This window comes from Numenius arquata, chromosome Z (genome assembly GCF_964106895.1).
Source record: "Numenius arquata chromosome Z, bNumArq3.hap1.1, whole genome shotgun sequence".
NCBI lineage: Eukaryota > Metazoa > Chordata > Aves > Charadriiformes > Scolopacidae > Numenius > Numenius arquata.
Window position 1 is genome coordinate 37,416,279 of NC_133616.1, and position 144,179 is coordinate 37,560,457.

The 144,179-nt window shown below is 39.2% G+C and overlaps 1 protein-coding gene across 2 annotated transcripts; it reads right to left on the reverse strand.

Moving 5' to 3' along the window:
• Window positions 1–11,153: 11,153 nt before the first annotated feature.
• On the reverse strand, window positions 11,154–113,969 carry SLC24A2 (solute carrier family 24 member 2). 2 transcript variants are annotated; one of them, XM_074166188.1, is made up of 10 exons: window positions 113,034–113,969; window positions 58,359–58,397; window positions 57,185–57,293; window positions 40,436–40,486; window positions 34,227–34,322; window positions 32,463–32,551; window positions 20,669–20,797; window positions 14,080–14,169; window positions 13,475–13,641; window positions 11,154–11,403 (listed from the first exon to the last, which is right to left on the reverse strand). In XM_074166188.1, exons 1-10 carry the CDS (start codon window positions 113,967–113,969, stop codon window positions 11,154–11,156), a joined length of 1,956 nt encoding a protein of 651 aa, XP_074022289.1. The 2 variants fall into 2 exon arrangements, with proteins under 2 accessions (XP_074022289.1, XP_074022290.1); XM_074166189.1 differs by lacking the exon at window positions 40,436–40,486.
• Between the last annotated feature and the right edge of the window lie 30,210 nt (window positions 113,970–144,179).

Below are 144,179 nucleotides of genomic sequence, written 5' to 3' on the forward strand. Positions count from 1 at the left end.
TATATAATCCTTTAGACATAAAGCATTGACCAAGTCTGGGATTAGGTCTGGATCCAGCTGCACCTAGACTCCTCTCTGAGAAGGAGTTTAGAAAGCAAGGGGGTCCTTTCTGAGCCTCATGACTCAATGGGAGGGTCTCCCTGGCAGTTCTGTCTGACCCTGTCTTCTGTGCAGTAAATAACCACATGTGCCTTGCCATCGAATCCTGTTAAATCACCATCGCATTTACTATTGAACTTTGTTAAATCCCTGTTTTATATCAATAAATATATTGCTGCTTCTCCCTGGGAGCAAAATGCATCACTCCCTCAGCAACACTGGTGGCTGGGAGATTTTAATTTTTTTTGGCCCTTCCCAGAAGTGTCTGCTCATAAAGCCTGTGTGTTGGGGGGTGTGTGACTTTAGCTGCTCTACACAAGATGGAGCAAGTGCGAAAGCACCATTATGCCAATAAGTTGTTTCTATTTCCCTTCTGTAAGGCAGGAGCAGTAGGGCTCACCAGAGCAGGCGAAGCAGTGGGTGCATGGTGTCACCTTCCTGTTGGTACCCAGACTTTGGCACAAACCCACTGTGAAACGACTGAGGGTACCTCCGCTTACGCCAGCTGCTCACTGCTCCTTCCACAATGCCTGCAGTGCCTGCAGAGCTGACCTTCGCTGCTGTCCTTCCAGGTGCCGAGTGATACCAAAGACAGTTAAAAGTAGTGTCAGTAGTGCTGCCAGCTGCAGCAAACTGGCTTCGTCTGGAGGACGGCAGTGCCTGCAACGTACCTGAAGGAGCATCACATTGGCATCAGTCCCTTACACTGCTCTGAGCAAACCCCACACTTCTCTCAGGGTTGCAATAGATTACAAAACCACAAGTGGCCTACTGAGATAGTAATTAAGATGAAAAAGGGTGAAAAATCCCAGGTATAACTAAAACAAAACTGGAATTGGTGAACCTGAGTTACGTCAAGACAATTTCATGCCCTCTCCAGGGCTATGGATTCACTTCTAGATGGGAGTCCTTCCCACTGCCCGAGCTGTGTGAGTCCTGAGGTCTTCATGCTCTGAGCATCACCTGCTACCGCTTGCTAGGGCACCCCTTGTGACAGCATTTATTTTGGATGCTGAGCAGTGTGGGGAACAGAGAGGACAGCAGTGTGGTGGGGCCCAGGGCAGCAAAAACACAGCTGAGGACAGGGCAGGTTTGGCTCCACCATGCTTGCCCACGCCTTTGCCAGGACAACGCCCTGGTTTTAAACAGGTTTAGCAGGACAGGTGGTGGTGGTGGGGAGAGGTTGTCCAGGAAACTTCTTTTGGGGGGAAAAAGTTTTTTATTAACAATAATGAACCTTAAGGAATTCCTGCTTTTCAGTCAGTGTCTATAAGAGCTTTGATGAAAATCGTTGTTCTGAGTAGGGAGTAAACTGGATTTTAGGAAACATTTTTTTAAAAAAAGGCTGTAAAATATAACAGAAAATGGGTTTACTGACACTTTTGACAGAGGTCAAAATGCTGAACAATACAGCACATTAGCCTGGAAGGAGCTAACGTTTCCAATAACCAAACTAATTTTTCTTGAATAGTCTTGCATGTTGTGAGATACATAAGTCAAGCTCTTTAGAGCTAGTTTTGGCTAGAGATATCTCATAGCTACAATGGATCAGGCCACAGCCTCTTAGTCAAGAAAATGCAGATACCAAAGTAGCAAGAGTTGCTCATTGCCATGGGAGGCAAATTCTGACCAGCAATATGGCATTGAAGCAAGGCAGGCAGGCAGTACAGGATGAGAATAATAGGTCTAGATCCTCACAGGGACTTTGAAAAATTCTGGGGGTAGTTTCCCTTTTCCTTCATTCTAGTTAGCAACCAAAAATAGGAAATAAGGCAGGGGAAGTGGGGGAGGAGGGGGGAGGAGAGCAGTGTTTTTTTCACTGCCACCAAATCGAAAGAGTGCATAAAACCATTTTACAATACAATTACATTTGGCTGCAGAGAAACAGGAAGGAAAGCAGTCTATTAAGTGTCCTTTTAGACATAAACTCTGATAGTTTTCTTGCATCAGTTTTTCTCACAGTCTTCCCCTCCTGCCCTGCTCTCTGGAATACAGCATCAAACTCAAGGTCCCGTGGAGCAGTGTATTTTCTGAAGCCAGGCAGTACACACAAGCATACACTTACACTCACCTCCTCCTCTGCCTCAGACAGCAAGCCAGACCTCCTCTGTGGCTCTGACCCGGCCTCGCTGCCGGCAATCCTGTTACAGAGGAACCTGGACATGCAGTTTCACACATTTATGGGCAGCAGTTAGGGGAAAGTTGTAGTGGAGGGCTGGTATTTACTCATCTTTACTGCTGGACAGGTGAAAAGTGGCTGCAGGTAACTCCCAGCTTTGTGGGACATGTCATGTTCATTCAAAGAATTTTGAATTTTGTCAATTTTTCGCTTAAGCATCCAATTTGGTGCACTTTAACTTAAGGGATGCTGGTAACTTTTCTGCCTGTGACACTCATATTTGGCATGAGAGAAACGGCTCAGTTTGTGTTTGAGGCCTCAGAAGCAATACTGTAGATTTACAGACTAATCACTGATACCTCATCACCCTGCCCAAAAAAACCCTTGACCACAACAAACATGTTATCCAAACTGTGATGAGGAAGTTTGCATTAGTAGGAGATGACGGGATGATTAAAACACCTCTTTAAGGCTATTATCTGTAGTCTATCTCTCTTTATTCTTTGCAGGTTTCTGGCACAAATATTTATTTGTCTGAGACATTCACAGGAAGGAAATTCCCCATTTTAAAGGGAAGCTCTGAAGTCTTTCCAGGGGAGGGACCAAATACTCGGTTTTAAAAGTGCACATCACTTTTATCCTTTTCAATAAACACCCCAAATATAACTACTTGTAAATGATAGAGTAATAGTGAATTAATAGAGCTTTGTTTTTTCAGGCATTACAGATAAGACAGTGAAGTACTTGCTTGTGGAAGAGGAAACACATGGCAAGGAAACTTGCCATCATTCCCCTTGGCAGGATTGAGGATGATGTCAAATGTATTTTTTCTCCTTCTCCTGCTCACACCATGTCATGTATCATCAAGGCCTGATGTCGTAAAGAAGGATTTTAAATCTCCTACTTTCTTTCAGAAGTGGCTGAAGTTGAGGCAGGGTCCAAATGCTACCAAGCAGTGAGGCAAGACAAAACACACCCACAGAGCACATTTTGTGTGTGTGTGTGTATGCATATTCACTTCTCTAGATAAAACTTAACACAGTCTTCCTTTTAGTCTCCATTACCAACCTAAATTTTAAAGCCTCCCTGACTTGCAGTGAACACCAACTTTGCTTTTTGCAGGATGTGCTTGACCTTGTTGGTTTTTCCCATTTGGCAGGCATGAATGTCTCGGGAACATTACTATTCTCAACTCTTTCTTAGTCTATTTGCAAATTTCTTTTGTTGTTTCCAATCTAAAATTTTTGAGTTCTAGTATGGTTAAAGATAAATGAAAAATCTCTGTCCTGAGCTCACAAAATGCCTCATATGAGATGTCACAGTGGAGGATAATTTATTGGGGCTACTACAGGAGAAACAGTAATAACGTCTATTGCAACCTTTTATGACTTGGGAAGATGGAAAGTTTGGTTGATTATGGGAATTTTTTAACATTACTGATTTTCTTTTGCTATTATTTATTGAAGATCATTCTTTTGTTTAAAAGTATCATTCATCCAATGACAAACTGAAAAAAAGCCAAGCATCCTACCTCGCAAGGACAACAGACTGTGGAGCCTGAAGACTAAACTAGAAGGTGTCTAAATGATGAATGACATCCAAAACAACCTGTGAGCAAACATGTCAGTAAAGAAATGTAAGGGGACTTGACCCAAATGGGACCACAGGGCTCCAGTCATACACATCTCCAGGAAGGTGTCAACTGGTGGCTTCACATTGGGCTGTAGACAAAACCCCCTTGTTTAACTAAATATTAGGCTCACTGGAACACAGATGTTTTCCTTACTCTGCTTATGTACAGAAGGTAGAATAGGGAAAGAGGCAGTTAGTGCTGCTTGAACACTTATGATGAAGAGTAGCATTGCAAATCATCATTCAACCCAGAGCAGGTAGTTAAAATATTATTTTCAGAGACATAGCCAGTCCAAGACAATTAAGACAGAAGATACTGAGCAAATTGTCGCACTGTTAAGTCTTTTTATTAGTATTTATTGTTGTTATTGTAATTCACACTTAGACAACTCAATTACATAAAGTGATTTATATGGAGAGCTCTGTATTGATATCATAAGGTGAGAAAGTATACACACCACAGTGAAACATTCTGTAGATACAGTGAAGTAGGACTTTTGATAGAAGGGATTATTTCCGAGAGCCTATGTACAAATAAAGCTACCTTTCGTACTATATACAAACTTATATTCACAGAGAATAAACTGATTCAGTGATACAAGGGTTTCATGTAGTGAATAATGATCCATACACATAAACACATGAGAAAAACTGGAATTTTCAGGGGGTTGCCTGGACTGGCTTCCACAGCAATGTATTTTTTTTTTTAAGTTTGAAATGTGTAAGATGGGGGACTTCTGCAGATTTTTATTACATTAAGTTGAAAATGAGAGATGAAAGAGTATGAAAACTACAAAGTTAAACAAACAAGCTAAAAAAGCTTTATTACAAAAATAGCATCTGATTGTCAGTTATAACATGCTACTATTATTTTCACATGACAATACAATGACCTGATCTTGCCATCTTAAGTGACAGAAATAATTTCTACTCATGTGAGTCAACTCCCCAGAGTCAGGATTGCAAAACTAAAACTGCGTAACAGAGATCTTGATAATTGAAATTAACAAAAAACCAAGTGAAATCCCTTTGGCATCATTTAATTTTGATGGGGGCTTAAAAGAAATGATTGATTTCTGCTGGATATCCTGACCCTGAAAACTTTAACTCTTTTGTAAAACAGATGTGACAGAAGTAACTCATCTCTTGTAAAACATGAGGAGCTTCCTTTACTGTGATCTCAGTGGAAGCATTAGAGTAACAGAATGATTTAATTGCTTCATTGGGCTTGACTGTGCGAGCATTGTATTCCTTCTTCTGGGGTGAAAAAGGATGGCAGGATTGAGCTCCTGCTGCAAAGACAGCATGCAGCATTTTGTACAGTCCCACAGGGAAGCTCAAGAGTATGAGCAAACTCCCCCCCCGACTTACTCACAGCTTCACTAAGGCAAAACCAGATCCTGCTTTACTGTACATTTATTTGACAGTATTTTACATTATACCTTAAACAGAGACATGAAATCGATTCTTTACTTCAAAATTAACGATCCCCTTATTTAGAAACCCCATACTAGTCTTCTGGGTTTTTTATGGCTTTTTGCGTTAAGACAACTATGTGACATAAAATAAAAAAAAAAATAATAGTAAAGTGCAAGATCTTTAAAAACGCATACAAATTTCATTGTTTGGATTGGTTTTATGTTTGATGAGCGGTGAATTTAACAATAAACCTACATGAAAGTACAGTTCATTTACCAATCTCGAATTACATTATTTCTTACTTAATCTTGTCCTGGGCCACTTATGGCTCATGTAGGAATGTTGTGGCCAGTTGTGTGTCTGGTCTACCCACGCTCCAAGTGGTTACATGGCTTCTAGGATGGGGCTGACCTGCATCTGGCTGGCTGGGAGGAGGGGCTCAGTGCCACACTAATGCGATTACATGGCTTCTGGAGAAGACATGGCTTACTTCTAGCCAGGCAGGAGCATGGGCAGGGGAACGTCCAAGCTATCTGCACCCATCCAAGCAGACAAGTCCTCAGATGCCATACACTGACAACTAGCAACACACAGCAGATCTACAGGATGACTTGTCTGGACTACGGGGCTGTGATCCATAAAGGATTTCTGTATCGGATGGGTAAACTGAATTGCCTGACTTCAATCTGGAAGTTACTCTCCCCAGTCCCAATGGAAATTACAGACATCTCAGTACTAATACTCCTGTAACTGATGGCAACAGATCCAAGAAGGATCATTTTAACATCAACCGGGAGCAAAATCCACACCTGTTGGAGGGCTGGAGCAGGACTCTTCTCCACACTGTTGAGTTCAAACGATTCCATTTGCTAACCTCAAAATCACTTTCTGCAGATATGTTTCCAGCTGCAAGTTCTTGCGTCAAACTTTCCAGGAATAGCAGGAAAACAAAAATCAGCTGCTCAAAGGAACTAACCATGCCTCCTTCTCAGTTAGCTGTGTCATTGTTATTTACAAGAGGTAAAATGGTTTCCAAGAATACAAGTGAATGCAATTTTTTTTTTCTTTGTACATAGCTCCCAGGACAATTATGTTTGTTACACAAGTGCATTTATGAAATACAGGATCCTAAGATAAAAATCTACATCTTACCCAAGTTAATGGCGGAAATCACCTGTATTTCAGTGGGCCAGTTGTTGGAGAAGGGATTATTTCTTTGTTATAAATTAAATAAATCCATCCATCTGATACAGACTCATATTTGATCTAGTACATAACTTATATGGACTACAAGATGCTATTTTAAGGAATTACTGCTGAAAGAAGAATAATTAAAAAACATTGTATATCCCCTTTTTCATAATACATGTAATGAAGTAAAAGACAACCAGAGAAATAATCCCTTAAAAAACACCCAAACATTAAGAGTATTTCTAAGCATCTATTTTTTACAGTACTTGGATTAATCACATGTTTAACCTACTGCTTTGTGGACCTTCATATCCACACACAACAGTACCATGAATGACAGCGACCATAAACTACTTCAGAGTAGCGTATGTGGAAATTACATGGTAGGTTCATTGCCATTACAAACATCAAATGACATCTAGATAAGCTTCTTTGTCACCCACTGTGCTTTATGCTTCATGAAGATTATACAGACAGCCACATCAATTGAATAAATAAGCAGAGGCATACAGACACAGAGAGCCTGTCTGCACTACAAGAAAGCACTAGCTGTCAGTAAAATTGTTAATTTAAAATACAGTGAGCTCTGTTGAAAGATTTTTCCATGTCTACATGTAGTTCTTGAGGAGATCACCCTTATATCACACTTTTTATCACACTTTAGTAGCATTTACCCTACAGATTTGTCTCTGGTTTCTGCAGAGGAAAGCCAGCTTTTTTAGTTTTGTTTTTGTTTTTAGTGGAAAACAGCAACTACTTGTAGGACTGCAGTGGTATTTTGTACTGATGGGGCCCATTCTCTTCTTTAATTCCAATGAAGTCAGTGCAGAAAATCTTTAAAACAGGTCAAAATCTAACCCATGATCCTACTTAGATGCTACTGGAAATCCCTTCCAAAAATCATGTCCAACATTGGTTCTGTTCAGGTGCGATGGTGCCACAGAGAGTCGCCCATTTAACCTGAAGTTGCATTCTTAACTTACTTACTGCATTGCCAACCTGGTGTTGTCCTGGACACCCTAGGCTAGAACAGGACCTTGATCATAACGCTGATTTCTGTATTAATTATTCATTCATGCTTCATAAGGATTATGCAGACAGCATCATCAATTGAATAAATGAACACAGGCATACAGGCAGGTGGAAGAGGCTTCAACGCTGACCAACTCACTGTAGAATTTGGGCAGTTTGCTGGACCACATCCTTAGTGAAGTAATTCAGAACGTTGAAGAAAACAGAAATTTAATTGTGGCTTCTAGGTGTACAATGTTGAGAAACGTTCATGGATCCCACATGGAAACAGTTATGAACAATGAGAAACACTTTGTGCTGGGGAATCTGCTGTCATTGTAAAATAGGAGTGTCCTACAAGGCATTTTTGCCAATGTTGAACCTGTACAGGTTACGGACATCCAGTCACTGGGTTGCAGCAGCTCTGGGCTGTTCTCTCAGCTCTCCAGTTTAAACTCCTCCCACATGGTGTAAGGGCCCATGCTTCTCCCTCCATCCCTGTCTTTTCTCTACCAGCACAGCTGTTGTCCTATAATCAAAGGGCACATCAGCGTGCAAGGATCCTAAAACAGCTCACCCCAGCAGTTATGTGGAAAGCTGCCTTGGTAAGTATAACCAGCTTTTGCAGCCAGCCTCTGGAGGCAAAAAGCACCACAACTGAAATGCCTCCAATTACCTCTGGAGCTGAGCTGCCCACTGGCCACACAGTTATTCAGTTATTTGAATTATGATCTACCCAGCAGATGCAAGGCAGTGGGACCTGTGAGGTGTCTCATTCCTAAGGGGAAAAAATTACTTTTAATGCCTTCTGAGATAAATACGTTGACAGGGGCAAACAGACACAGGAAAGGAATGAGTCAGATATATTTTAAGACAGTATACAAATGCCACTACAGGATACCAGCCCTTAGCCATACACATAAAATTCTTCCTTCAAGCTGTTGATGCCAGCTTTGGACTGAAACATTCCCAGTGTGTAGGGCTTTGGATCAGTTACTCTTTTCTCCCTGCCTGCCCTTGGTGGGGCAGTAGCCTCTGCTGCTGCTGCCCTCCCTTTGCAGGGTGCAGCAGAGTGCTCTTACAGCTCTCGAGGTCAGGCAGGACTTCTTCCTTTCCAATGTGGGAGTTACACAAAGTTATGAATGAAAAAAAAACAACCCAAACGAAAACCAACCAAACAAAAAAGCAGTAATGTACTGAACAGAGATCAGACTCTTGCCTTTCCTTGGTTTTGTGATTTTAAATGCCAGACCAGTGAATCTTGGCATCTTTGTATATTGCAATGCCCATACATACAGACCTATTTTGTTCCTGCACACGCTCTTGTGGATTGCTCTGTCTTACTCTGCTCACTTGGGAAAGGATCTGTGCCTGTTTTGAGCACTGCTGTCAGAAATAAAAGAGTTTGGTGACTAGTCTGGGACAGATTCTACTGCAGAGTCAGCCCCATATCTTAGGGCAAGTGCTTCATTTGAGCTCAGAATTTGGGTTATAGGTTTGCTTTTACAAGATCTCCGTTCTTGTCATTAGAGGGCACTGTAGGTACGTATATTTATGTCTTTCCGTTGTGTACACCCTCAGAAATGAATATTAAGAGGTGGGCAGCACTATCGCTAAGACAGGTAAGGATTCTGGAGCAGTGAAGGATCTTAAATACACAGAGAAATTTTTTGCTCACAATGAGTGAAGCTCATGCTAAAAAGCACTAAGAAGAAAGATGTTGCGAATGTGTGATTATGATCAAAAACTGAGTCTGAATGTAGCTAGGATTTAGTATCTTACAACAAGATATGGGTGGCAGACATTGTAACTCCTAGTTTCTTGCTTTTGTTCATTATTATTTTACTTTTTTCTTCATGATATCACATAATATTAAAATTTTAGTAACTTATAATATGTATTTTTTACTGTTTTCCCTACCTTTGTTTTCTGTCAAGTCTTTAGTCTCTAACCAGATATTGTTATATACGAACACATATAACAGGAAAACAGTAAAGGACAACAGGATGAGTGAGAAGCAAACAGCATGGAACACAGGAAAACAGACAAGACAAAATGTGCTGAGCCGTCTGTTACACAACTGTGAGCACAGCATTGCCATTGTGAGCACAATACGAATACAAAACAACGCCGAAACAGGTCACAGAAATGTGCTGAAATTTAATGAACTCTAACTGCACAAAAGAGTTGAACAAACAAATTATTATCTTAAATAATTTCTTAATACCCGTTTCAGTCCTCTCATTTATTTTGTTTTAATTATCCAAATTAGAGGAAAGACAAACACTTCATTGCTTTCTCTCTAGTTGGTTTTTTTTTTTGTTCTAGGTTTGGACCTTCTTCTTCTCTCAGGATTTCAGTAAAAGAATACTGCATTTTCACTTCTCCCTGGGCTTCTTTAGACATTCACACTTCCAGCAATACTGAAAAATTTTCATGTAGGTTTCCTGCAGCTCCACTATATTTAAATAGTTAGTTTTCCCTACCTAGTTTCAAGATTTATAAAAGCAAACGTGAACTGCCCCAGCTTTGTACAGCAGCTGGGGATCTCTTCCAACAATGGCTATATGTAGCTGTGAAAGTCCTTACACTCCAAGTAATAATGAAAGACAGCCTGTAAAATATATATCCACTTCAGCAATTAGGCTGCCACTTTACAACTACTTCTATTTTCTGTATGAAATATCACGCGTAAGCAAATTAGCCTTTTTCTTCTGGCATGAAAAGGCAAACTCACAATGGTAACAACATCTGAAAGCCATTGGTACTGTTGTTATTAGTATTGCTGCATTAGAAAAAACGGTGTGTTCACATAGTAGTTGTATGATCTCTCCGCATGCTATGTTGCTATTAGAGAAGAAAGAGTATCCCCATTCTGGTCTTTGCATGTAAATGCAATGAAAATCTGCACCAGTCACACAAAATGGCCAGGCAGCATGGCCCCTTCAGCACCAGAGCCAGAGTTTCTGGAATCTGAAGAGTTTTGCAAGATGTAATAAACCACCATTAACATCCTGCTGATTGCCTTTACAGACCTGTGATGCAGAGGATCAAAACACTGACGAACCCCCTGGCTTTGCTGAAATGGCATCATAAAAATCCACTTATATGAAGAGATCTGCAAGCTCTTCCCTATCTGTGACTCATGTGCTCGGTGTATGCTTTCCACTCGGGACTTTCAGCAGATTATCAGAAAAATCCCATACCAGGGTGTGGGGGTGGTGGTGCCTCCACAAAGTTAATATTAGCATTCCCCTTAGAAGATGAGATCTGCAAGAACTGAGCACGCTGTGTGTCCGTGTATGCTACTACAGTGAGCGAGAAGTCTGCGGGTATGTACCATGGGCAGAGGAGAAGCAGTAGCTTTCGCTGTGTCCATGCGTGCGCATCTCCGGTACTGAGCGGCGACAAAGAAAACCTCAGCGCAGCTGGACTCAGCCCTTCCGGCGTGACTGCACTGCCCAGCAGCGGTCATTCTCCAGCTCCGAGATCCACCCTTTGTAACCTTTTTTTTCTTTCTTTCTCTCTTCTAAAATTGGGGGAGAGGAAATTCACAAATCCAAGCGTTATTCTCATAGAAGCTTTCCATTGCGTTTTTTTGCTGTTTGATTTTGATTATTTTTTTTTTTAAATAAATATATTTGTTTTGTTGGTTTTTTTTTTCAAGAAACAGCACTTTCCACTAGACGGAGACAGGACACTGGATCACTTTGTCCTCCAGGAGGACACTAACAATCAGGAACATAAAATAAAGTCCAAACATGAGAAAGCCCAGGATTTTATTCATCCTCCACTTGCAGAAAGCGATGGAGAGGATGACAAAGAGCAGCATGATGAAGAGGAGGACAATCGCACAGAACAGGCCATTGCTGCTGACCGTCACTGGGGCAAAGCTGTTAATCATAGCATACAGGAGCCACGGCAGAGGAAGGCTGTTAAGAAACAGAAAAATAAATTGGAAATGTTGCAGAGGTGCAGAAAGGAGCACTAGAAAAGGGCACTTCAAAATACAACCAGAGGCTTCCTGCATAAACTGAAGCAGGAAGACTTTCAGCTCTTCTAATATGTACATCAATCTCATTTGTCAGCTTCCTCGTGCTTCTTGGGGAAAACACATCTCCCCTCTCTTCCACTAGTTACACTGGTGAATTATATTTCCTTTGGCTGACAAATCACCTGGCATCCTGCTTGTGAGTCAGAAGACCCCTTTCATTTGTTCCTGGACTTCAGACCACCTGCAGAAGAATCTACTTCCACTGTCTTTCCAAGAGCCTGCATGACAGCAGGGTGGGTCACATAAAGACATGTCCTTGCCATGAAGAACCAGCACTATGCAAGGCACTGCCCCCAAAATTTGGCCCTTAAAAGTCTTGATCCACATTTACTGTATAAACCTGTGTTAAAATGCGAACTTCAACTGAACTCTAGCTTAATTTCTATTTCTGTATTTGCTGTCATTGCATTTCTCATCTCTGATGCCACAAAATGAGGCAGCATCCCTCTGGAAGATGTCAAGCTGAAATAAATATTTAAGCCACTGATTGGAGCTTAGCAGGCTTAGAAAGCATAAAGAGAGCTGTCAGAAGCTCACGACATTCAAACTTTGAATAAGCAGCTCATTACAGAATAATTTATTACAGCCTCAGTACTACCACACCAGCCTACAGCTCAACTGTGCCATTTCTGTTGTAAGTGTACCGGGTCTAGCAGACTGGTACAGAACAACAACATTTCCATTGGCAGGAAGACTAAAAATTTTAAGAAAAGTAAGAAAGCATTGCAAAAGAGAAAAGTTTTGTAATGCACCCTACATGCTCTAAGCTGAAGCACATGGTAGTGAATAATGTTTTTATATATTTTGCAGGTCTGCTGCTTATAGATGTTATTTCAAACACTTCATGCTTCTGGATCAATAGAAAAAAGTGCCCCATTTTTTCTGCCGTGTCCAAAGATACCACCAGTAGCTAAGAGACAGAGTAAAAAAGCCATTTACTATCCACTGTAACTTCAGGATCCGTTTTTTCACCTGTGCAGTTGCTGGTGTATTTTTAGCAGTGAAAACCATGATCTGTTCTATGACTAGGCTGTTTGGTACTACAACTATGACTAGACCTGTTCTTCTCCATGTGTGATAGCAAGAAGCAACCAAAGATATACAAACTGAGAGTACGGACATGATTCTCAGTACCTCTGTCCTGTGTTGAAGATGGGAAAGTGGGGATAAAGGCAGAGTTTGTTTGTATATTTCCTGCACATTTTTGAAACGATGAGACATAGATTACATTATTTCTGGACTTGATCTAGCTTGGTCTCAAAAGGTCAGAAAGGAATTTGAATTCCAACTGCAGGCCACACATCATTATCCTAGAGCTGCCATGAAGCAATAAAGTGTAAACAACACATTTCTGCACAATCTGATGTTGCTTCACATTGTCAGAGCTATACAAAGGGTTCTTTGTGTTAATAAAGAACTGGTTTGTAATTTGGGACTTGCCAGGTATATAAAAAATCACGTCAACAACAGCCTGAATGAGCTACATAAGACAATGACATTCTGTTTTTAATACAGCAAACATGCTTAATACTGCAGAGGCAATGAATTGTTTTTGATCATCATATTTACAGAGAAAGCTCTAGTATAAGCACAATGAGTGGTAACATACGCAAACAACAGCAATCTGACAAAAGCACAAAAAGCTTCAGAAATTCCTTTTTGGAACAATGCTCTTGCATATTTTTTAAGTGCAATTCACTTGCCTAGGCAGCTCTGCAAGATATCAAAGAGAGAATTAGGCAACAAATTTGTAAAAATTATGTCATGTAAATATCTATAACGTTCCAAGCACTTGAAAGAGTAACATCCATTGCCTATTTGTATCACTCTCCTTTTTAAGCACCCACGGCAGAAAATTGTTGTAGGCAACACCTTGGCAAAGCCACAGCAACATGCTAAGAACAAAAGGCTTGTTAGAACAGACACAATTTTCTTGCTCTAGGACGTACCCCACTGTGATGTCAAATATGTTGCTTCCAACAGAACTGGATACAGCCATGTCCCCCAGACCTTTGCGTGCTACGATAACACTGGTAATAAGGTCAGGAATGGATGTGCCAGCAGCTAGAATAGTCAGTCCCATGATTTCTTCACTAATACCAATGGTCTCTCCAACCTGAAAGGGTTTAAGGGAAAAAACAACCTGCAGTGAAGAAATGATCTCTGCTGTAAATCTGTTTAACCAGGAATACTACCCTGGAGCTCGCTGACTAGCTTGGAAAATACAGACAAGATTGGAGAATTACTTGTTCTCACAGATTTCCACAAGTTTCACGAGACAGATAAGGTTGTCAAATAGAACCAGTAGGTATTGACAAGAGGTTGCTGATGGCTCTGATGTTACCAGAATGACCAAGTCCTGTGGTCAGGACAACCGCAGCTCTCTGAACTGCTTTCTATTTGCTGAGTAGTGATTTACTTCCTTCATGGTTGCAGCTCCTAAAATAAAGCACTACTCAGCATGAGATAGATGATGGGCTCCGATGCTAAATGATCTCTCACAGTGCAAAATGCAATACAGGGCTTGTATTTTGTACCAGTATCACCTCCTTACCTGATGTGCCCACCAGACCATTAAGTAAGAAAAAAATGCAATCCAGCTGATAGAGCCAAAAAATGTGATAGGAAAAAATTTTCTTGACCTCTGAAAAAGAAACAAAGAGAAACAGTGAATGCCTATGTTGATGGCTGACATGCTGTACTCTTACCTGCTTTTCAAAATGAGAGTGGCCTCTCCTTTTTTTCAGATCGCCTCTTCTGACCAACTGCTCTGGTCATCAACAGATGCTCAAAATAAATGTCAAGAATGGTAAGAAACTGACTCCCTACCCTGGTATATACTTACCTATGCCTCATTCTTCCAACCGTTGTAAAATAACACCTCCTAACAACTTGTATGATGAATAGCAAGTTTTGGGTTGTCATTTGTATCATATACTGTTATGCTGCAGTTTGTGTAACTGTTCAGCTGAATGGTAGTTTGACTTCTAAATTTATTAATAGCTTCCTGCTTATTCAGAAGGAATGTTTTCAAATTGCTAAAACAGGTGTCCATACCTTTCATTCACACAATAACTTTATGCAACACTTTTCACAGTGTATAACAAAGGCTGCCATATGACAGAGGTAAAAAAATACATATCTAAAATTTATTACGGCATTTAGGACATTACTTTTCTTAGGAAATCAACCTGCTGACTCAATTAGAACAGAAGATACGTTAAGCACATATTTGCCATGCTTTGTTTTGTAGAGAATTTTGTTATAAAAACATGTAAAACATACTCCAGGGCCCTTCAATTAATAACACCAAAATAACTTCATTTTCATTTTCATTGTCTCCCTTACTAATGTCAAATTTTGAGTAGATAGTGTTCTTGCAGCCAATGAATGGGTTATATTAAGGTTAATGATTTATTTTGGTTTCTGTTCTCTGCAGTCTTTTGCATCATCCATATTTCCTATTGGCTAGTTAGATCTGTGTAACAAAACCAGTTCAAGTTAACTACTAAAGGAAAGAAACACGACTGCAGTACTGTACCAGCCAACCATGTCTAAATCAAATTAGCGTTTAAAATGAAATTTGTACTGTCAATGAATGCTACCAGTCTTGAATAAAACCACATTATGGGCATCAACCTTCTGAACACAGATCCTCATCCCAGAGGACTCCTGACTTGCCACTAGCAGAGTCCTACAAATTTTCATGAATAGCCATTAGAACTGGTGGTGGAAGTACGTTGTATTTGAATACCTGTTCCAGCTTTTGCTCAATCCTGCACTACCTTTTCTTGTTAAGTCCTCGCTAACTCCACTTCCACTCTTTCTCTGCAGGGGCCTCCAGAATTTTTGGGTAGCGCACCTTGCCTGTACCCCCTCCGCTGCAGAACGTGCTCCTGCTGCACCGGGAGACTCATTAGCCTGTGGGTCATTCCTAGGTGTTGTGGGAACAGACAGGACTGCAAGGCTTTCCCCAAATGAGACCTTTGGAGAGAAAATACTATTTCGATTTTGCCAATTCAGCTTGTTCAAACCACGATAAAGCCCTCTTTTTTTAGGGAGTTTACAGATCTGCACAGACAGCTTTTCTTGCATAACCGACACAAGAGGCATTTATATGGGACAGCCTCATGTTTAGGAACTGATCAGCATCTGTGGCTGTGGACTAAGAGGTGCTGAGTGAATTGGGCTGGCCATTAGAGCTGGTCATGAGGGAATGATGCTGTCTTTTGTCAGCTGAACCGCAGGCTGGTCTGCAGCTCATTGAAATTGTGCAGAGTCTTTCTGCTGATGTAAATGGAATGAGATCAGGTCATTGCTGATGGGAAAAAGGTAAAGTCAGCAATGGCAATTGTGCGCGTTCATCTACAGGATGGGACAACTAAAAGGTCCACATCTGCTCTAGCAGCAGGTCCAGCTGTAGTTCTGTGCTACAGAACACTTACTCACTCCCTGTGGGTACCCTGCATAATGTTAAATGCCCTCCTGAAAACTGAGCTTGTAGACATTGGCTGCCATGACCTATATAAATTCCACAACTGAATACACATAGGATCACACACTAGAGATGGTACAGATTAAACAATGCTCCCGAACCCCATCATATATAAATAAATAACTGAAATTCTGCTAGAGTCAGAAAATCATTCCAGTAGGTATTTTAAATGAATAGTCTTTAAATATAGGCATAAATAGTCCCAGTGGCACACAGAAACATCCTTTCCATATCAATTCCAATACTGTCACAAGCACTGTTTCTAGAACTGCCCAGGGTACTTTGGTTGATCTGCTTCTTAACTGCTTCTTAACTCTTTACCAAGCAAACAGAGTTACTTTTTCAAAACGGAGTTCTAAATTTTTATCAAATCAGAAAACCTGATAATGATGTTTAAACCTACTCAGATTGGGTTTTAATTTTAAAATCAAAACTTTACATGCACTGGGGGACAGAAGACCTTACTCTGAATAGAAGCACAATTTGAAAGGAACACAAAGATTACTGTTCAAGTAGTGATTTGACACCAGTGGGAGCAGAATTGAGTCCGGAATGGTTAAACAACAATTTCCGTTTTTAAAACTAAATAGCTAGCACTTCCTCTTCACCATTCTTAGTAGCCAGCTCTCTCAACTTTCAACATTTTTTGTCTTCCTTGTAAAAACTGGGATTTTCTGGCAACACATATGGTGAATGAGATGAGGAAGCTATAAGCTTGTTGCAGATGGTCACAAAATCTACACAGAGCACCCCATAGCAATGCAATTTGAATAATCACTATACGGCACTCAAGATATAAGCATAGATTGGCTTACGCAAAACTAAAACAGCAAGAGCTGTAGTGGCCGGTAACAGCTCTCTGTCAGTGCGATTATATATACCAAGTGGTTCTTGCAAAATAACGAGACGTTGCCTATCTGAGTCAGACACCCACAGAATTCGGATGGCTAAGAATTACGAGTCAGTAACTTCTCAGCATGTGTATTCCTAGCCTGTCTTAGCAAATCCTCTCCAAGGAAAATTAATTGATAAGCAGCAGTTCAAGACTAAGAATACTTTAATAGGCTTAACAGTTTAATTACCTATTTTAAAAGGGGGAAAAATTAACCTCAAAAGGGCAAAATTCAAAGCTTGTATGTATTACAGGTGATGAAATCAAGAACGGACTCCATAGATACTGCTATATAATTTGCATATAGATTAAATTTTTAAAAAGCAGTAATGACAGTGCTGATTCTTTTTCGGATGCTGCATTTTATTTCCAGAGTATAACAATAATCATGCTTATTTTGTAACTAATGACAGCATTCTTTTGAGATTTATCTCATTGCAACTCCCTAGCTCTTGGAAATACAGATAGCTGCCAATTCCAAGCATTTTCCTAGAAGAATTAGTCAGAGACAGCAGTACTTCACCTTTTCTGGTAACTGTTGTGATGGTTGCCTTGGAAAGACAGAGAACCCAGTTTATTACCAGTTGGTTCTGTTGTGGTCATGGTAACAGACAAATGAGAAAAGCCATGGCTCATTCAGTTCATATGCTGTTTTCTTTTAACAAAAGAGAAAGAATTTTATAGTTTCATTGTAGATTGGTTGTATTGGTGCTGTTCCTGTCTATCAGCAAGTTTAAGGACATTTTTCTCGGTACATTTCTATATTGATTTCATGTTAGTGTCTGAAAAAAAAAGGACTTTAAGTAGCAAGAATGATCCAAGTATGAAGGTTTTTATTCAAAGAGCCTGATCCTGAAATATATTGAGTGCTTAATAATTTGCAAAGTAACTGTCTTAATTTTAGCCAGTATTGACAGCAACACCTTTACTTTACCTTTAACCTGAATGAATCACATGTTTGTCTTGTACATAAATTTATCTGGATCACAAGCTTTGATTTTCCTTTGACAGTGCTTAAATCTGATTACTCAGAACCTGGTTCTGTAACTAGATCTGTGCAGGAACATCTTGTCCTTGTCCCCTTGGTAACAGTGCATCTCTGTATGGCAACAAGAGTTCATTTAAGTTGTACCTCTATGTTGGTAATGGGAATTTGCAGAGATACAATGAACTGCCCCATGGCTGGACTGGAGCCCCGATAGCCATTTTTCTGGCCTGTAACACAAATGGATGGACAGTGCAGTATGGCTATAATAAAAGAGATGGTGTTCAATATCTGCCACTGACCCACTGGGCCACCTTGGTCATGTCATTTTCCTTTCAATATTCCTCAATGCAGAAGGTGGACAGTTATGTTTGTGGCCTTTACAGAGCCACTGGGGAAATAAGCTATTAGTACAGGAAAAATGCCTGTTATTGTTCAAAACACTTGAACAAAAAGTCATGAACAAAATTCCCCAAGGGCACACCTACCTCTGGTGTACTGCCAGCAACATTGTCGATGTTATAGTAAGGATTTTAATATATATTGGCTTAATGTGAGCAGGTATTATTAAGGAACTAAACACACATTAAAACATGTCAGCTACTGAATCAGCTGAGAGTTAGTTGAGCTAAGGCATAACCTACTCTAAGTATATAAAAGTCTGCATATGTACACTGGTGCATAATTAAGGCAACAAGGATTTTGCTAACTTTATAATCAGAGACTTCGTATATGAAATAATTTTTCTAGAGCTTCTGGGTCTCATGGAGCTAAATATAGCTTGGCATAAAACAAGTAAATGCAGCCAAACTGTCTCAATTATGTGGAGATAAAATATACTTTAGAAAAGAGACTCTAGGAGGAGAGGAGAACTCATTTTTGAGAAGTGGACACCCACAGAGGATGTCAATGGCTCCATATGGTCTCACAAATCAGTATATAGCACACAAGCATTCACTTCATGTATCCACATGCTAATCTGAGCACCCTGATGCAGAATTTGGGTTTCTGACTAAAATTACCACACTTCCAAATCAAGCTCCTCACAATAGGCCTACCTACAAAATCTATTTAACTATTATTTTAGGTTTGTTTTAACTTTTTCCTCAGATTTCAAGAAAAGTTGTTTTCTGATGCACGTTCTGAGCTGTGACATTGTGGTTTTTTTGTTAGGAAGAGAATAGTGGGGACTGCACAGAGGCATAAGCGAGAATATTTTAGAAACAAATACACTAATTAAGCGTCCTTGAACAGTTAGACAGTTTATGCAACCATCTGCTTAATTCTTTGACAGCAATGTCCAAAGTCAGCAGCTTGTCATACTGATACAGACTGTAACCTCCTCTGTTATTACTACATGTATTTACAAACTACATTTCTTTTGCTTCTGCATAAAAAGCCACTCCTTTCAGTGAATGAAATTTTAAAACACCTGTTGACGTACCTGGCATATACAACTGTGCTTATCTTTTGCATTACAGCAGGATATTTCAGCTGTAGGATGTAAGCACATGAGTTCTGTTGTGAACAATGCCAGTGTTAATGATCGCATGCATCACACAGTTGCATGCAACCTCTTGAGATGCTTACTTTCCAAACCCAGTATTGTATCAGATGATCAAAATACAAAATGGTGCACAGACTTACTTCTTAGCAGTACTTGCTCATTTTGGGCCAAATTGTGAAAAAAATTACAGAGATAGTTTTGAGCAATAAAGGGAGGGCACAAATACAGAAATAAATAATCTTGAAATGCATGTAGTATGCTCTCTGTGTCACCAAACAAAAAGTGTTTACCATAGTTGTTTGAAAACTTAAAGAAAAGAAAGCTTAAAGATCGGAAGGGAAAACGTCAGTTTATATCCTTTGAGAAACCTTTATCTAAAAACAAATCAGAGGTCTTATTTTAGCTTGTTTCTTGCACTGAATTGCAGTTTTTCAGTGTGTGGGACGGGAAAGTTTTTCAGTGTGTGTGAGGACGAAAAAAGAATTCAGGGTGTTGATTTATAACCTTCTAAGTTGTGCATCCCTCTCTTGCAGTAGTTTTAAATCTATTTTTGATCCAGAAAGGAAAAGAGATTAAAGCACTACTAAGGGACTTTTGACTTTTTTTCTTTTACTTTCCATGAGCCTCCCTAGCCAGGTCTATTTGTATATGTGAATATAAAAGTGGTAAGACTTGATAACTTCTCACAATAAGCCATTTGTATTAATAATCAGTCTTACATGACTTCAAGCTGTATTTGGGATGAAACTAGCAATATTTCACACATGGAAGGACTTATGAATCTTGTTGGACTATGAAAATTAAAAGGTGACGAGTAGAAGGAAAAGGTCTAGTAGAACATGCATTTAAGAGAAACACTTCTTATTTTTGAACCACAGAGAAAACTTAGTCTGAAATCTTCCCAGTTGTACCCTTTAGGGCACTGCAGATGGACAGATGTCCTCAGTACTTGTGTGATGTTCAGTGGAGATCTAGAAATGTAGATGTGAAGGCCCCAAAGGAGTTTTAAGAGCTTCCACTTTGTGTCATAAAATACTAGTGAATATGAATGGCAATCTTTATAGAGCTATTAGCACCCATAAGTACCCATTTGAAGATTTTACAACTCATGTTGTGACCTCTTCTTCAAAGAAGAAACTATTAAAAAAAAAAAAAAAAAGTTAGCTCTGTTTTTGAAAAAATCCTCTGCAGTCCCTTTTTGGCATTTAGCTAGAGAACCACCCTGTTGTGCAGAACACACCGACTTACAACAACAGTTACTTACAGGTTTTCTGACATCTGGGAGGGAAGCCCACAGTGGAAAAACAATGGGTAATACAAGAAGGTAAGTGAGCTGCTTGCGTGGGGTGTCAGGCCAGGCCAGGCTGAGAGGCTGGTCCTCATCCTCTTCATTCTGTAAAAGAAGCCGCAGTGAGCAGAACACTGAAGTGGATGAACGAGATTAGGGATTCTTTAAAGAGGAGTCCTGAGGACTGTGCTGTGTTTCAGTGAGAACCCACAGGGTCTGAAAACATTGCATTAACACCACACCTACCTAACAACATTAGCTAGGATACAGCAAAGTGATTTTGGCCAGACTATGAGGTATCCCTGCAGCACAGGCTACCTGAGGACATCTGTTTGTAGCTATGCTGACAGTGATGCTGGTCCCTTGGGATGCACGGAGCAATGTTGTGCCTTTTCCCTGGACGAGAGCCTTGTGGCTCTGATATGTCTTCCCACAGGCTCTCCCTTGGGATGTGGGCTAGTCTGGTCAGGGATCAAAACTGGTCTGGGCTGCATCAAGCCTGGCCACATCGAGACAGAGATAGAGACAGAGATATGTGTGTGCACGTGTGGTGTGTGTACACAGACAAAAACATCTATATGCATATAAGGAGAAATATATGTATGTATAATATAGATGTATACATATATCTAACTTTTTAAGTTTTTGTGAGTAACTTTAAAAGTTACTATATATGTGTGTGTGTGTGTTTTCTTGTTCATAGGACTATAGGGTAATTCAGGCTGGCAGGAACCTGGGGAGCTCTGCTGCTCATCTCGGGGGGCCAGACTGGGCTGCTCAGGGCTGTGGCCAGTCAAGCTGTGAAACCACCAAGGATGGAGATGGCCCAACCTCCCTGGGCCCCATCTTCACTGCTGGGCTGTCCTCATAGGGAGAAGGACAGGAGGAAATGTCCTTATCTCCAGCCCGAGCCTCCCATGTTTAGACCAGCCACAACATAGCACTCTTCTGAACAAATTGGTGCTAAAACTAAAGGAAAGATGTTCCTCTCCTATTTATATAGGTGATTTTCACATCAATCTCTAGTCTCCTTTTATGTGTATTCTGTTCACCTGTTATCTCTATTACACAGTAGGTGTATAGAGACCTTCTCCCATGACAGAAAACCTTCTGGCTGCCATACACTTCTCTTTCCATAGGCTGCTTCTGCCAACAAAATGGAGCCCTCTCAGACTGCCACAGAAAGAAAGCAAAGCGAGCATGATTCAGCCTTTTTGGGTGTATATATTAAAATAACTTTTTAACTTCTAACATAGGCAGGCAATGTCTTCAGAATTGCACATGGATCTAACTTATACCACAGAATAAGGCAACAGAAAAAATGGCCTAAACTGCTCTTTCACTTAGATGTGTGTAATGCAAAACCCTGTTAAGCCTGTGAAAAGATTCCTAGAGAGCTCAGTGAAAGCTTCTGGAGGAAGAAGAAGTTGAAGAAGTCCAAAAAAGAGTGCCTGGTGAAAACTGTGCTTGTTTGAGAGCATGAGATGTACTTCTTCATGTAGTGTTCCTGTTTTCTTCTTTTGCAAAAAGATAGTAATTGAGAATTCAGTCCTCTCTGCAGTATGCAAGTTCCTTTTCCCATAGATTTATAATACAGGTTTCTTGTCATTTAGTGTGCTGTCTTAAAATTGCTTACATAAACTTCATGACAACGCTGTAAGAAGCAGTCTTTTCAATGACCACAGCAATTATTTTTTTCTAAGCAAAAGAGTTATTGATGAAATGTCACCATATGTTGGTATTGTTCATGACATTTTCTACTTACTGCTAATTTTGATTGAAGAACCGGTCTTAATTATTCCAGTATCATGAACTCCTCAATTGTTCAACTACTCAGCCACCTGAACTGATCAGTACCTACAGAAGCAAGCCCAACTCTTAGCTCAGGCTCTTCCATCATGACTGTATCACCTGACACTGATGGACTGGAAGCAACTCTCTGTCTACCTCTTGACAACATTAACAGGCTGCAGCTACTTTGAAAGTTATGTGCTGATCTCAGCAGAAGACGATATTTTGTTAACTCCTACACTTTGTAAAACTCCCAAGTTGCACGATTGTAAGATGACAGTAAAGTCAACAGGTCCATAATAGGTACAATCATTAAAAGATTTAAAAAATGTACATAGGCACAATTTGTCACACTCCTGACAGTACTTATGAGGCTCCTGAGCTAGCTTTTGCCTTTCGCTTTCAGCTCTTTACCAAAGTGGGCAGATGATCAGTACTTCACTGCTGCAATCTATTGAAGCCTGACTTCTGGAGGACTGGGCTGGTGCAGGAGTTTGTGGGGCTACTTCCTAAAAACCAAATCCATTCCTTTTCCATTTTGGTAGATGCTGTTGGCATGGGAAAATCAATCTGAAATGGACACTCAGCTTTGAAATTTGACGAATGAGGTAAAATTTGAGCACAAAAGGACCAATTGAAGGGTTGCCTAGGTAACTCTTTCTGAGTGGCCTGTGTATAATTCAAGCAGCGGACTCAGCTGGAATAAAGCTCCGTAAATGAATGCTTCATAAACAGCCCTGAGTGACAAAGTACTTCCTGAATTGCCATCTTTAGAGATTAGCCATGATTAAAAATTGTATTTAATCACAACAAAAGCCTTACATTAGTCTGAGTTTACACATGAGTCTGCAAAATGTACAGAAATTATTACCTAAGTTGTTTCATGCAGTGCTGTACCAGTACACACTGTACTTCAACACTGGACCTCATTCTGGTCTTCTGCCTGTGCTAAACAGCATTGGGCTAGTGTGGGCACACAGGCAACAGGAGTGGTTGTAGCGAAGGACCACAAAGAATTACCGATTGAGATTGCCACATGTCTCCTGAGAAACCTTGATCCATGTATTTGAGATCTTTTCACCTTCAGGTTGTATTGCCTCATCCCTCTCCCCAAGACAACTATCCCCAAAATCTAAGACCAAACTCGAGCTCACAGTGCTGTAGGGCAAACCCCGTTTTCCCGCTAGTTAACTCCAGGATGCATTACAGATGCTGCAGGCTGGATCTCCATTTCCTGTTTCGTAAATCAGAATCAGATTTTCAAATGCTGACCTTCCAAAAATCAGTGGAAGCAACAAAGTTCAATGTATCTGTAAATCTAGCTTCCATGAGTTTCAAAGCAATACTGAACTATCCACTGAGGTTGAAGACATGAAATGGAAATAATTTTGGCAGCTATAAAACCACGCAAATGTGAGAGCCATGTTCTGGACTCAGCAGCAGTGATATAAAATGACTCAGCACATATTTATGGCAGAGGTTGCGTGCACTGTCTGTGGCTCCAGCCTATACGTACTGAATATGCATTCTCACAGTTCGTAGAAACTAATGCCAAAACCATAGGTTTTATTTATTTTAGTATGATGAAAACTCAGCACTTGCAATGTTCAGTATGATTCTCTTCTACAATGCTAAGAAGAAAAACATCATGATAACATGACATACAAACTGGAATTCAGTTGCCTAAACACAGATATAGTGCTGCCATTTTAGATACCTTCTGGTATCGCACTTGACCTCCACATGCTCCATCAGAAGTGGAAAATATTCTGCTTGTTTGTGACATAACTGCTAACACTACGCAAATATCTCCAATTGTCTAGGCCAGCTCAGGTGGCACTACCTACCCATCTATATGCAAATGAGTCCTACCAATACTGAGCCCTGGGGACACCAGTTGTGACCAGACGCCAGCTGGATTTAACTCCATTCACCACAACTGGCCACCCAGACAGTTTTTTACCTAGCAACTTGTAAATCCCAAGCTATGAGCAGCCAGTTTCTCCAGGAGAATGCTGTAGGAAACGGTGCCAAAAGCTTTACTAAAGCTTAGGTAGACAAAATCCACAGCCTCTTCCTCATCCACTAAGTTGATCCTGCCACCTTTTTGTGGGCAGAAGTCCTAATTCCTATGTGACTGCTGTCCGGTGCTTTGGTGGTTTCTAATGCACTGACAGCCCTTATGTCTTTGCTGCTGTGTGGATCTCCATCCCCTCTCTCCACTGACATGGCTCGGGTGCTACATGCATTCGTGCAGGGACATTTCCAATGTGCTCTAGTGTACTCAGGACATCGTGGAGCAGACCGGAGGACCCCCATTAGCACATTGTCTGTCAAACACTGGTGTGCCACCCCCAGGCTTATCTCTAGTGAGCCTGGTTTTATCCCTTTCTAGTTTAAAGCTCTTTCAATGAGTGCTGCTAACCCCTGTACAAAGATCCTTCTCCCCTTTTGAGACAGGTGCACTGCATCTGTTGCCAGCAGGCCTGGTGTCACATAGACCAACTGATGATCAAAAAATCCAAAATTCTGCTAGTCACACCAGACTTGGAGCAAGGTATTGACCTGCTGGATCTTCCTGTTTCTTCCCACATCATTCCCTGCAACTAGAAGGATAGAGGAGAACACTACTTGTGCTCCTGATCCCTTAACCAGTCATTAAAGGTTTAAACATAAGCTGTGTTAGATCTTCATATATAATAGTCATTAATGTGTCTCTATGAAATTCTCATCAATTGTCACAATTCTTTCCACTCTTTAGTTAGCGTAGCCTCATCTTTTCTTGCTTGTGCTTGGGATTTTTTGTTACATATACATTTGCAGTGCTGAATATCATATGTATACTCATACCTAGATGGTATGGATGTGGCATCCTAGTGCATATATTCAGTAATGATAATGGGAAAATGATCCCTTTGCATATTCTACCAGGGTTAATGACGTACATCTTTAAACTACAAAAAATATAGTTATGATTGTCTATTTTCAACAAATGAGGTTAGAAGTGCTGTTTTGCTTTGTGTTCTCTTTTACACATCTGTAAGAAATATTCTTTTCTTTTGAAACAATCTATGTATATTCATAACTCCATTCTTTCTACTTAAATTCTTCTATGTAACTCATTACAAACAATGAAAAAGGTGCCAAAAATCTGGACATTCTGTCTTTCCCAAGTTCTTCTTCCAAGAATATCTATCTGATATTGCCTGTAATCCCACAGAAGAAATCTCTTACTGGTTTTCTCAGGACTGGTTTGACAACTTGTCCCAACCTCCCAGGAAAATTTTTCCAATCAGAGGAAATGATGGTGTGTTTCATATTATATAAACAATACAAACATATGGTGACATTTTATCAATAACTACTTTGTTTATAAACAACAGCTTATAGCAAACTCCATCTGCCAAAGTCACAATGTAGTCACTGCTTCTAGCAAACATCAGAAAATCATTGTCTCTATGGATGCTTATGCTCATATTATCTTAGGGAAAACAGTTGCTTTTCTGGCACATTAAACTGCATTTTTATACTTTTTTCCTGACAGTAGGAAAAAATGGAAAACAAGTACAATGAACCACCTCAAACTTGTCTGAAATACTGAATCTGCTACTATTTACCAACTAGTCTGCATTGTATAACAGCTATAGCATATGATTTATAAATATTACTTTCTGAGGATTATTCTGTTAGACCAACAAAGCTGAAGAGCTGAGCTATACATTCTCATGTTTGTACATTTCTTGAGCATTTTGACTTCTGATATCATTAATCAATACAGCACTAGCATTAGGACTCCAGAAGAAAGGAAACTGCAAACAGCAACTATTTGCAGTTCAATTTGCTTATGCTAAAGTATAGATATTGTACCACCTATAAAAAGGCAATTGCTTTCTTTGCCTGATAGTGCTGCAAAAGACTGCTGAGCCTTTTTTTCCCTTAGAAGTGAAGAGCTTTGTACAACCCAACTTCTCACAATGAGTACATCAGGAAAAAATTATGATGTCTCAAAACGTTACCTGTCTCAGAGGTAAGTACTGATTTTCAGAATTGAGATTGATTTTTTTTCTTTAGAATAGAAAATCTCACATTAATTTATTTCACTAGAAAGGCAGAGAACAAAGGCAATTGAAGCCCTACTGTGAACATCCTCAAGTCTCTGCTTTCTGTTTCTTGTCGGTAACTTGAATTGCTCATTTATCTTCTCCTACCTCCCATTTGGAAAAAAAAATACGTGAAAGGAGGTGAGATAGCAAGCTAGTCCAACAGTATGCAATTTCTATGGGGTAACTAAGACAGAAAACAACATCTTTCCTCATGAATTCTTGAGTAAAATTCAAGGAAGGAGTAGAATTAAATCCCTGAGGTTTCCAAATGCATTCTGCATATATGAATATGCTTCTTAGGGCAGCTAATTTGTATTAATCCTCTCTGCACTGTGAACTCACTGAAAAGAGTTACTTTTTGAGTGGAGCCTATGGGAAGGAGCAAGGCTCAAGTTCTTGCTCCAGATTCTGCTATTGTGCTTGTGACCTCTTGGGCTCTTGCAAATGTTCCTGAAAGCACAGCTCCCAGAGCTTCTATGCAGTTTTTTATGCCTATGTTACTGCCAGCACCCTTCGGGGAATTTGAAAAGAAATACTAAGAATGTAATAGTCAAAACTGCAGTCAGCCCACCAGGACAAGTAACAGCTATGGTGTGATGGAGATTTATCTGAAGAGTAAGCCTTTGTCCTCACACCGTTTTTCACTGTCCTAGTTTTCAAGTAAGTCAAACTGGTATATGGCAGAAAAAAAATGTGAAATAGGCAACTGGCAACCATGAGAAAATGAAGATCAATCCTTTTTGATGGCAGAGCCATTTTCACTATGTTACAAAGAACCATACCAGCAAACAAGATTTTAAACTGAATGTGGCAACTGAAAAAAACATTTGGGCTTTGGAAAATGTATTTTTAATGATCAATCAAGCAAATACCAGGGATGCTGGGATATATCATCACCTTACAACAAAGGCTGCTCTAATCTCCTCTACTCTCTACGAAATCAAAATGTTTAATATCGCCCAGAATCAGAGCCTGAGACAGAGAAAGCAATGGTACTCAGATTCACATCATGCTGGTTTGATGCAAACAGAGTGAGTACTCCAGGGCAGGGGAGATCTGTCCCCACCAGGGGCTCTGTCCTGAAACACAGCGCATCGTGCTGCTGCTTCTTTTGTGGGCAAAACATGCTTTACCACGTTGCTGCTCAAATAAATGGACTAGAGCCAATGAAAACATTAAAGCATTTGTGGCATTTTCCTATGACACACAAGTTGCCTCACATTTTCATGGAAAAGTTATCTCTGACATGGTTGGTATGTAAACATTTTCCAGTGGGGTTTCCATGGAAACAGGTAAAAGTGTGCGCATGTGTGTGTGTGCGTGCGTGCATGTGCGTGTGTGTGCGCATGTGTGTAGGTGGGAGGAAAAGGTGTTATCTTCAGATTGGAAGCTATTTTTAGGAAAGCCACAGGTTAAAACGACTATGACTGAACACACTTAATCAAATGCTTGTTAAGAAGATGGCAGGAGGGGGGGAGGAGGGAGGAGGAGGAAGGGAGACAATTGGACTTCTCAGAAGGATCATTTCTCTGAAGGGCACCCTAGAAAACATTTAATGAGATAGTCAGTGTCCTTTTCTTTCATTTTCTCATACACGCTAGGTGCCACTCTACAAAGTTTTATATAATAGTCTTTCTTCTCCTTTGTGGCAACCTGCTAAAGGTCAAGAGACAGAATGCCGTTAAGTAGAACAAAATCCCCGAGGAAGATGCAATATCCAGCAGGAGGCAAGGCAATTTCTGTCTGCAAATGAAACAGGAATGTCTTACAGACCGTATGGGTAGGAGGAGGTACTGTTCCCTGCTATGCTGGTTAGGGGCTGTGAAGGAGATCACAGCTGTCTGTCCTCAGCTGAGGAGCCCCATTTTATCAAACTGTAGGAGATCTGCTGTTTACAGTGGAGTGGGATTATATGAGTCTTACTGTCTGGGCCACCAAGAGGACAGCTAAGGTTCCCTGGAGGAGAGCAGAGTTAAGGGCCTGGAAAAAAGGGAAAAGCAAGAAAGTAGAGTTTGGAAGAGACAAATGAAGAAACTAAAAGAAAAAAAAAAGATCAGGAAATAAAGGAAAAAAAGTTAAATTCACCTAGTTCATGAAACCTTATGAAAGTCACTAACTGACAGTGTCCTTGACTTTGTCTTGTGTAGTGTTTCAGCTTTGTGCAATTGAAAAAAAAAAGGAAAAAAATAAGAGTACAGAAAAAATATAAAGATGACAAAAAAACCCCTCAACCCTAAAGAAACCAGGAGAGGTTTAAGGAAAACTAAACCATGGCACTGGAAGTACTATGCTTTTTTAAAAAGAAGTTGAATTTACCAATATATGAAATTCTGACACTACAGGACTTTCTGTTGCAACAAAGTAAGGAAAAAGACCTCAAAAATTCAAGCCACCAGATTGAATTTTACTCATGTAACAGAAGCAAACAATGTTCTCACTGTAAAACGGAGAATACTTGTTCACAAAAAGATGAAAATTCAAGAGCATTTATAGGTCAAGACTGAGCTATAATGAGTTTGTTCTTGTTGCTCAGCTTTAATGAGCGAGTTTCTGAAAAAGAAGTAGAACCTATTGATGAGGACTGGCTGGCATACCCTGTGCCTTCACCATCACTTCCCTGAACAGAGCTGCTCTTAGAACTGATACCATTGTCTTTGAAGATACACTATTTCCTAGGGGTACATAGTGTCTGCATAAAGTTTGGAAAAGCAAGAAAGCAAGCTTGGCAGGGCAATGACCAATATCCCTTCCTCAAATTCTGATCTTCTTCAAACAAAAAGGTCACGTGAATGCTGTGTGTTATTCTGTCATTGCCTACACTTCTGTAAGTCAAGAGTAATCCTGTTGGTGTCCATGAAGTTCAATATACAAAGCAGAAGGAAACTGAATAACCCAGTGTTAACTTCAGAGTGATGCCACGACTTGGGAAGGTGTATCAGGATGCTGTGCACAAAAACCTAGGCAATACATAGAGGAAGGATCCCCGTACAGTACAGAGTAGGCAGAGAACCTCAAAGTGAAGTACGGTCATAAGTCTCACAGAGACCTATTTATTTGTTACATGGATGAGTAGACTACTTTTATTACAACTTTTCAAAAATTCCAATATAAACTTTTAAATTACAAAATAGGTTCCAGGTTATCAATAACTGAAGCAGCCTGAGATAGCAGCAACTGTCAGGTTATCACTGGAAGAAGACAAAATTAGAAAGGTCCCTGGGGAGGAAGCCAGCATGGGCCATTTCAAAATGTTATTAGGGGATTGCTGTTTTTTATTGTGACGGCTGACACCCCAAATCCTTCCTTTCAGATTGATGGAGCTAAACCTGCAGAATCACTCCTCCATCAGTTACAAACCTCCCTGCTTGCTCCATCTTGTCATTTGGATAGGGATAAATAATGTATCCCACCTCTGATACAGCACAATAGTTTTTCAGAATGTCCTAGTACTTGCTGAAATTAACATAAAAGTTCCAAACCCTGCCTCACTGAAAGTTTAAAATGTCTAAAGGGAGATGAGAGGAAAACATTGCTGAGTAATGTACTCTTGAAATAATTTTCCCTTCTTACCCTGCAGTTGCTTGAAATTGAAACCATTGTCTTGAATGATGAGGCTGCTTGACCTTGCAGATTTCTGAACAAGCTTAGAAACTGCTTCATTACAATGCAAAATGATAGCATATGGACATTGCTGTAAGATGTGATTGCTTAAGATTGCTTTTCCTTCATTGTTTTCACTGAAAAATCTCAGTGGAAAAAATCTTACAAAGCAAGACCAATTTCCTTCTTAAGCTACTGAACTCTATTAGAGTCTATTAGAGTTTTCATATATCCCACAGACTGATTTATGTACACCCTAACAGGTTACACCAGGCTACATCATCCCTTATTGACCTTTGAGAACACAAGTCTAAAAGCTGCTCTTCTTTTGATTTTGTTATTTTTTTTTTGCTGAAGTTAAAAAATAGTCTAAAGATATTTCACTGCAGCAGTGAGGTCGGACTCTCAGAACAGGATCCAAATGGATCTGAAAATTGATCTCTCCTTACCTTAAAATGTTGCGTGTTGAAGTCCAGTGCTGAGACTTTTTTATTACATTGATTTTACTCATCTCATTTACCTAAGAATAAAGCTTTGTTGGGCTGACAAGGATGTTTAAGTGGCATGTCAGTCTGAACAACTGAGATTAACAGAAAAGGTAATTTCATGTTCCACTACGCTCTCCTTTCCACAAGAGACTCATTATCATTACTGATCATTCAGGATATCAAAAACTGCCCATCTCTTATAGATCCTTGAATCTGATTCTCAATTCCTACCCCCAGAGACCAAAATCATCTGGAAAAAGTGAAGAATTAAAGCTATCTGCCAGTATTTGGTGCACTAGCACACCAGCTTGCCAGCATCACCTTGTCATTTCTCCACCTCCAGCTATTTAAAGCAAACAGAATCTTTTCCCAAAGATTCAGCCTACTACACATTGCAGTGTTTTTTCCCAGCCTTGCAGAAAAAATAGGATACCCTCTCCCTGTTATAAGTATGTTCCCGTATAAATTATGCTCCTTGTGAGTGATAATTGTGTTTAGGAAGCAGCCAACAGATGTAAAAACACTCTGTTACTTGTCCACGGTGTAGAACTTATCCTGTGGATTGCAGAACCTTTCAAGGAAAGAATTTCACCTATAGTGATAATGCCCAGGTCGTGAAAAAGGCAAGATGATCTCTAACTTGGACTAACAATTTTGTTAAATGATAAATAAGTGAAAGCAACTAAAATATCAAACCCTAAAACCGGAACCTTTCAAAGCAAAACATGTCCTTTGCCTTTTTTGGCATGATTTTGCTGTATGCAAATGCAACACAGTTCATTCCACTTTTAATAAGGGGAAGCTCATGTTATGGTATAGACCACTGCTCAGCCATCTCTTGCAGTATCTTTCCTGTGTCACTACAGCCCAAGGAGAAAGCTGAGAATTAAACCATAGAAATAAAACCATTACAAGAACTTTTGTGTCGAGGATTATTTTTAACAAGACTTTTTCTCTCTATGCAGGTTTCACTGTCTCAGTCTAAAATCCCAGTGCCCAAGTTTAGCAAAATCAATTCACTATCATTTTTCCACTTGTTTGTCTACTTGGGATGCAGGTGGTATTAATAAAATTTGAAAAAAAAATTAAAGGACATTAAAAAAAGGCTTGGCAGGGCCAAATTTTGAAGTCAGCTACTCTTGAGAATTACAACTCATTTAAAAAGAAGCTAGCTCAACTGTATAGCTATTTCAGTAGTCATTATGCAAGTTAGACACAGTTATGCAATTACTTATTATCTACAAAAGATATATGTTAAAAAAAATGTTGTGTTTAATTACTTCTTTTAATATTTGAACCATATGCAATCTAGTATACTATTCAGCTTAATTTGTTATTTGTCTCATGATAGCAGAAGGTGGGATGGAGAAGAAGTTTGTGTACAGCTCCTCTTTTATAACTACTTTTAACTATTCCATGAAGCACCACATGACAGGTTACCCTCTGAAGAGAACAGGTTTTGTGCAATGTGATGATAACCAGACAAGCAATTTCCATTAGCTATATTTAGGGCTGGGAACATCTTATCTGATAAGTAAAAATACATTCCTTAAAAGAATACATTCCAGATTACCATCTTACCTTACAATGAAGGGCAGCGGCACAGAGAACTTTTATACATGGCAGACCATGCATTGGGTTCAGTTGTAGATGAGGATTAAATATATTTTAGACAGCTCATTTTAACAACTTTTTGCTATTAAGATGTATACTTTCAGTGAAAAGCACAATCAAGCATGCAATGTATTTACCAATATAAAAATAAAAAATAATAAAAAAGACATTAACCTCTTCTTCAACGTTATGGGCAATTCCATTCTGCACTGGTCCTGAATCACTTGGTGGTGTTACTGCAACTTCGACTTTTGCACTTTTTTCTGTGGCATCCATAAATAAGAGTGGGAAAACAACAGAACAGAATATTATATATTAAGTAACAAATCTATAACTGAAACTGCTGCCATATATTCAGTCTGTATGTCATCAAATACTGAAGGTGAACCAACATCTATCTTTAAAAGAGAGAGACAAAAATTCTATCTTCCATTTGACTAATAAACATTTTGAATAAAATCCTTATGAGTGGTGAGCTTATATTTGAAGAAACCGTTCTATGGGTATTCACATCCCAGAAAAATTTACATTCTTTGCAATATTCAGTGCTCTTTGTTTATGCTAAACTCACTGAGCTTAATAGTTCAGGTAAAAAGTGACATATAGCATTCTCCCCAGACATTAAAGAATGCAACATATTGCATTTATGGGTGAGGGGATATACGCAACAACATATAACATTTAAAACACACTAACCCCTGCAATAAGTAAAGTTACTTTCAAGATATAATCATGCTCTTTCTCATGCAAAAATGTGGGAAAAGAGTAAATGGATGGTCTAATAACATCCAAAAGCAGAGGATGATCTTTAAAACAGAAACCTGTAGTCCTTGTGCTAAACTTTTACAGGAATTAAAGGGATAAAATTGGGTCTTTGGTTTCTGATGCCAAATTTATTCAAATGTATTCTTACTTTGACTATCTTGTAATTCTCTGAACAGTAATTATCTCTTTAAGTATGTACTAGATAAAAATGTCAATGGCCAAAAATCCCTTGGACAATATAAAGTTATGGACAATAGCAATATGAAATGTCTAACTTGAGTTCAACATGCCTTATGGTATGCTCCTGTGCACAGAAGTAAATACAGCTGTCTAGTTACATTACTGCTATCCTGAGATTCTTCTAAATTAAAAATCTGAGATCGCAGCCACAGCGGAGTGCCAGACTATCTGTAATTATTTCAGTGCATGTGTGTTGTCTCTTAACCCCACAGCCAGCATTATCGTTTATTAACAGTGTCCCATCCAACTGCTTGATTCTGGAAGCAAATAGTATCTAAACATAGCACAAGGTCAGTAAAAGTGTCAACTGAGAAAATGATTCAGCTTTTATCAGACACACTTGCGTCTGGTTTTCTAATGTAGAGAGCATGCTGAGGTAAAGTAGAGAAAACAGGACACAGTACAGATTTTCTTGTAGTATAGGAACTACAAATTCTCACCCTTAATGGAAAACCACAGTAAGCTAATTTTGCAGAATTAGCATAGATGGGCTTAAATGATGCTCAGCAAATAGTAGACAGACAAGTCAAATCTTAAATATGAAGGTTGTTCCTTTTTGTGACCAGGGTGATATCACATAAACACTTATTCTCCTAGAACAGCTCAATAAATTAATTTAATTTTCACATATAAAAAGTGAGAAAGTTTTGTCTCTCTGTTTCTGTCACTTCAACACATATCCAAAAACAGCATGGTTTTTTCCTTTTCAACCCTGCCGGGAGGCTTTCTAACTGCCTTAGCTGACTTTCTCTTCTTGCACTTAACTCCTGTCCGATTTGTAAGTTTCATACTCTTTTGTATAGGCAATCAGCATATTTTTACTAAGAAACCATGAAGTAGAAGGAGAAATTGATCCCTAAGGATTTTCAAGCAAAATAAAACAGTGAAAAAGGCCCTTAGTAGCAGGTGATAAATCTGTACTGCTGCACTCACCATGATTAGCAGCTCCATTCTGCCTTTCACTGTCTTCCACCTGGCACTTCTTTTTGGCGATCTTATGCAGAATTGAGGCCCTTTCCTTGAACCTTCCTAAAAGAAAGTATTGTCATTATTAAAATATAACCATTTAGAGAGGCAAAGTTTCTTTGCCATAGCTGTGGCTCCATAAATCACTGCTGATAATCCATTTCCATCCCTCCTCAAACAGCAAACGTGTTACTAAACACTATCTGATGTTCTCATATATACTTTTTTTTTTCTTTTTAGTGGAAATAAAAGTGTGGGGGTTTTTCTATTCTGAGAACCCAGCAACAAATTGAACAAGAAATTAAAAACAAAAGCTACTATTTTTCTTCAGAAGCAGCCAGCAAAGTTCCACATATATAAGTTCTGGTGTAGGATTTCAGCCTAAACAGAAGATGAATACAGATGAATAAAGTTATTACAAACAAACACAAACAGTTTCAGATTTCAGTTCGTAGTAGAGTAACACAGAATTTCAGATGAACCCATAAATTGCATCGTGGTGACTGCAGTCAACTATGTTATCTTGCACTCCGCTATGTGCCTGTGACTTCTACAGATACTTCAGAAGAGGAAGAAGAAATCTCCCGAATACATGATTTCCATACCAGTTTCTTAAAGGTAAATTTTCTTCTCAATCTGCCAGGTGTTTTTTGTCTCCTATGAAGTTAACCATGCAGCTTGTTACCTGGACGGTCTCCAGGACAACTCACTCCTGTCACTATTGATCACTGAGTTCAAATGATACATTCAAACTAGGCAATGTCAAAGATGGCAAATATTAAGTGAAATTAATTTAATCCTTCCTCTGCATTGGTTAATCTTTCTCTTTGGACAGCTTATGACAGTCTATGTTGTATAGAAAGATGATATATCTGCCTTTCTTTATTGTTATCTCATTGTTATCGCTCTTTAAGTATTTTTTTATCTCTTTTAAAAGAAAACTGGTGATTATAGTACAGTACTTCTAATTAAGAACACTATTACTACACAGGGCCCATGACTGTTTTAACTCTTCATCTTCATTAAAAAAAGAAAAAAATCCATTGGAAACTGTCGGTGTCCCTGCAGCAAAACCAGTGCAGGCTTAAGATCAAAAGATATTTCAATGGAATTACAAAAGGTATTTCAATGGAATCACATAATTGATTAACAGAGGCAAGTAACAGCAAGAAGTCATGAATGAATTCAGTTAGTTGGATAGTAGTCACTGTTTCCAACCTAAAATAAAAGAAACACAAGAATAAATCATTAGTCAAGAAAGAAATCCTCTCTTCCTTTCTCATAAATGGAAGCTTCAAACCCCTGTACCAACAGTTTTGTATGTATGTGAAGAAGCATATGCACAGTCCTCAACAACTAGCAGCTACCCTTTGCTGGGAAGTGAAGTTAATTTGTCGACAACAAATCACTTGGAAAGTAATAAAAATTCTGCAAAGATTTAATAAGCAGTACTGTCCTTTCAGCAGCCTCTATCTTTTCACAAACACATCATGCTTCAAAAAAATAATTAGCCATTCACAATATATTGCAAAGGTTATCTTTTTTGGTACATGGAACCTAGAGTAAAATTGCCTGCAGAAGAGTACCTAAGTGTAGAACAGAACCATAAATAGTAAGCCATCTCATCATTTCAGTGCACATCATTAGTGGCAGAGATTTTAGTATAGAAGGCGAAGAAGAAACAAAGAGTTAAAGAAAGAAAGAGAGACAGAAAGGGAATTGCTTGGGATACCAGATAAAAGAAAGAAAAAAACATAGGAAAAAGTGTGAATCATATTTCCAAATATTTTAAGCTGAAATGCTAAGAGTCAAGTCTGTTCCTAAATTCTTTTGAAACACCAGGGGCATTTGGAAAGTGCTTATCTAGAAGTATGTGTAGATACTGAAAGATGCCTGCATAATTTTCATACAATGTCAGTTTGCTAAAGGATATCTTTGGGATTCACACTCCAACTTGGCTTCATATGTTTGAGAATTCGGATTGTGATGCCCCAAATACACAAGTGCATTTTTTTGCCAGTGATACAAATGATGCAACTGAGACATTTTCTGAGAAATATCTGTGGAACCATCCATGTCTCCTCCTACTCCAGGATGGTGTAGGACCTTCTAATTTAGTTCCAATTTAAAAAGTTTATTTAAAGTGATGGAGCATTCTTCAAGGATACTCTAGTCTTTTGTTTGAGATTGTTTAAAATTGTTTAGGGCTTTTAACAGAGGAACTTGAGCTGAATTATTGAATTATTGAACTGAAAAGACAATGTGTTCACAGCGATTCACACTGTCTTAGATTAGCTTAGCTGAAGTTGTCTTCCATTTTTTTCACATTTCCAAAAGCCTCCTCCCATCTTTAGGAAGAATTTCTTATACTGACTTTTATTATTGTAAGTTACATTGCTTCATTCAGGAGATTGTTCCACTGTTATAAGTCACTGTCATGGAAACCAACCTCAGCATTTGAAATGGAAAGTATATTTTGGGTTATTTTTATTTCTCAGTACATGGGTTCAGCTTAACATTGTTTTACATCATTACCTTCCATTTGATTGACTCAGTGTAGACAACAAACAGTGTGAGGAAATGATTAAAAGACATAATATCAACTATCAAAAGCATGAAACTGAGGAAAGCAGTAGTACTAGCCTGCACAAAGACAGTGAGATGTAGAAAGACAGCAGAGCTATGCCTCCTCCCTCTCTTTACCTGCCACTTTCCTCCTTCAAACCAAATCTAAACTTGCTTAGTGAAGGGGAATCACAGACCAACCAGGAAAAAGGACCAGATAAGGATATTTCCAAGTAATTCAAATTTACAGAAAGCCCCAAAGGCTTCATCTTAGACACAGATCTCTCATGCCCTTTTTCTCATCTTTAGGTGGGGCTAATAAAACAATCCACAGGAATTTTATGTTACCATTCTTATTTCTAGGACAAGGTAGGACCTCATGTTTCCTCTTTAACAGCTCTGTGTACTATGGGTTTGACCACCTAAGAGTAATTTTCAGACCATCTGGCACCATGAGAGTTTCCGTGGATGAAAACACTTGATCCCACAGACCCAAAATAGAATAGATTGTTATAGAAAATTCTTAATTAATCTAGACTCATGGAACTCAGATTTTGCAGCTCATTTTAGTTTACAAAGGATGGTGTAGAAGGAACAGGAGATCAAGGACAGGTGATTAGGAAAGAAGGTAGCTTAAATCTGAATTGTTTTTAATTGAATATATGCAAACAAATCAGTATTGTATAATATAGATATGACTCGATCTGCATGAGTATGTCCAGCTGGCATCAGTTGGCAGAGATCTTCCTCCTGATGCAGGATATATTAAAAAGCCCATCCTTTGACTACAGTCTGAATTGCAGACTACAGATTCCCTGGGTCAGAAAAGCCTTTGATATGATAGGAAAATCGTTTATCTTCAGAAATTCACTTGTTTAAAAAATTCAAGACTCTACCATTTGTCTAGTTTTTGGTCTCTGATCAAATGCAAATTATTACATCTACGCAGCTATAGCCAAACTTTCATGAATCTGAAGACGTCAACTCTCTGGCTGTTGAGCAATCTGAACTGTACCTGAACTGTACTGAGTCCTGCTCGTGGCCAGTTGTGGAATGCAACTAGTGGATCACAACTGATCAATTCCAGAAATCCACCTCACGTGCTTTCTCTTTTAACTTTAAAATGCCACAGAAGCATCAAATGAAAATACATGCAGTTTTGTCATGCTGTAGGCTGTTGGTGGAGGTTACTTGACAGCACAAGGTTACTGTGAGGTTCTCTTCCCATCTGGTAGGGTATATTTTCTCTCCCAGTTGGGTCTGATTAATCTGCAATTAATTTAAATTCACTTTCAGACCAAATAGGAGGAAACAAAACAAGGAGATCAGTTTCTAAGACCAGGACCACACTGGCCCTCTAGCCATTAGGCTATATCTGATTGTGTATTGTGACCTAACCATTACTTTTTGAATCTGATTGCTCTCATGCAGCACCAAGAATACATGTGCCCCTGCTTCACTGCAGGATTGAAAGATTTGCTGCCTTTTCCACTCAGGGTTTGAGGGCCTGGAGATAAGGATGTACTATATTAGGAAAAAATCCATGAATTTGTAACTGGGTTCATGTATTCCTGTGACTAAATTTCTGTACAAAATATATAAAAAGCTCAGTCAAAAAAAGAAGAGAAAGAGGAAAGAGGAAAACGGATAATGCAAATAAGCGTGGTGCCAAGTGAAAATCCAAACAGAAAGTTCAAAATATAACACACTTTTATCTAAATACAGCTTCTGGGATACACTATTCATTACTTGCTTAGTGAAAGACGTGAAAACGATGATGACAGCTGTATTTGAGAAGGTAAACTGTATCATAGACTCCTGTCAGTGTTAATACTCCTGGAGACAAGGAGCTTCCTTTCTTATTGTTGCTACTGGATTTTTGCTGTTGCTATAGTATAGTCCTGGATTATTTATTCATGAGGAGTGCTTTCTGAGGTGACATTGAATATTAACAGCTTTACTTCGGCATAGGCACAGTATTAATATATACATATATTGTACGTATCATACTTGCATGGGTATATTCCCACAAATAGCTACATTTAACTGTCAATAGAGTATGATTATCAGAAGGCTACTAATGTAGTGACTGTTTTTGAAGTGGTAGGCTTAAAACTTCAGCATAAAAAAGAAAAACCTTAATATAGCCAACTCTAGGCTACAATGAGAAATGACGTTTGCATCTTGATTGTCATGAAGACTGAGATGAGACATACTGCAAAATTTTTAGCTCTGGGAGCTGTGTCTGCATGGCCTGGGTTAACGACTCATTTCAGGTGCTTTGGAGGTGTATTTAAACAACACAGACAGCACTGTTTGCCTGGTAAAATCTCTTTTCAGACATCTTTTCTTATAGAGGTGCCACCCCTGTGATTCAGGTGGTGAGTCTGGGCAATGGAGGGTGGTGTGGCAAAACTGTCATGTCCCATGAGCTCACGCCAGCTACAGAAGAAACCAGCATCTTCCATCATCAGGTACAAAGGTAGAAGGAACCCTCCCATATAGCCAGCCCCACAATAGTACCGTTATATTTGAGTATCAACAGCAGATACAGGAAACGGGAAATAGTCAGAAGTTATCACTTTTCCCCCTCACCCCCCCATCTCTGCGCCCCAGAGAAATGACCATGAGTAAGTCATACAATGAAGGTTTTCTTAAAACCGTTTTAACCTCAAGATTAATCTAAATTAGAAAATAACTGTGTTTTTGAAAGCACAGAATTAAGCTATTTGTCTTATATTCCCAGCATCAAAAATAAGTAAGAATAGGCTGATAATTGTTCTACAGGCCTCAAGTTTATCCCCATTTTCAAGCATGCCACTAATTACTAAACCAAACATCAATGAAACCATCTGTCTGGCATTATAATCAGAGAACTGGACAAGAGGCCTTGATCCTACAGACAATCAGGTCTCAGTTCAGAGAAACTTTCAAATTATAGAAACGCTGACCGCACTAGGACTGAAAGCACGTTGGAAATTTAGTACACAGTTAACTGCTTTCCTGCAACACTTTTGAATCAGCAGAAAATTTCCCAAGATTTCATTGAGCCCTGATTTGGGCTCTAATTACTTCCTTCTTGTACTGCTAGAATCAGGATTTTAAATTGCATAATTTTCGCATTGCAATTAAGCACACACTTAGCACTCCAGGAATAGTCCTGCCTAGTTTCTAAAGTTTATTCATTAGTTTTGAATAATACAGTAAACTGAAGTTACTAGATAATTGTTCTCAAACTGAGTGATTTGAACACCCATAAGTTAATTCATCTTCTTGAATGCATTGTAAAACATGGCATAAAATAAGGATCTACAGTCTGTTATACTGTGCCATATAATTTGCAAGTGTAGTTTTGCATGTATGTTCTTTAATAAAAGCATTCCATTGTATTTTCTTATTTGAAATAGCAAAACTGAAATGCTGAAAACAAAAACCTCAAAAAAGAGCCATAACTGATCACGCCGTCAATATAGACATGCAAAAAAGGAGTTACTCAAAAATGGAGAAACTGAAAATAGGACTAAGAAAAATGAAGGAAAAAGTAAACACATAAAAGGCGCTTAAAGGGCTTCAAAAAAAGCTGATACAAACAATTCTAAAATATTTCTTACCTTCTTCAGTCATTGTGTCATAATATTTTAGGTTTCCATATGATCCAAGCTCTACAACATCACAGTAAAAGACACAAAGATAAGGAACCAGCAGACATTTGCATGTGCTTCATAACTCAAACAGTGATTACACAAAAAATTCTGCAGGACAGTGAAAAACAGATTATAGAAATGGCAATGCCTTCCCCCTCCTGATATTTCAAAAGTCACTGGCTTTAGATAAGTAACTTGCTAAAGTGAGATGTAGGAGTAAGCACTGAAACCTAAAATTCAGCCTATTCAAGGCGATTGCCAGTTCGGTGCCTCTACATTTGGGAAAACATAATAAACCTTGACAATACCTAATCAGCAGGAGCTTTGGAAACTAAAGTCTTTTAACATTCCCCAGGTCAGACATTCAAATACTTAGACATACAAATTAAAAAAAAAATCTCAAAGCATGTAATCTGAGAAACTTTTCATAATGCTGTCCTGCAAGCATCGTTTTGATACCGGTGCTGATGTTGACTTGCTTTAGAGGGGTTACTTAATTTAACCACTCTCTTGTCACTTGTGTAATCAGAAAAAAAGTATTTACTCACTTCATCAGCTGTATGAAACATAAATTAATTAAATAATTAAATAGATCTGAATATATTGCATTACTATATTCAAGCAGGGCAGATAAAAGAATGGAATACAGAGATCTCCAGATCTTTAGGGCCACTATTATTCTTCTGTGTGATACAATCTTGCATGAAATTACCTTTTTTTCTCCCAGTGCTGCTTTACACTTCATTTCTTGAAGTAATTTTTTCTTAAAGATTGGCATAGATGTAAATAAGTTTGGCATAGATGTAAATATATATAAAAATATAGAATATGTAAAAATACAACATACAAGTTAATTTAAATATAAATACAATTTATATATATAAATACAATGATTAATATAGGACAGAGAAAAATTAAGCATAAAGAGGAATTTGTAAAGGATTTCTCTGAGGAATTTGTGGATGTTTTCACTCATTATTTTTATGTAAAGTTTTACAGCTGAGCATCTGAGCATCCAACCTTTGATCAATTGTAATCATTCAAAGTAGATACTTAGCAGTTTGGTAGTGCTGGGTTTTTTTGGAAAGACTCTCTCTTCATGTTTATGAAACAGCTCAAGCAATTAAATGTACAAATGCTGTCCAATTATTTTGTTTTTAGCTGATGTACCTCATGATCTTTCAACATTTTTCCACACAGGTGAATTTCAATAGAGGTCTGGCTATTAGTTTTTAACTGTAAAATACTGTGATGATATTCAAATCTGATACTTTCAAAGATGTTTTTTTAAATTCTATTTGCAGATACTTGAATCTGCCAAATGAACATTTTTTACGCCATTTGCAGAGGCAGAGAAAGCTTTATGCCTTGTAACTAAAAAATACAGGATATTATCAGTGTGAAATTTTAAAAATAATTATGATTGGATTGTAATTACTTTTTCATAGACATACTTTATCAAAACCAGTTACAAATATTGACATACTCTTGCTCATACAATGCAGTGTCTTACTTGAACATAAGTATGCCCAGCAGAATATGACTTCACTCTAAATCTCTGTTAAAGGAAAGACACCATTTAAAGACAGAATTTAATAAACTGTTTTATAATGATATATGATGCATATACTGTTTTGTAAAAATGTTCTTAGGCTTGCAATGTAATCTTTGTATCTGCTTTTACATAAAAGAAGCTATTGTTCTAACATCTTGATTTTAGTCCTGAAGATCTAATTCCTCTCCTGGGAAGAGCTCCCAATAACTTCAATATGGACTTCCTTGCAATACAGCGTTTGGGACCACATGTGCTGTTTAACTGAGGCTCAGTATCTCCTGACTCTACAGCCAGGACCTTTGCTTAAACTTATTCTCACCAATCTCTGCCTTGATGTGTCTGGGGTCCACTTTGCTAGAATCTGGGGTGAGGCATCTACTGGAGGATGAGGACAGTAGCGGAAAACAGATGACAAAAGGACTCCAAGAGTAATCAGAGAAATGGAAGTACGTGCAGGAGACGACACTGACAGAGAGGGGCTGTATAAACTCATGGACAAAAAAAGAGTACAAATAGGGGTGCAGAAGGACAAAGCTGAGGAGAAGAAGAAGGTTGTTCCATAGCAACAAACTTAAAAATTAACAGAATGATAGCATGAGGCCTCTGATTTAGTGGATGAAGCAGAACAGGTTTCAGAGGAAGCCAACAACAATGGTGAATCATGCCAAATCTCCAGAAGAAATAAAAGTGGCAGCAGAGAGGCAGGGCACTTGACATACTGGCAATCCAGTTTAGATCTATTTGCTTCCCATCTGAAGTGAGAGATACAAGACAAACAGGAAAGAAAAAAGAGACTCTGACCTTACAGACACCAAAGAGAAAAGAAACAGGGACATGCATGAGAGTGCATGATGCTCATGACAATAATGTTCTGGGCACTTCAGCAATTCAACACGCCGAGGATTAAACTAGGTTAATTCTTGCAGTTAGCAAAATTATTTCCAGGAAAGCTCTAATCTTGCTAGTCAGATTATGTTCCTGAAAGCTTTTATAGTCCTATACCCAGAGCGGAACATTTTATACAATCACCAGCCCACTGACTGCAATGCAAAACGATGATGCCAGAAAACGTCAGCTGCACATATCCACATGAGTTATTTTGTGGATTTCAAGATTACTTAGGTCAGTGGTGCTCAGCAACATGAAAGGTCAGCCTCTATACAGTCTGCCTTAAATATATTGCACTGGCTTCTGCTTTACAATTTGAACTAAACCTGCTCTTTGGTAGTTATTTTTGAATTTTCCTGTTACAATAACATTCTGTTCAATATGAGTCCAAGTAAACTCAAACTGAATTGAAGTACTTTTTGAAAAAAATAAGTTATTGGAAAAAGTTCTCAGATTTTAAAATAAACTGATTTTAAATTGAATTGGAAATCTGAAATACTGTGACAAAGGGTACTTGAAAAAATACCCCAAACCCTATCATTATTAAAATTTGATAATTCCAGTTTCATGAACACGCTATGCAGTTCCCACAAGGAGGTCATAGCAGACAAACTGGCTGACAGCCAGTACCTGCATCCCTGCTGGTCGCAAGAAACAAAGAGGATGCAGGGATGCGGCTTAACAGCTGATCCTCAACAGTGACAGAGTCATTGAATTAATTTGTTCCCTTCTGCATATTTTTACACCAGAAGAGAACAGAGGGTTCCTGGTAATCCTGTCTGACATTCTTGAAGTATTACAACAACATTTGCCTTATTACCTACTGTTCTCTACTGTGTATGTAGGTGCCACACCATATCAAAGTAAACAGAAAGAATAATGGTTTTAGTCAACAGTGCTAGATTATTCGTAATTTCAATTACATTTGGGACATCCAGCAAGGGCAAGTCCTGCCTGACCAACCTAGTGTCCTTCTATGATGGAGTGACAACATCAGTGGACAAGGGAAGAGCTATGGATATCATCTATCCAGGCTTTTGTAAGGCCTTTGACACGGCCCCCCACAACATCCTTCTCTCTAAATTGGAGAAATGCAGATTTGATGGATGGACTGTGCAGTGGATGAGGAACTGTTTGGATGGTCACATCCAGAGGGTAGTGGTGAATGGCTCGATGTCCAGACGGATATTGGTGACAAGTGGTGTCCCTCAGGGGTCCGTACTGGGACCAGTACTATTTAACAACTTCATCAATGACAGACAGCAAGTTTGCAGATGACTCCAAGTTGAGTGGTGCAGTCAGCAGGCCTGAGGGATGGGATGCCATCCAGAGGGACCTGGACAAGCTTGAGAAGTGGGACCATGTGAACCTCAAGCTTCAACAAGGCCAAGTCCAAGGTCCTGCACATGGGTCAAGGCATGCCTGGTTTCAATAAAGACTGGGGGACAAAGGGACTGAAAGCAGCTCTGCTGAGAAGTACTTGGAGGTGTTGGTGGATCAAAAGGTGGACATGAGCTGACAATGTGCACTCTCAGCCCAGAAAGCCAACCGTATCTTGGGCTGCATCAGAAGCAGCATGGCCAGCTGGTTGAGGGAGGTGATTCTGCCCTTCTATTCCACTCTTGTGGGAGTGGAGTACAACACAGGAGTACAGTGGAGTACCTGGAGTACTGCGTCCAGCTCTGGGGCCCTCAGCACAGGAAAGACATGGACCTGTTGGAGCAGGTCCAGAGGAGGGCCACAAAAATGATCAGAGAGATGTAACATATCTCCTATGCAGAAAGGCTGAGAGAGTTAGGGTGGTTCAGCTTGGAAAAGAGAAGCCTCTGGAGAGACTTTATGGGGGCCTTTCAATATTTAGAGGGAGCTTCTAAGAAAGATGGGAACAAGCTTTTTAGTAGGATCTCTTACAACAGGACAAGGGTTAATGATTTTAAACTAAAAGAAGGTAAATTTAAACTAGATACAAGGCAGAAAATTTTTATGGTGAGGGTAGCAAAACACTGTAACAGGTTGCCCGAAGAGGTGGTAGACACCCCATCCCTGGAAACACTCCAGGTCTGATTGGATGGGGCTCTCAGCAACCTGCTCTAGTTGAAGATGTCCCTGCTTATTGCAGGGTGGTTGGACTACATGACCTTTAAAGGTGCTTTTCAACCCAACCTATTCTATGATTCTATGAAATGAAATACCTAAGTACTCAGTTTATTATCAGTGTTCACTCACTAAGGATTGTAGACATGATCAGTGGTGAAATAGTCATTTCTGCCTTTTAAGTGTAGTGCCCCACAGAAGGAGTCTGCCATAGAAGGAAAGCATAGACAGTATTTCTCGTTGCTGTCCTGCGATAAAGATCTCAGATACAGGCTACAGTTGTCCCTAGTTAGGTCTGAAATGAGACTGGCTCAAAGTTTCTCTGAACACTCATAAGATATACAGCTATTTTACAGACAGCAACTTGCATTGCTAAAGGTGTGTATGCCTTCATGAAAAATGTGAACTCTCAAAACAAAGCAATGCGTTATGGGTTTCTTTGAAAAGCATAACAGTCTTCGTTTGCATAAAAAATGTATTTGTATGAAAATTCATGTCACACTTCTCTAAGATATTTAAACAGCTTCAAAGTTGACATATCTTTTATTCAAAACAAAACTGCTACAAAGAAATCCCTGAAAGCAATCCCTGAATTTTTAGTGCAATTCCACACCTGCATTTACTTGACCTTCCTTGTGTTTGACTTCCACAGTTATGAAGGTGTCAAGGCATAATACTTTATCAGCATCAGTGGGAGCTTGGCTTAAAAGAAATTGTGAGGCACTCTGGAACAAGCAGATGGAGAGCATATATTTTCCCTGAGTTTTCATACCCATAAATTCAACCTACCAAAAGGCTGAATATGTAAGACATAAGGGAAAAGTGAAAAGAGAGAGTAAGGGCTCAAAATGGATAATGAAATTGAGAATGAGCATGCAGCCAGGAACTGCAACTTAAAAGCAAGCAATTAATTATTAAAAAGATTGTAAACTTGAAGCTTAACCGTGTATTGGACACAGAAGAGAATTTTTGTGCAAGTGGTTGCACACATAATTCTGAAAGTCAGCAAGTTCCTGACAGTCAAAGACATTAATTTGGCAATCTCCTTTTCTTCTTTACATCTTTCTGATAAGACCTGTCATTTGGACTTCCTGTTGCCAGCATGCTTAACAGGATCTCCTTTTTTTTTTCATTTATTTACACATTTTAAAAGAAGGCTGAGGAGTTAGGCCAAAGGACTTGGAGGAATCATATTAAAACATCAAGGAGGACTAGGTTGGCTTTCCCTACTCTTTATGGTCATTTCTTCTTGCTGTCAGGGTCTTGAGAAAATTTAATTAGACAATGAAGACTCATCCATAAACATAAAAAGGAGGCCACTTCAAAAGGCTTGCTAGACAAATTGTAGTAGTTATTAAATCTAAACTGGAATCAAAGATTGATTTGGTTTCATCAGTTAGATTAGGAACAAAGAACTCTCAGTGCTAAAAACTTGTGAAAGAGCTAGTGGAGATTAACATTACAGGTGTAAAATGAGCATCCTAACCCCTAGCAGATCTTTAATAAAAAATAATGGCTTTGTACATAGACTATTTGAGGCAAAATACAAAAAATCCCACCAACTCAAGGATATCAGGTGTTGTGAAATTTAAAAAGGAAGAATTCTTTTGAAATAATTTTCTTTCAGTAATCTCATCTTAATTTTGCTCCCACCAGTTATGACTCCATAAAATTCTTAACTTTCTCATAGAATATTTATATCCCATCAGGGACAGACTGGGCCTGCTGTGGGAGTTTGTATGTATTAGCATTGCAGAATGCAGAGGAGAGAAAACAAATGTTGTTTTAAAAAGCAAAAGACTTTCTCCTACTATATCCAGATAGTCCAAACCATGCAAGTTATAATTAAACGTTGTAGCCTACATTTTGACATTATTTTGTTATTGGGAGTTTATTGCAATTTTAACAAATTGGAGTGTGAATAGAAATATAATTAAAAGTTTATACAATCATATCAGTAGAGTTCTGGGCAGCTTAAGATAGTCAGCACCCAAAAGCAAGATCTTCCTATTACTTTGCACTTACAGCAAGATTTAAAATGAAGACTGAAAACCCACTGTTCTCACAGCCCATACTATCTAGCAAGTCCTCTTGTGGTGACAAAAGGAAATTTGTCAGAGGATCCACAGGGTTTTAATTGATACAGGTTAAAAAGCAAATATTTTAAAGGAGGTGATCAATGGCATGCTATTAACACACATACACAAAAGAGAAGAAAGTAATTTAAATTACTATTATGAGTCAGACCCTACTTTTGATATTTTTAGGTGATTTTTAAATTTTGTTTTAATTTAAGAAAAGTATGAAGTTGCTTGTTGCTAAGGGCTTTGCTTTCTCTTCGATCTTCTTTCACTCATAAGTTATCATTGTGCCATCTGGCCCCAAACTCTTGAAGGCAGGTGCCATACATTCTTTAGAATGTAGCAACACCAAAAGACAGCCGATATGTAACAGAATTGACCCTGCCTGGATCAAACACAATTCCTGCTGACTTGGAAGGGAGTATTTACCTTTGAGGAATTTTCAAATATTCACAAAAATGGGAATTCCAAGATGTAGAGGTGACAACCTCGTCCAACTGATAATATTGGGAGCTTTACCACTGATTCTGACGGGGTTAAGATTTCACAAAGTGAAATTTGTGGGGTACTGGACACATGCAACTCCAACTGCAGTAAATTCCAGCTGATTTGTTTTTCAGCATGTCCAAGGAGTGTAATGCAAGGGCAGCATATGTTTCTTTCACTATCCAGTCCTAAAATCCAACCAACCGGTGGCGGATGAAGTCATCTGTCATGTGCAAACTGTACTAAAGGAAATCTTCCACTTTCAGCTTCAATAGAAAGTCCCTCATAGCTACTACTATTCCCTGATGTGTACATGTTTATACATTATTCATGTTCTTTGTTAATATTTTTAACAAGGAAATTCAGAGTTAGGAAGAGACTTGAAGCTAAAGCCATTAAGCGTGGAAATGCACAGTCAGGACAGCTGTACTCTGCTCTGGGATCACGCTTGTATTTAAATATTCATGTCTTCTTTGCACACTCTGTAGGGAATCCCAAGAAGAATATGCTATCTGAAGAACAGAGCATCACCGGGAAATATGGAGATGAATGAGAGACAAGTATTTTGCCTGCAGTGAGCTGCTTGAGTAGATTCTGGTTAAAAGAATAAAATATGACATGCTGAAATAAATTGTTGCAAAAACTAACATTTACCACAAAACAAACACAAGGATTAAATTTCAAATTTTCAAAAATAAATTTTAAAAAGGCATCAGAAAACTTCCATTATTTAAAATTTGCTACCTACAAAGAGCAATACTGATTTTAAAGGGAGATGTATTCTTCAATTTTTCAGTAGCTAGAAATTCTGTGTGTGAAACTAGCAATGAGTGCTGCCTTCTCTCTGCATTTTGGGACCACGTGAAGTTAAGCAGACCTGACATTTACTGCTGCAGAGTTTGAGAGCCCCACAACAAAGAGCTACATTTTGCCATTGAACTGCCCGTTCTGAGAGAAGTTTGTAAGGGTTTCTTTGCACCACCAGTCATGTGTAACAAAAACACACCCAATTTTTGATACATGTCACTAACTATAGACACATTCTGTGGACAGGATAAAAGTGCCAAGGCCACTCTCCCTACAGTCATGGTAGTGCAGCCACTGTCTTTAGAGAAAGCAAGACCAACATCACCAAAATATTGCAAGAATTAAGTGGTGCCGGAATGTATGCTAAATGAACCCACTTAGTAAAATAATTCAGACTTCAAAACTCTGCTTCCGTGGCTGTAGATATACGTTTGTGATTGACATTTAGATATATGGGCTGAACCAAAACTTCATAATATAATTCTCTTCATTAGCCTAAGATACCATTTGCTCTTTGCCAAAAGGACACATCTTTGTAGACAGCTCAGGTTCCGCAGCTGTTACAGTTTATACGTTACGTGTGCTACATGGAAGCTTCTAAATTCAACTGCGATTCATTTTTGGCTTTGAAATCTTAAATAATACTGGGGGAAATACTGGGGGAGCTATTAAATTTCTCTCTCTCCCAGCTTTCGGACAGATATTAACAGGGCTATCTAAAATGCCTTTTCTACCTAAATAGATCTGCCTTTAGCTGGCCATAATCCATGGTTCCACTCTGTCTATGCTGTTGCTCACTCTAGCAGTGTGGGGAGTTCTACCTACAGTTTCCAAATTCAGTTTGATGTTGGAGAAATCTGTATAACTACTCATCTCATCTACATTAACCGTGTCACATCAGGTACGTAAATTAGGAACGCAATTTCTGTGGTCTCTACCATAGTTGAAAGGTAAAGAAAGGGGAAAGGAGGCCTCATTGGAGAGTGATGTGCCTCATCTCTTCACTAATCTCACGTAGTTGTTTAAAAACTTTCCTGGGAAAAGGGTTTCTTCTTGCTAATGACTGTGAAGAGAACCATGCCACCGAAAGCTGAGCTAGCAACGTGCCCTTGCAGCAAAGGCGGCCAACAGCATCCTTGGCTCCATTAAGCAAAGCATTGCCAGCAGGTTGAGACAGGTGATGCTTTTCCTCCACCCAGTGCTGTGGAGACATATGTGGATGCTGGGTCCAGTCCTGGGCTTGCCAGTACAGGATAGTCATGGACATACCAGCCCAAGTCCAGCACTGGGCCACAAAGTTCATCAAACCGGAGCATGTCTCATCCAAGGAGAGGCTGAGAGAGCTGGGGGAATGGTCAGGGATATCTTATCCACATGTATAAATACCTGGTGGTAGGTAATGAAGAGGAGGGAATGGGACTCTTCTCAGAAGTGTCCATTGACAAAGGGAGAGTGAACGGACACAAAATAAAACCCAGAAAATTCTATCCAGACACAAGAGAACACCTTTTACTGTGATGATTGTCAAACACTTGAATGGGTTTCCCAGAAACATTGTGGAGCCTCCATTTGTGGAGATACTCAGATGACTGGACACCATGCTGGGCAACCTGTTCTAGCTGATCCTGCTTAAACCGGGGCTGGTCTAGCTGAATTCTGTCATTCAAGAGGTCCCTTCCAACCTACATGAAAACAAAAATCTCTGTGAAAGCTAGCTGCATAAAGAGGGTATGAGTATCTCCCTTTGTAATACACACATCCATTTTGAAGGTAAGCCTAATGGCTCTTTACATTGGTTTCCTGTCTTCATATCAGACTGAGATACCATGGGTTGGAGATAAAGGGAAGACATTAGATTATAACTAACAGCTCTTAATTTGTATGTGAGCCTGGCAGCGAGCCCCCATCTTCTTTGGTAGAAGTCCCTTGCAAACATTTCAGCCTTCAGCGGAGGAGAAAGCCAAAATGCTCTGAGCACCCTGCTCGGAGGACCTTTTTTCCCCTGGGGGGGCCGGAAGATGAAGCAAGAACTGTTACAAGCTGGGTAAGAACAAGTGTGCAAGAAGAAGGATTCTTTGCAAGCCCACAAGTATGCCTAAAGGACACTCAACAATGATGAAGGACCTAGAGCAGAGATAGCTAATGATAGATATAATTATTTTTATTAATTTTGTCTCGATTTGCGTATTTCAGCATGTTAGATAAAATGTTGTTCTGCTTTTAAGCCACAGAAGAATTATTTCTTTCATCTCTGGCATGGTGCTAAGAAGTGCACTGAAGTCCTTCAGCATCCATGCACTGCAACTGAGGAAAGTGGGAAGTGCTCAGGTTACTTCAGCAATGCCGGAGCTGAGCACTACCCACAAGTTGGTGTAAGCTGAGCTTCCTCCTCTCACTTCTCCGAGGTAAAGAGAAGTAAGATTTACTTCTTCAGCCCCAAAAGGTTCCCAATGGGAGTGAGTACAGACATGATGGCGCAGCTTACCTAGGCCTCGGTAAGAACAAGAGAACAAAGGTCTTCCAAAATGAGACCAAGGCTGGGAGCCTACTGAGGGACCAGCCAGCTGAAGGTTACCCAAACTTTTCCAGCTGTCTTGGGAGTAAGCTGACATTTTTCATGACATCTCAGAAAAGAACACAAGTAGCAGCAGCAAATTAAGCAAAATAGTTTGAGGTGAACAGAACAGCTGGGAAATTCTTAAGATCAGTATCTAGAAACATGACAGGATCTAGTGAGTAATTATAAATAATTCACTACTATGTCAAAAACTTTGAGGATCACATAATTCTTTATTTTCCTGAGAAGCATGAATGCAGGTTTCTTGTTTTTCTTTGTCAAAGCAGACAGTGACAGTACCATATTTTTCTGCATTCAGTGAAGGAAGTGACAGAATTGTCAGCTCAGCTTTATGTAACAGAAGGTTACTTCTCTCACCAATAACATGCACCATATTTATGTTTTTTAAAAAAAAAGTAAAGCATATAAGATAAACAACAACTTTTCTGCAGAAGTACATCCTGTAGTTTTCCACTTTGGAAATAGGACTAGAGACAGGAACAGGAGAGAATTGCCAAAGATACCTACTTCTCACTGGGGACTGAGCCATGACAGAGATTTATATCACACTCATTTTCATGCAGGGGATGCCATTTGCATATGAGTTATACCGTTGTCGCACAGGAGCAAGGGAGTCAGCATCTAGCTAAATCCTCCCTTGTGGAAGATGTTTTGTTAGCCTGTGGCGCCTTATCAGCAGACAGAAAAGGGGTGGCATGATAAGGAAAAGATCTCATTCTTCCTGTACCCTGCCAAAGCTGTACAAGAAAAGCAAGGTAGCCTCAGGTTGCACTGGTGCTCTGAATCCTCACTTCACTGGAATCTTCCCTTTTCAACAGAGTACCCCCATAGGAGCCTCCAGAGAGGAAAACCTCTCTCTGCAGTCCTGAAGGAATTGATCTTTAAAGTAACCTATGGCTTGTAGGGAGAAGGTAGGCTTACTATTTATGGCAAACATTTTCATACAAAATACTTTCCATGCTTTTCCTTCCTCTCCTCCCACTGCAAAATAACAGCATTCTTCTGTTAAAAGATGTAATAAGATCTTTGTAAATCCTACACTTTCATAACCCAAGTGTGTCTGTTCCAAAACTAGGACAAAGTTATCTGAGGTACAGGACTCTGAAGAAAAAAGCCACAAATGATCAACAATTGCCATGATTTATGTTTGAGTCGCATGGATTTTGGATTGGGGCCTGACCAACACAGCAAGTCTGATGATGCCATCCTTATTCATCTGGGTAATACTGTTATGAACAGTCCAGCTCACTAGTCAGTGAATAAAGGATTGCCAGACCAGCACTTAAGCAGAAGCAAATACAGCACAGGATTTCCTGGGGATTAATGACTGGCTGGGAGTTGATGATAGCCTGATGCACAGGCAGTCATTAATCTTAATCCCCAGGAAATGATCTCTACCAAGGTCATTATTTCTATAACAAGATAAAAGCAAACAAAAAACTAATGTCATACAGATATTTTTATTTTTAATGAACGATGAGGTTTCAACCGCAATGTAAAGTTCACAACCCATTAACGAATGCCCTACATATTGACCTCTTAGAGTGGCTGACCTCTTGTCTTAGAAGCTTTATGCCAAGTCCAAGATTTTGAAGAGGAGAAGCCTTCCTTGGCTTAGACTGTTAAATCCACAGCACAGCTGCACACCTGCCTGAAGGCAAAGTGCCAAAAGTCCAGGAACTCCCACTGATCTCAGATGTTACTCATCTGTCGGAGGTGGGCTGAACACTTTGCAAGCCCACTGATCCCAGGGAGCTTACCAGCTGGCTTTCACAAGCCAGGCACAAGCCATGGTAAAACCACATTTGTGTGGAAACAAAAAAAGGACAGGTACCCAAGTATGTAGTCTTATATCAGGATCACTCTCTTTATCTACATTTTGTGGAAAGTAAAAACTTCTGAAGGTCATTTCTCCCTCATTTCATATTTTCCTCCTTACAATCACGTGCATTTTTAAGAGGCTCTCAATTAAAGTAGAGGTTGGTTCTGACTTCACAAATGAATTATTCAGGACTAAATATGATGAGCTGGTTTTCTATAAATACACTGCATGTTAATGTAAGAATAACACTGTGTAGGTCAAGCTGACCTTTAATCGTCACACAGCCTGTTTATACATTCTATGCTGCTTATGCTATCATGAGGACTTCGATAGGACTTGTTTTCTGTCAGCCTTTCAAAGCCCACATGAGTCAAAATGATAGAGCAGTGTTCTTTTTCATGCCCGCATTTTCCCTGTAATTGTTCAAGAGGAAGTAGCAGTGAACCTTATTACTGACGTAAAGATAAAGAAAAGCTGGATCTCCCAGCAGCAGTGTAACAACTAGAAATTTTACTTTTGACAGCAATATTAGATCTGGAAGCTGTGAAGAGTCAAGCACGGAGTTCCCAGACTTTACGAGTGCTTTTCCAGGGACTGAAAACAGTTCCCTTGCCTGTGCCGGCTGCAGGGCTGCTGGCATCTGCTTGGGAAGTGCTTTGACTGATGGACCCAGCAGGCCAGAAGGAGAGCAAGCGCTGAGGAAGCCATCGTACAGGAAGGGGCCGAAAGAAGGTGGGTGCAGATGAGTGAGATGCAGTATGAGGAAATGCAAAGGAAGTAAACAGTAGCAAAACAGGGAAAGAAGAAATGGGAGGAGAACGGAAGGAGTATGCCCAAGTGCAGGGGGTGCCAGAGTACCTGTGTACAGTACCTGTACAGTACCTGTCAGCTTTAATTCACACCTTTCTCACTTTTTTCCTTTGAAAATGGTGCTTTGTAATGTTCTCATATATGTTCTCTTTTGCTGCATATCCAACAAATACAGCCAAAGATGCAAAGTTTTTGACTTCCTTATCTAAGTCATTATCTGGCAGAAATACTGAGAGGATCTAAGCTGAATAAAATGGGACAGAAAAACACTCAGAACCCCTTTCTGCTATTCCTTTGAGTCTGATCCATACTCGCATTAAATGATTTGAAAGAAATCCTTTGACCTCACAGGTTGTGCACCAGATCCATCATCTTTCATTATGAGTGCAACAGAGCCAATTTCTTTTGCTTACACAAAACTCAAAAACTAACACAAATCACTCGTTTACTTCTTTATTATGTCTGGGTGGTTTTTTTTGTAGTAGGAAAGGGCGTGCGAAGAGGAGAAAGCCATGGGGGCCAGAGAAGGCACCAGGTAATCCTTCACATTTCTACATCCCCCCAAATGATGTGTTTATATAGCAAAGGACTGCACTTCTGAGACACTTCTGATAAATACTGCCCTTTCTTTTAATTCTTAACAATGAAATGCTATCAGGTTAAAAAATTACTTAGCTACCATGGTAAAGGTCTATTAAAATAAGTATCATACACCAGTTGATTGTTCAATGTTCATTACACACAGGAAGATTAAAACACAAAACATGGTGAGAGTTTTGTAGGTAAAATTCATACAGAGCCAAATAGATAATCAATACAGCAGGTACCCATATCTGTTACCACACATATTTTTTAATTGAATGTAAGATTCAAGTACAATGCCATGCAGATTTCTTATCTAGTATTACCTACCTTGGCCAGCCACAGTATTTATATCAAACTAAAATAACTTTTCTTTTATGGAGGTTTGCAGAATTATCCAAATACAGAATAATGAATGTGAACACTTAAAATCTCAAAATCTCAAGAAACAATATGAGCGTTCAGTGGAGATATCCAATACTTCTGTGTAGTATTGGAAGGCCCTGTGTCTGCCTTCCAAACTGCCTGCAGTGTAAAAGATCTTGAAAGTAAGTCTGCCTACAAATGAGGTTGTGCTTCAGAAAAGGTTAATGACCATAACGTGTGACAGAAAAGTGGGTGGACTTTTTTCACATTTCTCCTAGACACCTCGGAGTATTTGTAAAAAAACAAAACCAGAGTTCCACATGCAAAAAATATTTATTGAATTGGACTCCTATATTGGTGCTTTTACGCTCTCATTAATTAAAATTTGAATTTTGTGAAGTCAGCGGAAATTTGAAATACTAGTTCCTTTGATATTAATACCAACTTAGATGTCTGCACATACATAGGCTATTTTCCATTGTCTTCTTGGCCATTTCTTCATTAAAGTCGTGCATTAAAATACAGTATTTACTGCAAATGTAGGTAGATTTTATTTCCTTTTTCAAATTCTAACTGTGTCAGTTTTAATGAAATGTACAGGTGGTTATTGCCTTGCACTTATTTAAAGGCCACGAGACCTTTATAATACATTTTTTGAAGACTATTAATTCCAGGACAAATATAAAGAGTTTGGAGAGTAAACAAACAGTAAAGTATTGTGAGCAAAGAAAGCCTGAAGGAAATTTTACTGGAGTAATATAAATAAGATTTATCCATTGCAACCATCTCTATCAATCCACATTGATCTCAACTGGTTTACTGGCATAATAAAGAACAGCAAGCTCTTTAGTGTTTGGCTTTTGTGTCTCCCAAGATAGATTTCAGATTTCAAAACCCTTTTTTCCTACACTATCATGAATGGGGAAGCCTCTGGATCACACTACACGGTGCAGGCTTGCTACAGGGGAAAAGGTCTGAATGCTGTACAAGCTTTGTCTAGTAAACAAGTGAAATAAGCTTCAGCAATAGAAAAATACCTGAGAGCTGATCTTATTTCTGAATCTTCATTAAGTTCAAATTGAACTTCAGTGCTCCAGTCAACATTTCTAGCTTTCCTGTGGTCTTCAATCTGTCATAAATGTTTTGCCCCTGCTAATGAGCTCTTCCCAATCTGCTTCTGTTCTCTCTTATTTTTAAAACATATTTGATGAAGACTATTTAGTGCTTCAGATGATTGTTATTTTTGTTTATGTTAGCACTATTTGAAACACCACAGATGCATCTGCAGCCCAGGAGTTTTGCTTTAAGGGAAAAGAGGAGTGCAAAGGATTATAATGAAAAATTAGAATTTTTCATTAAAAAGTGAACAATTGAGATTGAAAATTTCTTCTTCTAGCAGAGAAAAAAGCTTACTGGGTGTGGCAGTGAGAGAGTCTGTTCAACTGCTGTAGTAATGCAAATAAAGGAAAGCAAACATATAACTGCAATAAAGTTCCTATGTCCTTTTTTGGCATTGAATGGGAATAGATTGGGCACAGTCTGTTGATGACTCCACTTTAACAGGCAACAGACTTTGGCAGTGAATAGTACAGCATTAACCAAAGACAGAAGCAATGTGAAGCATAATCAGAGTAGAAATAATGGTGTGGACATTACAAGGACTAAAATTGCCCTTGTGTTAACAAAATGAGTGTCAGCTTCAGCTTTTGAAGAGGGAAAGGAAAAAGTAGATTTGCCTTGTCCAAGACAGACCAATTTTAAAAGCTGCATGCAATCTTTCAATGACAAACATAAAGGAACTTAAATGCAAGGAAGTGCTACATTTTTAATCACTGAAGTTTGGAAGTTCTCACTGTCAGTAATATTTTAGGTCTCTTTAGTCCCTCACAATTCCTTCACAAGTGATATTTTTCAAGACATTTATTACTAAAGCAAGAAAAGCCCTACAGAAACACATTCACCAAATAAAAACCTGGCCTTGAATTTTTTCTGAAGTCCACCAGAAGCTGAGATTCAAATCACCCCACAATTGCAAAGTAATTATGGTTTTTGTCCCAACTTCTCAGACCAAAGCAACCATGGTCTTCCTGCTAACTTCTAAAAGAAAAAAAAATTACACCACACTTGGATAAAGCAAGCAAACTGTTAACATGCATGTAACACAGAGGGATGTTGCATTTTTTCTAATGTCAGTGTTAAACCACCTGAAGTCAAACCAGCAGTCTCATTCTTTTCTACATTCCATATGACAAATTACGCACCATTTTGACTTTTTTTTTTTCTGATGTACTAAAATCAAAACCAGGAAAGAAAAACAAAATACTCTACAAAGTAGAAGAGAATAGATTTTTCATAACTTTTAAACTGCTGCTGAAGCCAGAGGTGAAGCAAAGCAGTAGTTATGATGTGCACCAACCAAATGATCAGTTCTAGTTAGCACTGCAATGAACGTATTTCCTAACTTGGAAGTTGCGGTGGGAGTATGCCATGCCACAAGAGTGCAAAACCCTCTCAGAAAGTTCAGACACATTTAGAAAAGACTGGTGAAAGCAAGAGAAATGCAAATAAACAGTTTCATGGGGAGAAGAGAAAAGGAAAGTACTTGTTTGCTTTTGCAACAGAAAACCAAAAAAATTAATAGGAATACCTTCAGCAAGTGGGTCAAGTGTGTGAATCATGAGTTGGAAGATGCTGTTCCTCATTAGACTGTTGTGGAGAGATGCAGAGCTTCCTCCCCGCTGGAGCCGTGGCTTAGTCTGGGTGGAAAAATAAGGGAAAGAATTTAGGGGTGTTTTCTGTTGTTTGTGTCAAAACAAGTATGAAACACTATGAATTACATCTCACTACATAGTGAAACATTTTCAATCATCACCTATAGTAGATTATAATAAATGATACATTTTATTAAACATTGCCACCTGTATAGAAAATTTCTGTGGAGGGGATGGATCATCAGATTAGTCACTGGTCTCCCAGGGCTCAGGAAAAAGAGCAGGAATGAAAGAATCCTTCTCTGTGAAAATTCTTAAAATGTTAAGAAAATAAAAACCTCATACTTGCATCAGGAAGAATTAATAATTTGTTCTTTTGTAGAACTTTGTGGTTCAATCCCTGAAGTAAGTTCTAGTTTTTATTGCCTGGGTATCTTGAAAATATGTATATTATCAAATTTATGGAGAAAAAGGGCAGAGAGTACCTTGTTTAATAGCAAAATCCTAAAGCTCAATCAGAGTGAAACATACTCCTCACTTTGGTTCAATCCATTAAATACTAATTGCAAAACCAGATTGCGAGTGAGGTAAGGCGGTGCAGACACAGCAACAGAACTGAAATACAAGCATCTTTTGCACACTTTTGAAGAAATTTAAAACATACTCTGGGGTTCTTTTCCCCATGCCATTGTCTAGTACAATAATCAATGCATTTAATATATCCCTTAGTGTAAGAATTCTTTGTGGATGGCTGTCTGCTTGTTTCAAAAAAAAAAAGGATAATCAGAGCCAACAGACTGCTGACTAATAAGACCCTGAAATCCAATTACAGGGAAATAACAACCCTGAAGAAAATAGTATTTTGCAATAATACATGGTACATGGATTAATCTTTGGTGTCATGCAAATACTAAATATGATAGAAACTGAACAAGAAAATGAATTCACCACTTTATCTTTGGAAATAAATTATTTTAATTTTATAGCAGCATAGTAGGGGGAAAGAAATCCCAGTAATTTAGAAAAATGTTGATGTCTGTCAAACCAAAATAAGGCTTATCTCACCACCCTCCTGCAAAATAACTCAGACACAGACTAATTGCTGCCTACCGTTAGTGTTTGGTCATCCTTGTCGCCAGCATTAGGTGACTGCATGAATGGGAAAAAGAACAAAGAGAAGTGTCAGATGGAGCATGCATAGAAAAATTTGTGTTCATTAAAACAGTGTATGCAACTTAGAAAGTGTTTGCATAATGTGTATATATATATATTTATATATATATTATACATCCACATGCTCATTCAGATACAAATCCACACGTACTTGCAAAGCCATGATTTATTTTTGCATACTTTGAAGGACCTGTGTTGGAGGGAAAATTTATCTTGCACCAAAATTTGCAAGAATGCAAAAAGGGCAAGCCAGGAAAAGTTCTTGTCTCCAAAGAAAGGATTTAGGACAGTTACAGAAGTAAAGCTTGTGAGATGTGGATGAGAGTTCAGAACTGGAACTTTAAAAAAGTTTAAAAAAATATTATTTGGGACTTTGAACTTTTGAAGATAGGAAATTGTTTCTTCATTTTAATATTGAAAGACATGAGAATATATAATTGATAAATCTGAGTAATGTTTCATGTTCTACCTGGCAAAGGGCTGAAGAACCTCACTTTTCTTATGGCCAAGAGGAGTTGAGAGAATTCAGCATGCCACAAAAATACTGAGCATGCTCTAGGCTTAATATGAGAGCATTCCTTAAAAAAAAATAAATCATGTTGAAAGGAACACTGTCATTTAAGTGGAAGGGAATGGAATGAAGCTGCATGAATGTATAAAAACAACTAGATGGTAATCTTTTACCATATAATTTAATTTGTAGCAGTTAATTATGTTATAAAGAGAAAGAATAAAGAAATACATTTTGCATACACATTAAGGAAATAAAAGAAAAGTGAAAAGCACATCTGAAATAATTTAATTCTTTGTCAGTACAGAATGGGATATAACACCGTGAAACAGATTTTTTAAATTGTTTTTTCCACACATGATTAGTAACACAATTGTTTCTGAGCTTAACTTGCCAGTCAAGTTACATCCTAGAAGAAATGTTCAAGACTGGAATATAAATGGAATTTTTAGGCAGAAATGCCTCCTCAGTTTTAAAAACGGGAATGTAAACAATGTTTTGACATTTTGATGATACTAAATATTTATAATGCCTGGATTAACTCCTGGATTAACGATAATAACACTTTACAAGTGTTTTAAACTATGGCAGTGAAATATTCAGTTGTGGTGGTGCTGTTTATATCATGTATTTGATGGCATTTTGCCTCTATTAAGATGGCAAATTAAACTATTTTCCTATTGTTTAAAGTTTTGCATTTACATGTTCATTGCTATGTAATTTGTATCACACACTGCATGGCAAAGTATTTTAAAGTATCATTATTTTCCTTGTAGAAACATCTAGTATTCAGACATTTTATACAACCTTTTAATTTAAGACAACACTTAAAACCTGGTCCAAGGTTAAAATGGTTGTGTTTCTTTGCACTGGGACTAAATACTATATTTTTGTACATACTCAACAGTGATTTCTTTAAAGAAAAGACACATTTTTTGTAAAGGTAAGCTTGCTCTTAAATCAGGGCAACCATTGCATATTTGTTCCCTCAGGATCAGAAAGAGACAGAAATTCCATGTCAACCATGCATTACATCTATTTCTGAAGGAATAACTAGTAAAAAAATTATCTTTTGCAATTACATGTTATAATTTATTTAAAATCACGATTTTATTATAGTTCTGAAGAATCAAAACATTGCATTCTAGTACACTCTCTTATTCAAAAGTATCTAGAGCACAAAGCCTTTTTATGTTTTTATCAGAATTATAAAAAGATTAATCATAGGACAGTTCACTAATTTTTTTAGAGAATTCACCAAAACATTAGTTGGTTCTCCTTGATGCCACGGCGGTGTGTAGGCATTTGTCTGTAGTCCTGACTGTATCAGTGATCACATAGTCAAGTTTGCTCCACCTGTGCTAAAAGTCTTAAAAGATTTTATTTCAGAAAGAATAATAATAATAAAAAAAGTCTACTCGCTATGAAGAAACAGTCTACGGTATCCTTTCCACACATCTCTTTTTCTTAATGACGTAAATCCATCAGTGATTAAGCCTGACGTTCCTTGCCTTGTTTGGGAATGTGTGTTCTTGAGAAACAGGCTCCTGAAGTAATTCATGCAAGACATGATGCTTCACTAACTACATGGTGAACCTCCTCATGCTTTCCTTTAAAATAAAGGGCATCATGACAGTCAAATGAGGAGCAGAATCTATAAAAAGCTCTAGGTATTTAATACAGAATATCCGTGTTTATAAAAGATGGCTAGTAACTTGAATTAGACTGTGTATTCCAAAACCAGAATCACGGAATCACGGAATTGTCAGAGTTGGAAGGGACCTCTAGAGATCATCTAGTCCAACTCCCCTGCTAAAGCAGCATTGCCTACAGCACGTTACTCAGGACTGCATCCAGGCGGGTCTTAAAGATCTCCAGAGAAGGGGACTCCATGACCGCCCTGGGCAGCCTGTTCCAGGGCTCTGTCACCCTCACCGTAAAGAAGTTCTTCCTCATATTTGAATGGAACTTCCTATGTTCCAGCTTGTGCCCGTTGCCCCTCGTCCTGTCACTGGACACCACTGAAAAGAGTCCGGCTCCATCCTCCTTCAACCCACCCTTTAGGTACTTGTAAGCATTAATAAGGTCTCCCCTCAGCCTTCTCTTCTCCAGGCTAAAGAGTCCCAGCTCTTCTCAGCCTTTCCTCATAAGGGAGATGCTCCAATCCCTTTATCATCCTTGTTGCCCTATGTTGGACTCTCTCCAGTAGTTCCCTGTCTCTCTTGAACTGGGGAGCTCAGAACTGGACGCAGTATTCCAGTTGTGGCCTCACCAGTGCAGAGTAGAGGGGGAGAATGACCTCCCTCGACCTACTGCCCACACTCTTCCCTGTGCAGCCCAGGATTCCATTGGCCCTCTTGGCAACAAGGGCACATTGCTGGCTCATGGATAATTTACTATCCACCATGACTCCCAGATCCTTCTCCTCAGAAGTGCTTTCCAGAAGATCCACCCCTAACCTATATTTGTGTCTGGCATTCTTCCTCCCCAGGTGCAGGACCCTACACTTGCCCTTGTTGAACCTCATTAGGTTCCTCTCTGCCCAGCTCTCCAGCCTGTCCAGGTCACACTGGATGGCAGCACAGTCCTCTGGAGTGTCAGCCAGTCCTCCCAGTTTGGTATCATCAGCAAACTTGCTGAGGATTCACTCTGTCCCCTCGTCCAGGTCATTGATTAATATGTTGAACAAAACTGGACCAAGTATTGACCCTTGGGGGACACCACTGGTTACAGGCCTCCAACGTGACCCTGCTCCATTATTTATAATGCTCTGAGTTCTGTCACACAGCCGGTTCTCAATCCACCTCACTGCCCCTTCATCTAGCCCACACTTCCCTAATTTCCTGATGTGGATGTTATGGGAGACAGTGTCAAAAGCCTTGCTGAAGTCAAAGTAGATGACATCTGCTGCTCTCCCCTCATCCAGCCATCCAGTTATAACATCATAGAAGGCTATCAGGTTGTTCAGAGAGCCGATTGCCTGCAGCTCTAGGAGTTGCTGTTCTGTTAGAAGTTTCCATCTTATGGGTTCAATAGCCTGAAATAATGAGCAAACTGGACTGCCCAACCCCTTCTCCTAACATGAGAAAAGTAGGCTGTCAAACAACAGCAAGTAAAAACATAACTGGATTTCAATACCCTTTCTACAGTGTAGGCTCACATCTTTTTCCTGCTTGCTAAATCTTTTCCAAATACAATAACTAAAAAGCCTTTTTTTTTTTTTTTTAAATCAGCTTTTATGGGAATAATAAAAGTTCATGATGTTTTGTGGCTGGCAGTGTGGTGCTGAATGCAATATGGTGTCTCTAGTTATTGCAGACTATAAGCCTAGATAGAATTTTGCTAAATTGTCTCAAGATTTTACAGTGAAGGACTTCTGCTACCCTCTTTTATGCCTGTTTTCAAAAGCCGCATCTGGACTGGGCAATTTTATATCTATCAGTGAGTCACTGCTTGTCAGTCCTGAAGTAAATTACAGGTGATAGTTTTCTAGGTGCACAGGGCTCTCTAATCTTTACAAGACACTTATGCTTAAGGTCTGTGGATTTTTTTGTTAGGCTGAACTGCAGGAAAACTGCATTTCAAAGAAGCCCCTGAAGTCAATCTAGTTAACGGAAGAGTGTCTAGATAATTTCTAAAAAGTATCCTAAGGAGTGCTAGTAACGTATTTGGAATAAAACTATTCTGCATTTAGTTGAAATTATATGACAAATTATAATGCATAACTAAAATCCAAAGCAACGAACTCAGACAAATTCCAGATATAAGCCTAATGAGTGCAGTGAAGGAACAACAAAAAAAAAGAACTAAGGTATTATTTTATATAGTTTTCTGAATACGTACATCTTTGGATTTTACCAAATTAGACTCCCTTAGACCTCCTTTCTGTGAATACCCAAAAACAATCCCATATTGTATCCCCTGCCTACTCCATGGGTAGGCTTTATATGGTCAGCAGGAAGCTGAAGAGTGCACGTCTTAGTGATCTCAAGATACTTAAACTGAAATTCCTCTAGATATCCATGGAACTAAAAGTTGACCATCACCACCAGAGTATACAGAAGTTCTGACAGGTGCTGCAATGGGGCCAGTACAGCTTACTAACTGCAGGGGACACAGCTCACTACCCCACTCTCTGGATTCGTTATGTAGAAAATGGCTGTATTGTAGTATGTATGTAGAAATGTATATTGTAGTAATGTATGTAGAAAAATATTTCCATATTTAAGCTATAGTAAACTGATGGTCAGGATTTTAACTTACATACTACTGCTTAATAGATCACTACCTGAATCCAGACTGTGAACTGAGTACAGAACCTTGGATCTTACTTAAAACAGAGGAGCGAAAAGCTTTAGTAAGCACACCGTAGAAAAATAAACTAAAATTCCCTTTCACTTTGCCTGCCTTTTTCCTTCCTTTCAGTTTTCATTTTCCTAGAAGTAAAGTAAAACAGGAAATTCTACCTAAGGAAGCAGACTTCTGTATTGTTGAATAAAATAAATATGATTCACAAGAACTGTATCCAAAATTAAGCTTGTCTTACTCATCAAAACAAACAATTTATTAAACTAAGATTGAACTTTCAAAGACATTGAGCTGGACCATCAAATGGGGATACTTGGCTCCATTTACAACTGCTCGTTTACATGCACCTAGTGTAACAGTTGTAGCCCTGGGCAAAACAAAATGGCTTTGTTCATTCGGATCAGTTGCCTCTTTTATGCTGGTCTGTTCATGCAATTACCCAATGTGCATACACACAGTGAATCCTCATAAATGTTCAGAAGAGATGCATCTTAGCTGATTCGTGCAGTGAAAAAGGGATGGTTTAAGGTATCTGTTGCTAAATCACATGCTAATGTTAGGTCAACTGATTTAAGTCCAGATTTTTATGCATACCATTATATGAAATAGGTCTCTTCCAGTCAGCCTGTAGGACCAATCATATGATATTTAGTTACTCAACGTGTGTAAGAAAGTCAGAGTCTGCCCCATGTCTCTCACCTTCTCTGAACTTGCTTAAAGTCAGGTATCTTTGGCTTAGGATGGCAATGTAATAGCTCAAGCTTAAGGACTTGATGAGTTTTTAATCACCTTAGTGTCAGAAGTAATTATGCAGCTTTACGTTGTCCTCTTATCCTCATTTCAAGACTTGTCAATGAAGTCACCTTTTGCTATTTTTTAAATTATACAAATTAGGACCACAGCTCTGTACATTTATGGAACTTTCAGTGGGATAAAAGAATCTTTTAAAAAAACAAAACAAAACCTGAAGCTAGGTACATACAGCCATCATTAGATACTCATCCACACAAAACATTTGTTCACAAGTGACAGTTTAAGTACTTTGGTATGGATTTATGTGGCTAGCTTTAAAATACCTGGATTTAAAGTGTTTAATATACTGCTACTTCATCAACAATATTACATAGGAAAGCATTAGTGAGTGTTACAAGATTAAGTTCTCAAAATCTAAAACATGTCTGAATTAAAATCACCCATGAAACAAGCTGCAAATTCTGGGCAGGGGGCTGGGAACATTTTCAGCTGAACTCCAATTACGCCATAGACAATACAGCCAGGAGATGCCTGCTCTTCATTTCTTGCAACTCAATCAAACATGAAAGGCTTAGCAAGAAGCCAGAAAAAAAGCATTTCCTAGGACTTCTTCTTACCTAGACCCACAAAGGATCTGCTACAGATTATGGAGGTTTTAGAGTTTGCCTTAAAAGTAGTCACAATAACTCCCAGAGAGGAAAGTGTTCAACAAATCTTTGTGCTTGCTGATGCTATGCCAATTTGCAATTACCGAATAAATCTCATTGCAGTAAGTTGGCTGTGCCCTGCAGAGGATTCATCACAAGGGCAAAAAGGTTGCAATTTCACTGCCTTTCCACCTCCAACGCCCTGGAGATCCTGAAGGACATGGGCATCACCAGCTGTAAAGAAGAACCAAGTGTGCACCTCCTGTAGGGAGGAAATGCTGAATCAATGCATCCTCAGCTGCCCTGCTCACACCCCCTTTACACCAAGCTCTGCTCACTCCTCTGTCTTATTTCACAATTGCCTTTACCCTTCAGGTGACCTTTTGTCACCAGGATCTCTGCTGACTGTATTGTCAGCTGGCAGAAACTCACACCAGATCCAGCTCTCAGGATAGTGACTGCAAAGAAGAATGTAATCAAATGTGAGAGGGGCTTACAAAATAATGAATGTTATTGAGAAAGCTAGCTGAGCTTTGCTAATAGTTCATGTTTCCCACAGTGTTAGAAAGGGACTGAGAATAAGAAGGTAGAAAGCTGGCCCTTAAATGAGACAAAGGCAAAGCCTTGGCACGGTATATCTATCCTGTGGTACTACCTTTTCCATGAAACAACAATAACATTTAAAGTGGTCTACCTCACACATTTTAAAAAATTGGGAGCAAGGAGAAAGGAAAGCATCACCAAAACAGTTAGGATGATGTTTAAGGTAAAAATATTTCAAATAACTGTGCTTCAAAACATAAAATCCTCATTTACCGGGAGCACACCACCAGCTCTAGGCTGCAGGACTATGGGTGTCAGTTTTACACCAGCCTAACTGGAAAAATCCAGCAGTTGGCTTCCATTCCTCCATTTCCCTATCTGTAAACTAGGAATAGAGATGTTGTTTGTGATGAACTTTGTTGTGGTGAAGAGGGCTGATTGCTTCTCAGGCAGGTTACTGGATACGACTGCCTTCTCTTCAGCAATTTACTGTGCTCTTTGGGTTCTGCATCTTCTACTGAGCACAACATACATGTTCATTGCAATAAGCTACAAGGCAGAACTTATTTAGAGCAGCTTCTCCAATAGCTATCGGTAAAGGATCAAAATGTACGTCTTGCAATGTTTTGTTAGCTAACAAACTTCAAAGATTTTTTTTTTTATTTTTGGACTCTAACAGGTCTGAGACTATGGTTTTAAAAGATTATATGACAAGAAATGCAATCAAAGCATAAAAAACACTTGTATTTTTTACATCCAATAGGATGTTAGACCAAATCTTCAACATTGCAAAAGGAAAACCCATGAAAATATGTTGGGTTTATTTATTTATTCACCCACTAACTGCATTATATTAAGCTTTTTCTGATTTAAAATGGAAAACTAGACATTAAGTCTGAGCCAAAACCAAGCATTGCTAAAAGAAAATACCTTAATTTTGCATATTTGACTGAACACTATTTGAGGTTCACTGTCTTTGTAACTCACATTGAATAGCATCTGCCTTCATATTCATACTTCAGATAACCATTTTCAGCTATTTTCACCACTGCCTCCTAGGTCTTTCTGATCACCTGAAACACACAAATGCCATCTAAGGCTTTGTCTTATACCTGGCAAGGGTGTAAGAAATGGTAGGTAGGAAAGCTGTTAAGAAGAAACAGAAAGTAAATTTTACAGAACAATCTGTAGATAAGACACCAGCACTGTACTTCCAATGAACCTGACACAGCTGTGGACAAAAAAAGGAAGTCCGAATTTCCAAATTTCATCTACAACCATAAAGCAGAACAAACTGCTTTCTTCACATTAGGTGAAGAAAAAATGGACAATATCATCTCCTTTGATTCCTCCTGCCTTTTAACTATTTTTCTACAATGTTCTACTTTGCATTAAGACGAAACAGATCTGTGGTCCTGGAATCAAGAGCTTCCCTATAGGCTGGGATTCTGGAGACCACCAGGCATGTGTTCTGGAGAATTTGCAGCATGTACATGCCGGGTTACTTTTAACTCCTTTGGAGCCAGGAGATGAAACTGAGGCAAGAAACACCTGAACGGTGCTGTTTCTAAATGCAGAATTACACATCAAGAACTTAAACCAGACCTCATTTGGAGAATTATCTCCTGCATGACATAGCAAAGGATAGACAAAAAATCTTTGTGCTCATCTTCCTTCATCACTCTGCTATTTCACACTGCCTTCCAGACTGTGGATTTGTCTCTGCAGCTATGAACCAGATGCCTGCAGGTATCTCATTGCCACACATAATGGAGAAGCAATGGCTCTGTTGCTCTCCTCTGCAAAGCCTGGTCCTCCCCGAACAGCTTCCTAATATTTACAGTAAACCTGCAGTGCCAAGGGGAACTCCCACTGTGATCAAAGAGAAAAAGGCATTAGGGGAAACAGATGGTCTGGAGTTAGGGAGGACTGAATCATGGAAGGGTACAAGAAAGCGTGAGACAGTTCATGGTGAAGTACTGAGGGTGGCAGCTTAAGTAGCTAGTGGCCCTAGCTCAGGCTGATATCTGCTTTCCACCTCTCTTTCCCATTTACAGCCTCGAACAACAGCATTTCTTTACCTCCAAGCTGCCAGGTGAGCTTTGCTGCAAATAATGAGATTTCTCAGAGACTTTTGCTGAGATACGTTATTTTGGACACCAGGCAAAATCACAACCTGCAAGGTCTTCCAATTAGAAACAGAAACTCACAGAAACTCCATCAATCTTTTATGTAATCCCATTCCACTACAAAAAAACTTTAAGTCTGGTTTCTGTAAGCACTGCAGGAGTCACAAGCAGGAGACCATGCCATTACCCCCAGCTATAAGCCTCCTTTTAGCCAACAGTTTCTCCCCAGATGCTCAGTCTGCCTCTGTCTTTTCCTCTCATGACTTTTCTCCCAGAACCTGTGCTTCTTTCATCATGCTGCTGCCTTTCTTTCTCCTTTGCTCCTGCCTTTGTCAGGCACATCACACAATGCCCATGGAAACCCAGTCCACCGTGAACACCTCTGTTCCAGGGACTGGCACACCCCTTTATCTGAGATGGATGCTTGCATTAAGTGAAAGTCACCATGACAGAGGAGATACTTCGACTTGCATAGCAACTTTGGGCCTTCAAAATGAAACATACTGGGTGTGAATTTCATTAAAACAAACAAGAATACTTTCTGAGCCTCAGTATAAACACTTGCTGATTATTTAATAGCCAAACTCCAGTTGCTGTGTCTGCGTTCTAGGTTGGCATGTTTTTGGCTCTAAGGACATCCCAACGTAAATACCTGTTTTCAGGTAATGCGCATACTGCTGGATCTACAAAAATCTGATTGTTCCAAGGGGGAACAACCTAGTTCCCTGGGATAAACATTTAATAAAACTAGATTAGTCATATAAAGAAAACTGTAAGGTAAGGTAAGCCAGAAATCATTATGCACTTTGCAATCGTAAGCTGCCTGGAAGTACTCCATAAACCAGATTTTAATTCTATAGAAAATTTGCATTGCTATGGATCCACACATTTCTTATTCGACATGACTCTGCAGTCATTCTACAAGCACGTAAAAACTTCTATAAATAACACACACATAATTCTCTTCACAATATTCACTTGAACTTCAAAAAATTGCAGTGTCTGTCAAGCTAAATTGTCAGTAAACATGGCTCTCTCATGGGAGTTTGTGAGGCTCCAATCAGAACTTTATGAATTTAAGCCATTTTTTATTATATTGTGTTCTATATATGGTCTTTTATGTTAACAAGCTTTTGTGCTTACAATGCTGTCCAAGGGAGTCAGAGAAAAGAAATATATTTAATTCTTGAAATATCATCCTTCCATTTGTAAAACACTGTGTGCCCAGAATGAGAAGAAACACAGATTAAAACTCTATTACTCTGTCTGCCTCATGTTTGTTTTACTGTCAATTTTACTGTAGATAACGCTGTGCATATACACTTTTTATATGCTTCATAAATAGTATTCCTGCTGTGGATGTCTATGGGAATATCCGAAGAGTGGTTTTTACATTAAAGTATTTTTTTTCTTTTTACTCAAAAGTATGCTTATTGAATGTGAAAGAATCATTAGTATTGTTACTGTTCAACTCCTGTTAACTGCATTCCATTTCCAAACTGTAGCAATTACACAACAAAAATTAAGAAGTTTGGGTAAAAACACGATAAAGAAAGAACTAACACGTACAGGAGACACCGGCATGGAAAACCTCCAACAGATCAAAAGAACAGAAAATAAACTGGCTCAAAGTCTGATTTCACACCACTGTGAATTAATTCCATGGGATTAGCATAAGGCTAAATGAATTGAGAGCAGGATCTGGTCAAGCATGCAGGAAGAGATGTGATGTTTATTTCACAGCACATTGAAGCAAGGTGTCAGTCATAATTTGTTACATATAAAGAAAAATGCAGTGAAAATAAAAGATGCATTTTGCAACACGAATATTTTCCATGTTTATGGCTAACAGATCCTACAGCGTTTGCAGCTATAAGAATCACTAAAGCACTAGTGATCATACGCCACTAAATAAAAAGTCTCTCTCTCTGGATGTTACTGCCTGTGGTTTTATCCAAGTTCATCTGTAGGAGGTGCTCCTGTTTCACACCTTCTCCCAGACGTTGCATGACAAGGGCTTTTTTTCAGCCACGGTCAGGCTCTTCCTCCACCCTGAGGGTTGTCAGAACTTTGCCAGCTCAGCCTGGAGACTCACCCAGCACATAGCCAGATGCAGAAATTTTGAGACCTTGGTGAAGTCATATATCCCTGCCACGCAACACTGCCATGACCAGAGCTGAGAAGTCTGGGACCTCTAGATCCAGTTGCTTACCCTGACATGTAGGATCAGACAAGGCTGGGGATCTGGAGAGTTCAACCGCTCCTGCAATATCAGTTGCTGAATATTTTGCAATATTTTGAATATTTTTGGAAAAAGCATTTCAGAAACTTGGTGTCCCACCTATGTTAGTCAGCTCCCGTAGCAACAGCCATTTGAAAAAAAAAAAAAAAAAAAAAAGAATACATGTTTAAAATTGCTTTCTTAATGCTATGACAAATTATGGTGAGTTGTGCCACTGGTTCTCCCACCTACAGGCCTGCCTGGCCACGCTCATGAGCAACACCCGGAGCAGCTTTACACAACACCAGAGCAGTCGTGCTGCAGCTCAGCCACCCTCCGCACCCCTCACTGCTTTCACTCCTGGCCTCCACCACATTCAGAGTCACAGGCAAGTAAGGACAACATTATAAACTACTCACTGAGCTCATTAAAGGATGGCAAAGCAGGAACTATAACAGGATGCAAACGCTTTCATGTCTCATTTCTAGCTGAAAGCTCGTTCAGGTTGGGAATAAACAAGAGCTGCTCCTGTCTGCTGGATTAGTAGTGCCATCTGTGAAACAAAGACTGCAGAACTGACCCGGGTGATGGCAGATTTTGGTGTACTAACAGAATCTACTGCAACATTGCCAATGCCTAGCAATCTCCTGCGCACAGATGGAGAAAAGCAAAGTACAGATTTGCATAGGGTGCAGACCGTTGTTTCACCAAAGACCTTGGACCTAAAAGTCAGGACAGAGTCAAAGTTTTTGCACAGCCTTTGGAAAAACTGCTCTGCAGACTCCTATCTGTCCTGTGGAAGAGGTAAACATATTCATTTCTGACAGAAATAAGTTCATTAACACAACTCTGCAAGCATTATTTACAATTGTGTTAATACAGAAAAGGCCCATCCTTTGGTTTAGACCATAGAGAACGACAAGGTATCTTGGAAGAAAACAAGTGAAGAGATACTAAACTAGTAAAGACAAAAATGCTGCCAAAACACAGAAAGTACAGATTTTATTGTGACCATGGAGGAAGTGTTCTACCCACAGAAGCAGGGGTGCTTTTTTCTTATCTGTTCTCTTATTAAATAAGCACACATACTGACAACCTGGAAATTCTTAGAAAGCCCTGCTTTTCTGCCCAAGAAGCAGCCATGGACCCAGCGGCAGATTGCATTCTAACCATTGATTTTGTTTGGGGAATGTGCTGAATTTATCTTATTTAGCTCTTGGAAACATGGGACAGAAATCTTCCAGAGAAATGGAGACTTGTTGGCTAAATCTTTCCAACTATGACTTAGAATCATAGAATCATAGAATTGCCTAGGTTTGAAGGGACCTTTCAGATCATCTAGTCCAATCACTTGACATGGAAAATTAATCCTGAGATCTAAGACTACATCTTTTTGTATGAAAATCACAGTGATTGTGAAACATTTGTGGAGAAAGTTAACTATGCCTTCCTGGACCATGAAAGAAAACCCAACAAAGGGACTTTTATATGTCTCTGATGAAAGTACTGTGGAAAAACTAATAATAGAAAGACACTGCATCTCTTATACTTGTTGTGGTTCTGTTTTACCTCAAACCAGGAAAATACGTAGCAATGTCCCAAATAAAAAACACCAAATCACTTGCATCACAAGTTCTGCAAAAAGATTACACACAGAGTTGTGAAAGTCTGATGTGGCAATTTTGATTCCACTTACATAAAATTTATTTAGAAAGACAAATTTCTTCAGTGTTATCACTACACTATGAATTTCCTATAATAATACCCTGCTTGCAATTGAATTGAAACAGAGTGATTTATAAAGCCTTTGCAGAAAATCTTTCATTATCAATTTTCATGTAATTTCTCCTACTGGGAATGAAGCACTATTTTGTTTAATTATTTCAGGCATTTTATCTCTTGCAATGTGAACTCCTAAACAGAAAGAAGAATTAGAATAATCTCTGCACTTTGTTTTCTCTCATTTAGGACCTCAGAGTTCATTGTAATGTGTGTGCCTGACATTTTTAGAAAAAATACATTAAATTTTTCTTAATTAATTTACTCCCTTCTTTTAATTAGTTGAAGAGAAATCTGTGTCTGTGATCTAAATTCTACCAGTTGGCTTTTGCTGATGCTAAAAAGCATTTCATCTGCTAGGTCATTTAGCTCCTCCAAATTTGTCTAAATTACCACTTACGCAAACTAATGCCTAGTGTATAATAACTACAAATTCTTCTGATTTCAGGAGGAAAATAAATCATGAAGATGAATCTCAGTTTCATTTATAAAGTGATATTTTTGCTGCTTTACTGTTGTGAAGACAACCTTGTAAACATAGATTGACATAAGCCACTTACTGCGATCAAACAAGTTAAAGCAAGCAAGTTTCATTTCTGCATTAAAAGGCTGAGAGTGATGGCACGGTCACATGCAAGAAGTAGTCTAGCATACAGTGAGAAGCAAATCTTCTTCTTATAAATTATATCCTATATTTTTGTATTTATCTCCCCCAAGGTATCAGCAAAAATTTTCAGCAATGACTGCACCAAGATCAACAGTTCCTTTAAAAAGTCATTGGTAGAAGGTATCGGCTTCTTGATAGCTGCTGTTTCTTACACTCTTCTGAGTGAAACTTCAGCTTTAAGTAGCAGGAGATGAACAATGCAAATGAACAAAATAAACAACAAAAAAAAAATGAACAAAAATGAACAAAAAATAACTCTTCCTATGCCTTTTTAAAGTCCTTTAAAGATAATTACAATTTTAGGATGTTAAACAGAAATAATCCCATCCACTTAATGAACAAGATTTCAGAATATCATGCAGAAAAGTTCTGATTCAGGATTCTTAGTCTGGTTCCAGTCTGGTCTTCATACTGATATTCTCAGAAGAAGGACCATTGGATTGTGAGGTTGGTTTATTCTAAACACTTTCCGATTCAGTCTTGCCTTCTCTCTCTCTTTTCTTCTTTTTCCTTTTCATAAGGTCTATACCACTAACATAAGCACTGTTTCCTCTTGCATTTTTATTTAAAACTGACAATTTTTCTGTAACGTCTGGCAGTGACCTCAGGGCTAAAAGTTACATATGACCTTTGCTGTGGTCAGACACACCTGACAGAACTTTTAATACCAGAGTGGAAAATGCTATGCAGTGCTAATCTCACTTCTTTGCAAGAGATCTACAGAACTATTCAAAAAACCGCTGATAGCATGCATTCATCTGCTGCAGATTAAATAGGCTTAGTTTTGAATAAGTGTCACGGAGAGATGCAATTATGACTCCTATCTGTTCGCCCCCAGTGTACACGTTTATGCTACTTGAGCCAGAAAAACTCACAGCAATAGTTGGTCATTATCTCCTCCCTGAACTACATCACTGAATGCAAGAAACATCCAGAGGAAAAGCCTATAGAAATATCCAAATGACAGTTAGTTGTCGGTGTTTAAAAAAAAACAATGCAGCCCACCAACTAGAGAGACCTGGACACTAAGGAATCATCAGGCTGTGCATAGTTAGGTAACTCTTCATTACACCTTTTCAAGTAACTCCACAGAAATTTTCAGGGCTATAGCTGTAGTAGCTCCTGCCAGAAATGTAGTCATATGGCAAAACTCCCATCAGCATCAGTTTTGTACCATGGATTCCACTATATAAGCAGACTTAATGTCAGCTTAATGGTGAAGGAGACTTGGTCTAATATGAGAAGATCAACATCACAAGGCAAAACAAAAAGCAAGGCTAGAAAAACTTGTGATACCCAAAGGGATGGGCACCTGGCAGTTCAGGAGGCAGAGGCAGTGTAACTTAATCCCTGGGAAACCCATGGCAAACTAGGGGAGATTTATCTTTGAGTAGATTCATGCCTGCTTGTGAGGGGCTGTTTTTCTGAATTCAAATGCAGCTGAGCAGACTTTGTAGCCTGGCACTCCTACAGGCGAAGTAACTCCTGTGCCGTGCCTGCTCTAGGTGGGAACTCCTCTTTATTGTCAATGTTACCCAAACCCACAGTTTTTAAGTAAATATGGTTTCAACTAACATTTACCATGTAACAATCCATTTCCTTTTTGGTGAGCTACAGCATGAACGTAAATGGGGCAAAAATCCTTTGGAAAGGACTGAGTGGAGCACAACATGATTGCTTTATAGAGTAATCATTTCCCCTTGGGAATTTCTTGCATTTCCCTGTCTTCTGCAGTCTTTTTGCAAGCACAGGATGGAGATCATGCAGACCCTTAAGGATCACTGGCACTACATCAAGCAACTCACCAGGGTGCCCATGCAAGTAAGAGTTTTTGGGACTGAGCTCATAATTTCTAAAAGCAAATACATTAGGATTTTATAAGCTCAAAAAGGCTTGTGAGAGTAATAATCCATAAAGCCTATTAAGCTATTAAGGTAACCAAATAAAGCGTCTGCATTTTGATCTGTCTCCAATCTAAATGCTCAGCATGAAGCTTTCTTAGTGATATAAAGAAGGCTGAAGAAATCATTCTTCAAAGACAATTTTCTATGTTTCAGCTTCTGTTAGAAAAGAATCCAGAAACTTATTCCACTTTTACAACATCTTATATCAGTGTAATGCTTTCAATATTTGAAAATGTCTTCTCTTTTAAAAATGATTTTTCATTCCTTAAGACAAAGGATAAAATACTCTGGTTCCTCTAGCCTATTTATACTTTTACATGTTTGTACTGGTTTACCTGCTGTAAAATCCATCAGCCACACTACTCCCATGGCCATCTCTGCTCCACGTACTACTTGTTACTACTGCTCCACACTATTGGCTGGATGTTCCCCACAGCATTTTTTTCTTTTTCAATCTTTTCACTTGCCTTCAGAGTCAGCTTAAAGACAAATTTCTGTGCTGATCATAACAGGCAAGTTCATGGCCTAACAAAATTAAATTAAATGGAACTTTTTAGCTAATGTTCTTTGGAGGTTGCCATTTTGCACCCTAACTATTTCGGTTTTAACTTAGTCAAGTGGTAAGGTCCTTAGACTCTATATTCCTCTGGTACATCAAGTAGGGCCAAATACATGGCTATAGCTAGCTTACAATACATTTCTTAAAATTTTTTATTGAGTGTCATGTGCTAACGTCACAAGCAAGTCTTAGCTTTTCGGCACAAGCCAATAGGTGCACATTTACTGCCTTCAGCAGCAGTTTATTTAATTTATGTTGTAAAACAAGCTTTCATCCTTCAGAATGAAAACAGTTCACAGTCTTGGTTTTATAATTTTGAAATTGTATTCTCAAACTTGAGATTTCATACACATATCTTAAAATAATCATAATCAAATGACAGGAAAAATGGCAATGCATTCATCACATTCTGCAACAGCATTCACCAATTCATCCAATATTAGTTGTAGAAATATGTTTGGTATTTGTCATCTCCAAAACTTTACTATTTCAGGGTCACAGAAAAGCCATTCTTATGTTTGTCTAGCAAATGTGGTTAAATTGAAACCATTCAATAAGATAATGTACCGTTTCTCACTTAATTGCAAAGTCCTCATTTTGGCAAACTAATTCTTTACATTTTCTTTATTTTTAACTATTCTTCCTTTTCCAGCCCTGGAAAAGTTTTACTTCCAAGACTATGTACAATTATAATTCAAAAATAAAGACTAGAAATGCTTTACAGATAAGCCAACCAAATAACACTGATTATGATAGGAAATAAAACGATGAATCAGTTTCCATGGTAAAATATAACTACTATATTAGACATGGGCACTGCAGCAATTAACAGAACCTGCAGCAAAGACATCTTCTGCCTGAGTTCTACAACAGGCCAGAGTTGATCTTCTTAAGTAACGCTGATTGTATTATTTTTACCGTTTACTTTTTTCATACCAGGTGATATTTACTTACCACACACCATGACAAATGAAGATATGTGTGATAACGTCTTGGATCAAAAAAAAATGGTGGTTCAGAAAGTTTATCTGGAGGATGAATTGAGAGGACACAGAAATATTCACTTCATCATGTTTATCATTTTAATTCTCACCAAATAACGTTCACTATCTGAACGACTGAGAACTAATCAGAAAAAGCGGGCATGGTAAGCCTGCATTTCTAGACAATATATTATAAGCACTTGTGAAGGGTACAATTAGATGATTCCTACATTTTTCCTCCACTTATTCAGGTACAGGTACTCCAGGTTTAGTCTCAATGACACAAAATTAATACAAATATTTTTACAGTGTAAGTTAAAATAAAGTACCCTTATCCCAACACCAAGCCTTTGCCTTGTTCAGTCAGATGGCTTGCAGGAGGAAAGATTATAACATTCAGTCATTTCATTTATTCAAAGCCTCATGTAAATAACTGTAGTGATTGTGTATTTATTTTGCAAAGTATTTTTCAAAAAGTGGGTTGAAATCACTAGGCCTGCTTCTGAAGCATCAAAAACAAAATTCTACTGATTTTAATGCCTGAAGTTCTCTCTGTCCATCAAAGAAAATCACTTTATTTACCACTGAAATATCTGTGGCTGAAAGGCAGCTACAGCTCACTGTAAAATTACACAAAAATTTGAGACATGGAGAGGCCAAGAAACTACTTGGGAAAAGTAGGTGATAGGGGCTATTTGGTCTATATTAAATATTTATTGAACAGCATAATATTTTTCTTGACTGTTGTAGTACATTGCCATATGACTACTGTGTTGCACCTGAATTTGGCATATATGTGAAATGTCTCGTGAAGTACTCTACATGTATTTTACAGTGTTCCTCATCCAGAATCTTTTTCTGGGTAACATGTCACAGCAGCTGCTCCTTCCAGTGTTTTATTATTAAAAGACTTTTAATATAAATCCCAGAAAGGCTAAGCCAAATCTCAACAGAGGCCCAACACTTTGGTGCTGTGATTAGAGAGGCTTCTCTCCTTGCTGTGTACTGGTTCTCATAGGATCCCTGGTACAGCTACACACAACCAAAGGCAGGAGGCCCATCATTCCTGGGGACTTCTCATTGTTGTCTCCTGTCCTACAACTTAATAGGATGAATGCTTGTACAAATAAGCAGATTAGACTAACAGATCAGAAATTTTGCTTGGGCACTTGCACTGCAGTTGACTATAAACCACTGAAGTAAGAACAAGAGCAGTCCCCCGTGGATCACTCAGAATTTGAAGCAAACACCGACCTGCTCCTTCTCCCACAGAGATGATAAGCACCGAAGGGGAATAACAGGGTTAGTGGGGAAGACTGCAAGCTCTCCCTACAGTTCCTTGAAGGATCCACAGAAACACTGATGAAATTTCATTTCCATCTGTATCTGGAATTTGCCATGTCTGACAAGTTAGATAAATAAATTCTAAGTAATTTTGCATAAATATCTTTGCTTCAAATGGAATAAAATTAGTAGCAGACATAAGTTGCATTTAAATATAAGATCATTAGGCTATCCAAATCACTCTTACCAGAGGTGCTTTGCAATCAGCTTACATTAGCTGTGGTGTCCCCTATGCAAATGACAAGGATAAGCAGGATCTGGCATTTGATCAGACAAATTTGTGACATCTCATTCCTCCCTGTGAGCTGTTGGGAAACAGCTGGGACATAACTTTCCCTGACAGGAGAGAGGGAACAAGACCTTGCTTGCATTTCTTTTATAAGAACAAGCACTTCATTCGTCCCTGGACACTTCCTGCCTGCACTAATGTAGTTTTCTGGGTACTCCAGCATTTTTCTCTTAAAAGCCTCAGAACTCTTTCACACACTTTTTTAAGAGGAAAAGCTATTCCCACACTAAGTATGAGAATATCCATTTCTTAGAGCCTTATGGATCTAGATTTCCGCTCTGCTGAAAGATAAGGGAGCCTAATCCTAGCTCCATAATAAGAAAGGTCTCTTCCTCTCAATATGTTCACATTTTTATTTAAACAACATTAATACCCAAGTTTACTTGGATGTCAGAAAATTGGGCACCAGAGGAACTCCATCCCCTCAGTAAAGCAACTCCAGATCTCCCATGTGATTGTTACAGAATTTGGCTCAGTACTCTATATCTTATTAAGATTTTCTTTAAAGAGGGGTTATTTACCTGCCAATCTATATATTTTGTTCAGAGCATTTTCTGAGCAAAGGCTAAGTCCTGGATTTATCACCTAGGGGAGCACTCCCACAAAGCCCTAAGGAGGCTGCAAGGAATACAGCACATAGTACTTCATACCAGTGCTTTATAGTATACAAATAACTCTAGAGTTATTCACAATCTTTGAAAGTTTTAGCATTTGCTCTGCTTTGGAGGGGTAAGTTATGCACTATACGGAAGAGCTGGAAAGAAATGTGAGTCGAACAAAGAAGGTGCCAACTTCTTGAGCTAGATTTAGGTCCAGTTTTCCTGTTTCCAGGCAGAAAATGGAATTACATTCTTTATACTGCTGCTGAATTCTTGGTTTAAATGCTGGTACAGACCCACACGGCACCAACTAGTGCTGCTGAATCCTATACATCCTATCACTTCTTAACTTCAATGACGAAAGGCAGAGGCAGAGCTTCTCCTACAAGGCTGAGGGCAGGAAATGGTCCTATAAGCTACTGAAAGCTCTGATGTTTCAGTTTGGAAATAGCTAAACAGACACCTAGGTAGAATTTGTATATAAGTTTATTTAATTATTTAAAATACAAAAGGAAAAATATTATTGATCCAATGATAAGCATTAGTATGTGTAGCAATATTTATATTCCTGTAAGGCAGGAGCTGATCTAAACTCATCTTTATTTGCCAATAAATGGCAGGTTTAAAAACGTTTTCAAGCCATTGGTTCTAGTTCTGCAAGGATAATGGTGACCTAAAGTAGGAGGATCTCAGCTTTATTGAGAGATTTATTGTTTATTAAGACAGGTAAGACCTGGATGACCTTGGCAGTCCTTGCAGAGGTGGAGAAGGAAAGAGCACAGAGATGCTTACAAGTGCTTCTCGTGGTATATCCAGCAAAAGACGGTAAAATATTAGGATCGAGGTAATACTGGTTATGTGAGCTGAAGCTATGAACAAATCTACTTTCTGCCTGTAACTGGCATACTCTTTTTCCCCTGTGCAGGCTCTGCAGCCATGCAGAATGCTTGCACTTCTCCAGATGCTGAAAACTGCTGGGTCTATTCTGAAATTGAAAATCTGATTAAGTGTATCTTTGATCCAGCTAGAATGTGTGCTTGAGAACCTTTGTGAAGTAGGTCCTCGGTGAATACTGTGGCTTTCTGTTTAGCCACAGAAAATACGAAAAGAGCAAGAGCAACCTGCCAAGTCATAAATTTATCTTTTCCGTGATGAACTCCCTTCTAGAGAGGGCTGCACCATCACTGTATGTTAAAGACAAACTACAGAGTTTTAAATTCCTACAAATAAGAACTACTTACTCACACCAAACAGTCAATAGATTAAAAAGTATTCTTGGTACACCCTTTGATGTACTGTATTGCTGTTTGTTTAGCCATATGCAAAATTAAGATAACAATACAGACTTTTTGGGAAATGATTTGCCAGTACACACATGGAAAATTCCATGAATGAGCTAAATATTTGACTCAATCATCCAGTACCTTCACTATTCCCTTGTCAATTGATATTTCTCTTTCCATCTGCTTCTAGTTAAATCCCATGCATATTGAGCAATGGTTTTGTTTGGTGATGAAAACAAACATTTGAAGACCTACTCTTTCTGGCTGATGCTCAGAATGCTTTTTATTGTTGAAATGCATATATAAATTCAAACAAGAGATTCAAAGTACATCTTAGTCTAACCCTAAATCCTACATAACAGAAACATTTGCTTTTGATTTTTCAAAATTTACAAAACAAAACATCCTTTCAACAGTGTACTGAAAGTCTGCCTCACAATAAGCACGTACCAACATGTTAACCTGTTAAGGGACCAAATCAGTGTAAGCAGAATCATCAGCAGAGTGATGAAATAAATGTGCAAAACCTTCCTTTCTTATTTTCTAGGGTTCCACTGCTACAGCCAATAAACTCTCCAGTTAATTGTCTAGGAGGCAGGAATCTTCTGAGCAGAGCAAAAGGGAAGCCTCATGATGACCTGGATCAGGTCCACCTGAAAACTCTTCTCTGGTGTACTTTGCTCCACTGATCCAGATGGGTGCATGTGTCAGCAAGGCTCTGTCAGTCACCCAGGCCAGGCACTTTACACTGTTTAAAAAAGAGCCCTTAGCTCCTACACTTTCTTATTCTGTCCTTGGCCAGAACACTGTTATTTGGATAAAGGCAAAACCTATCAAGAAATTAGCAAGCCCTTCCAGTCAAAATTAACGGATGAACTTGTTTTTTTTCTGGAATCAACAGTATAATATCTACTGATTGCAATAGGGAAGCACCCCTAGAGTTAATATTGTTCTCTACCCTTCTGAGAATCCTGCAGAAGAGCAGGATCCTGTCCTTTGGGTGAACACTTGCTGGTGCTGCTTCTGAAGTCTTGGAATGAAACAAGAATAAATTCTAAACTAAATCTTGCTGACAAACTACAAGAAGGAGTTCTCACATTCAACAGCCTGAGAGGGCCAATGTAGCATTTTGGAGTTTTGTGACTCTCAGATTTAGTAGAAGTTACATATCAATTCCTTTAGAGGTCTTGGTCTTTGTTGCTTACAGAGTTAACTATCATCAGGGAAATGAAGCCACAGTAAATATCCCAGTTTAACTCAGCTTCCGCAGTTTTCACTGGGCTGGTCACTGAAACTGTGTACATCATCAGAGTTCCAAAAATGCACTGTTTTAAGGTACCTCTAGTCACTACAACAAGTGCATTATCAACATAAGCAGTTCTTGTATGGACCTATCTTTTCATAGAGGTTGCAGGCATTATGAGATATGAGAGGGATTTTGACTTCGCATCAACCTTGGCACAGATAGCTTAAATTTTCTTAGTTGTTGTACACAAGGCCAGACAGTTGAAATAGCAGGTTCTAAGTTCAAGATCTGTTCTGTTCTTGCTTTAGTTAAACTTTCTCCTAGATCTGATGTTGCTGTGCCAGCAGTTTCTGTTTGCTGTTCAATGACTAAAGTGCATGTGCATTGTCACAGCTGTTTCTCGCTCTGCAGAAAATGGCTATACTTACAGGTGCATACATAGTTCACCTTCCGATTGTTTGAGTGGTTCTTGGCTTTATTTACTGAGTTCAAGTCAAGGAGGCTGAAAATATGGTGCAAGGAAAAATGAAGCTTTACTGTACACACTCCATGAATTTTCTTTGTTCTAGCAAACCTACAGAGAAAGATTTGTTCAAAAGGGTCATTTTCTTGTCATTTCCATATAGCCTTCCCATCCATTGTAGTTCTCCTTCATTCCAGTACCACGCGGTGGAAAGTCTTCCACTGCATCAACCACAATGGAATGGAGGGATTTTTATTTTTGTTTTGGTTTGTTTTGTTTGAGTACATATTTTCCTCATTCTCTAGAAATAGTGTAAGGCAGGATGGTTTCCAGCTTTTTTCACTTGTCTTTTATCACCTTGTGATTTGTTGGACTTCATGAAGAATGTTGAGGCTTAAATACTGCATTTGGCAATATAAGTCATTTGACTGAAGAGCTCTTTGTATTAACAAGGCACTGGAAATCAGTCCATGTCCTTCTCCGCATGTGTCATAATACGGCTCTTACTGTGCAGATAAGGCAGCCAGGCTGACAGCACTGACTGCAGTCTGTTCTTGTTTGACGAAAACAGTGCAAATGTTCCCCATCAGACATGAAAAGGTCAAAGAAAGAGGCATATTTGGGCATTAGTATTTTTCACCTGAATTGTTTTGTGACTTAATGAAAAATGGAGCAAATGAGTTAACAGATAAATTCAGCTTTTGTTGTTGTTGTTGTTGTTTTTTACTGTTTGTAAAGCTTTCAAAGCATTTTGTAGGACCTAATTTACAGTCTTACAAAAAGTACTTGTTGGCTAAGAAATACACATCAGCAACAGCCTATAAGAAGATAATAGAAAAAACCCTACCATTCTGTGCAAGCCATCTGCCCTTAGATACTTACTGGGGCAGAAAGCTGCAAATCAAGGTATATTGTCTCTGTCTCATTTCCTAAGCATTTTAACTCCCTTCAATACTGATGAAGCCAAACTGGTGGCTAATCAAATCTGTGAAATCAGTATTCTTGTTTTATTAAAATATTGTTAAAATTTAACAAAATGATAATGGAATTATTTAGCGTGATTTCTAATAAGGTTTTGGTCCATGGATGAACTACATTGCTTTCACCAGCTTGCTCTTAAAACAAGGATGTCCGTTTGCTTTCAGAAGTCACCTACCATAACCAAACAGTGAAAAAGACAAAAATTACATTGCTAAGCAAGTAATAGCTTGCATATTTTGGAAAAGTTTCCACAATTACATCCATATACAGAAAGGTGTTTTATAAAAACATTCCATTACTTCCATGATGTGGAAATAGCCAAAATGTAGAGAATCACAGTTAAGTAAGTAATAATATAACTGTTCCGTAGTTTCTTCTATCAGCAGGGAGGTTATCAGTACGAAATGATGGAAAAGGCAAAAGGTCATATTCTGTCACAGGATGATGATGAGCCATGTACATATCTTCACTGTGGAAAAGCTAACATTTGTCAAAAAAGAGTATTTCTAGTAGAGATTGGCAGCCCTTCAAAAACACAATGACAAAGGATCAACTGCAAGATGGTGAAGAGCTCTAGTCATATGCCAAGAGGAAATATGGGTTCTGACCAGGGCAGGTGCTGGGAAGGACACACAGGTGAACAAGAGACAAGAAACCTCAGAGCTTGATTCCTCTATATAGAAAAAATGGAACAATGGGGACACAAAGGCATTTTAAAAATTTATCAGGGAAACAAGGACAGAAGAAAAGGATATAAACTGGCCATAGATACAATTACTCTAGAAAAGAGAAGGGTTTCCACATGCATTTCTATCTGCCTTTTTCTTATATGCCGCTTTGATAAGTGTTTATGAAGGATAGCATAACATAATTGCCTCTGATTGCAAGCAACAGGACACAGAAGTCCATCCCAATGCCTCGTTGTCAGGTTTTGCAATGAGTACTTGCAGCATATCCTGAAGAAAATCTAGGAGGAGATTCTAATTTTACTAGGGTTTTTCAAAAGAGCATTTCATGTATTTGGTGATTATGTGCAAGTAACCAAATTTTGCTTCATTATAAAATGGAAACTGCTGATATTCGTAGTAGTAAATTCAACACACATACATACAGCCCCACCCCTGAAAATACTCCACTTGAGAATGAAGCAGAATTTGTTTTTTATTTATTTATGCATTTTATTTTAATTAGAAAAACCTCCTATTTTTTCTGAATTGCCTTCTAGCCAACATGATTCACTAGTGATCCATCACTACAACCAGTGTTGATAGACTTCTGGAGAGTCATGGTAGAGTGGGATCTCATAGTTTCTGTTCCCCACTTAAAAAGTGGACGTGGGGAAGAGAAGATTGACAAACTGGAGCAAATGTTTTCCCAGGAAGGAATGCTGGGCAGAAAGGATACTTTGGAAAATTTATAACCATTTACGAAAATAAAACTGAACTACAGAACGTTAGCAAATTTTTGCACACAGTGATGTATATGTGTCACTTTGAGAAATCTTATTTTCAGGATGGAAGAGTAAGAAGGTTCATATAATTGCTTTATATGTGTACACTAAATGAAAATTTTGAAACAAACACCTCTGCCCGGAAGGAGGTTTTGACAATACTACTGTGAACTACTACTTTTGAACTACTACAAGTGAACTAGAACTGCATGTGAAGTGACAATCAGAGCTAATTCAAACTTATATGCTATTTTACTTATATACTTAGTAAGATATACAAGAACTTATATAAAGTTCTTGTTCATTCTACTAGTACCTAGATGAGATATTTGTGATTAAGCCATGGAAGATAGCACATAACCTCAAGGACTCAGCAGGGTACTATATTTATATCACTGCCTTTTAAATCCTCCCATCCTAGCAACTGTAAAAGGTCATCTTTACTCTGCTATAATAGCACTTAAAATTAAAGGCAGTATATATGTTGCTAGATACAATAGCATTAATTCCCTTGGAAGTCACACAGTTGACTAAGTATATAAACATAATAGTATATTTAATTTATCAGAACCAATGCCCATTAAAATACTTAGCCATATAATATTAATAAAAATTAATAAGCCATGTAATATTAATAAAATATTACAAAATCACATGAAAAATTAAAAGAGAAATCTGATTTACTTAAACACAGTACTGAATTATTGTGTTCACTTAATAAACCCACTTAGCACACTTCATGAAATAATCTCACATGGAGGAACTCAGGAACTCCAAATAAATATCACTTTAATGCTTCCATTTAAAACGAGGCTATTTAATTTGGAGTTTATAAAGCAATTTAGTTCCTGTGTAGTACTTAATAAGAATGAAGCTATTAATTCGGATGCAAAATGACTGTAGTGATATCATATAAAATAACGTCCTTCAAATGCAAAAAAAAAAAAATTTTACTAAAACAAGGGGAGAGGACACTGCCTTGAATACCCATATTTGCACATAAGAATGTTTAGGTAACTCTTTTAAGAGCTGGGAGTCTGAGGTAGCATCCATCCCCTTACTCCTCCCTTGGCTTAACACATAGGCATGTGCACGTGCACACCGCTGTCCACGGTTTTAAAAAGAGATAGAAGAGCGGAAAAAAACCAACCTCAACCAACCATACAACCCCATTTAGTTCTAATGAGTAAATTTTATTTAATGTTGTGAAATACCCTTCAAAACCAGTAATTCTAAAGTATAAAAGGACCTCTTTATGCTTAACTAAACATAAGGTGCTTAGATTTAAGCCACAGTGACAGTGAGAATATGTATCTTAAAATAATACTAAAAGATAGAGCTGTCAGCATTTCTCTAACTCCCCCTCCATTAAAAAAAACTCACCACCGCTCCCCAGACTGGATTTCCTATTTCAAAGTAAGCACTCAATGCACCATTCTGAGTCATAGCACTGGGGTCTGGCAAGCATCACGGTGTGGAAACCAGATGACATTTTAAACTTCAAACACAGGTCAGGTTCCTTAAGGAGTCTGGGTGGCTAAAGACACCTTAAACGCATTGTATCTTAGCATTTTTCTTTGTGTAGCAGATATCTTAAACTCTTCCACAGCCATTTATGCAGTCTAATACCTTCTATGATGCTTATGATTTAACATGTAGTCAGGCCAGGAAACTGACTTAGAAACCATCCTATCTCTCAGAATTCTCATTCAATTTCCCCTCAAACTTCTAATAAGGCAGAAGTTTAAACCTTTAGAAGTGGCACCTATGAAAGTTCAAGCAGATGTAGCTTTGGGTAGAACTAGTAGAACTACACATGTGATACTAAATTGCAGAAGAGAATATTCCTTCTTCCATTGGCCAGCTGTTCTTCTCTCCTATTTTCCCCAACCCACTTCTCCAGAGTCTGTTCTCTTAGGTCTTATCTCTCAGACACAAAAATAAAGGGTGAAGTTTTATCAGGAAAAACTTTAACTAAGACTAAAATTTTACTTTTTTCTTCTCTTCCTCCATCCTCCACCCATCGAAAGGAGTAAGAGTTCAACCCCTGCAGCTCAGAGATTAGGTGTTGCAAGGCCTCACTGCGTTGCACTGTCTACCCATTTTCTTCTTTTTTATTTTTTGGTTTGTTTTTTGAAGAAGGATGTTACTTGCCAGTGAAAAAAACTTTCCAATGTACAATTCACTTATGTTTAATCTTTGATTGAAAATTACTTTAAGCAAGAATAGTAGCTAAATCTCTGCTTAAAATTTACACATATAGTCTTGTAGAAAAAGCATAGCCAATTTACTTTCACTACTTCTGCCTTTAGATTCTTTTGCCAGCAATAGCATTGCAATGTGATAATATGACACAGTGGTATGATAACTTCAGTAAATTTTTGGCTAAGCCAGAGACATGGACTTCAAGACAACTGTGACCTTCACTTTCATCTTTCAAAATGCCAAAAACATATGTATCAAAGCTATTACAGAGATAAGAAAAAAGCTGGAATAGCTTGTAGCAGCAAATAGTCCTGTCTTTAGAGCAAGAGGAAGGAAAGAATTAAATCCCTGAGGCAGAAATCATAGCCCATGAATGTTTCTTTACAAAAATAATGGTTTTGAATATCTATTAATCTTTTTCAAGGACAGGAGAAAGAGATCCTGATTTCATATTTCTTTACTTTTACAAAGGGCTTCAGGTACAACTACATTAGCCATTGTGCAATAGCTTTCTGATCATACTTGCTCTGCTCCCTTCCTCTAGGACCTTCCTTGGGATCAGGCAAAGAGACATTTTTCTGACTCAATCCCATCTGTTGTGACCTCCTAATATTGTTATTCCACAGAAACCACTAGGATGTTGCATCACAGGAACAAATTGTTCATTAGTGTTACTTCACAAAAAGGTTATAAAATGCATTAATAAAAACTGTTGCATATTGATGAATGTGAATGTAAGAAAGCATGAACTGAGTTAAAATACTGTTGTCATTTCCAAGCACTACCTGCCACTGCACAGACCCAGCTTAGTCCTATAGATAATCGTTTCTACTCCTTTGATCAGAACATGAATAGCATCAATATTTTGCTGCAAAGCCTAAGGCTTCAAGTAATCCTCAGCATGAATGCCTGCGTGCTAAAAAGGTATGCAAAGTGAGCAGAAAGGGGAGAGATCCTTTCATGTGGATCCTCGAAAATTATTTCAGTTGTTGGCAAAAATAGCATTCCACATCTCTAGAAGAAAAAGTGGACCAGTTCATCAGCAGAGCTGTTAAAGGTTTGCTCTGTAGTGAATGGCAGCTCACTACATCCATCAGGTGCACACTGTGATGCCACAGGGAACACTGGCACAAGGGGCTACATGCTGCTGGGCAGTCCTGTCCCTATGGGATGGTACCACTTCCTTCCCCAAGTGGACCTCTGCAGCTGTTTGTTTGATATTACTAATATGTAAGTTAAAAGCATGCAGTCAGAGGAATAAAGCACTTCAAAATGTACTTTGCGCACTTCATAATTGCAGCAGAATGTTAGTTACTTATGATAATATTTCAGAACGCACTAACTGCATGCAACAGACACTGTAAAAAATAACGGCTTAGAAATGAGGGCTATGGCAACCTGCTTTTAAGTATTACCTGAGAAGAGGGGAGATTGCCGATTTTTGTGTGGATTAGCCACATGTGGATTATTGTGGTCTGCTCTATTGCCATTTTTAAGTCATCTTATCAATTTTAATGCTTTTTAAACTAATCCCTTGGTAAACGGGTTGCAAAGAGCACAACTTTAAAAAATCATACACACACCTTCAAAAATTAAATAGCTTACACAATTTGAGCAGCCGACTCATTTATAACCAGTTTTCCATAATGATATTAAAATATTTATTAAGAACGTTGTTTATAAAAGAAGTCAAACCCAAATTATTGCAGCCTATTGTCTAAGATAATAGATTGTAATCTTATTAATAGAAGAATATTTTATCGCAAGTGTTTCAATAGCAGGATCGAATTAATTACTTGCATAAATCTACTACAGAATAATGAGCTTAAATTGGAAAATCACATGAAGCATTCTGTGTATTATGGCAAAATGATTTTACTTAACACCTACAGTATTTTGTAGATAAAAAGTTAGTGTGTACACAGTAACATTAGATAATTGAAAACTTTTCACTTGCAATTTTGAGTTCATGAATTACAAGTGACAACTTAAAGACCAAGGAAGCAAAATAAACATAATAAAATCAGATAAATGATAAAAATAAATGCAATACATGCATAGCTTTTTTCTCATCTTACAAAGAATTCTGCTTATACTTTGGACATACGGAAATTACTTATAAATATGTATACCTATAATTCTTTCTGGAATCTAGAAAATCCACATAACCCACAACTGAGCCAAGAACTTCTGGAGTTGAACATGTCATCCTGTTCTTTTCTTGGAGTATTAATTTAAACTATCCTGCACAGAACTAATTTGCCAGCAGCTGTGTAGCAGAAAATGCCACTGTGAACTGTTTGAGGTCTGATTTAACCATCCAGTTTGAAATTAATATGGAATCAAAAAAATTCTGTTAGTTTGGCTCTTCTTGTGCAGGCTTATCAGTCTCAAAAAGTCATGTCGCTCTCATTAACCACTGTTTCTACCATCTTCCCTTACCCTTCCCACCATGTCAATAGTTCCTGCTTAGCAGGACATTGCACAAAGGAGCTGTATTCCAACATACACTGAGCAAAAACACAGCAGAGACTACATAGACTTGGGAACAGCTCCAAGAAAAGCCTTCAGGCCAGTGAACACATTTTAGGTACATCAACCTGGCACCAAGTTCCTAAATGAGGCCCATAGGTTTCCCATCCAGCGCATGAAACACGTGCCTCAAAATGGGGTCCTGCTCAGCCCAGAACCCTGAGACAGACAGCAGGGCATGATGAGGCTAGGGACACAGATAAAGGAAGGTTTTGGTACCTCGCCCCCCATGGCAGGAAGGTGAACATTTTTGCTTATCTGCTCCAGCTCATGGCTGGCTCCTGAACATCAGCAATTGTTCCGAGATAGCTGAGTGGGCATGGCTCCTGCTTGATGAAAGGCCACTTCTCTGCAGCTGCCCACATTTCAGTGCAGAAGTGCCCACACTGTGGACACACAACCACCACTGCTGCTGCTTTTGAGGTCCCCAGGAAAAATACGTCTGTAGCCCTTTGACCTTGTGTTCATCTCACTGGTTCTTGCCCTCTGTTGCTCAGAAAAGAGCACTCTGGGTCCATGAAAATGAAGAAGTCAAAATTCAGTTAAATAACGCGTTAAGACATCTGTCATGCTGTAGCCCTCTCTAGCAGGCAGAGGGGTCCCAGCTGCAAGCCCAGAGTCAGGCTGCCCCATGCTTCCTTCCCGGGTTGGCAAATCAATGGCAGACCCTCCCCCAGAGCAGCAGAAGAGTGGCCCCAATGGTTTGAGCCTACAGCTTGATGGCTAAAATACTCTCCTGAGAGCCAAGAGAGGCATCCCTGACCTCCCATAGGCAAATCTGAAGTTAGATCTCAAACTTGTTTATTGTGGACACTGGATTTCAAGGGTGTTATACCAAACCCCATTTGGGCTGCAAGGGGCCTAAGGAGGTCTCTAGGTCAAGCCCCTGCTTGAAGCAAATGCAACACTGAATTCCAGCCCAGGGGCTCAGGCTGTGTCCAGTCAGATCTCAGAAAATCTCTGAGGTAGTTCATTTTGTAAGAAGCCTGGTCCTCTTGTGCGTTTGTTGGCTGACCCATAAAAGTCTTCCATAATGAGATGCCTCAGGCACTATGTCAGAGTATGGCTGAGTTTACATAACTTGTCTAGGCTGATGCACGAGCTAACTGCTCAGCTATCAAACGCTACCAACAGAGAGTAGTTACATACGTGTGCAGATCCACAGTTCAGAAACACTGGTGTTAGATCCTTCCAAGTTTAGCAAGAATTTTCAAAATCATCAGACTTCGACACTTTTGCACATAATCCCCATTCAATGGGGATGCAGCCATTTCTACCTAAATAACTCTCCTAACAACAGACACTATAATTCAGAAATTCACTCTTGGCTAATATCACTTACCTAAGAATGACCAAATGATAGTAAAGTTTTCAGAAAAATCATATCATGAATATAAAGGAATCATAGTGCTGTTGTTGGCTTATCTGACAGCTAAAATCAGCACAGTACCTAAATGAGATGACAGATACTGTAATGCAGCTTCGTAATAATTAAAAACTTAATTGCTTTTATTGAGAGACTCAGAAGTTAGTCAACACTTGGTTGACTTCGTCAAAGAATCACCCTTGCCAATTAACAGTGCTGGCAAATACAGACTTTCATCTAAAAACCAAATAACCACTCCTCACGGTGGCAACAATTCTATTCCGAGCTAAACCTGCACAGTGTTGTCCTTGTTCAGATACCACGAATTGTGGCTGCTGCACAACCCAGCTCCACACAACAAATCTGGGTATAACACGCTTTACATAACCGTGCTGCTGAATGCTAAGTCTGTTAAGATAAAGAGCAAGTGCCTAAAGTAGGTAAAATGATACAAAACTAAGTATTTCTGCTTCCTGCTGGATGGTTGGAAGAAATGGTGTTTCTACTGAAAGACAGGGGCATGTCTGTTAAAAGAACTTTGCTCTGAATCACCAGGACCCAGTGACCTGCTCGGACTGAACATTCTGTGAAATGTGATTTTCTTTCCCTTCACAGTGCTTAACTGTTTTATTATTAACCAGCAGGTACCTGATAGATATGTGGATACCTGCTGGTTAATAAAACAATTCAGCTCTGAATTTCTAGCTATCATATAGATACTCACTTGAAGTAATTACCAGGCTTTCTAAGCTTTTAATATACCAGAGGAAGCATTATCCTTGGTGGCTAGCTCTCTTAAAATTAATTGCCTATTATTCACCATTGTTTCACAAATTTTTGGATAGAATATGATGACGTAGGGTCTGAGGACGGATTAAAGCATTTGGGACCGGGCCATGTCCCCACATTTTGAGCAATGGCACTGTGGAAGAACAACACACCATTCAGTAAAACTTCTTTATCAAAAGAGTACTTTTCTCTCAGACACAGGTTTACTCCATTTCTTCCTTGCTTTGAAGGACGCATACAGTATAATTTGCTTGGTTTGTTCCCACAGCAATTTGCAGATTGTTCAGATGAGCTCAGAGGTTCCAGCTCCCTTGTCTAAGCTTGCTTCTTTAAACACACAGCCTCAGTGAGCTGCTCTTCGGAACAACTTCTACAAACATTAACCATTCATGCTCCCACACATTAATTGGCATCCAAGGAAATATTTTATTTTGTTAATATGTAAATGAACTCCTGCTTCATTTATCATCTTATTTACTACAGAATGTGCATGGGCTCCATGTTTTGGCCGTTTCTTCACTCTTGATTTCAGGATTCAAACACCTTCTCCATGGAAAACTATTTTCAGAGAATTCCCTATAGAGCTTTAAAATAAAGTTGTTTTCACTGTTGTATTTCTCTTCATTCTGTGCCTGAGCTATCATACACAAGTCTTAATAGCCTCCTATAAGAACCTAAAAAGATTAAAGTCTAGGAGGGACTGTGATAGGGTCACAAATGGAAGTTTTTGTAGTATTGCTCTGAATGTCTGTTTTCTTATCACCTTCCTGTATACAGGATGAAAGGCTGCTCTGCTTGTGAGGACAGAAAGGTTATCTTCTACCCAGAGAACCATCAAATAGCCAGCTGGATTTATAAGAATGTTATTCGCAGGTATTTCAAGTGCTTCCATGAAAGAAGAAATAAACACATGATCCAGCAATATTTAGGTCTTGTCTAAGAATTAATTTTCCCCAAACATTTTCAGTCAGGTATCACATACTCTTAGCTCATCATTACCAACATCCATTGCCTTTATCTTACAGTGAGACATGAAGACAAAATGCCAAAGCATCCTCAGATGCACACTGCATTTGTGCAGGCTTCTACAGCAAGAAGCCTGTTTACTGCAAGTTTACTGAATGACTTTACACTGCCTATCAGCAGGAAGCAACCTGCCTTTGGCTGGACAAGCCACCAGGATGGAAGGGATTGGTCTTACAAACAGCAAGTATGCCTAGTCACAAAGTGCTGTTGCTTCACACTCCATACTATGACAGTGAGTGGTAGAATAGATATGTTTCTGCTACTCTTGTTGAATAATAAACCCTCACAGCCCTACTTAGTCCCACCATAATTTATGCAGAGTGCACAGTTAATTGCGATTCAGTGAGGACTCCTACACAGATAAATCTCCTAGCAAGAAAAATTTAAATCTTACCACATTTGAACTAGACAACTGCTTTAAAATTACCCCTTGACTACTGAATGCAAAGAACGCTGCAGTGCCACAGCAGCTCCTGCAGATAACTGAAAACACCACAGAGCACTGAATATTGGTCCGACAGATATTAGCAAAGCACAGCTTTCACTGCCCTCTGCACCACGTCCTAGTGGTGACAGAACATGCTGTGATTCCTACGGAAGTTTAAGCGTTGGTGTATCTTAAGTGGATTTATTATAAATACTTCTATGTTTAGCACACGGGCATATAGCTATGAGTAGAAAAACCTGAAATAAGTAAACTGGTGTGTGTGTCTATTTCAGTCAAGCCCACAGCAGCCAGTGCCTGTTCCTGCCTATTCCTAAGCAACTCATTAAAAACTGCAATTAATCCTTTTGCTTGACAGCTGCCATTCATCCTGTTTAACTCTTCTGTAAATTAGTTCTATTTTTATAAAGATTTAGGACATTTTTTTATCATTGGTACATAGTAGATAGAAAATGGCAATGCTACAGTGCATTTGGCAGTCACTTAATACAATTCAATTGTTTTAATCCATTCTACTCCTCCTGGTGTGGTGATGTGCTTTCTGCTGGGGGACGAAGGGAGTTGTAATTGAAATCATTGTGACTCTGATTTGGATAGTGAAGGTATTTACCAGTTTCTTTCAACTCAGTCTGATTTAAGGCACCCTGGCAATGGCCTCCTAATACCGGCCACACATAAAGCGAAAAACCATGTCCAACCTACCCATCATGGCTGCTAGCTAAAGGCTCCCAGACAGAGGTCAATCCCATATTAGTAACCTTGGTCACTCCTCTGAGGACTGTTTGTGCTGCTGTACATAATAATTCTTGCTGGGATAGTGAACAAAGATCTCAAAAAGGTGGGCTGCAGCATCCCACTGCACCTCAGCATGTCTCACATGCCTGGTCAGTTACTTGTCTCTTTTAAAAAGATCTTCATGTTTAGGGACTGTCAGACATGGTCCAGTAACTGGAATTAAAGCAGCTGATGGTAGGCCTGTTTAGTTATTTGATTATTTTGGTTTAGCCACCAAATCTAAGAAAAAAAAAATTAAATAGAAATGTTTTCCTAGCAAATTTGCTATGAAATTAGCCCTAAAATTGACTGAAACCTCACTCCTTACAGTGAGTAAAGAATTTAAAAAAAACCCCCTTTGTTCAGCTGACTGATATGAGATGCATCTGTCTAAACACAGCAGTCTACCTCTGATCAAGTACTATATTTTCTCCCTCCACATAATAGAGAAAAAAAAGCATTTCCTGGGCTCAATGCAGGAATTTTTGTCTTAGATGCATCTACTTCTCTTCATGAGCTACAGAGACAGCCAGATCACAATACCCATACATACTCATAAAGAGTTTCATGCCAGACAAATCTCACCTCACTCTAAGTGTAAGCAAGCAGACATGACCTTCTATGCACTTTTATTGCTCTCCAAATTGAAAATGCTGCAGAAACTGAAGGCAAATATAAGGGAGGGTTTATTTCATTCTAGGACAAAAAATGTCAAAAATCTGTGAGGCACACAGGATACATGTGTTGAGGAAGAAACAGTTGGTAAAATAAAGGTGATAATAACTTATTTTCATTTCATGAGAAAAAAAAGTCAGTTGCTCAGAAACAGGCTCTGTTACTAGTAATTTCAGGAAAAAATGGGGGAGACAGCTGAATTTTAATGCTGAGAGTTGCTTGGAAGTCCAAGCTCTCAATGAGATGTCACTTCTATGGTAAACAGATCCATTCGGTTAGTCCTAGTTAATACTTCAGAGATTTCTCACAGAGAAGGCATTTGGTTTCCACTGTGACAAGTTGGTGTCGCCAGCTCATAAAGGCAATCTAAAGCAGTCAAGCAACTCATTTTGATCTTCTTTATGTTGTACCGGAACAAAAGTTCAGCAGAGATTGGTACGTTTCTCCGTATGACTTTAGAGTGGGAAAAACAATTGCTTCAAGTAATTCCTGGGCTGCAGTCACATCATTTCATCTGTTTCCCTCTATAGCTGGCCAGGTACTAAGGTATGATTCTACGAGCAAAGTATTAACTGTTTGCATTTGGTAAAAATATTTTTCATATGGTTCGTAGTTTATTATCATTAAAACTGTATTTCCTTATGTCTCACTGGAATAATTCGCTTACACATGTACTTACACACAAGTCTTATGTGCTTTGCTTTTATCTTGCACCCAAGTTTCATAGGAATCAAGCAACAACAAAAACAATATGCCAATATTACATGTCTACTGCAAAAAGCAAGTTCTTACCAGAAAATAGGTGACTGAGTATAGCTGCTTGTTTCTGCTGGCAGATCACAAAGCTCCTACAGTGATGGACAGTGCACCTGCTCTAGTAAGTAATGACTACCAAAACTTCTCAAAACCTTTCCCCTTGTGTCAATAGCCTTTAAAAACTGAGTCTATGATCAAGAAAGCAAAATTTCAGAAATGTTGACACCAGTCAGCCTGGGTTTAGATATAATCACACATAAAATAAAAGTAGGTTTTGTCCCCATTAACCTTGTTTCTCCATAATCTCAAGGATGCTTTGTACCAGTCTCATGCACCAGCAGAAATCAGAGAGATTAAAGGATTTCTATGATGTACACCAACTCTCTGGAACTTGGCATTAGTGGTGCTTTAGGACACCTTGCTTTTTGTTCTCTTGGACTGAATCTTTTCTGGCAGCTCTGCACTACTTAGTTTCTCCAGCAAGAGGAACCTATGGGGCTGTCCTGTGCAAGACAGCCAAACTGATCCGTAGGAATGTGTTTGTGCTATTAAAAAGTGGCATATCTCAAGCATTTTCAACAAACACCTTTTATTTTCTAGCCCCATAAGAAAAAGTGCCCCATTGCCCACTTGTTCTCATTCCATCTGCACCAGAAGGACAGGTTGTTCTCCTTTGGCTTATATCTTGCTCTTTGTGGACATAAGTTAATAAATTCTTTTATCTCCTCTCCATATGCCCATTTTCTTTATGTGTTTTTTCTAAGGTATTGTAAATAGGCAACATAGAGTCCAGGAGACCAATGTTAAAGCAACTCTCCATATCATTCCCCTAAACCAAGTGCTGTTCAGAGCAAGGCCTCCCTTTCTGAACAGTTGTTTAAGCTGAAATACATCAGAAAGTATTTAACCTGCAAAATCTAAAACACTGATGTAGGACAAGAGTATCTATAACACAAAATACACAGCATACAAATACACATTGCCCAGTCCTACTGCAAAGTGGCTAAATACTGAACTCTGAGCTTACTGACAATAATTTTGTCCGATATGTAATTAGCTACCTTGATGTCTCTGTGACTCAGCTTAATTTAATTTCTTGCTTGATTTTCATTTCATATGGAAACAAATGTGAGGGGGGGTCTATATAAAACTAATGGTGATCTCAGACAACCCAGAGAAAATTAGTATTTGATATGAAATTAATGACCTGAAATACTGACAGTCTTCAGTCTCAGGAAAGAGGCTTAATTCCTGAATTTGCCCATAGGAAAGAAAAGTAATTGCCCCTTTACCATACTAGGTGTTCAGGGTAGTACGCAGACCAGAGAATGCCATAGGAGGAGAGGCTGAGAGAGCTCGGGTTGGTCAGTCTGGAGGAGAGAAGGCTCAGGGAGAGCTTACGTATGTGCATGAATAACTGACAGGAGGGTGTAAAGGGGCTAGACTCTTCTCACTGGTGCCCAGAGAAAGGATGGGAAGCAATGGCACAGACTGAAATAGAAGAAATTTCTTCTTAACCTTTGGAAGAAAATCTTTTTTTACTGTGAGGGCGGTCAAGCAGTGGAACAGGTTTACTGGGGCCAGCGTGGAGTCTCCCTCCTTGGTGATATCCAAATCCAATCAGGTATGATCCTGAGCAACCTGCAGTAGCTGAACCTGCCTGAGGCAGGGAGGGGCTGGACAACCTCCTGAGGTAGCATCAGCCTCAGCCCTGGCGTGATTCTAAATGCAGAACCTCATTAGAGGTACTTTAATGAAAGCTGTTTATTTCAGTAAGCTCGCTTATATTCTCTGTGCTCAAACGAACAATCCTTCAGTAAAAAAAAAGAAAGCTAAAACCTGAAATTATAATAGCCTTCTCTTTCAAGCTCATGAAATATAACATAGTCACCTGAATTCCAGAATTTAAGATCCTGAAGTGGAAAATACTTTTGCAGGTGTGTTCCTTGCAGTATTTCTCTTTACTACTGCCAGAAACTAAAATTGTGCTATTTGTGAGCATAGTCTACCTGCTAAAAGTACTTATTTATTTGTATATTTATGTTTATATCTGCACCTTTGGTAACTTACTGAAAATCATCCCACATACATCTGGGCCTTTACATCAACTTATTTGTTGTACATGATATATACAATGATCTGTGCTGGCATTTATTACCTTCTGGCCTAAAGTTTGGATAACAAATTATCTCACAGTCAGGTGAAGGGTGCTTCCTATTACAAGTGACTATAATTACTGCGAAGGAAATGTGGTATCTTATTCTATTATAACTACAGTGTACATGCCCTGGTTCTTTGTTACTTAGGTCTCAAACCAAAACAACCGCATCTCCCCTCTTTCCTCACCCTGTAAATACATAGTGAAGAAAATGGGAAACATATCTAGAAAAAAAAAAAAAAAGACATTTAAGATGATCTTTCATTATTTCAACTGCTGTTGAGCAAAACACATTATCTGGTTTCTTGTTCCTCTGAGTAGGCCCAGTCGGGACACAGACTTCCAAGCCGTTCACCTGCAAAGCTAAGAGCCTGTATTTATATTTTATTGTTGCTCTTTTCAGCTGAGAAGTTGAACAGGATCGTAAGCCCCATTAGCTAAGGATCAAGCAAGAGACTGCGTGCCATGGCTTGCAGCAGTGTGGAGAACCTGCTGCTCCCACAGGAGATCAAGACCCACAACAAATACCTTGATGAAAGATCTCTCATCAACAGCAGCAAGACTAGCCTGTTACAGGAGGTGTCATCCCACGTGCTGGAGAAACAGTGTTTTAATAATAATCTGATTTCATCATCAAAATGTCTGGGTACTGCAGCTCTCAGCTGAAAGGAGAAGCTGCATATGCCTATCAGGATACATAAAAATCGTTCTATTTTTTCAGTGTCAATATCACTAGAGAAACAAACATTTTTTTTTTTTTATAGCATTTTATATCTATGCTGAAACAGCATACCCTCAGCTATCTCTAATGGGTTGAAACAATATCCTCTCTTGGTAACTCTGAACTTTGAGGGAGTTTGAATCTAAAAAATTAAGTATAAAGGCTTTTATGTTTCTAAGTAAAATGTCTTATGTTGACTCACATATTTTCACTCCAGGATCCGAAAGAAGGTCACCAGATGGCACTATTACACATTGTCTTTCTGATTTCAGTCTCTTAATATACACAAAAAGTTTTTAATTGTGAAAGAACTGGTAGTACTGTTACTGTAGCACTTGAGTTATTTGGGGCAAGTGTGATGAGCAGCACCTCTGTTTTAATATCTGCAACCTTAACAAATTCTTCCAGAGGAGATGTCCTCTGAGAACCAGATGCTCTTTCACAGATTTAAATAGAGACATAAAAAAAGTAAAGGGACTGCTCTTCCATTATTTATGTCTCTCTCTGCTCAAAGACTAGCATGTATCTGTAACGGGAACACATCACAGCAGGAATGCACACACATTTGGCTATGCTAATTTCTCCTCTTTGGTAAGCAGAAACCCTCTGTTGTCATTATACAGAGATTAAATGCCCTAGGCATACTGTAAATATGTACTTCTCTCAATTACACTGACAGTGAGCCAGCATACCCAAGCTGCATCTTGGACCCAATTAAAATGCGTCTGCACACCTATTAGGAAAACACTGCATATATGACAGTGAAAGCTGACATTTCAACCTCTGTCTTGATTGTCCTCAGCTCTTCTTTTAACAACATGAGCAGAAATATTGACCTCAAGACTCCTAATTGACATGATACTTACAAATAGCCTGAGCAACTCTTAATATGTATATTTTATAATAGCAAACCATTGCTCATTTCTGTGGCTACTAATTTGTGATCCACTGATATGCGAGTCATGATTAATTCCACAGTGTGTTAGAGGAGTAATTCAAAACATTAATTTAGACTTGCTAATGCTTTAAGGTTGTAGGGGTCTTTTAGCTTTGTTCAGATACGATTTTGTTGAAACCTTACATAAGCTGCATATCACTTTTTTCCTGACTCATAGGACAAAGAAATAGACTCAGTAAATTATTATTTTGCTTTCTGCATATCCCATTACATATATTTTTTGTGAACTATATCTTATACTCCAACAAATTCAAAACTGGTGAAACAGTGAAAAAAAAATCAGGCCATGAACTTTTAAATATGTGATGAAAATGGCCAACTGTCACAAAGACTCCTGAGCCACACATGGTCGATTTGATCTGATGAAACACAGTCACTCCTCCTATATCTTGACTGTGATTTATGTGATAGCATCATTAATACAAGAATTTCACTTCATGACAAGTGTATCATTGGCACACATGCTGCATTGGAGATGCTGGCAATCTTGCTGAAGAAAGAGACTGGAAAACATCAGAAACACAACTGTTTCTGCTGATAAGGGGCCTAACTTTTACGGCATCTTATCTTACCTTCTGATCTCTGTTAAACTTATTCTCCTAAATTACAGTTTGGAGGGTGCATGCTGGCCAAGACATAGAACACGCAAGTGGAACTAACCAAAGCCAAGAGAACTGCCACCACAGACACAGGGGAGCACTGTCAGCAGTCGCCCTACGCAGCTCAACCATGTGGAAAACATTTATCCTACATTTCTTTTTTAAGCTTTTTTGCATTTTACAAGGAATAAATTCACCCAGTGGACATACAATTTTGTCTACGGTAGCACCATATTTTGGAAGTACACTGAATAAGGCAACAGATTTTTTCACAAGAAACGGTGTCGCATTTTACCAAAAGTAAAATGCATAAACAGATCTCTTCTGTGTATATTTCTGCTCACAGAAATGAGCAGTTCTGCTCAACACTGAGCTTTATATTTATCCCAGGTAGCTTCATGAACTTAAGTAAACTTCTTACACTAGGAGCATAGCACACATCCTATTGTAATAGTTCTGGTATTCTCAAGCCTAGAAAAAACTAGATTTCCAGCAAAGTTCTCCTTTCCAGGTGGGTTAATATTTTCAATACAAAAAGTTAGCAAAGTACAGGACGCCATCAAGAGTCAGAAAATCCTACTTCTTTTTCCACGATGTTTGCTGCCAAGTAGCATCTTAATGGTCATCACTTTCTGCACAGTATGCTGCAATTACACAAGGTTCTTCTAGCACTCTGAATCCCACTAAAACCAACAATGGTGATATCCACCTACTGCAAACAGAAAGCCAGCCCCATGCAGCTGGTCAGCTCGCTGCGGTGCACAATTCCTGGCTGACGTTTGGAGCTGAAGGAACAGATTCTTCTCCTGCTCTTGGTGTCAGGACGCACTCTGCTATGTGGTCTTTCACAGGCTGCCAGAAAGGGTTTCTTGAACCAGTGTTTCAGGAAACAGTGACACAACAATCTCAGCCCTGGCAGCATCTGGCAAACCTGACACATCAGAACACAAATGCCAAGATATTAGGAAAACAGGTAAGTTGCGACTCCTTGCCGAAAACCTGCTGGTTTTCCTTGTTCTCCCTTTGCTGCAAGAGGCTTGGGGAAAAAATTGCAACCGGTGTTGGCCCTAGAAGAGGTCAGGGAGCACTGACTGAGGCTTGGCATTGGCCAGTTCCTCCACACTACATCCCCTACACTTAGGAAGAACATACATCTCAGAGGGGTGCCCAGCAAAGGGAAGATGGTAAGTTTCAGGTTTTCCATGGCAAATGCACAGTGGTATGTATGGTAGAAAAATCTGTAGTTAATATGAAATAACAGATGCATAAGAATGAGGTAGGGCATCAAATCCTTAATGTAATGGGAGGAATTTACCTTTTAAGTACTTGTTTCTCACTACCAACTTCCTACCCTTATGCCTTACTCTTTTATCCTTATACTGATACAAGACGACACTGTAATTGCTACTTTGATCATTCATTGATTATGTCAAAAAAGGGTAATGGTCAGAACACACTGCAACAAACAGATGATGCTCTACACTTCAGGAGTGAAATGCCACTGTCTTCTTGCTAGGTGCCGACATTGTGTTGCTGATTATTTTAATGGGGTGACATCCAAGGACATCCAGGGTTGGTTTTTCTTTTTTTCACAAATGCATAAGGTAGGCATAAGATTTTACAAGTCTGAGGGGATCTGAGACATAGTGAAAGAAATTACTTATCCAAACTCAACCAACAAGTCTGAATGAGTGATAACTGCAACCTGATTTTCTTTTGCTAGGGAACTGTGTGCACATATGCTTCCTCACGGCAGGCTCCATTCTCTCACTATATTGTAAAATATTTGAAAACAACAATTAGCATTTAATTGTGAAGAAAAAAGTTCTAAAGGCAGTGAAAAGCAGATGGAGCAAGAACAATGTAATCTGAATTTTCATGATTAACTGCTCATTTTTCCTTTGGAACCTGGAGTTGCAAAATCCTAACAAGGGTTTTCTCATTATTTTAGCAGCCGTATACAATTTAATCCATTCATTTTAAGTGTTCAGTCATCCAAATTGACGGCTAATGAAAATTTATTTCATTAAGAAATGGGTTATTTACTTAACCAATACTCTAATTCTCTGAAAGCTAATATTATATCTCATTTTTTCAACCAGATAATGCAGAAAAAAATCTGCTATGAATCATATACGTTAACAGTCTGTGGCTGCAGTGCAAGTGACTTTTCTGTAAGAAACTGTAAGATTCACTTAGTAACCTACTTGCCACATGCACCTCTTTAGAACCACACGTGATACCTACATACTGACCCAAATACCAGGGGAGCAAATGAAATGTTCACGTTGATTAGCACCTAAATAAGCATTTTATTTTGCTTAGTAGGAGAGAAGAGCAATTTTGAATCGCCCATATCTTAAAGATGACCCTGTGCAAAATGACATCAGGTTGTCACCCTCACGACAACCTGATGCAGTTTCAGGTGTTAGAAAAGACAACACCATGATACACATTCAGGCTATTGCAGTAAAAGCACAAGAGATGCTTTTCAGATTTTACCACCCTATTGCTGTACAAAATGATCCAGATTAATTTTGCCCAACTCCAGGTCAAGAGAGAATTAATCCTTATAATAAAAATCCAAGTCACACTTGAAAAATGCACATTTCTCTATACTGATCACAGAAGTAACCTGAGGAGACTATATTCATAGGTCTGGCAGCACAGCTGAGCCAGATGAATCTAAGGCCAAGAGCTGGATTCTGCAAATGTCTAAGTCTTGAACTTCTCATTGGCAATTCTGAATGCAGATCAAATAAATCTGAAAATTAGTCAGTCTGCCTTTTTATTTTTGCATACTAATTTTCCAAAGGAGGACCAGGTCACTTATAGACAAGAGTTCTCTTCCACTTTATCACTCACAAAAATGTGCCTGTATGTGTAATAATTAATTGTAGAGCAGTAGCTTTTCCTATGTTTCAGAAAGTAATTAACTGACTTTACCCGTACCCAGTATTACCCTTAAAGACATGGACCCCTAAAAATTATGAAGGCAGCAGTGATTTCTAGGGATCAGATGTCTAAGAAAAGACTATTATGAGCCCACCATATAATAATTGCTGTGAGATTTATCAATAATCCAGAAGCTACCCACATGACAGGACAGATCAGGCTGTGAAACACTGAGTGCCCTTTTCCAGTTGAAATCCAAGGGCACAGAAAGCCGATAAAGCCTGTTTTGCTGACTCTGAGTCCAAAAGAAATTGCTTTGTTTGTTTGCTAGGTGATTTAATATGGAAGGAGAGCAGCTCAGAGGCTTGGAATTATACAGTGGCACAGAATGACCAGAGAAGCAGCAAGATCATAATTCTCAATGTCCTGACTTTTGGACTTAAATTCACTTTCATCAAAATCAGCAGCAAAACTTGCCATCAACTTCAAACCTACCTTATATTCAGTGTAGTCCTTTCTGTCACAAAAAAACCCGACAAAATAATTGTTGGAATTATAAAAATCTACACCTACATGTTTGTTCAAGTCCAATTCCACTTTTTCCTGTACTATTTCTCTTCATATTTTCAAGGAAGGACAATAATGGTAATGATGGGAAGAATTCTTAAGCAGGAAATCTACTGACATTTAAAACTACAGAAAAAATGGCTGCTAACAAGATTATGCCTACCAAGACGATTCAGAAATAGCATGCCACTAAACGAGAGCCTCATATATGCTATCTGGTTTGTTTGCCAGTTTCCACCAAGCCTCACCACTGTGGTATCTACCAGCTTTCCCTCAGATGCAACGAGTTCTGCCTTGCCTCAAGACCATTTTGCAATTAATATGCTGACCATTGTTTTTCTTGCACACAGTAATCCAATCAAGCAAGCAGAAACAACCCTTCCTACAGCACACTGAACAACATTCTACAAGGCTTGAAAGCCATGGGTTTCTAAGAAGATTAACTGAAAGAGAGAACCACATCTCAACCCCTAAATCCAAAACTAAGGCATGAGTTTGCAATTCAGTCCATGCTTTTTACTGAGCCTATTGCTGTCATTTTAAGATGAGAGTCTATATTCCTTTATGCATATTCACGTCAGATTATAAATGAACATTTATTTCCTATGCCCCTTAATATGAAAAAAGAGGTTGCATGTTTTTTGGATGCTAAATATATAGTATATGTATTACATCCTAAATACCCTTACGGAATTGCTTGCAAGCAAACAATGGAAGTTACCCAAATAATTCAATAAGTCATTTCAATACTAATATATTTTAATATACTGATTTTCAATACTTATATTTGGAAATAATTACTAATATATTTGCAAATAATTAGGGAATGGGTCTGATGTCTCTTCTATTCCTTTGGTTAAGATGACTTATACCTTCTGGGTAGATACTTGAAGTGAAGAAAGTAATACTCTAAATTCACGTCCCAACCTACTGCACAGTTTCTTGCTTATGTAACAAATATTAGTTACTGTAATTCCAGCTGTTGGCCTTTCCACTGAATAAGGAATGGCCTTTTCTCCACATGAAATGTCATGTAGTAAAGAATAGTGCCCTGGGCCATTCCCATGATAGAATCAAGTCCTGATTACCTCACTGGAAAGCAAGAAATCATCCCCCTCCAGTGATGCAGACTTCCTGTTTCTACCCCTGTAAAGGCACAGGATAGCAGGAATTACTAATATGATATATTAAGGTATAATAAAATATGTCAATAGCTTGGTATGTCATGTCCTCAGCCTCAGGCAGGAGTGATTTGTTGCTTGGAAGGAGTCCAATTTTACGGAGAAAACACAGACATATTTCTCTGAACAGCTAATCCGGAAAAAAACTATGAGAAATGTGCTGCTAGAAATTTTAAAAATTTGAGTAAGTCTTATGGAAATGGGTTACTAGGCAGAGGACAGATGAAATGATGTAGAAAGCATGCAAACTACCATCCTATGGATCTGCACTGTATCTCATTGACCTTTTATATGGCCTACACCTTTCAGATTCATGATTATGTGTGTATGTGTGCATGGGTATACATAGGTGTGCCTATACACACACACAAATGGTAAATGGTTCTAGTACAGACTGAGAATGAGACAATTAAAAGTTTACAAAATCACCACTTAATTATAACCTGTAGAGTAGGATTCTGAGTAGTAGCAAGTAGGGGTTTTATCTCAGAAGCTGAACAAAAAAACCAATGGAATATTCTTCCAAAATTCAGTCCATGATCATCCTCTGACTAAACTGTAAAGGAATTTTGCCATTGGTTTTGAGTGCGAGGAGACGCAGGTATTGTGTCTGTGACTTCTAGAGAGAAACTAGCATTGATGTGCTTGCTTCAAAGATACATATGGGTCAAAAACTTATTCTGAACTGGAGACCTTAACTGTTTTTCATGGTTTTCAATATAGAGAGGAAACAATAACCACTTCTTAATCCAAACTTTGTGGAGTATTTCATAATTATTTATATCAGTGCAGCATTTAATAATCTAGCCAAGACGAAGCCTTCAAACAGGATATGCCTCCACCCAGAAACATTCTAAATTAAAAGAAAAATATAGCAAATAAATGCAATTAATATTAAGAATAAACCAGAAAACCAGAAATAGTTCAATAGCAATAAAATTATACAGAAACAAGAAATGGCTGTTACGCAGCATGATGTTTCAAATTACTTCAGATGACTGCTTAAAAAATGTGTAAGTAACTTAATAATATGAAATATTTCCAACTACTCCTGGACAAAGCAATTTCTGGAGTTTCAAAATCTGGATTTTTTCCACTCAAACACGTTATTGCCATAAATTTTAGCTAAATGATTACTTGGTGATTGTGCCTGGTAGCAATAAAAGGGATTTAATTAGTGATTTGATAAAAGCTTGCACCACAAATTAAACAACAAAATAAACATCTGATTAATCCCCAAAGAGGTGCTCATCCTCTAGCATTACAAACCCTGCAAGCTTCAACCTTCTCCCTCGGGCAAAAGCCTACATAATTGGACAGGTCTCAAATGATGCCCTGAAGGTCACACCACAGGCTGTGACAGCTGACATGCCTTTTCCTTAGTGCTCTATATCCGCTAGAGCTGTTTTACAGCACTGTGAGAGGGTGAAAAGTTTACACTAGCCGGTTATGCAATAAATGTCACTGGTATTACCACTGACTTTAGATTCCCAGCACTAAGCAGTTAAGAGGTGATAAAGCAGGATTAATTCCCAAGGAAAATTTATGATTAATTTGTCAGTGTAGTATGCAGTACAAATTCCCTGCTATCTTTTTTCTTCCTCGAACAAGAAATTATTTTGCACCAATGTATTCATCCCTTGAGTGTAGCACTTCATAGTGCTGTTAATATCGTTGCACACACACCTTTAAGCCTATTCTCACACACTCACCTGAAAAGAAGTCATCCAAGATCATTGCTATTTACGGCTATTTGTGTAAGTGAATACAGCTTCAATGATACAGAGGACAGTGGAATAGTAATGGAATAGTGCAAAACACCATAACTGAGCAGTAACTATTCTCTGAACTGCCCTGATGAAATTGTATCTAACAGGGACAGTAAAATTACCCGAAGTGAGACACTGTTGACTAAGGCAGAGCAGCAGTTACAGCCCAAGATAAAGCTGCTTTTGGAGGCAGTATGAGCTCTGAACCCTCCACCTGGCTGTAGAAACAAGTACCCGATCAACACTTAAAGCTCTCATTGCCCTCCCAAGCCAAGAGGCTCAATTCTACTGTCACCAAGGCAATGGCTGTTTTTCCAAGACTGCATTTTTTTTTCATTTCCTCCTTTCAGATAGGAACACACATAAGCCAACAAACCATCCATGACAGCAAATAGCAACTGCACTTCCTCAAAGTTATAGGTATTGCCTGCAAAATGATGAAAAATGTGGTAATGTCCTACAATATATTTTGTCAGATGTAATTGGTTTGCCAAAAGTACACCCTAAGGCTGCTCTAACTTAGGATTTTTAGTTTGCCTGCAACAGTGACCTGTGCTTCACAATACAATTGCAAGAATTTCACACACATGTATTTACAACTAAACAAACTAAACCCAAACCGTCTGATCTGCTTGTTTTCCCAAAAAGCAAATTAGAGCACCAACACTACTATTTTGACTTAGGTATTATTATAAAAAAGAATGCTACCTTCTACTAGATGCAACATTGACTGATACTTGCTAAGATCTATTGCAAATCACATAGAGAAATAAACTATTTCTTTAAATTATCTCCTGGACATGCATGTGTAATAAATAACCAGCAAATCAGTGACACTTTGGATGATGCGGAAAAATATGATGGTATACTAGGGTATATATAAGCGTAAGCATATATCAGTGTACATAAAATTATAAGCATGATAAATCATATTCTTATCAGGCACTCCGAGTGGCATTTTTTCACCATGAACTACGGAGGGGAGAAACTGTGATTTCATACAGTTGCCTAAGCACCTGGTGTGATGGAGACTGGATAATCTTCTCAGTACTTTACTATGAAAATTAATAATAGTTAAAACAGAATCACAGAATCACATGCAGTTGGAAGGGACCTCTGGAAGTCATCTAGTCCAACCCCCCTGCCAAAGCAGGTCGCACAGGAGCTTGTCCAGGTGGGTTTTGAATGTCTCCAGAAAAGGAGATTCCACCACCTCCCTGGGCAGCCTACTCTAGTGCTCTGCCACCCTCAAAGTAAAGAAGTTCCTCCTCATGTTTCGGTGGAACTTCTTATATTCAAGTTTGTGCCCATTTCCTCTTGTCCTATCCCTGGGCACCACTGGAAAAAGTCTGGCCCCATCCTCTTGACATCCACCCTTTAAGTATTTGTAAGCATTGATCAGATCCCTTCTCAGCCTTCTCTTCTCTAGACGAAAAAGACCCAAGCCCCTCAGCCTCTCCTCGTAAGGGAGATGCTCCAGGCCCCTAATCATCTTTGTAGCCCTCTGCTGTACCCTCTCCAGCAGTTCCCTGTCATTCTTGAACTGGGGAGCCCAGAGCAGAGTAGAGGGGCAGGATAAACTCCCTCAACCTGCTGGTCACACTCTTCTTGATGCACCCTAGGATGCCATTGGCCTTGGCCACAAGGGCACATTGCTGGCTCATGGTCATCCTATTGTCCACCAGGACTCCTAGGTCTTTCTCCTCAGAGCTGCTCTCCAGCAGGTCAGCCCCCAACCTGTACTGGTGCATGAGGTTATTTCTCCCCAGGTGCAGCACCCTACACTTGCCTTTATTGAAGTACATCAGGTTCCTCTCTGCGCAACTCTCCAGCCTGTCCAGGGCTCACTGTATGGCAGCACAGCCCTCCAGCGTGTCAACGACCCCTCTCATTTGTGTCTGTGCTAGAACAATGCAGAGTAAAGAGCATTCTGCAAGACGGAGTTCTCATTGACAGCCCAAATTTCCAGAATTTTGAAATGCACAGCTAAGTATTACTAATGTATTTGGTTCGTACAGATAAAGGAAGATGTTGATTTCCAAGAGAAGTACTTAATAAGGTGTTTTGGATGAAAAACACACAACCAGTCACCTTTCTTTTTCTAAATTACCTGTATCTGACTCTATGATGCATAACAACTGGTCTGTGCATAATAAATTCATTACAATTATCTATTTTTGCTTTATCTTGTCATTTTAGGTTATAAAAATCTGGCAGTGCCAAGAAAGAATTTGAAACTCCAGTTTGTGTCAGTCTGCTGCACAGGTTAATAGAACCAGCCATGACATTAAATACTAAACCCCAATATTTAAATAAAAGCTGGCTGAAATACAATGAAATAATGCTAATCTAGGTTAAGGTGAAGGAAACGCCATTCTTCTACAGAATTAGCAACACCACGCTAGTTATAGTTTGCAGGTTAGGCAAAACATCGTAGATGACTAGGGAGAAATTAAGAAGTCTTATTCTTTATATTAAAGTTTATTTTATGAATACCAAAAAAGGTTGCTAAATAGATAAGAGATCTCTTAATCAATTGTTTTAGGTATTACAGCTATTTATTTATCTCTAATACATCTTCAACACCGGACAAGCATGGGCACATACCTTATTTTTAAGAACTGTCATGACCATTACATTTTCCACTTCTACATCACTTTTGTTATAATACTTTCTTCAGTATGAACTTACTACCCATTATGCAGTAACAAATTCAAATTGGTTATAATCTTATTCTACAGTTACAAAAGCAAAATGCTTGAATTCTTGGAAACAATTTCAGAAGGAGAAAGGACCCAAAAGGGGCTGTTTTCTCACCTCTGCAGTTGGCAGTGAAAAAACAAGTCCTACTAATAAAGGCAACAAAACCTCAGATCATTAATAGGGCAGAAGGTCTCCACCAAACCTAATTTTTTGCCATGTGGCCCTGGTTTTGTAGTGCTGACTGCCTACAGAGTGTCACCACCCAGAAAGGCCAAGGCCACCATAAAGTCAGCAGTGCCCAAAACACCACTGTACTGTGGCACCCTTAACCTGCAACAAGCACTGCCTTAGGGCAGCTTCTACCACTCGCATCCCACACTTTAGAAAAGACAGGTACCTACAGCTACTATTTAAAAACATGGTGTTGAGGGCTCACTACTGCCTTTTAACACAAGGTGAGAAAAAAATCAGGAAGTCAGCTGTGCCTTACCATCCAAAACTTTTATATGAGTGGGGCACCACATGAAGTGAGTAGTGAATGTGGGAGACCTGTATATAATTGCATAAAAGTGGAGCACTTTCACCACCAGCATCTGAAGATCTTGTAAAAGCCACTGGATTTTGTTAAATATTAGTCTGGGAGATAAACTTGGAGAACTAGCTTGGGCAAAAAAGCAGAGGAATGCGGGTTGGACGGAAAAGCAGTACCACGCTGCTCCACCTGGGTCTGTGTTTCTGAGCAACTCTGGAAGCAAAACCATGGCATCTGAAGATCTTCTCTGTCTAGAGGTGAAGCTCCTTCAGAGCTTAAGGACGTTCAAGCAGGCAGGTATTCTGAGGTCTGCTATACTGATCTGGGGACTCAAATTCCACTTACAGTCTCCTGTAGCTCCCATATCCTGTTGAGGATCTGGATCAAAGCACCCAAGAATGAGATAACAGAAGGAAAAACATCTATAAAGTCTTCAGATTTTGGGACGGTGTATTCCTCTCCCTGTGCAGCTTCTAGCACAATGAATTTAATCATGACTGGAGTTCTGAAATACAGAATAGTTAATATTTGCCAACACAGCTGGTTTTGTGCAGCCTCTAAGAAGCATGATCTGACTTATTTTTAATTACATATGCTTTTTTATTTTTAAATATATTGATGGATATGTTGTCCCCTTACTGTTCATTAAAGGTGGCACAGTTTTAGCCTTCCTTTTCTTGGCACAATTAGCAAGGGTTGCCCAGTGAATCTTTGTGGATGGCCATGATTTAAGATCCATACTGCATTTCCATGCGATCACTTTCTGCTCATTACCAGGGTACATACATACAAAACCATAAGACTCCAGTGGTGAAAACCATTATAATCATTGCTTTGTAGTCAATAAATTACTGAGAGGCACTAAAATAAACTGAGAATAGTATCCATTTCACTGTACTAATGGTTGCATATACTGAGTATCAGCCTTTGGGTAGGTCAGTAATACCTCTAAATTGAATCAATGATGCTAAATACTCAAGGCTATTTAACTAACAGCTACTGCTACTGGAGTAACATTGTTAACACAGAAGTAACATGAAATTTTTTGAGATAATAAAAGCAGATAAAAAGTAACACAAAACCAGGCTTTTATCAAAACAATATATGGTACAAGGACAGCGATGACGCTTGTGTTCCAAACGTACTTAAAACAATGCAGCCATCTTGCATACGGTGGTATGCAAGACCCAGACACTCATAGCTCTATATTCACAAACATGCTTGCACAAGTAGACCAACTGTGATATGTCTGTAGAGCAAGACCCTAATCTCTGTATGGACTACAAAGCATCGCTTTAAAATATCTTTTGTTGGTGATGAGAGAAGAAAAGCTATTCTGTAGACAGAGTTACAGTTCCTGGGTCAGTGGATTCAACATTGAGAAGCCCTCAAAAAGAACTGTTCAGGAGTTCAAACCAACTACAAACTCAGACCTTTAGCAGATTCCAGTTTTTCCTGTGGGCGTACAGGTAATTTGAGGTTTTCCTTAAACAAACACATATTATAACATACATTATAACACTGCCTGTGCCTGTGCAGTGTTAATACAGTCACAAAGTGGAGAAGTACCTAAAAATACTGTTAACAACCTTTCTTTTAGAATACAAATACTGCCATTAAATACAATGTGGCAACACTTGAGATCGGTATAGATCTTAAAATATCACACACAGGCTATTCAGGTTTCTGAAGACAACAAAATTGGCAATAAAATAATGTCAAACTATGTCTTGTTGGTAAAAATAGCTCATTTTCCAAATGCAGTTCTCTGTAAATGTAGAAAAACTGTAACTGTTTTGTATATACCATAAGCTATTTATCTAAAATGGTACTGTCAGTGAAACAGATGTCATTGCACAATATCCCCGTGCCACCCACATTCTGTTCTCCTAGTTGCCAAACAGAACTGTTTCGAGTTATTTACTGAGCGATCAGATTCAAGTATTTCTGCAATGATACATTAAAGGAAAAAAAGTACTTAAAAACTAAAACATAATTTCACATGATGTTTTACCATGATCTAATTTACTCAACATGCCTTCACCAGTACAGACTACGAAGCAAAGACTGAAAGCTTAGCGGAAGATCAATACAGTCTTATTTTTAAGAACTTTGTACATCAGCTTTTTCCATTTTCCTCTTCCTGTCCATTAGACTCAATTTCAAGCTTCTGTTTTTAAACATCTTCACTCAGCTGAGGAAGATGTAGAATTAATATCAAAGTTTCCTTCCCTACCCTACAAAAAAATAAAAATCTGTTCTTTGTAGTAGAACTACATAAAACCTAAAAAAAATATAAAAAAATAAAAAAATAAAAAATCACACCACAGAGTAAGTTAGGCTGGAAGGCACTTTTGGAGGTGTCTGGTGGTAGGATCACACTACCAACTGTGGGCCCCATTCAGGGCACCCCACAGGGCTCAGTGTCACTTGTCAGGGACCTATCTTGGTCTGCATATGCCATATGTCACCTTACAATGTAGAACTTAGCCATCTGGTCTTTGTTCTGTCTTTCCATGCTGTCTTGCTTTTGCAGTTTTCCTCCATTTTTCCATCCATGTCACAGTGATCTCCGAGGTTCGTCAGCATTACACTGCCATCAGGCTTCTTTGAGGCTGATATGGGGCACAAGACCATCCACAATTCAAACAGGACCTTGCCAATGCATCCCATGAACTCTAAATGCAAAAGGCTTGTAGTCTGTTCTCATCAGTGCCACCAAATTGTTGCCAAAATTCAAGTTACCAGATTTTCTCAACCTGTAGCCTTTAAGAACCTGGACTGTATTTGTTTGAAAGCTTGTGAGCACAATGAAATTCATATTGAGTACCCTGACTGCATTGTACTCTGACACATTTGTACAAGTAACTGACTCACTAAAGAAAATAAGATCAGAAAAAGTAGTTAAGTTTGAATATTTACAGCTTTCTAGTACAAAAGAGTGCTTTAGTTCTTAAAATGGGGAAGAGAGAAAGGAATCTAAAAGACATCTAGAGACACGTATGTATTCTAGCAAGCCAATAAATACATCTAGAGCAAACGACAGCTAAACAGAAAAATCATTTCTTATATAAGACCTTTTTCTCATGGGAAATACTCTCCTTCTTGAGAATGTAAAACTTTCTTCAGCATCTTATAATAAAAATACTGAAATTAACATTAAAATACACTTTAGTATCTCAAAGACATTTTTCATCTGATCAGATTTTTACTCTTTGATACTTGTTTGCTAATAAGCCACCTAACCCTTCAACTATCCAGCTTTATAATGCCTTATTTAGACCTCTCAACTTTGTTGAGCTGCTTTCAGATTACAACACAAAGTCTTAAAGATAAATATGGCAGGCACGTTTTTTTAGCACTTGCCAGCTTTTCAACAGTAGAATCAACAACAGATAAGCAGAGGGAGTGTTGGTTAGAGAAGAGAATTTTCTATACACTCCTGAAATAAAGTTCTTTTCAGATACTCTAACCCACCGATTCCAGAGAGCTGCCCAGCAATTCCCTGCCCTAATGGGGAAAACAAAGAGTGAAGAAGTTTCCATTACAACAAACAATTGAGATCACAAATTCTGCATTTGTTATAATAATTTGATTATATATAATTTTATTTTGTATTGACATAGCATATTCTTGATGACTGGAAGCAATCTAGGCTAACCGCTAATGCTGTAGAAATGAAGCAACCTTTGCTACCAAAAGCCAAAACTATCACTATCCCCCCGTAGACTGGGCAACCCAACTGGGCTTTTCGTATCGACTATTGTTTAAGACCAGTTATAGATTCACATCTCCTTCAAACCCAGTTTTTGGACAGGTGAAGGTGCATTAAATGGTTGCTTCATATACCATAGTCTCTTCCGATCGTTACACACATTTAGCAAAAACTGTGGAAGTACTTACAATGCACTGTGAAATATTACATTATTTAGAAACCAGCTAAAGTACTTAAAGCAACCCTTCTCATTAGGGGAAATACTTTGTTGGCCTTGGCCTTTCTTTTAATTTTCTTATAAAATCCCAATTATGCATTTTGAGAAAAATGAAGATAAGCATGCTGATTTTGGAAAAGGCATGGAATAAAAAGCAAAATATCAAACTACAAATAAGTATATATGTCTTAAACTTGGTTAGAAAATTTGAAAAATGAAAATTTTGTGGTTTTATTTTTGGTGGGCTTTTTTGTGGCTTGTCCTAAAACTGAAAGCACCTCTCCGTACTGCTAAAATACCAATCTCTCTCTTCAAAATTAGGCATATAGGTAGAATCATCATTTTTCTGTGAGTCACAGGTAGCCCCTCTTTACAGTTACATGTGCTCCATCTCTCTATCCTCCTGTTTATATGCCTGTACGCTTATACCAGTGGATTGTGTCTCTTCTGAAACACTCCTACTGGGCTGTTAAACGAAACAAACAAAACAGTGAACAGTTCCCTGATATTCTGAATATTACTGGACAATAAAACTTTATCTGATGAATAATAACCCTATTGCCCTACAAAACCAGACATTTCAATTTCAGTATTAAACATCCAATTAACATACTGCTACATACATAAGTATTTACAGGTTCAGCTTCAGAAGTCCCTTAAATATAGCCTGCTTTAAGAAGAGAGCTGTTTAAAAGGTGATAATTGATGAAGACCCACAGAGCATAAATTCCTGTCTCTACTTGTGGCCACATATCAGGCTGAAAATTAGTTTGCTTAATTGCAAATACTGTGAATGGGAAAACATCCTGCTTAAACAGACCACCTCTGCCTTTTGACATTGGGGTCACTGCTTTTCCCAGAGATTCTTTTCAAGTAATTGCCACTGATTACAACTGGAAGTTAATACTTTATATCAGCATTAGTAGATGTGAAAAACATGTATAAAAATACCCTTGTATACTGTTCTGAGTTACTTGTTTTTTTGAGGAAGAAAATGCATTAGAAGTCTTTGAAAAGCCAAATTTTGTCACAAGACCCCCTCAGATATCATTACTGCTTAACTCAAAAGCTTAGGGAAAAAATAGTAGCTATATCTCAGACCTCATCAATATGCCAAAATGCTGAGTAAAGGTTTATGTCTTTTTGCTGGCCTTTTCTTTCTGGATGATTAGGATCATTCTGGAGTTAAAAGCTATTGATTTACTGCCTAAAGTTTTATATTATCAATTCTATTGGATTGATTAAACAAACAGATGTTTTAGCAAAACAAGGAACTTTTTTATATTGCTTACTGTACTATATTAGGATCCTTAAGTTATAAGCACTTACAAGGGCATTATTACATATATGCTAATTAAAAATTGACCAACCTTTCCTTCAGCGTCTGCTGTCGTTACCTTCTCAACCTTGTTTCTGTTTAAAAATTTCTTCACCCATTCTTCTACTTGAACATTGAACTTCATGAAAACCACATAGCAAAAATATGCTGTCAGGAGTGTTAAACTTTCCCACCACATGATGAAGTTATCCAGAAAAAAGATGATTAGCAAGATCAAGTCAACAATGTAAAAGGACACATCTCGAAAGAGTGGCCACCAAGTAAGGTTCAAGATCTCTCTAGAAAATAAAGCACACATTCCAATAACAAACAAGATATTGAACACGGCAGATCCCACTATTGTACCAATGCCGACATTGCTGTGGGATATAAACACTCCTATTAAAGAAGTGAAGAGTTCTGGGGCTGACCCACCAGCAGCCATGAAGGTTGCCCCTGCCACATCATCAGATATGCTCAGTTTTTCAGTGATGACAGTCAAGGAAGGAACAAAGAACTCATCGCAGACTATGGCTAAAGCTATGAACATGTAAATCATTCCAATTACATGGAGGATCACTGCTCCCTTTCTTCTCTCCTCAAGAGAGAAAATGTCCTTGGGGTACTCTCCCTTGGAATGGTCATCTGTTGCATTGTCATGCTCAGCTTCATGTTTCATAGAAGTGTGTGGGTCTGGAGTGCCATTTTCATTCTGTTCTGTGAAATCCAACAGAGTTCTTTGGTGCCCACGCACCAGCTTTCGGATATCTAGGCTACTGGCCAATGCCATGCTATGTGGTTCAGTCTTGAAAAAGGCACTAATTGAAAGAGAGAAAGTACTAATGGCCGCTACACTGACAACAAGCCCTATAATTCGTATCAGTCTCAGTTTTTTCCTAACATTCTGGTGCTGTCTGCAACCGAACAGTGGTTCCCCCAAACACCACTCCTCCAAGACACCAGCAACAGTTTTTTTCTGAAGAGCCATTTTGTGTTCTCTGTGAGATGCTGAGGGAGTCAGATGGATTGTTCCTTCATACTTTTCTACAGCTCTGAAGTTAGAAGTGCTTTAAGAGTTTTCCCAGAATCAGGTACTTGTACTCTTCATAGGAAGTATTTTCTTCATTCATCCTAAAAGGACAAACAGGTATCATTAATACTAGCGAAACAACATGAGATTAGAAGCTTCTAAAAAGCATTTTACAGACTGGGTTAAATTTAGAATTTAAAGCAGAATATTACCAACTGTAACATAAAACTCTGTCACATCCCATTAGACACAGCAATGATACATTTGTTTCAGCAGCAACCCTGCGGATAACAGTCTATCAATACTCGGATCGTTTTATGCCTCTCAGCCACCGTGCTCCTCAGTTACTGACACAAAAAACTAGTGGAAGGTAAGAAACGTCTCCAAATGCTGCATAAAAAATGAAGAAACCACTATTTTAATGGACACACCAAAGATCATTACCTTCTGTAATTACTTTTCACCATGATCATGTAATGTCCAAATCCCAAACGCAGGGCAATAATGTATGAAAAAGCAATCAAAGTGCTAACAAGCATCTCATCAGACCTTTAGGCAGCTGAGCTGGTATTAATTGAAATGTTACGCATGCATAGAGCAACAGTCATTGATATGTAGGTAAAACACTACGCCATTGAAACAGGATCGAAACAAAAATCTACCATACCCACAGTTTCTGTAATTCCCCTGCAAAATCGACTCAAGTTTACACACAGAACTCAGCTTGCTTCTGATCAGACCCAGGATATTCACTTGGACTAGCTAAGACAATTTTTTTTTTTTCTCTCTTCTTTTGTTTTGGTTTATGTTACACGTTCAGCCATACGTGTAGGAAGTTACTAAGAATATCTATGTGCTAAGTATCTTTTAAAAGTGCTCCTCTTACAGATCCTTAAGAAAACATTTTACACAAGAGTTGATCGTGAAACAAAGGAAACAGTGACAAATTAAACTATGTGAGAAGAACTACGCATGTATGCTGGAGCTGAGCACTACAGACCAACAGCACTTTTAAAACAGAAAAAAACACTATATAATAACAGGTGCTTTAGTTACTGAATTTGAAGAATACATGTAATGTAGAAACTAGGTATGCATTATGCATATTAAGTTGCATTTTACATGACACAAAATATAAAATACTTTCTAAAAAAATTTGATTATTAGTAGTTACTATTACAGTCAAAAAATACTTTGTTAACACCTCTTATTCAAGTCATTTGCAGTAACAGTTGAATACTGAATAATCTATTAATCGGAAGAATATTGATTTTGTATTCTCAAATACAGAATTATAACTATTACATGCAGATATTCACATAAAAGTTGTGAAGTCGCGTGCGGTTTCTCCTCATTTTTACGCACAGCTCCCACACTGAGAAGATGTCATAGAGACATACTCCATCCGCAAGGCACAGCACCACAGCAGAGATAATTTTATTTTCCGCCTTAGAGTTAACCGCTCACCGGACTGCCATAGGAACATAAGGCAAGAAGGACACGGGAACGGCACCACCGCTGCTGTGCGCGGTCTACGGCGGGTGGGCCCATCGCCCCAGGCTGTGCGTAAATCACGCCACTGGGAAAAGAGCCCGGGCTGTCCCCTGCCCTGAAACTCAGACAGCAGCGCCCGGCCAGACCGCTCCCCCACACCGACTCCCCCCGGCCCCTGCCCGCCGCGGACGCCGTCCCGCGGCGGAGCGCAGCCCCCCAGCGCCCCGCGCAGCGCGGCCCCATCGTCCCCGTCCCCCCATCGGGATACCGCGGAGCCGAACTCAGCCCAACTTCGCACCGCGCCCCTCCGCACCGCAGAAACTTTTGGGGTTTTTTTTCGTCTCCGAAAGGGGAGCGGGTCCAGCCCCGCTGAATCCAGCAGCCCCCACCACGGAAAGCCGCGGAAGCACTGACTGGCCGACTCGGGGCATCAGGGCACCCCTCCGCAGCCGGGTACCACCCATGGGGGGCGGGCATTTTGGGAGGGGACAGTCCGCACCGCCGCAGCCCACCCCCCACCCCTTCACACCCGCGCAAACCGGCGAGGCTCACCCGCAGGCGCGCTGCGCTGCGCGCCGGGCGCTCACCAGGGGCAGGGGAACGGGAACGGCCACGGCCGGCTACTGCCACGGCCCCTCGCCTCGCCGCGCCGTCTGCGGCGGCCGCGGGATCCGCACCGCCCCGCACCGCCCCGCGCAGGCGGGGCAGGCGGCGGACCGCCCCCGCCCGCGGCCGCCGGGGGTGTCGCTGCCTACCGCAGCCCCCATCCCTCCCTCCGCGCTCGCACCCGTAGTTTGGTTAGTGGCAAAGCAAAGGGGGCGAGGATCATTTTTTTGTTTTTCTTTCCCCCTTTATCTTGGGTTACCTGGTGCAGATCAATTGAGGTAAAACTCAGTGCTTCTAGCGAAGATGATAGTTTCAAAAAGGAGAGGTCTTCTGATCAAAATATCCTTTATTCCAAATGTTTTCTGAAAGGAAATCAAGAGATTAAAGAAAAGGACATTGCATTTTGGTTTTGATTTTAAGGAAGGCGATGTGTCCACCATACAGGTATTAATCATCACCAATTTACTCATGAACAGAAATTTCTTCAAACTACATTTCAAAGTTGTCACAGAGAGTAAGAAGGATGCACTGAACACCCTAGAAAAGAGAGCAAGTTCATAACTAGAACTGTCCCTTTCTGTTTGAGTCTCTGTCTTTCAACATAGGTATTTCCCCCATAAATTGTGCTTCATTAAGTAATTGCTTCAAGATTCAAATGCAATGGAGATGCTACAATGCAGCTCTGTCACAGCTAATTCCTGATGCTACATGCCATAGATCCACTAGAGTATGTGGGTGCTGCTCTTTTGAAATACCACTTGTAGTCCTACTCTATACCAAGGTTAGAAAAACCCAAGTAGCAATCCATGGATAAACTGAAGTCATCTCACGTAGGCGTGCCAACACCCCAGGAAAACCCTCATTGGGTCAGGACAGCTGGGAACAACCTGCATGTGGAAATCCTTGAAAAAGGCAGAACTCAGACAACAGCAGGGGAGTTCAAGTGGGTTGGATGGCATGGATGGGACAGTGGTTGAGACCCAGGGAGAGTTTGGTGAACAGCTCACTCGTACCTTCTGATTTCATCATGTTGCAAATGGAAAATAACTGTTACTTGGTGCTTCATGAAGAATACAAAAATGTAAGAGGTTTAATTAAATGATAAAACATGGACATTGTAAGTACTTTCAAAGTTATTAGTAGGGTATCCTATGAAAAATAAGGATTGCCTGGGTAGGCCTGGGCTGCATAGTCTATTTGCGTCTCCACACTGGCAGTTTGCAGGACCTGGGCTGTTTGGGTTGTTTTGGCATTGATTGGAAACCCGCAAGTTCTTCTAGGGAGTTATTAGATGGCAAAACCAGATACAACAAAACATAATAGGCATATTAGAGACTATGTAGACATGCAAGAGATGCAAAAGGTTGAGAAGATATTTCCAAAATTTCAGCAATTTCCAGTGAGAGCTATGGCTGACTCACACATGTGTGCCCTTCAAAACCAGAGTTTGCACAGGTGGCTTACATTTATTTCACATTACACATTGGGAGGTTCTCATTAGTGGTTGACAGCTAATAGAGGGTGCCTGTTGATTATCCAGACTTGCATTGTTCAGGCTCAGGATGATGCAAAGAGACATGCGGAGATTGTTTTAACCATCCTTCTAGAGCCATAGATACAAATTAGTTAAAATGCAGATTTACTGTCTGTATCCACATAAGCAAAGCACAGGTGGAGAGGCTACACCTCAAATATCCAACCTGTGCCTGCTATACAGTGAAGACAGGGATTAAAGATAAGCATGCTTAAATGATTTCTTGTAGCTGCTGTATTGTTGGCTTGTAGTCTGTGAGAAGCGGCCACTTGAAAAAGATACCTAAAGATGTTTTCACAGCTTCACAGATGGTCAGAGACAGGCTGTGATATGTGTGTAGTACTCCAGCCTCTATCAATTTCTGAAATAAAAGTGGAAGCAGGAGAGTTTTGTGAATGACGACAGGCAGAATATGTAGAAAATCCCCTATAATTATGTGATAATATCCCCTATAATTACATTATCTACTAACCAAAAGTCCATGTATCTGAATTGTAATATCCATCTGTTTCTCTGCACTTGTAATGATTTTTCTCCCAACAATAAACATGTATTGCAAGCCAAGGACAATAAAATCTGTAACAAGTATGATGTGGCTCACACATGGGTATCTCTACCAATAACTTAAGCATTTTGAATCAGCTGACCTGTTCTCATGTACGTGCTGCAAAATAACGGCAACAGAAACAAAAAGGCACAGTTAAATTAGTACAAAGAGGATAACTAACAATAAAATAAAGTCCATACTTTTCTCACAGAATTAAACATCAGAGCATATCCTGGTTAAATACAGAATAATTAGATTATTTGAATGAAGCAGTCTTTGGCTTACATCTGGTTCAATGTTTCTCTTAAGTAAGGAGAGAAGAGACATCTGCTTAGTACTTAGATTCAGCATCTACACATTTGTGTACGACTAAGCATTCATTTTTACGTACACTCAGCATGTAGTTTTCAATAGCTTGTATGTAGTTTACTGCACCATATGTGATGAGCCCTCCAAAATCAGAAGTGACTTTTCTTCACCACTTCCTATTTCCAGGAAACTCCATGAAGTAGAACTTTTTTTTTTTTTTTTTTTTTTCCCCAGTATTTGCAGTTTGGCTCTTCTCTTGCTGTTGTAAACCTTCAACTTGGTAAAAGCAAGCACAGAAGTGTCTTCAGTGCAGGAGAGGGAAGGAAGAGGGAGCCAAATGAAAAATCCTGAATGACAACATCTCTAAGTACCACAGCAGTACCTTCTAAAGCTGGAAGATAAAGCTGACGAGGAAGTTACCATGACTACAGAGGCGGCATGTTTGAATGAAAATTGGTGTTAAGCTTTTAAATGCTAATTGCAGCTGGGAACAGGTGACATTCAAATATCAAAATTATTTCAACACTTTGCAGTGTATAACAAGTGAAAGAGGGTGAAAAAGATGACAACATAGAGTTAAATTAAAACACTGACATAGTTCTTTCTCATTAAAGTACACTTGTTTGTAGTAATGAGCAAACATATTGAACATAAACCACAGTGTCTGAGGGGCAGAAACTTTATATTACCTGAGTAACACATTCCTGAGCAATATATTGAGCAAAATTAAACGGGCTTCTTTAAATGAAATACAACAACAAGTTTTCAGCAACCCGCATTAAAGAGGTTATTAAAACTTAAAATTCAGAAGCTACTTTAAATTCTCAGTGACGAGAAGATTTTTTACAAGTGCCTGAAGTTAGGAATGTTTCTTACCTTCACACCACATATTGGGAAATAAGAGGTGAACACAATGGTACACAGAGTCCTCATGAGTCAAAACTGTAAGTGAAAATGGCATGTAGACCAGTATCACTCGGTAACTACTGCAATTTGCTGTCACACCAACACCTAATCAGACTTAGAGCTTTAGCTGTAAAAGATGCCAAGGATGTGCTATACCTTGTTCAAAAGCATCGCCTCACTATTAAGCCTCAAATATCATCTGGTATTTCTCTTTCACTTGCAGTGGGTTAAATTCTACTTGCTAAGGTGCGCATTTTGAAACGGTCTTGAAACTGTTATTATATGTCAAGATCAGTTGTAAGGCATATTTACATTTTGTAACAAATGATTGATTTGAAAAGCTTTGAGAGTTTTTGAGGGTTTTTTTTGGTTTTAATATGTAAGATGAGAAATCTGGGGGCTTTACCTCTGTTCTGCATAGTTACAATGAACACTGTAAACAACTTTATTAAGGAGGCTAAAGCTAACTTCTTTTTTGACTCCAGTTTCTGCTAGTGAACACAGTGAGAGGAAAACATAAATTGACTGTACCTTTAAAAGACAAAAGCTTTTTTGGCCGTGTTTGCAGAACACTAAATAACATGGTTTTCTAATGTAATGTTTAAAGTACTAATTAAACATATGGCAATTGTAAATGTTGTCAACATAGCATGCCAGACTCTCTAAAGGACAGTCTCCTTCAATGAAAGTACAAATCTTCCTCCTCTTTATCTGGGCTTGAGAGGTCCATATTAGAGAAGAACCACCACAGCCTAAAATCTAGTGATATGACAGAAAAAAATACTGTATGAGATATCATTACTGAAATCCACTTAAAAATCTGGGTATACTATATCCAGATGATTATTTTTACTTACAGGGTAATTGTACTTTCCAAAAAGCAGCAGGTTGGAGCAACATGACTTTCTCTTTCAGATGACTTTCTCTTTCAGACCTGATAATTTGCTCCTCTGAAGCTCCTCGTATCTAAGTGCTGTAATGTAACCCCAGTGAGCTGCCCTGAAGTCAACGGGAGTGCTTATTTTGCTATAATCTGTGGCCTACCAGCCTCATTTATAAGAACACCTGCAAGCTGGCAAGTCAGCAGCCTTAGGACCAATTTCTGGTTTGGTGGATGAGCTCCAACATCCTTGCCAATTTCCCAGCAGTTTCACATATCATGTTGCTTGGAGCCTCGGCTCAAAATCCTCTGCTGTCTGTGACTTGCAAAACTTAGGAGTGCCTCAGGGATAGAGGTCAAACTTGATATTAGCTACAACTCAGATTTCTTGCACAATTTATTTCTGACTAGGACATTGTCCAGGCAGAGCTGGAAGGAAATGTCTCCCACTGACCAACTCCTCTCACAAATTAAATTATCTTCGTTGCTATACCATCACACAGTAATTACCTTTTTCTTCCTTTTCTCTATCCTTATGTTCAACCTTCTCATATTCCTTGCACTAGATGAATTACAAGCTATTTGTCTTCATCTCTGCAGTAATCTAGTTTTTAAGTAATCTCCTCCACCCTTGTGGAATGTTTCAGGGAAATAAATACAAGGTAAAAATTGTCCTCAAATAGTGAGATGTGAAATGGTGAGAATTTATGAAATAAGCATTGCAATCTGCTGATTAACTAACTATGCACAGAGCTGGCATGCAGAGAAGGCAAAATGAAAGAGAAAAAGACAACAAAAACATTTTAGGACTGAACCCAATACTAACCCCTTGACATTTCTGATGAAAGTCATGGAGTCATTTCCCTTTTACGTTGCTAGGTCCTTGTGTGCACAGTACCAATTAGCATTGCTCAGTTAAGGAGTCCTGCGCACGTGCACTGAAAGTGCTTATGCCATGGACTAAAACATGCCCGGGTCAATAGACCATGGACCGTAACTATCAGCAGAGTCTCAGAATTTTCAGTGCTTGCAATAGAGACTAAAATCTTCCAAACAATAGCTGATATATTGGGCTGTGTGTTTGGTAGTGGTCACAGCACTGAGTCATGCTATATTGAATTTTAGAGTAAGATCAAAAGAGTAGTTTAAAGCAGCACCACAAAATTAGTCCCATCAACTGAAAAAACCCAGACCTTTCAAACTAATCAGAGAATCTGGAATCAGATCATAAAAGGAAAGTTGGAATCGAAATAAATGAATGTTTTGAGAAGCTTTCAGACAACAAGATACCCAGGTTTTTTAAATGGAAGACTCTATATCACGAACTAAATAATTCAAGTATGTGTTATCTTCCTGCGTTCATTAAGAGCTTTTTACTGAAATTCCCAAACTCATCCAAATTTCCCAAGCTTACAAACTTGTATTCTGTAGGATAATTCTGATTACAGATTAAGTGCAATAATCTTTGGCAGTAGCTCTTTTTAAGAACGAAGAAAACAAAACAGACCAACATAGTAGTTCAAGAGAAGCAGCAAAGAATTATTTCTACAGTTGAGATTTAAGCAAAAATACAATAACAGGACCTGGAATTTACCATATGAGGTGGTTGTTGCTTTTGTTTTTGTTTTTGTTTTTTAAATCCATCTTGATTATGGTGCAGTTAAATGTGCAGACTAAGATAGGAATAAACAAATGACATAATTTCGAAGGTGACTGAAATATTCAAAAAGCTCAAATGCATTTCCCATTAGAAATTCTAAAGGTCGCTGTAACATGTTCATTACATTAAGAACAATTTAAGAAGACAGATGCAATTACTTGATCTGGGTTTTTTCCAGATATGTGATTCTTAATGCTGAGAACCTCTGCTCTATGTCAGATCTAAAAGATGTTGACTTTTGCATCTCTCTCCAGTGGGATGGACCACCAACATAATTTCCTGCAGAATCTAAAAGTCTTCCTCCAAATACCAAATGGCAGGTACCACATTGAATGCAATCTCTAGTGACCAGTATTTAGTGCCAGAAGAGCTGGGAAGGTGCTGCTCAAACTCGTTTTTCCATTGCTTTTAGACACATTTGGACTGTCACATTGACTGTTACTAACTTATTACAGCTTGCTTTATTTCTTTATTTGTGTTTAAGAGACATGAAATTGCACAAAAATATAAATAATACTTTAACATACTGTGTGACAAACTATATTCCATTTAGCTCTGTTTTAATGCCAAGAATGAGTAAAGGTCTTCACTGATTTCTAAAATTACTGGAAAATAGATGACCTTTTATGATTTCTTTGTATCTAATAGCAAAAGGTATGTAACATGCCCTATGTCGGAGAAGTTTTAACATGTACACTTATAGTTAAAATGAAACCAAGCACTGTAAGTATGGTATAACATACAGGTTGATTCCCTTTTAAACTTGGTACTCAAGATTTGTATTTTTCAGCACTAGCAAGAGAAAGAAAACTACAGATGTTCTTGCAACTTATGAAGTTTTTTGTCACACACATCCGTGATAATTTCTGCAAGTGGAAGTCCAGTTTGTAAGAAACAGGTATGACACCAATCATCAACAGGTATAACATTGGCTATGCAATGTGTCTTCAGGTGAGTGAGCAGTTTTAAGCTTGGTATTGGACTAAAACAACCTTAGGTCCACCATTTTAGCTAAACTTGTAAAAACTCTGTGGAGATGAATGTGGGACTAATCAACGCTGTCACTAGAACTAAGGTTCAAGCCAGGATTGCACTACTGTGGAACAAAGGAGAGTGCCTTTACAGACTGTTTGACAGTGGTGATATTGCTGCTGATGCTACAAGGGCAAGCTTTCAACAAAGTAAGAGAATGGTTTTACTCTTGATAAAACCAACAAACAACTTTTCATGCACAAGCCCTAGTTCAGGTTTGAAACAGAAGCTTTTCCTAATATGGGCTGTATAAACAGTTCAAGCCACAAATGCTCAGAGTTAAGAGCATCTCTTTGCTTGGATAAGAAGTCTGCCTCTGTAGACAGTGCTTGTGGAGCAAGGGGGAGGCAAGAAAGGTAAGTGGCGCCTTGTGGTACTCTCCACCTACCTGGGGGCCAGGTACTCTGCAGCAGGGCCCAGGTAATGAGGGTCCATACAACTTCTCTGCTCTTCCTGAACCTGCAGAGCAAATGATTGCCAACACTTTGCTTGCCCGAAGATGGTTCTAGTTATCGTGCTGGCATAGTGCAAGCAAACAGCAACCTAAAATCTGAAAAAACTGGTTCGGGTCTACCACAGGATGTTTTGAGATGAAAGCTGTACCTCTTTGTTGAAGTTTTCTTACTTTTTCTAAGGTGCACAGTTTTGGCATTTCTTTAGGAATTTCTTTGGCCTGGAAGTCAACATGGTGATACGCAACTATCTAAGAGAGTTGCTCATTGTCACGCATCTGCTAGGCAGATATCAAGCAGGCCAGCCTATGACAGTATGATTTTTTTTCAGCAATTAGATTACAGTCAGACCATCTTGGAATAATGGTGAATGAACACAATACCATGTTAAGTGGCAGTTTTGCATGGTTTGTGGAAAAGGGTGGCTGTGTGCTGAGATTTTGTTTGTCTAAGCTCAAGTGAAAGGCCAAAGAAGCGCAAATTGCAGGTCTACTTTTTTGGGCAAATTCCTTCCTTTTGCCCTTTAAGGGGACATCCTCATTCACTCATGTACAGCAAGAACTTGTTGGGTCAAGAAATTCAACACTGGCATTTAGGCATAAAGCACTGAGTCAGTCATTACTTGTAGCTGCCCAACATGTGGATAAGAGATGTACATGGCCTTCACTAGCATGAGCATTGATGTCTCATGGATTCCATGGAAATTTACTTCTCCAAACCTTATCCTTTGTATACAAGTGTTGTACCAGTACACAATGTACAGATGCACCAATGCAAAAAGGTTTGGGACTGGCAGAAACATTGTTTAGCAAAGGCTGTACCTTACTAGAGGGACATTTTGGGGAGGAATTCTAGGTGTGGGAAGTAAGCTTGTGCTGGACACACACAAGGTTGAGGGTTACTTGAGTCAGTGTAGGAGTTTATACAGTAAATAAAGAATTTGAATTTTAGGTGCCTTCCAGACAGAGCCAGCTTCACTGAAGTGACCTGTGTGAACTTGTTTGCAAAATATAGAAGCCAAATCTACTTTGGCAAAATTTTTCCTTCCGTGAGTGATTTCTACCACATCCTAGAGGGTCCATGAGGTATGTTTTGTTTTATTTAATCTGTGGCCTAGTTAGTCCAAGAGTTCAAATTGGATGACTCAGTCGTGGGATTTACCTGAATTGCCAAGGTTTTGTGTGGTGTCTAAAATCCTGCCAACCTAGCTGTAAATCAGTTTTATCCCAGCTTGATGTTTTATTTTGGGGGAGGGAGAGGTTGGCTGCTTGTGGTGCTTCTTTCAAAACAAAGGACTTTGCTGGCAATAGAAACTGGAAGTGTAGTAATTTATTGGATTTGTTTTCACAGCAGACACATTCTGTCGGTGCTTTTGTTAAACTGCTGATTAATACATCTTAAAAACCAAAATTAAATATGCAGATGTGTTACATTCTTCTTCATGTAGGCAAGCTACACTCATCTTTAAAGTTCATTTTCTGAAACTTTATTTGGAACAGAAATTAATGCTTGCTCTTAATAGATCAATACAGTTTAGTGCCATCTCTCTCTGCTTTCCAGTGAACTTAGATTTCCCATAAATAAGCAGAGCATATGTGCCATGAGTCTCAGAGGGGAGTAAAAGCCACAAATGTGCTAGTGGGAGTGCAAAGCGAGAGTGCTTCCCCTTTCATAGCATTACCACATGCTCTATGGCACATATGAGGAATGAAGTGGAGACCGAAGGAGGAAATTCCCCATAGAAACTGCAGCTGAGCTGCTAGGCAGTGTTGCACAGCTGGTCATGCAACGCTTGTCTTGGGAAAGCCTTGTCAGACAGAGCTTCTGGAGCAGTCGTGAGGACCCACGGTAGGCTGAGCAGCTGTGGCTTGGTGCAGCCCGCAGGCTCGTGCCCTGTAGAGGGGAGGTGCGAGGCAGAGGGGAGCCCTGCTCCCCAGTTGCTCCTTACAGGTGTGGAGGAGCTGCCTGGCCCATGGATGCTGTGCGGCATGTTGTGTGCTTCCCATAGAAGAATAGACAGAACCATGGAATGACCAAAGAAATATTCCATACCATAGACATCATGTTGAGCGTATAAATGGGGGTTAGCCAGGGGCAGGAACCCATGATCACTGCTCGGGACAGTGCCAATTCACTGGGCCGTGAGAGTGACACATACCATTATTATCATTGTTATTATTATTGTTATTTTCCCTTTTCTGTTATTGTTTGCATTAAGCTGCCTTTATCTCAACCCAATGAGGGGTTTTTTCTCCCTTTCCCCTCCTTTTTTCCCCTCTTCTCCCCACCCTTCTTGGGAGGGGAAGGAGAAGGAGAGGGAGGGAGCATCTTCGTGGTCCTAGCTGCTGACTGGGGTTAAACGACAACAACAACTTTATCCATTTTTTCTAATTCTGTAAATTGTCAGATTCCACACCTCATTTTAACAGCATGTTCCCATTTTTATATTACTGTCACCAAAAACTTCTGTAGTGGCAAACTATGATTTAGTTATGCCATTTTACCATTTAACAGTGCAAACTGTCTCTGAAGTCTGACATCAAATGCCATTTTACATGGCTGCTTTATTATTTTTATATCATTTTCCACCAGCCTGTTGAATTAGTTTCAGCAGGGTCCGTCAATTATTATACAACATCCCACTGCCAGACATCATCACTTTTAGAATATCTAGCAGGAAAGACTTTGATAAACAATCATGTAACAGTCTGTGATCTGTTTTCTAGCAAAGAAGTCTCTGAGATATGTCGAGTAATAATGCAATTCCCAGCCAACAAAACCCAAGTTCTGTAAAGTGGCCAAATTTTTCCTGATATTCAATGTAAACTTTTTTGATGTCTGCTTGGCCTGTACCTCTGGAACAAAGGACAAAATTTAACACTTTTGTTGAAAACAGAGTTGTTGGATGAGACCTTTTGCTTTAGTAATAGTTGTGCAACATGAGCTGTGTCTCAACTCTTGCTTTTACAGAACAGATGTTTCTCTCTGTGAGTACGAAAGGGAAAAAAGACCATATTTACTAACTCAGAAGAGCATGAAGTTTATTTTTTCCTTCTAAACAACAAAAAAAAAAGCAAAAAAAAAAAAGCATTGTCTTATGTGGCACACAGGAAGGAATCAAGAAAGGGAAACAACAATTATTTAGGAAATAATTTCAGAGACAATGTTAAACACAGAATGTATCTTCAACTCCTGATTATAAAGGTGTCCCTTTTAAAAAGAATTTCCCCTAAATGCACATGCGGGTCCAATGCTCATGTACTATTCTGGCTTCGTGATTAAGAAATAAAACTTATGCCTACATGAGAATCACAGACAACAGGAGGAAGGTGAGTCTGGGTTTTCCTACCATTCACAGTGTCATATGCATTTAAAGGCAAAATCAGAAAGAATATTTGTCAATTCCATGAGAACTCCGGCATGAATTGGATTTTAGCAACTAAATTACCTTAACAAGTTACAGCTCTATTTTTGGTCATTAAGATAAATCAAGAACCAATTGTTCTACCAAGTAACTTAGGACTCAAAATAGTGCATTATTACGTTAAATTACAGTCAGGCAGAAATTGGAATATGTTAGCTATGTAGCCTGCAAATCATGTTTTAGAAAATGAGTGTAGCTGGGCACCAAGACATTGAAATATTTGTTATTCAGTAACTACACTTTCCATTATCACACCAACCACAAGAGTTGTATGATTCAATCTAATGGAGTAAGTGAGTGTTTCTGAGTAGCAGAAATTATTTTCTATAATGACATGGTGAATAAAATAACTTTGCCGGTTCTTATGACCTTTCAAAACCAGTGAAAAATAAATGTCTACAGTATTTACCATGCCAAAATTTCTGAATAGTTGCAAATAACACAATCTTCAAGGAAAATTTTACATGCACTACAGCCAAAATAAAATTAATTAACTGTGCTTCCTGATAAGGTGGGAATGCAAGGTAACTTATCAGAGAGAGGTGGGATATCATTATAATGTGATGATGAGTGCAGTAGCCCTGTTTTTTTGTCTTTATGTATTCATGCAGTTGTACACTCTAAGATTATAAATTATGAGCTTGCCAATAAAATTAAAAATCTTAAATTTTATGTACTGATACTGATATCCCCACACATCTCATTTAGTGAGATACTTGATACTTTTAATGGATGCATTGTGTCTTCAAGGAAAAAGCATATGGGAGCTTATCCCATATGGTTAAGAAAATGTAATTACACATATCATTAAATGTACCTTCTGTTGCTTCCACTGAAATCTTTTTCTCAAGCAACTCTTTTGCATGCACTTTTGTCTTTTAAGACTTTTTTTTCACTCTGATATCCAAACAGGACCAAAGACAAACCTTAACTGCTAGAGAAGGATCTAACCTCAGTTGTTGGTTGATTCTCAGACTGCTGTTAGGAAATAACATCACCCAAAAGATAACCCCCTGCATCAGTGGAATGAAATGGCCAAGGATCATCCCAAAGCTGAGAAGTCCTGAAGTGTACTTGCAGCTTAACCTGGTATCATCGGTAGCATGGGCAGTACTGCAACCCAGGACAAAATCTCAGGTTTCCTTCTCAGTCGTTCTAGTTCTACACTTCAGTAGAGTTATTCCAGATTTATACTGAGCTGGTGAGATTGACCTTGTTAATTAATTCATCCACAGCATGACCTCACCTAGACCAGGCTGAACTCCAGGACAGAGCCAAGCAGCCTTTCTGTGCAAAAATAGCACTTTCAGGACTCTGTCCCTGTACAGCTTTTCACTGTGTGCTACCAGGGATATTTTATATCATTCTCATCATTGACAGTTATATTATTTTTGCTTTTCATAGAATCTGGATAATGAGAACACATTGACCAAATAACTTTGCTCTTTTTACTTCTGCCTTCAGGCTCACATCCCAATCTTATGCTTTAACATAAAAATTCTATGTCAAGATTGAAAATATGACAGAAGAATGGCTTCACTGAAAATACTGGGGAAAAAAAACCAACCACAGAAGAACACTATTAGTTTAATTTGGGTTTTGGCAATCCTTATGCTTGGCTTCACCATAAATCAAGTTTGAGGCATATCATTTTGATCATGTAGATATGCTTGTTCCTGTGGTATCTATAATGCAGATGTTGAAACAAGATGAACTACAAACATCTTAGTTCTGCATAATTAGCACTTGCATGTGTTTAACAAAGAGAAAACATTCTAAAAGAAACCTTGGTAATAAAACAGGTGAAATTTTAAACACTTTATTAAATTTACAGCTTGACAGTTTCCGGTTATTGAAACTTGCTTGAGCTTTATTGCTGTAGTAAATTGAAAATACATGAGGATAAATGAGAAAAAACCACCCATGATATCTGTATTCGTGTATTCCATATGTAGAGTAACAAGGAAATAATATACTCGAAGTTAGGTTTCACAACTGTCACAGGGACAAAAAAAAAATCAACAAATGTCTTATGTATGTTGATGTATAGGACCCATGTCCACTGCAAGACACCATTTCCGCCTAGCAATTTTTGCAAAAGAAGAGTAGGAGAGTTTGTCTGCAGAGGTTATTCTCCCGATCAGATGAGTTCTAATCCCATTTTAATCTCAGTGGGCTATATTAAACAAAAGCAGAAGGTCTGGATTTTAGAACAGATTAGCCTTGACCTCACAGAGATCAGACTTACTAAGTAATCAGGTGTATATAAATTGCCACCAACCAAGGCTTCTAATGATGCATTGTGGGTAGCAACACCAAAACAAAGTAAAACTTCCTTGTACTACAAAGCAAGAGAGAAAGGTACAGCAATCACTGCACTGATAAATTGTACAAATGCATACAGTTTATAGTAAGCTCCCCTTTCTCTATCAAATACTTTACTACTCCTTAAGGAAGAAAGTTTACTTTATGTAGGTATTAAAAAATGATGAGGGAAAAAAAAGCTTCTAGGTGGGAGCTACAGAGAACTAAGTGTTTAGAGTTTGTGAAAACTTTACAATACAAACAGTAAAAGACACAAACTGCATAAGGGATAACACTTTTTAAAAACTCACCAGGCTGACCATGATATTCAGCAGAAACACTAACAAGTAGCCACTCATCATCTGGTTATCATTTGTATCTTTACTGTTGCAAAACCTGCTACGTATGACTGGGGATAATCTCCAGGGTTACATAGTCCAATGACCTAGTATATCACCTAATTTTGCATGTGGCAGTATATTAAAGGCATCAGAAAAAGTCTACTCAAAGGAGCTCTTTTCACTTGTCTGGAAAACAGGAAACTTCAGGTACTCCGTTAAACAAAGATACCATGTTTTAATTTCTTTTACAGTTTGTACAATTGGTCTTTGATTTGTTCCATTTGCATCCAGGTTTTTAACTATTCTTTTGTTCAAAATTTGCTCTGAAAACTTATATGATATTAAGGTTATATTAGGCAGTGGTCATGTTACAGTAAATCCAGTTTCAAAGGACTGGTTCAAAACTTCATCCACGTAAAGCAAAGCACTGAGTTGGTGTTAAATCTCTCTGCCAGTTCAAAACTGTTGCAATTTTTTTTTTTTGGAGGGAGCTCAGCAGATTTTATTCTAGATCAAGTATTATCCATCTTCTGACAGACAGGATAAAGTTGACATAAACACAATATCATATATGCTGGCTAATTCAACTGAATGGGAATCATGCATTCCCTCTGGTCCAGCTTATCTTTCCTCTGCCAGATGATCTGCTACCAAGCTAGTGTGACCTTAATCATCATATAGCCACAGCCTAGGGGCTGGATTGGCATTTTCCTTTTTTTAAATACATGTACTATTGATACTATTTTCTAGTTGCATGGTACCAGTGTCAAAAATTGTATTTTGTAAATAAATAATAAATGCCTTCAAAAAGATATTTATTAAACACTCTGTATTTAGCCCTAATCTTGCTACCTGGGCTGTAATTTCCCTTTGCATATCCTTAGTTGCATTATCTGTTTTCATGTTCAACATCATCATCTTTATTAAAATATCAAGTCAAAATACTTACCTTATTTTGGAACATATACATCTTAGTCTTTACTTTAGCCTTGCAGAGAGCTGTCCCCATCTATTGTGTGTTGTTATTTCTTTCTACATGTAGCACTGGTGGTGACAAACTTTAATTTCCCTTAAAAGTTCAAATGTACATTGAGTTTTGGCAGTCCTAGTTTTATTCCTAACTGCACAGGCACAGCTTCCTTGGCTGGCAGATTTCCTTTTTTTCTTTTCCTTTTCCTTTTCCTTTTCCTTTTCCTTTTCCTTTTCCTTTTCCTTTTCCTTTTCCTTTTCCTTTTCCTTTTCCTTTTCCTTTTCCTTTTCCTTTTCCTTTTCCTTTTCCTTTTCCTTTCCCTTTCCCTTTTCCATTTCTTTTCCATTTCCTTTTCCATTTCCATTTCCTTGCATGTTCTCTGTTACTCTTAAAGACTTTTCTCTGTGTTTATCTTTTCAGTAAGGTTCTGAATCCTTTCCTAGAGCTTAGCCATAAGAAAATGTCAGGCTTGCTCTGTGCTCAAGTCCTTCAGCACTGCTGATTTCACTGACAAGTCCCTTTCACTTATTTTGCTGAAGATGTCTCTGCACAAGAACATGCAAATTTATTAGCTGATGTTTACGTTGATTACAGCTTTGAGAGACATATTACTAGCAAAAAGGCAACACAGAAACAGACAGAGAAGGGTGAGTAAACTGACTGAAAAAAAATTAACTTTGATATCTATGAACCAGAATGTGGTCACTTGTCCCACCAGCCTAGTACATTAAAAGAATTTTCTCATCCCACTGTCTCTGAAGATACTCATCCAAGACGGATAGTGTTATTTCATCTCATCTACTTGTCTGCTCACATATTTGTCTGACCTCTTATTCAACTGGCTGTACCATACCACCTTGCAATTTTATATCAGTGATCTATTGCTTAACTGCCAGTAGCTGTCCCAGCCTCAGTATGTCTGCTCTGGAGTGGTGGGGTATAAGATAGAGCTTATGATTATGATCCAAAGCTTCTGGTTCTTCTTCAGAAGCTCAGAGCTTATAATGGGTTTCTTGTTATTCCAGATGCCCTCTTCAGAATGTTATTTCATCATTGACAGCTGTGTTTTTTCACAATGAGCAGTCCCTTGGGTACTCAGCCTTGTGCCCACCTTGGGGGGGGGCACTCCCTCTCTGGGGATGTGTGGCACAAGCCCCTTGCTCTGCAAGCATTGATTTTATTACTGTTGGGAACGGCTCTGCTAACTGTATGCCCATCTGCAGTGCAACAGGCAGGGAGGCTTTGCAGGTTAGGATCCTTGGGGTCAATGACTGCAGGGTAAAGGAGGAAAAGGAACATCACACAGAGAGATGTTTCTCTTCCCTCCAGAGTGTTTTAGGAATATGAAGAACATCCAGTAAAGATCCTACTAGCAGTTGGATTCTTATTGCTCCCTGTGATAATGATTGTCAAGTTAATAAGACATATCTGAAAAAGAATGAAGGAATTCCAGACAGAAACAGAAGCCTGAGTCAGAGCTGATTTTCTAATTTATTTTTTTTTAATAGGTCTCTGGTCCATACTACAATATTTCTGTTACTATTATTGTTGTTGTTGACTCTTTCTTTCTAAGCTACAAACACATAGGAAGAAAGCTGCATCTTCCCAATTATGAAATATGAATAGGGACCTTTACAGTCCACAGGTGCTGCTGCTTCCCTGGGTTCTGATCAGTGGCTGGAGTCCATCTGCAGCAAGACATGGGCAGCAGAGGTGTCTCTAGTGAATCTTTTATTTTTAAACAGCACTGGAAATAAACGCGGAAATCCGGTTTCTTGCCAGCTTCAGAAAAGGGAGAAGAGCTACAGCAGGTTGAATCAGGCATTCAACTATAGATAAGTGTCAGAACAAAGATTCAGATTCAAAGAACAGTAGTGGCAGTCACAGAGGTTTTGTGTAGGAAACTTCTAATAGGTACCTGGCACATTTTTGTGTTGTGTTCTCTCTTGTCACACAGGTATCACAAAAACTGTATACACACACACACACATATAAGAAGAAAGTACTTTTTTACTGCAGATTAACTGAGGAAAACACAAAGTAATTTTCTAAATCAAACCACCACAAGTAGCTGAGTTATGATAGTTGTTCCTGTTGGTACTCTTAACCCACTGCAGAGATGAGGAAAAAAATGTTTTCCACCAGGCTAGCATGCTTTACTGTGGGTTTTCTGCTAATAAACAGCATGTTGTTATTACAGTTCAGTTTGTGAACAGGAATTTCTTTAGCTACTCTTCTTCACTCAGGTGAAGAAGATGCCTGTTCCCACTGGCATCTCTGGGAATGGCATCTTCCCCCTCTCCTCCAAATATTAAGCAGAAGTCTCAAGAGAGAACTCCCGGTTCTCTGTCCATCTGCTCATACCCTCTTAAAGCAACTGGAAAAAATGTCTGTCCCCACTAGCTGATAGTCATGAGGTGTCAGCAACTGCTCTGTTAAGTGTGCACTGTGAAGTAGTCACTGAAACCCTCCTTGCACTAGAGGTGCTTTTGTGTGCTTACCCTCCTGTGTCTGCAGGCCATCAGACAGGTTTTGTTTCATGTGTGAATGCAGGGAGCTCTGAGGGCAGCAGTACAGAAACAGTTCTCCTGAAGAGTGTTTAATGTAGGAGCTGTGGCTCACCACTCCTGCATACCAGAGAGGATCATGAGAGTGGAAATAGGAATGTAACTACAGGAATGGGGATCTGTAAGTACATATGTCTCTTTTTGTAGGCTCTCTTTTTTGCAAAAAGGAGCAATGACTGCATAACTTGCAGGAGACCTGCATCGGCAATGCTTTCAAAGGCTTTCCTGTGCCTGTTGAGATCCTTTGCCTAAAAGCTGTTTTATCCAAGCTTGACACAGGATATAGAATTTGGCCCTTCTGAGAAATTTTTGAGAATTGCAGAGAAAACTGTCACCTTATTTTCTGTGTTTTTTACAGGGAAGCCTACCAGTACTGTCCTGCATGGAACCTGTCCCTGGGTGAACTGTGCAGAAGAAAGACAAACACTTTCCTTTTCGCTGGGAAGAGGAGCCTTATATAACTCCTCCTCACTGATTGCACAGATGCCCTGTATAATTCATTTGTCCTCTCATATGCATCGCTCAGCACTGACATGACACTGCATTTTTACAAGTGGTGTGGAAGTTCCTGTGGGTTGTCTCGGTGGTCAGGCTGGGTTTTGAGCTGCCAGCAGCCTTCACCCAGCTTCCGAACAGCACAGCGAGCAGTGGTGTGAAGTAGCTATGCTTTTTAAGGTCCTACTCCACTGTTTCACTGCTCTTTTTACTGCTGACAGCTGAATGTTAGCTACTTGGAGGAGATGTCCACTGCATGTGTTTGCATCGCTTTTAAAGCAGCCTAGTTCTTGGCGTTTCAGTCTTTACTGTTTACCCTCTAGTGGAGGCACCTCTCCTTGTGCCCCACCACTTCCTGACATTCTCCTTGGAGGTCCTGGGGTCCTTCAGGGAATCATGGAGCAGGCAGAGTGGGCAGGAGGGAGGGCAGAGCAGATGCCAGGCTGTACTTACTGTGGCACCATGAGTATATCTGTGCCAGCTGTGCCACGCTGTGCTGTGGAATGTTTAGCACACTCCCTGGCACAGGTTTTGTTCTGTTTTCCCTTCTCTCAGCCCAATATGACCTAAGATCACCAGTTCGCTAATACCCTAATGATGGTGTATGCAGAGATGTTTTTGCAGTTTATGTAGATGTATATTTACTAAATGTTTTGCAGACCACTAGCAGCAGAGTTATGATACCACATGTTTCAGCTCCTGGGTACTTACTGGATGCATCTTGCTCTGCTGTAGCTTTACTGCTTTCCAAGTGAGACAGATACATCTGTGAACACCAGTCACGCCTTGGATCTGCAGTGCAGATGTACCTCTAGTGTGAGAGACATTAGAGTTGTTAGCATTTCCATGCACTGCATGAATTAACATTACATTCTAGAAGAGCCTCTTGGGATAAAGAGAGCGAGCTTATAAAAAAGGAAATTGACTTGCACTTGCTATCCCTGTAATGATTCTTCCCATACTCAGAACTAGATCCTCATAAGATGAAAAAGCATTTATTTTTAAAAGAACAATATACATGTCTTAGACACACACACAAAAAAGAGAAACTACTTCCCCCTTTCTCTGAAAAATATCCTGTTCTTTTATACTTGCAAGTCTTCTTCTTAACCACTTTTTCTGTTGGTTAATGGCCTGCTATATAGTATGTTCAACAATTTAAGACTGAGCTAAAAACGGGGTTGATCTGCTTTCTTGGAATACCCTCTGGGAATATGCAGACGAGAATTGGAGAAGCAATTACTTCAATATACAGCCACAGCTGTATATTTAACTGCTTTCTTTCTCACTCAATAGGCATCTTGCATTCTCACAGCTGAAGTAATGGAGGAAGTTGGGACTCTTAAGTGCATCAGTGAGCCCTGGGAGGTGATTAGCACAGCAGCCTGGAACTGCCAGGCAGTTCTTTGTGTGGGTGATTTCTGACAGAAGTGCTCAGCCTTCAACACACACCATCATCTGTTTGCTCAGGCCTTGATTAAAAAGTTTACTAATTAATCAATTGATGATAGCATTGTCCATACATCCTTTTTTGTCTCACATCCTCTTTTGTCTCACTGTGCATGAAGGTGAATCAGGCTGAAATCATGCTCATTTTCATTCTGAGGGAACAGAGGCTCTTACATGATTTGCCTCATTTCCGTAGCACATCTGTACAAGCTGAAGACAGCACAGACATTGTCACAAGAGGCTGCTTCCAGCCGATCAGTTCTCCAGTGGTAATACTTATGCTCCACATCTCATCTGGGGAACCAATAAAAGACTTACATCATTTTTTGCCTACTTGGCATCAGTTTTTTCTTCCAGCCTGCTCTGGGCTGGCTCAGTGGAAACAACAGAGAAAAACACCCCTAGCAGCACAAACAAGGTGCAAGATGCAGGATGCAAAAGGCAATGAAGATCAAGAAGACCCTGGGTCTAGATTGATGTGCACCCTGAGTGTGAAAGAGCACCCTACTTCCTTGACAAGGCCTGGGCTAGCATTTCAGCCACTCATCTCTGGACACTGGGACAAGACAAAATGAAGCTCTGCCCTCTAACACAGCCTCACAAAGTTGCAGGAGGACACTTAATCAGCAGATGAGTCAGTTACTGAAAGCAAAATTGCGGGACATTGGAGCCCATGACAGATTACGCTGAGATTCTGACTCCTGTAGGACCTATATATTCGGTGCAGAATAAACTCATGTCAGTGCCATCTAAAGAATAATGTCAGACCAGCTCAACTCTCTTGAAGCCTCTACAGCTGGCAGCACATACATATACAACATTTTTATAAGGCAGGCAGCCTTGCGCTATGCAGGAAATAGGTAGAACAGGCGCAGTGCAGGGGGATGACTTTTGGCAATGTGACCACTGCGTACATTTTCAAGGTAGCAATCCAAAATACACAAAGGACTTCCAAAATCCTAAGGTTAAGGAAATGCAGAAAAATGCAGACACTTCTTAGTATATTTTCTCCCCAGTTGACTCAGAAGCTCCTTGTAGAAATGCAAGTGGGTAAAATATTTGCGAGTGTAAGGTCAATGTTTACAGCCTGTACCTCTTCCAAGTTTGCCAGTACAGTACTGGCAGGAAAAGCATTTTGCAGGGCTAAGCAGCTGAACTCAGGCAGCCTAGTTGTCTTCCACTGGTAGGGAACGTGATGCTTTAAATTTTGCCAATTATTTTTTTATGATCAGTGTTAATAAATAATTCTGCAAAGAGATGATTGCAGGTGGCATACACTGCATCTAAGCTTTTAAACTATTATGAATGCTACAGAGACTCCATCTCCTATATCTTATTCAGCACCTTAGGTTTGCCTGATGAAGCACCATTCTATTTTCTCAGTCTTGTGCTACTCTTTCAAGCTTCAGAAACCTCACAAAGTACTCCTGCATTTCACCAATGGCAATAAATGCAAGGAAACGGTTCATAGAATATAGTAAGGTTAATAATCACACAAATTTGCCAAAGAGGCAACTGAGAAGTCTCCAAATACGGTCCAAAGTGAATTCCCTCATGACACAGGAAGAAAACAATCACCAGAGCATGAAAGATCAGAGGTTCATTGAGCTCAGCAGCTGAAGGGGGCTGCCTGAAGAAGAGTCAGCTCACAGCAGCATTTCCCCAGTACACTCGCCTGGACTGGCAACCTTTTTATGCTCAAGTACTGAACCAGAGGTGCTTTCTTCTCCTTGCCATTTAAGGGCCTCACTGGGTTTGTCTTCCATGAGCTTGTGCAGTCTCCCCATAAGCCTATTAAAAAAGCATCCCATGGCTGTGAACTGCACAGCTTTATTTATGAGACAAGTGAAAGAAAAGCTTAGTGAGGTTTCAGTTTTTTGCCTCCAGTTTCATGGCTTTTTTTGACAGAAGAGCAGTAGATATGTGCCTTTCACATCACCCACAATGATTTGGGCTCTGTCACAGTGTCCCCACTTACCCCTTTTTCAGGCTTAAGCACTAGTCTTTCAACAGCCCAGCAGAAGGAAGGTTCCTTCTACCCCAATGAAAGGATAAAATGGAAAATGCTAGGCAAAGTTCAACTCAGCGTTTCCTCAGTCTAGTTTCAAAAGGACAAACTCCAGAAGGCAGTTTCTTTCCTGTAAAGCTTTAGCTAAACAGTGCCAGATGGGATTGCACTTCCTGAGGTGTTAACAAGGACACGGCCTGTCCTCTCCAACAACACAGGCCCTACTGCTTTCAGAGGGCAATGATTCAGTCTGTGTTATTGATCTGGAAGTGTCAGTTACCACACGGGGACAAGCTGTTTTATCCCAGGGATATAAATAACAATCTGAGCATACGGGGAAAAGAGATCTCTTGGTCTAGAACCAGCTTCTTCCTTACAAGCTTAATCTTTAACATCTGGTCCAGCTCACAGGAATCCGCAGTGTGTCCTGACACTTAGATATTGGTCCTTCTTATGTTCTTCTTCAGTCTTCTGATACTGTAGTAGCTGTTGTAGGGTTAAGCTTTGACCTTGTACTCTCACTCAAGGTGATGGCCAGTCTTGCACCAAGGTAGCTGTTAAAAAACATGCACCGTAGTTAACTTACAGTAGTAAATTGCCCTGCATAAAGACAGAACAAATCTGGCCTCTGGGCTCAACCAAAGTCATAAATGTGGTCCTTTAAAAGTGCTTCTTTGTCAAATAAGCTATCAGCTACAAGCCAGAAAACAAACCAGGCTGCTAACAAAAATTGCCATCAGCATTCAGCTACCCTGCATCTTGGGAGAGGAAATAAACTGGGACCTTGTGAAAGTCTGCAGCTAAAACAGTAAAATTTCAGGCAAATCATCCATAATGCACTCCCCAGAAACTTTAGTAAAAAAGTACTCTGTGTCTCACAATAAAATATAGCTGTAACATAAATGTTGACCACATATTCACTATGCTTTCTTGCTGGCTCTATACATTTACATGTTGCATGCTTCTAACATTATTTCTTTGGACAAATGGTAACTTTTAGAGAGAGAGGCAGTCTTGCTGTTATGGTTTTTTGTCTTGGTGCATTTGCACAGGGATACGTGCGTTTATTACAAGCATGGTATTCACACTCCAGTTTTTACTGAACGACTTATTTTTTGGCATAGTATGAAAGCTTACATTCCCAGAGATCTGAAGAATCCAGGATGACAAAGATTTGGGAAACAGATGAGGAAGGAGAAAGTATGAGTATGTTTTACACGTCTTTAGAGCTTAAGGTTTTGGTTAATATTGCTGAGTATTATTAAACCGGTGAGTGAATATTAAACCATCTTTGCATGGTCTGAGCTAGATCTAGATAATTCTCCATCTAACCTTCTCAAACTTCAGGGAGACTTTTTTCATATCACCATGTTTAGGCCTGAAAGCTACAAAGAATTAGACTAAAATGGTGCATTTGAATAATTTGTTATTATGTATCCCACGATAGACTTCATCTAATCCTTTCACTATAGAGAGTGGAGACAGTATTCTCCCCTGGCAGGCAGCATTTCAAGCACTGCACCGTTCCTGTGCGTGTACAGACTGCCCAGGTGTGTTTCCTTTGATGGCAGGATGGCAGCATGTATAGCCCTTGGCACTACTAAAGGACTCTTTCTTCCCACGTGAAGCCAGCATACCCACCACATGGCTGCTTTGGGTAGAGGACGGGCATGAAAGCCATCCCAGGCTGGAAATTCCTTCTGTGCTGGCAATTTGCTAGCTTCGCTTTGTTGAAGAAGGCTGCAACAAGCGTGGATGGGCCCAGAAAGTGCCCACCACACGGATTTCTGTGGGTACAGAATGGACAGCTAATGCAGACATCACGGTCTTTCAGTCACCAGGGAGATAAGCAGATTAAGGGTGTCACTGAAGACTGGAAAGACGTACCGGCCCTTTAGGATCTAAAACACAGCCTGAAAGTTGTTCTCCGCGGGAGCTGCTTCCCGTGCGGAGGCGCCTGTGCCTCGCAGGGAGCGGGACGCAGCGACATCCGCAGCCTTTTACCACCACCCAGTGGGAAGGACGGGGAAAGCCCCGAATAGGAGACGGCGAGATGCATCTCTGCAGACCCCCGGCCCACAGAGCCAGATTTTTATTTATTCATCCCGCGGCGGGAGATGCATAGCTCCTGTTAATATTAACTGGCCATACGCACTTGCAACTCACAGAACAATGGGGCTCATATCTAATACCTGGGTTTCCAGGGTATCTTTTTCATGTGCAGGAGATGCACATGAAGTCTTGATTGTTGGTGGGTTTGTTGGGGTTTTTTGTTGTTCTTGTTTTTGTGTTTTGTTTTGGTTTTTGTTTGTTTGGTTGGTTTTTGTTTGTTTGGTTTTTTGTTTTTTAAATGTACTTATTCATAGAAAATATAACTGGTCTTTGGTAAATTGGCCTGGAGACAGATTTCTGAAATTTTCAGTTTTTCAGCACTGAATTATGTTACCAGTTGTTAAGTCTGTAGCCTCTTCTTGGGCTGAGCTGTAAAAATCATAAGCTACTTCGACAGTCCCACCTAGAAGCCACGCATAATAAATGCAAACACAGGACCATATTTTCTTGGTGGTTGAGATCCTTCTCTGGTGGTTAAGACACTCACAACAACTAGATGGTTGCTCGGTTGCCCTAGTAAAGAGTGAAAATCAGCGATGAGCTTGGGCCATTCTGCACACAGCTCCCACAATACTGTCTGCACAAAACACCACCCCTTCACTGAAACACCTCTACTCTGAAAGCAAGTGATGTACTGTCTTGCAGTAGGCTGCACCAAAGGCATTGCACGGGTAGCTGCAGTAATAAAAACAATGTATTAACCAGATTTCTCCTGGCTTCTTAAGAGGAAGCTGGCCAGATGTTCTAGCAGCATATGAGAACCATAAGGAGAGTAAGAATGGTCTTATCACATCAGATCAAAGGTCTATCCGGTTTAGTGATTCTGTTTCCAAGCGTAACCTATAGCAGATGCCTCAGGAAGACTGTAACAAAGCCAGCATGTACTGCTACTTTTTTAGATTGCCCACCCATATTTCACTGATTTGGGGCTTACTGATCTCTGAACTTGATGGGGTGCATTGGCATTTTGTAGCCCTCTGTACTTTAGCTTCTCTTCACTGCTATGATGAGTAAACCTTTAATGTCCATTACAATCTGAGTAAAGGAGTTCCAGTTTGATTGTATCCTGTTTGCTTTGAAGCCCTTAGTTCCTGTTTTCATTTGATGCTCCCTCTGCTGTGTTATTAGAAGAGACATTAAACAAGCTCCCTCTCCAACCACAGATGATGTTACAGATTTCTTTTATACTCCCTTTTTCCTTCCCTTTATGGAATCAAGCACCTAAGCAAAGAGTTTTCCATATGTGGAAACCATCACACCTAGGATCACCCTTGCTACACTTTGTTTTACTTTTCCTAGCTCTTCTGTACTTTTTTTTTGAGCTGGGGGACCGGACCAGACCAGACCAGAAATTTCATTAGCATTGTGACTGAATGAATGAACTACATGGAACAAATGGAATCCATTACTTCATGGAGGGATGTGCTGGGCTAAGAACAAAAAAAGAGGCATGTAGGGGGCAATGCAGTACTCCAGATAACAAACTGCAACCTAAGGGAAAGTTAAAATGTGGAAGGTCAGAAACTGGTTTAAAGCTTCCAATTCACAAGTAACTGTAAGAGAAATACAGAATACAGGTGGACTTTTTACAATTATTTCTATGCTGAAATATGAAGATAAAACATACAAGAAAACTATTTTCTGGGATACTATCTTTATGTCTCAAGCCTGCATTGTGGCACCACTTCATAAGTACCAGGTTACCACACTTATAAAGCTACTTTATACACACGGTCCCACCACATCCAGCAGAAGACGATTACACACAGTGAAGCACACAGGAGCTACTTATTTGTTATACAGCTGAGTCCAAAACTTCTTTCTTGTCATGGCATATTTTTGGCTTTGAATGGAACACCATGGTTCTGAGATAAGTGTTTCTGTGCACAGATTGAAACTGTTTCCCTGTAAGTGCTGGCTGTTTCCAAAGAAGGTTCTTTGTCTTCTTAGCAAGTACCAGGGCACCAAGCATTATCACACTTTGAAACTTGAAACTGTTGGGGTAATTTCACTGAATTTCACTGAAAGTTTGCTTCCTTTTATTTAATAAAAGAAACATCAGCTAAACCAGTAATACTCTGCTCTGAAAAAGTAGACCTCTACCATGTAGGGTAAAAAGTAATTCCCTTGGACTGTAGCTCAAGAGAAGCATGTTGTACACCTTACTCTTGGTTTCAGGAACCTGCTTAATATTGTCAACATGTAAGTTCTCTACTACATAATGGAGCCTTTTGGAAGCAATGTGCCATCCCTGCCCTGTTGCCAGCTGCAAGGAAAGGACCTCATTCCTACAGTTGTATGTGCAAAGTTGAGGACTTTAAAGAAGGCTGTTACAAGAAACACAAATAGCAAGACCCTCCTCCTCTCCTCCCCGTTAAGAAATATTTGATGCTAGAAAATACTAGCTTCCTCTGGCCTCCTCTTGAACTATCCCCTGCAGGATTATGCAAAACATACCACCAAGAGGTGCCACTCAGAAAGGATATATTTGAGCTTAGAAACATAGTAAGGGGATGTATTTGAAGTAAGGCATTAAAGGCTTGAAGGAGCAGACATGGCTCTCCTAACTATGGGATTTGAGGGACTCTGGAAGAAAATGTGCAGCTAACATCACTGGGAAAACAGATAAAAACTAGACAACAGACAAAAACTGCATCAGACAAGAAACATAGTACCTTCCGGAAAAACTATTTCATAGAACTAAATTGGAGAGATGAGTTAGACAATAAAATGACCTTAATATCATGTGCAAGGTCAAGAATAGCTCACATCTAAAATCCAGGGTAATAATTTCAACTACCAAAAATTTCACAATAAGGATAATAAAATCTCAGTATTCTCAATTTGCAAAAAAAAGTCAATGTAATTGAAAATAATAATGAAAAATAAATAGGGGTAGGGGAGTGGGAGGAAGGGTATCTTTCTTTGCCAAACAGATAACAGTATCAAAAAGAACAGAGATATGAATGGAAAAGTTACAGTCCTGTGTACCTTTGGCTCACAGTCTTCTCACTGAACTCCTTTGAATGAAATAAGTTTATTTGAAGGAGACCATGCTGCCAAAGAGCTGTGAGCTCTATCACATCCAAGGCAGCACAAGCAGAGAACAGAAGGCACACACTGTATGGGGAGAACCAGAAGGTGGCAATTCTGCCAGTGTTTGTAACATTTGTGATTGGCTTCTGGTCTGGGAATGGAAAGATTTCTTTTGCAAGCTCTGTGGGTGCAGGGAAAAATTAGGGAGTTGAAACTGATGTCTTCTGAAACTATAAATTGATCTCTTATGTCCAGGATCAGACTTTCTAACTCCAAAATGTGTTTACCTTCGTCACATGGAAAGATGGGAAAATTAATAAAGTAAAATCCATGTAATGCTTATACAACAATAAAATACACATAGGCTGTCAAGCCTTCAAGGTGTGAGAACTCTGGCCTTCATTCCATTACCCATGTAACGTATTCAATCTAATTGATAAATAAGTTAAATGTACTTAGGGTAATATCATTTGCATGCTTAACTTGGTAACTGTCCGCGTTGAACAGTGAGTTTCAGAAATGTAACATCTTATACCAAAATGGACCACTCTGTGTGAAAGTATTATCAGTACAGACAGGGCATATACTTTGCTTTTTCTGATTCATAATGAATCAGAAAAGATTCATTATGAATCTTTTCTGTTAAGAGACTTATTTCTCAAGCTCTGGATAAAAGGAATGTAAATATGAGCCTAGGTATCAATGCAATTGTGCTATGTGACTTTCCTGCTCCATCTCTTATCCAGTGTTTAGAGAAGACTCAGTGCATTTGATGGGGGAGGAGGATGGAGGGGGAAGGAGCATTTATGTCTGAGAGTCTACAGCCAAACAAATGTACATCCTGACTGATTTAAAAGGTAATTTAGTTTGGAGCTTTTCACTTAGCACCTGGCAAAAGAAACCAGAATAAGACATTAAAGAAAGTTCACTACGAGCACTTCAAAACTCTCTTCCCTTTTCCATGTTGTCTTCCTCTAGGACGTTTTGAATAATAAATATCTTCATCTTTGTCTTTAAGAAGCTCCTGAAATGTGATTCTGCTTCTGTAAAACACAAACAAAATCTCCAGGGATCTGTGAATGGCAGGCTGAACTTTCAGAGTTGCTAGCTGGGGGTTAAGAAATGAACTCCACTGTAAACCAAGGACTTGCCCCTATGGATTTGTTAACTCTATTGTTTCATCGAGGCTGAAGCTAACACATAGCAACACATAGGTAGTGACTACTGGAGGGCAGGTGAACCCTGGTTGCTCAGTACCACCAACTGCTCCGGGATTATGTAAATTTTTACTGAGTTTTTCTCCCAGTGCAAGATGTTTATTGACCTTTATCTTGATCTGTGCTATCAGAAGAAGGATATTAAAGGCAAAAAGCATGTTATGTGTTATGCTAGTCCTAGCTATGCACCCTAGCAGGATGTGCTATGTAGCACAGTGGAGACATAAGAGGTGATACAGGAGTCCCATATTGCTGTTACTGGGTCTGCAAAACAGTCGACACCCAAGAAGGCTATTCTGTACAAAAGGAAGGCAGGATAAGAAGCTGAGCTGTTAATGCCAGCTAAGACACTCTGGTGCTACGTTTGCTGCGTGAGAACTGAGCAAGGCAGAGGTACCTGCCTCAAACACGCCTGTCACCAGAATAGCTGGGTGCCGAGACCCGGAGCTGCCATTAGCACAGCTGTGCTATCTCCTCCCACGCAGCCTGGGGGATGCAGGCACACTGATTACAACGTGCCACTTTTGGAAAGCCTCATAAAGCAGGTCTGCGTTTCCCAGAGGTATGCAGACCAGGCTAGACTAAAGTGCAAAGGTTAACGGTTTTGCTGATTAGAGCAGCTGTAATCGAGTTAAGGACCACGCTCATTACTCACTTAAGCCTGCGCTTGACTTGAATCACATGCTAGCTGGTGTGTGGCTCTCCCCTTATCTCTGCCAGAGGAAGGGTAAAAAGCTCCTGTTACCTTACAGGCACTTGTGAATATCTTCCTGTTGTGAGCCATCCCAATGTCATAAGGCCACCAGACCCTGTCTGCCAGAGCAC

What these genes read in the sequence shown, in the direction of transcription:
- SLC24A2 (XM_074166188.1), bottom strand. Translation starts at nt 113,969, where the DNA reads ATGGCTCTTCAGAAAAAAACTGTTGCTGGTGTCTTGGAGGAGTGGTGT. An exon ending in CAGCAGACGCTGAAGGAAAG is followed by an intron (nt 58,398 to 113,033) that starts GTTGGTCAATTT and finishes CCATTCATGCAG; the next exon opens with TCACCTAATGCTGGCGACAA. An exon ending in TGGTCTGGTGGGCACATCAG is followed by an intron (nt 13,642 to 14,079) that starts GTAAGGAGGTGA and finishes AAACCCTTTCAG; the next exon opens with GTTGGAGAGACCATTGGTAT.